This window comes from Delphinus delphis, chromosome Y (genome assembly GCF_949987515.2).
Source record: "Delphinus delphis chromosome Y, mDelDel1.2, whole genome shotgun sequence".
Classification (NCBI taxonomy): domain Eukaryota; kingdom Metazoa; phylum Chordata; class Mammalia; order Artiodactyla; family Delphinidae; genus Delphinus; species Delphinus delphis.
The window spans coordinates 920,920-1,042,815 of NC_082705.1; the positions used below are offsets into that span (position 1 = coordinate 920,920).

The following is a 121,896-nucleotide window of genomic DNA, read 5'->3' on the forward strand; positions in this document are numbered from 1 at the left end:
TTAGCATTTTTATTATCTCCTTTTTCAACTCAGGGTCTAGTAGACTAGAGAGGTCTGTTTTACTGTTTTCTTTCTTTCAGGGGGTTTCTCTTGTTCTTTTAACTGTGAGCTGTTCCTCTCCTTTTCTATTTTACTTTATTTTCTCTGTCTCTATGAACTTAGGAGAAACAGTTATCTACCATAGTCTTGAAAGGCTGTTTTTATGTGGAAGTGTCCCTGTGTGAGTCTAATATTTTCAGTGCAATGGATGTTTTTGGTAAGTATACTTACCACATCTTTTCTCAGAGCGTGCTGGCAATTCTCCTTTTGCTAGGGGTGTGCTTAGTGTTGTGATGAACAGATCCTGAGCTAGATGTTGGACAGGGATTCCTCTTTGCTCCGTGGCTGTCACAGGACAGGGTTGGGTTCTGCTCCCCATTTGTTGGAGTAGAAGCCCTCAGACTGAGCTTCAAACTGGCAGGCAGAACTGGAGCACTACTGCCAGGAAAGGAGCCACTATGTACCCCTCCGTAGGGGCTGTCTGCTGGGACTTGTGATTCTGTGGTTTTGCCTGCCATACACTGTACACCCCAACAAACTCCACTGCTGCTGCACCCACCCCCAGACCCACCCCCATTGTGGGAGCACTAGTACTTGGCTCCAGCATCAGCTCCAACTCTGTCACATGTGCACTCACAAAGTGCACTGCCACCAGAACTGTACCCTACTGGGCATGCATTTACAGCTGGGACTTGTGGTGACTGGCAGTGGCCTCTCTCTACCCTGATTGCTAGCAAGCCAGCACGCACACCCTCCTCATGAGCAGAATCTAGTCATCTCCAGCTCCCTGTCAGTCCCAGTGGACTTCCCAGTCCCAGTGGACCTTCCCAGACAGTGAAGGTGGTTCCCAGAGCAAGGGAACATTTACATTTCTTCTTTCACAGCTCCCTTCCAGGGGAACAGATTCTATCCTGATGCCTTTTTTTTTTTTTGTCATATGCAGTTGATGTACTTGTGGTGGGAGATGAGCTTCACATGTTTCTACTTTGTCATCTTGATCTCTGCTCCCTACCTCTCCTTTCTTTTTTGCATATGTCAATTTTATCTTTTCAAAAATTCAACTCACAGGGAGGGGGAAGGGTAAGCTGTGACAAAGGGAGAGAGTGGCATGGACATATGTAGACTACCAAATGTAAAATAGATAGCTAGTGGGAAGCAGCCACATAGCAGAGGGAAATGAGCTCGGTGTTTTGTGACCACCTAGAGGAGTGGGATAGGGAGGGTGGGAGGGAGGGAGACGCAAGAGGGAGGAGATATGGGGATATATATATACGTATAGCTGATTCACTTTGTTATAAAGCAGAAACTAACACACCATTGTAAAGTAATTATATTCCAATAAAGATGTTAAAAAATTTTTTTAATTCAACTCAATTTTTAATTGTTTCTAATCTCTGTTTTGTTCATTTTTACTCTAATCTTTATTATTTCCTTCCTTCTGCTAAGTTTGTGCTTTGTTTGTTCTCCCTTCTCTAGGACCTTGAGGTGTAAAATAAGGTTATTTATTTAAGATCTTTCTTTTTTAAAATGTAGGTCTTTATTTGTATAAACTTACCCTTTAGTACTACTTTTGCTGCATCCATAAGTTTTGGTAAGTTGTGTTTTTTAAAAATTTGTCTCAAGATGCTTTCTAATTTATTTTTTGATTTCTCTCTTGACCCAATGGTTAAGAGTGTTTGTATTTTCCCATGTGAATTAAAAACATTTTTCTTTTTGTCATTCTCATTTTCACTTTTTCAGCTTCATCCCATTGTGACTTTTTTTTTTTTTTTGCAGTACACGGGCCTCTCTCTGTTGTGGCCTCTTCCGTTGTGGAGCACAGGCTCCGGACGCACTGGCTCAGCGGCCATGGCTCACGGGCCCAGCCACTCGGCGGCACGTGGGATCTTCCCGGACCGGGGCACGAACCCGCGTCCCCTGCATCGGCAGGCGGACTCTCAACCACCGTGCCACCAGGGAAGCCCCCATTGTGACTTTTTATAAAGATTATTTTTTAATGGTCTTCAGTCTTCTGATATTTCTTAAGATTTGTGCTATGACCTAGCATGACCCATCCTGGAGAATGCTGTGTGTGTGCTTGAGAAGAATTAATATTCTTTTGTTCTTGTGTATGTCTATTGGTCTATTTGATCTATAGAGTTGTTCAAGCACACTGTTTCTTTATTGATTTTCTTTCCTGATGATCTATCCATTGTTGACAGTGTAGTACTATAGTTTCCTACTACTTGTGTGATGTTTTTCCCTTTATACTTGTCAAAGTTTGCCTTTTTTTTTTTTTGTGGTACAAGGGCCTCACACTGTTGTGGCCTCTCCCGTTGTGGAGCACAGGCTCCGGATGCGCAGGCTCAGCCTCCATGGCTCACAGGCCCAGCCACTCTGTGGCATGTGGGATCTTCCCGGACCAGGGCACGAACCCACGTCCCCTGTATTGGCAGGTGGATTCTCAACCACTGCGCCACCAGGGAAGCACAAAAAGTTTGCTTTTTATATGCAGATGTTTTGTATTGAACTATACACATACTTGACCTGTACATATTTTGTCATATCTTGTTCAACCATCCATTTGATCATAGTTTTTGATTCTCCTTAGCTAGCTTTATTCCTAGGTATTTTATTCTTTTTGATGCAAAGGTAAATGGGATTATTTCTTTAATTTCTATTTTTGGTATTTCATTGTTAATGTATAGAAATGCAACAGATTTCTGTGTATTCATTTTGTATCCTGCTACTTTACCGAATTCATTGATGAACTCTGTTAGTTTTCTAGTAGCATCTTTAGGATTTTCCATGTATGGTATAAGGTCATCTGCAAATAATGACAGTTTTACTTCCTCTTTTCCAACTTAGATTCATTTTATTTCTTTTTCTTCTCTGAATGCCATGGCTAAGACTTCTAAAACTATGTTAAATAAAAGTTTTAAGTGGGGACATCCTTGTCTTGTTCTTGATCTTAGTGGAAATATTTTAAGCTTTTCACCATCAAGTATGATGTTAGCTGTGGGTTTGTCATATATGGCCCTTATTATGTTGAGGTATGTTCCCTCTATGCCCACTTTCTGGAGGGTTTTTTTTTTTTTTTTTAAATCATAAACGGGCATTGAATTTTGTCAAAATCTTTTCTGCATCTATTGAGATGATCATATGGTTTTTATTCTTCACTTCAATATGTATCATGTTGATTGATTTGCAGATATTGAAAAATCCTTGCATAACTGGTATAAATCTCACTTGATCATGGTGTATGATCCTTTTAATGCATTATTGGATTTGGTTTGCTAGTATTTTGTTGAGGATTTTTGTTTCTTTGTTTATCATGGATATTGGCCTGTAATTTGTGTGTGTGTGTGTGTGTGTGTGTGTGTGTGTGTGTGTGTGTGTGTGTGATATCTTTGTCTGGTTTTGGTATCAGGGTGGTGGTGGCCACAAAGAATGAATTTGGAAGTGTTTCTTCCTCTGCAATTTTTGAAATAGTTTCAGAAGGATAGGTGTTAACTCTTCTCTAAGTTCTACTCCTCCATCTTGCCTGGAATGGAGGGGCTGCTTTTAGTTTGTATCCTTGCTGCTTCTTTCCTCAGCATATGTTGACTGTTATCCCCTTGATAGAGGGTGTGCCTGTGTGGCAGCCCATGTGTGCTCCTAGGATAGTGGGGGCAGTAATCAGAGCCTGCGCATGGTTTTCTCAGGGGCGGGTGCCTGTGAACTCCTGGGACAGCCAGGGCAGCAACCAGCACCTGCTCAAAGCCCATACACTCTCCCCAGATGGTGGGGGCAGCAACTGGCCCCCCTGGTCCTTGTTTTCCCGGTGGCAGTGGTGGCCCATGCACTCCCAGGAAAGCAGGGGCAGTGCTAGGCACCTACACTGCTCATGGGTCTTGTAGTTGTTCCCGCCCCTGAAGCTTGTGTAGGAGTTGTCCTGATGCCTAAGAGCATGTACAGGAAAGAAGCTCCTATGTTGATCCTACCCTTCTCTTCACATGTCCCCCAACAGTGGTACATTGCCTCTCTGGTGGGCCCAGGCTTCTTCCAAGTACACCATCATTTGCCACACTCTAGCCCCTTCAGGCTGTCTCTGTGCAGCTAACCCAGTCTTCTCCCTGGGTCTGACCTCCAAAGCCCAAGCTTCAGCATCCAGCCCCCACCCACACCAGAAGATGTGTGTCTTAGGCTGTGGAGTGCAGGATGGTGGTACCAACCATCTGTGCGGGTCACTTTCCACCTTGCCTTCTTCAAACGGGTTGCTGCACTCTCCTCCAAGGCCCCAGAGCTCCCCCTTCATCTAGGCTGATCTCCCCACAGTGAGGGGACTTTCCAGGGTTCAGGAACTTTTACTCCTTCATAGCTCCCTCTATGGGGTGCAGTCCCATCCCAATTCCTTTCTCTATCTTTTTTATTATTTTTTCTTTTGTCCTCCCCAGTTGTGTGGAAGTTTTCTTTCCCTTTCAGATGTCTGAGGTCTTCTGACAGCATTCAGTAAATGTTCTGTGCAAATCGCTCCACTTGTAGATACATTTTGATGTATTTGTGGGAGGAGTTGCACTCCATGTCCTACTCCTCTGACATCTTCATCCTTGTCTATCACCTCTACTCATTTTAACAAATTTTTGCAGAATTTAGTTTCATTGATTGGACTTTACAATATCCACTTCAAGGGCAAGCCTCTTCATGATTTTAAATCAGTGATTCATACAGAATAAACTTCAAAAAATTCACTAATCTTCTTAACACAAGTTCATTTCATTGTACAAGTTATAAAGAATCCTGAAAACCACACTTTAGGAAATAAAAACCACTCAAAATACCCACAAGTCAGGGATAAAGACTTTATATTTTAGGATTCACTTTGCAATATTTGTTTTTTTGGGTATATATTTGCAATTATCTATGCAAATTTACTTGTGGGTCTTTTTTTTTTTTTTCAATTAATAGACTCTGGTAGAACACTTTTAGGTTCACAGCAAAACTGAGTAATAAATACAGAAAGTTTCCATAAGCTACCTCTGTCCTCTCTTCCCTCCCCATGAACACAAACAGCTTCTCCCACCATCAACCTCCCAGTGACAATATAATACACATGTTACAATCAATAAAACAATATTAACACCACATTATCAGTCAAATTCTAAACTTTACATTATGCTCACTCCTGGTGTTGTACATTCCAAACATTTTGACAAATGCAAATGACACCTATCAACCTTGATAATATCGTACAGTTTTACTGCCCCAAAAATGCCCTGTTCATCCCTGTCTCTTCCCCAAACCCTAGCCATCACCTGTCTTTTTTTTCACAATACCTTTGCCTTCTCCAGAATGTTATACACTTAGAATCAGAGAGTAGATTGCCTTTCAAGACTGGAAATATTCATTTAAGGTCTCTCCTTGTCTTTTCTTGGCTTAATATCTCTCTTTAGTACTGAATAATACTCCATTATCTGAATGTACCACGGTTTATTTATCCATGGATCCACTTAGAGGACGCCTTATTTCTTTCCAAATTTTGGAAATTATGAATAAAGCTGCCATAAATTTTCTGTGGACATAAATTGTTATCAGTTCCTTTGGATTAATATCAAAGAATGTGATTGCTGGATCATATGGTAACAGCATGTTTAGTTTTGTAAGAAACAAGGCTTCCAAATTCAGTGTTGCATTTTGCATTTCCATTGGCAATGAATAAGAGTTGTTGTTGCTCCACATCCTTGTCAGCATTTAGTGTTGTTAGTATTTTGTATTTCACATATTCTAATAGGTGTGTAGTGGTATCTCAGTGATATTTTTATTTGCATTTCACTAATGGTATATAATGTAATCTTTTTTTTCAATTTTATTGAGATAGAATTGATATACAGCACAGTACAAGTTTGAGGTCTACAGCATAATGACTCAGTATACATAGATTGTGAAATAATTACCACAATAAGTTTACTTACCATCCATTACATCACATAGTTACAATTTTTATTTCCTGGTGATGAAAACATAGGATTTACTCTCTTGGCAATGTTCAAATGTACCATAAAGCAGTATTAACTATAGTTATTATGTTGTTCATTATATCTCCAGCACTTATTTATCTCATACCTAGACGTTTTTATCTTTTAACTACCTATGTCCAACTCTCCCACCACCAACTTCTAGTAACCAAAAATCTGATTTTTTCTTAGGAACCTGTTTTTTTTTTTTTATGATTCTACACCTAAGTGAGTTTATGCAGAATTTGCCTTTCCTTGTGTGATTTCTTTCAATTATCATAATGCCCACATGATCAGTTCATGTTGTGACAAAAACAGGACTACCTTCTTTTTCATGGTTGAATATTATTCCGTGGTGTGTATACACCACACCATCTTTATTCACTCATTTTTCATCCCAAACAACTGAATTGTTTTCATGTCTTGGACATTGTTAAGAATGTTGTAATAAACATGAAAGGAGTAGGCATCTTTTCAACAAAAGATTTTGTTTTCTTTGAGTATATACCCAGAAGTGAAATTGCTGGATTATATGGCTGTTCTATTTTTAATTTTTTGAGAGACCTCCCTAATATTTCCATAATGGCTGCACCAATTTATATTCCCACTGCAGTGCACAAAAGTTCCTTTTTCTCCACCTCCTTGCCAGCACATTTTATCTCTTGATTTTTGATGATAGCCTTGATAACAAGTGTGAAGTATATCTCATTGTGGTTTTGATTTGTATTTCCTTAATGATTAGTTATGAGCAACTTTTCATATACCTTTTGGCCATTTAAATATCTTTTTGGAAAATTTTCTATTCAGGTTTTTTCCCCATTTTAAAATAGCATTACTACTTTTTGCTATTAAGTTGTAAGAGTTCTTAATATTTTGAATATTAATCCCTATCAGATATAGGATTTGCAAAAATTTTCTCCCTTTCCATATATTGTGTTTTCATATTGTATATAGTTTCCTTTTCTGTGCTGAAGATTTTTTTCATGTGATGTAACCCTACTTGTTTTTTATTTTGTTGCTTCTCATTTTGATATATCAAAAAAATCATTGCTTAGACATGTCAAGGAAATTTTAGCCTATGTTTTCTTCTAGGAGTTTTACAGTTTTAGGTTTTCCATTTAAGACTATAATTGGGTCTCATTTGTTTATTTTTGTTTTTATTTCCATTTCTTTAGGAGGTGGGTCAAAAAGGATCTTGCTGTGATTTATGTCATAGAGTTTTCTGCCTATGTTTTCCTCTAAGAGTTTGATATTGTCTCGCCTTACATTTAGATCTTTAATCCATTTTGAGTTTATTTTTGTGTATGGTGTTAGGGAGTGTTCTAATTTCATACTTTTATATGTACCTGTCCACTTTTCCCAGCACCACTTATTGAAGAGGCTGTCTTTTCTCCACTGTATATTCTTGCCTCCTTTATTCAAAGATAAGGTGACCATATGTGTATGGGTTTATCTCTGGGCTTTCTATTCTGTTCTATTGATCTATATTTCTGTTTTTGTGCCAGTAACATACTGTGTTGATGACTGTAGCTTTGTAGTATAGTCTGAAGTCTGGGAGCCTGATTCGTCCAGCTACATTTTCCTTTCTCAAGATTGCTTTGGCTATTCGGGGTCTTTTGTGTTTCCATACAAATTGTGAACTTTTTTGTTCTAGTTCTGTGAAAAATACCAGAGGTAGTTTGATAGGGATTGCATTGAATCTGTAAATTGCTTTGGGTAGTAGAGTCATTTTCACAATGTTGATTCTTCCAATCCAAAAACATGGTATATCTCTCCATCTGTTGGTACCATCTTTAATTTCTTTCATCAGTGTCTTATAATTTTCTGCATACAAGTTTTTTGTCTCCTTAGGTAGGTTTATTCCTAGATATTTTATTCTTTTCGTTGCATTGGTAAATGGGAGTGTTTTCTTAATTTCACTTTCAGATTTTTCATCATTAGTGTATAGTAATGCCAGAGATTTCTGTGCATTAATTTTGTATCCTGCTACTTTACCAAATTCACTGATTAGCTCTAGTAATTTTCTGGTAGCATCTTTAGGATTCTCTATGTATAGTATCATGTCATCTGCAAACAGTGACAGCTTTATTTCTTCTTATCGGATTTGGGTTCCTTTTATTTCTTTTTCTTCTCTGATTGCTGTGGCTAAAATTTCCAAAACTATGTTGAATAATAGCGGTGACAGTGGGCAACCTTGTCTTGTTCCTGATCTTAGTGGAAATGGTTTCAGTTTGGTTTTTTTTTTTTTTTTTTTTTGCGGTAGGCTGGCCTCTCACTGTTGTGGCCTCTCCAGTTGCGGAGCACAGGCTCTGGCGGCCATGGCTCACGGGCCCAGCCGCTCCGCGGCATGTGGGATCTTCCCAGACCGGGGCATGAACCCGTGTCTCCTGCATCGGCAGGCGGACTCTCAACCACTGCGCCACCAGGGAAGCCCGTCTCCAGGGTTTTGATCATAAATGCGTGTTGAATTTTGTCGAGAGCTTTCTCTGCATCTATTGAGATTATCATATGGTTTTTCTCCTTCAATTTGTTAATATGGTGTATCATGTTGATTGACTTGCGTATATTGAAGAATCCTTGCATTCCTGGGATAAACCCCACTTGATCATGGTGAATGATCCTTTTAATGTGCTGTTGGATTCTGTTTGCTAGTATTTTGTTGAGGACTTTTGCATCTATGTTCATCAGTGATATTGGCCTGTAGTCTTCTTTCTTTGTGACATCTTTGTCTGGTTTTGGTATCAGGGTGATGGTGGCCTCGTAGAATGAGTTTGAATAATATTTCACTGTTTCAATGTGTCATAATTTGTTTAACCATCCTAGCAAAGCATTGTATGTAGTTTGCAGTTAAAAAAATACTTTTAGGTAAAATTCACATAACATTATAAAATTAACCATTTTATTTATTTATTTAATTTTTTTTTTGTGGTACACGTGCCTCTCACTGCTGTGGCCTCTCCCATTGCGGAGCACAGGCTCCGGACGTGTAGGCCAGCGGCCATGGCTCACAGGCCCAGCTGCTCCACGGCATGTGGGATCTTCCCGGACTGGGGAACGAACCCACGTCCCCTGCATCAGCAGGCGGACTCTCAACCACTGCAGCACCAGGGCAGCCCCACAATTAACCATTTTAAAGTGAACATTTCAGTGGCATGTAGTATATTCACAATGTTGTACCACCACCCCTCTAAAATAGTTCCAAAACATTCCTAGCATCCCAAAAGGAAACATTGTACCCACTAAGCAGTTACTCCCATTCCTCCCTTCTCCCAGCGCTTGGCAACCACGAACCCGCTTTTTCCATCTGTGGATTAATTTATTCTGGATATTTCATATAAATGGAATCACACACATATGACCTTATGTGACTGGCTTCTTTCCCTTAACGTAATGTCTTCAAAGTTCATCTGCACTGTAGCATGTGTCAGTATTTAATCCCTTTTAATGGCTGAATAATATTTCATTGTTAGTGTACACTACAGTTTGTTTATCCATTCACCTGTAGATGGAAATTCAGGTTTACACCTTTCGACTATTTGTAAATAGTGCTGCTATGAGCATGCATAGACATATATTTGAGCTCTTGTTTTCAATTCCCTTGGGTATATACTTAGGAGTAAAAGTTCTGGGTCATATAGCAATTCCATGCTTATCTTTGAGGAATCACCAAATTTTGTTCCACTATTTTACATTCCTATCAGCAAGGTACAAGTGTTCCAATTCTTCCACATTGTTGCCAACACTTGCTTTTTTCCTTTAAAAAATAATTATTATTACAGCCATCCTAGTGGATGTAGGAAGCATGATTTTTTTTTTTTAAGGAATATAGTTGGTTTTATGAGACATTTTATACAAACTTCATGGTAACCACAAGACATAAACCTAGAACAAAACACAAAACATAAAAAAGAAAGCAGAGAAAACATCATAGAAAACCACCAAACCAAAATGGCAGACAGAAACATAATGAAAAAGAAACGAGATATAGAACAAGAAGAAAACAAAAGATATAACTGTGGTACTAAGTCCTCATCTACCAAAGAGTATTGAAGTCACTAATAAAAGACGCATTGTTGAATGGATTAAAAATCAAGACCCAACTACATGCTGCCTCTAGGAGACTCACCTAGTCTAATGGCAAAGATAGGCTCAAAGTGAAGGAAAGGTAGATGACACTCCAAATATCAGACAAAATAGATGTGAAGTCAAAAAAATAATAACAGGAGACAAAATGGGTGCTATGTAAAGACAAAGGAGACAATGCACCAAGAAGACATAACAACAATAACAAAAAGACATAACAGTTACAAATACATATGCACCTGATATGGGAGCATCAAAATATATAAAGCAATTATTAACAGACCTAAAAGGAGAAACTGACAGCAACACAATAGTAGTAGGAAACTTTAACACCCCACTTACATAAATGCGTAGCTCTAGATCATGCAGACAGAAAGTCAACAAAACAACAACAACAAAACCAGTGGTCTTAAATGAAACATTAGACAGGTGGATTTCAAAATTCATGCCAAACATTCTGTCCAAATGCAGCAGAATACACATTATTCTCAAGTGCACATGGAACTTTCTCAAGGATGGACTCCATGTTAGGAGGAAAAAACAAGTCTCAGTAAAAAAGTGTTGATCAAGACTGAAATCATGTCAAGCATCTATTCCACTCACGATGGTATGAAACTAGAAGTCACCTACAAGAACAAAACTGGAAATATATGGAGAATAAATAACACGCTACTAAATAACTATTGGGTCAACAAAGTATTCAAAGGAGAAATCAAAAAATACCTAAAGACAAATCAAAAATAAAATATGCCATACAAAAATGTATATGATGCAGCAAAACAGTACCAAGAGGAATGTTTATAGCAATAGAGGCCTACCTCAATAAACAAGAAAAATCTCAAATAAACAATCTAAACTTACATCTCAAGCAATTACTTAAACTCCTGGGAAAAACTGAAGAGGAGGGAACACTTCCCAAACTCATTCTATGAAGCCACCATCACCTTGATACCAAAACCAGACAAAGTTGTCGCGAAGAAAGAACACTACAGGCCAATATCACTGATGAACATAGATGCAAAAATCCTCAACAAAATACTACCAAACACAATCCAACAGCACATTAAAAGGATCATACACCATGATCAAGTGGGGTTTATCCCAGGAATGCAAGGATTCTTCAATATATGCAAATCAATCAATGTGATACACCATATTAACAAATTGAAGGAGAAAAACCATATGATCATCTCAATAGATGCAGAAAAAGCTTTTGACAAAATTGACCCCAATTTATGATAAAAACCCTCCAGAAAGTAGGCATAGAGGGAACTTTCCTCAACATAATAAAGGACAGATATGACCCACAGTCAACATCATTCTCAATGGTGAAAAGCTGATACCATTTTCTCTAATATCAGGAACAAGACAAGGTTGTCCACTCTCACCAATATTATTAACATAGTTTTGGAAGTTTTAGCCAGAGCAATCAGAGAAGAAAAAGAAATAAAAGGAATCCAACTCGGAAGAGAAGGAAAGCTGTCACTGTTTGCAGATGAATGATACTATACATAGAGAATCCTAAAGATGCTACCAGAAAACTTCTAGAACTAATCAATGAATTTGGTAAAGTAGCAGGATACAAAATTAATGCACAGAAATCTGTTGCATTCCTATACACTAATGATGAAAAATCTGAAACAGAAATTAAGGAAACACTCCCATTTACCATTGCAACAAAAAGAATAAAATACCTAGGAACAAACCTACCTAAGGAAACAAAACCTGTATGCAGAAAACTATAAGACACTGATGAAAGAAATTAAAGATGATACAAACAGATGGAGAGATATATCATGTTTTTGGATTGGAAGAATCAACATTGTGAAAATGACTCTACTACCCAAAGCAATCTACAGATTCAGTGATCCCTAGAAAACTACCAATGGCATTTTTCACAGAACTAGAACAAAAAATTGCACAATTTGTATGCAAACACAAAAGACCCCCGAATAGCCAAAGCAATCTAGAGAAAGAAAAACAGAGCTGGAGGAAACAGGCTACCAGACTTCAGACTACACTACAAAGCTACAGTCATCAAGACAGTATGGTACTGGCACAAAAACAGACATATAGATCAATAGAACAGAATAGAAAGCCCAGAGATAAACCCATACACATATGGTCACCTTATTTGTGATAAAGGAGGCAAGAATATACAATGGAGAAAAGACAGCCTCTTCAATAAGTGGTGCTGGGAAAAGTGGACAGCTACATGTAAAAGAATGAAATTACAACATTCCCTTACACGATACACAAAAATAAACTCAAAATGGATTAAAGACCTAAATGTAAGGCCAGACACTATCAAACTCTTAGAGGAAAACATAGGCAGAAAACTCTATGACATAAATCACAGCAAAACTCTTTTTGACCCACCTCCTAGAGAAGTGGAAATAAAAACAAAAATAAATGGGACCGGGGTTCCCTGGTGGTGCAGTGGTTGAGAGTCTGCCTGCCGATGCAGGGGACAAGGGTTCGGGCCCTGGTCCAGGAAGATCCCACATGCTGTGGAGTGGCTGGGCCCGTGAGCCACGGCCGCTGAGCCTGCGCATCTGGAGCCTGTGCTCTGCAATGGGAGAGTCCACAACAGTGAGAGGCCCCTGTACCACAAAAAATCAATCAATCAATCAATCAATCAATCAATAAATGGGACCTAGTGAAACTTATAAGCTTTTGCACAGCAACGGAAAACATAAGGCGAAAAGACAACCCTCAGAATGGGAGAAAATATTTGCAAATGAAGCAACTGACAAAGGATTCATCTCCAAAATTTACAAGCAGCTCAGTATGAAAAAACAAACGACCCAATCCAAACATGGGCAGAAGACCTGCATAGACATTTCTCCAAAGAAGATATACAGGTTGCCAACAAATACATGAAAGGATGCTCAACATCACTAATGATTAGAGAAATGCAAATCAAAACTACAATGAGATATCATCTCACACCAGTCAGAATGGCCATCATCAAAAAATCTACAAACAGGGCTTCCCTGGTGGCGCAGTGGTTTAGAGTCCGCCTGCCGATGCAGGAGACACGGCTTCGTGCCCTGTTCCGTGAAAATCCCACATGCCGTGCAGCGGCTGGGCCCGACAGCCATGGCCACTGAGCCTGCGCGTCTGGAGCCTGTTCTCTGCAACGGTAGAGGCCACAACAGTGAGAGGCCCGCATACCAAAAAAAGAAAAAAATCTACAAACAATAAATGCTGTAAAGGGTGTGGAGAATAGGGAACCCTCTTGCACTGTTGGTGGGAATGTAAATTGATACAGCCACTATGGAGAACAGTATGGAGGTTCCTTAAAAAACTAAAAATAGAACTACCATACGACCCAGCAATCCCACTACTGGGCATATATCCTGAGAAAACCGTAATTCAAAAAGAGTCATGTACCACAATGTTCACTGCAGCTCTATTTACAATAGCCAGGATACAGAAGCAACCTAAGTGTGTATCGACAGATGAATGGATAAAGAAGATGTGGCACATATATACAATGGAATATTACTCAGCCATAAAAAGAAATGAAACTGGGTTATTTGTAGTGAGGTGGATGGACCTAGAATCTGTCATACAGAGTGAAGTAAGTCAGAAACAGAAAAACAAATACCATATGCTAACACATATGTATGGAATCTAAAAAAAAAAAAAGAAAGAAAAAAAATTTGTTCTGAAGAACCTGGGGGCAGGACAGGAATAAAGACACAGACATAGAGAATGGACTTGAGGCCATGGGGAGGGGGAAGGGTAAGCTGAGACAAAGTGAGTGGCATAGACATATATACACTACCAAATGTAAAATAGATAGCTAGTGGGAAGCAGCCACATAGCACAGGGAGATCAGGTTGGTGCTTTGTGACCACCTAGAGGGGTAGGTTAGGGAGTGTGGGAGGGAGATGCAAGAGGGAGGAGATATAGGGATATATGTATATGTATAGCTGATTCACTTTGTTGTAAAGCAGAAACTAACACACCATTGTAAAGCAATTTTAGTCCAATAAAGATGTTAAAAAAATTAATAAAAAGTAAAATAAAAATTCCAACACAGGGGGGCTTCCCTGGTGGTGCAGTGGTTAAGAATCTGCCTGCCAATGCAGGGGACATGGGTTCGAGCCCTGGTCCAGAAAGATCCCACATGCTGTGGAGCAACTAATCCCATGCACCACAACTACTAAGACTGTGCTCTAGAGAGCCATAACTACTGAGCCCACGTGCCACAACTACTGAATCTCACGCACCTAGAGCCTGTGCTCCACAAAAAGAGAAGTCACTGCGATGAGAGCTCATGCACAGGGAAATTGAAGAGAACTGACTCTTGGATTAATATTTCCACTTAGGACTCCTGCACTGGACTGGCCTTTAGTGAGAACTGCTGGCCTGAAAATCACCTTAAAACAATACTCAAGCAGAAGAGAAACTACCAGACAAGGATGAGAAGACATTTGAAGTAGATATCTAACCCAAGATGCCAGATTAGGGCTATATACCAATTACTTTGATAATTGCTCACCTTTTTTTCTTATGAAACAAATGTATTTCACAATCTCATGCAGAGTTTCAAATTAATCCAGTTGTGTTTATGGTCAATGACCTATATCCAGTACTTCTCTGTTACCTTCGTGGATTTCTCCAGTCCAAGGTTCTAACTGCATGGTCCTTAGGAAATTATTCCAGAAGAAATAAATCACAGTTCTTTTCAGGCCACTACCAATATTACTAGGTGGCCAATTAATAGTACCTGATTTGACCTTGACCATAAACATGAACTTTCTATTATGATAACTCAAGCTCAGTCAGAACAAGGAGCTGAATCTCAGTCAAAAACTGAAACTCCTGATTAGAAGGAAACCTCTCACAATTAAGGGATGGCTTTATATGGTTAACACCAGGCTATGGTCATTTAAGTTTAAAGGGTCCTTTATGTTGGGAAGAATTAAATCATACTAAGGATAATCAGCCTAGCAGCACTAGGAAATTAGGCTGGGTGCCTTATGAACAATGCCTACATATCATTATCTTAGTGACAGTCTGGAACAGACTGAGTCAGAAGACCAGAGATTCACTGGGTTGCACATAATGGAACTGAATAGATTTGTGGTACTAATTTATGGCCTTGACTTCCCACAAGATGGATAGGAAGATGTGCCCTAGGATTCCCTTGGACTGAAGATCATTTATGTAATAATTTAGATATGGCCCCAGCAAATTTATAATTCATGCAAGCTTAATGGGTCAAGAGATCCGTATTTCGCTGGTATGACTATTTAGCAGTCATTTTTGTGCCTTCAGTAGAATTGGAGAATGTAACTGATCAGACCAAAGCCTAAGTTCACTCCCAGGTCTTAAATAATGGTAATCAGGCTATTAGCCTACTGAATTCTGAGGTCTCTGGCGAGAAAAGTGGTGCTACAAAACCACGTGGGCCCTGATATCCCTACAGCATCTCAGGGAGGCCTCTGTGCCATAATTCAAACTGAATGCTGTGTTTTCATACCCAGTTAATCCTCTAATATAACACACTTAATGAACCATATGAAAAATCAGACCCTAGTCTTGGTAACCTATTCAGAAGTTGTTTTGATATAGCAAGCTCTTGGTTTAAATATTTACCTATACGTCTATTAATGCTCTTAGCTATATTATTTATATTTTGCCTGTCTTACAAAATTGTTGTGTCTTGCATTACCAGATATGTCACCGAGCCTCTGATAAAATGACTAGGCAACTTGAAGCAGTTGACCAGATATGTAGTTCTGTATGTGATCACTGATGGTATTGGTATTAGTGTAACTCCAAATATGAGAAGAAGCTATAAAAGGGGATCTTTTCCTGGAACATAACAAAATAATAAAACAGGTGGTCCAGAGATTTCTGGCTACTGTTAACAGGGCCTAGTCCACTAATAGCACATCGAGTGGCCTATCAGTGGAATCCTTGCCGCACTTAGGAATGAGAATTCCTAGCACCCTTGGGACAAAATGGTCATGGAACGCCTCCTAAACCATAGTTGAATCTGTGATCATAAGGGGGCCCTGCCAACTAAAAATTTCTGCTTTCCATCTGGTTCTACAAGGATTAGGTCACTGGTCACTGCTGTCTCTGACCTTTGCCACTCCCAGAAAGTAGAGATGAGGAATGATGCACTCTGTGCTCTGGGAAAAACTGGCCAAACAGGCCTTCAGATAGTTAGATATTTTCAGGAGATTTTATGAGCCCAATGCTTGCATCTCCTCATAACTAGAAAAGCACTAAAATCATTAATGGTGACATCTGCTCCTCAGGACTAGCAGCAAGGCTCTGCCAAAATGTGTGCTTGACTCCAAATACCCGCCCACTGCTTCACTAAAATCATAGATAATACTGACCTCTCCTCCTGCCTCTTCAGAGCAGGTACCTCACAGCTATCTGAGATGCTTCTCCCAGGCTATAGTCCTCATTTCCCACCCCCCACCCCAACCCACAATAAATCTTAACTCACCACTTTCATTTTGTACTTTTTTTTTTTTTTCTGTCAACAAAGTTAAATTCATTTGTTCAGATGACTAAGGCTTTACTACTTGTAGAAAAGACTTTTAAGGTTTCTATTTGCACTTGATTAGCCCTAAGGAAGCTGTGAATTAGATTTTGGGTGAGGGAGCCTTTCCAGTGGTTTGAGCTTGAAAAGGTTTACCAGGTTGAGCTAATTAGGCTCAGTCTCAGGTCATTGTGGGCTGTATTTACATTTCTAATTTGCAGAGATTTGCAAGACAAGGCAGTTGCTTTTAATTCTCCAAAGCACTGGTCTGCCACCCAACGATAATAAAAGATTGATTTGCCCAACTGCTTTTCCTTTAATTTGCTTTTATAAAGTATCAGTAAGATTTCCAACTAAAAGTTTGCCTTCAAAAGTTTGCACAAACTACATTGTAAAGCAACTATACGCCAATAAACAAATAAATAAATAATATATGTGATTCTACGGAGAAAAAAAGTTTCCACAAGACATTCAACAAAGGCCCTCTTTCTGAGTGCATAGGTTAGACCCAGAGCAAAATCACTTATTTTTATTAGCCCCTGAATGTTAAGTTCCCAGTTTTTACTTATTTGTATGGCTCAGGTAATCCTATTGGTTTCCTTTAGTATGTTTAATTAATATTATCTGAGGGGCAGATTTATATGCCCTGTCTTACAATACCAGGCAGGGGAAGCATTCCCCAATGAAACATTTCTACCCTAGAATATAGTTAGGCAAAAGAGATGTAACCATCTTATATAAATCCATTTAAACATACAAATTTTATACACCTTGATCTCAATTCTATGAATTTCTTTACTTTTAACATTAGTTTCCCACAGGATCCCATCAAGAAGCCTTGGTTTTACAAGTCCAGGAATCAACACTTTTTTTTTTTTTTTAAATCCCCTGATCATTTAACCTGTTTTTCTATAAAACAGTTGGGGTCCCTAGTGAGGGGTTCAGCCAAGGGACTCAAGCCCTTTTGTCAATCTTTAACTTGATTAATTGCCCTATTCCCTCAAGCAATTACTGGTAAGGTATCAGAATGTAATTTTTTCAGCCTTTTTTAACTGGGGTAAATAGAGCTGACTTATTTGGGGCCCTTTAGTGTTGGGGACCAATAAGGGGGTCCCCTTGGTCCACCCAACTTTAGATAGAAGTCTGAAAAGATGTTTTATCAAGCTGTCTTTCTCTAACTTAACTGCATATGCAATAAAAGTGCCCCATCTTCATCACTTTCAGGGCAAGGTTTCCTTTATCCCAATTAAGCAAGTACAAACCTGGCTGGCCTGTTAGTTGGAGGGTGGCATTCTGTCAATCCTCTTCTTTTGTTTTGAAAGCTTTGTTCCCCAACTGGTTTGTCAAGACAAAAATCACTAGTGACAATCATGTTAAGGCAGGAGTTAGATGGGCTCAAAGCTAGACATTTACAACCAGCGTCCTGTTTGCATTTCCTCAAGAAGGAGGCAGGTGGGTTCTAGGCTAGATATTTACAACCAGCCTCCTGTTTACACTGTGAGATGGAAATAACAGGGACAGGAAAAATAGCTGGACTTTGTTTCCTGTGGTCACTTTAAGATAACAGTTAAGGCAGGGACAGAGGAGCTAAACCCTGTTTAAGTAATGGATCAAGAAGTCACACATTTCCCATTCTTGGGGCAAGGGAGACACTGCGCACGCCCAGAAAGGCTCCTTGGAGGTGAAAAGGAGGGGCTGTATCTCTGCCTTGCTTCAGTCTTAAATAACAAACTACTTCTCCGGGTGCTCTCCCACTTCTTGTGCTGTGCCTCTAATAATAAACTTTGCACCTGTTTTTAGAATTTTTGTCTTCTTAAAACATTCTTGCTTTCAAATGCAGGCAAGAGCCAGGGAAAATTTGCTTCTAGCCTCTGGACCTTGCTGTTCTAATGGCTAGGATTCCTGGTTTTCAAGGATACACAGGTTCAAAATTTCTGGGCAGGGAACTAAGATCTCGCTTCAAGCCACCACTCACTGCTGCCTCTCTGAGATCCATGCAGTGGGCCAATGGGCTGTTTGTGAGCTTAACTCCTTTATGTTTTACTCTAGATTTCTTTCAGCTCTATTATTCATCTGGGTTTTTCCCTCACGTAGTATAAGACCACTGTGGGTGCTCAGATCACAGAGTAGGCAGCTCCTGTGTGTGTCTCCAGCAGAGCCAGTTTTTGATTAAAATGAGTGGGCTTCCCTTATAGGACAGCAGCATGGTAAGAAGACTTGCATTCACCACTCTTGAAAGCTGCCTGAGAAAGCCAGGAGGAGGCATCCCTTCTTCAGAGCTGAAAGCTGTCATGAGATATCTTCACTTTTATTTCAACAAGCCTGATTAATCTAGACAATTCAAAGGCAAATGACAGGCCATTCTTTCACCTAATTACCCAGCCCAACCTCTACTCAGTGTTTTTTAACTGAGCAAAGTACTCCCAGTCTTTCAACTGAGGATAAACCACTATGTGTCTAAACTGAGCAAAATTCTTCCCAGTTTCTTTCAACTGAGGATAACGCAGGTACCACTTCTAAAAGGTAAGTTTCAAGGGAACCGACTCCTCTAGGGAGTTTAACACCACTGATAAAACTTAGTATCATTAGCTAAAAACAGCAAATCTGAGAACCAGGAGACAATGACCTCAGTTCACCTGGACACTCCATGGAGGTGCACAGACACAAGAGGACTCTGCTGTTTCCAAGGCCCCAGATCCTTACAGAGGTCAGTGAAAGAGAGAAGTTTGCTCTGTGTGCCTTCGTTGGTGACCAAACCATCAGACTGAAAAAAAAAGCACAACCTAAATGCTGACAATTATGATTTATTCCGCCCACTTACTCAGGACTTACTGAGGACTACAGCCCAAGAGGGGCAATTAGCTCTTAAAGAGTGTTCCGAAGAAGTAAGGGGGAAGTTTTGCAAAAAAACGAGCACAGGTAGTCAGAACATGAAACGATTACCACTAATTTAAAAAGACATCTTGAGTTAAGCAATTTAGTGCTTTTCTCTGAATGGGAAAATGCAAACCTGGGCCCAGTGAAATCATTCCTAGATATGTATCTTAACCATCTTAGGCCAGTACCCTGTTTTTCTCCACCCTAAATTCCCTTACATGGCATATATGCAGGTGGCTGCAGAGGCTCATATTTCCATTTCCTCAGCATCCTTCCATTACTAAGACAGCAGGTGACATTTTCTGCCCACATTTTCTGCAAATAAATGGATTTCCTTACATCTGCTTTTTAAACACTTTCTTCGCGCACTCCATATCCATCTGAGGGCACTCTAACACCACCACACAAAAACGTCCCCTGCCATAGCGCTCAGAGACCCAAGATACCGGCTTGCTTTCGCCATACCTACGCAACGGAGCCCTCCATTAACCTTTCCGCAAAAGGCGTCTTTCCCTCCGCCCCGTCACCCCAAAACGCCCAAAACGGAAGTGGCTTAGCCTTGAGCGTGGCCAGCAGGTTAGTACATGGTCTCCTCTGGGTCACGTCTGGCTGGGATCCCAAACGACCTCAGCTTATAAAATTAAATTACGTAAATTGGTAAAGACCATTCCCTTTACGCCACTCTTACACGCAAACTAAGATCCCCTGACCCTGGGAAACCCTTCGGGCCAACCACAAGTTAAACTGAAACGGCCGCTGCCTTGCCAGCAGGAGCCTGGGTTGCATCACCCACCCAACAAAGGTCCTTTTGTGGGGCTGCCCTTAGCATTGCCTGCACAAATATCCAAAAGGTTTGCTACGAATACATCCCTAAACTTTGCCTCTCGTTTTGTCGTCAGCCTTCCTGCAGGTAAGGTGTAAAGTCAGGCGAAATAAGTTCACGCAGCGACCTCTCTGGAGCATCGATCATCCTCCTCTCTCCGGCGTGCGACCTAGTCGACCCTCCAGCCTCCGCAGCTCCGCCCCCGCACAAGAGGGCATGCGAACGGTCAGGCAGTCCTCTGGCTGACTTACTTCTTCTCCCGGCAAGATGGCGGGGGGCGAGGCTTGTGTGACTTCGGGACAGCCACATCTTTCTCGCCAGGATCTCGCCACATTGGTAAGGCTTCCCTGTAGGTGGATTGGAGTGAGCTCAGGAGTGGGGATGACCTGGCCTCCGGGAGGCGTTGAGTCATGGCAATACCTGGCTGTCGGTAGCCTGGGTTAGGAAGGAGACGCGAGCCCGGGCTTTCTCAGGAGCGCTCCAGCAGGGCTGCCACTTGGGCATGGGGGTGTAAATGAGGTCGTGGGACCTGGAAACCCCGAAGGTTTCGGTTGGAAAGTCATAGTTTTAAGTGCCATTAAGGTATTTTCCTCTGAAGATCTGGAAAAAGAGTGTGTTAGCATCTTTAATTATAGGAAGGAACTGTTTACATTGTCCTTGGTGTTAATTCTCCTAAAGTTTGGGACTCCGGCCTTCCAAATCTTCTAGAGTTAGTGAAAATAATAGTCTCTTTTGTAAGTCTAAAGGCCTTTTAGGACTTATTAGCCCCAAGATTATGACTCTGGAATAAAGAATGCCTTAACAAGAAAGATATTTTTTGGAAAGCAGTGGAGCGTTGAGTAGATGGTGGCAAGCTGTAGATACAGAACGTGAAATCTAAGTTCTGGTTTGTCTTTTGTTAGGTAGTTTAAACTAAAATGTTTCATTGCAGGACGTTGCCAGGTTGACTCCACTCTCGCAGGAAGTTATCAGCAGACAAGCCACAATTAATATAGGTAAGCATAAATTATTGCATAGAGTGTTACCTTTCTGGAGGACTGACTTGGTTGCTTTTCCATGATGATTTTTGATTTCTTCATTTTCCGTTAACTGAATTATAGGAGGATTCGGATATATAAGGAATAGATTTCGGCCCTTATGAGCAAGCACCTGCTCGATTTCTTGGGAAACACAGTATTCTCCATTAGAATGGGAAGGCATAGATACACGTAGAGGTATATGCATGTGTAGCAGAAGGTTAAAGAAGAGGTGAAAATGCTTTTTGTACAGGATTATTTTAAGAACAGTGCCCTTAACAGGGCCTGAAAAGTTTTATTTGATATCTAATCTATTATTAGAATAATCTTTTATTTATATTATTAGTTGACACTTTTGTAATTTTGAAGAGAACTTAATTGAGTATAAACCTCAGATATTTTAGCATCTGTATTGGCACTAAAACCTATTAAGTCTTATCTACAGTTATGAAAAAATTGTAAAACGTTATATCATTCTTAACATGTATTTAATTCTTGTAATTAAACTGATGTTGTTTTCTAATTTTCATGGATTCCTTCTCTTTTTTTCCCCCCGCTATGGGATTTTCATGTATGTTTACCTCAATCAAAATACTGGCGGTCTTCCCTGGTGGCGCAGTGGTTGAGAGCCCGCCTGCCAATGCAGGGGACACGGGTTCGTGCCCCAGTCCGGGAAGATCCCACATGCCGCGGAGCGGCTAGGCCTGTGAGCCATGGCCGCTGAGCCTACGCGTCCGGAGCCTGTGCTCCGCAACGGGAGAGGCCACAACAGTGAGAGGCCCGTGTACAACACACACACACACACACACACACACACACACACGTTTCTAATTATAGAAAATTTTGTGTGTTTTTCAATGAATGTTTATTTCAAGTGAACTGTTCTTTTTGTGAGTAATAAGTTGAGTATGGTTTTTAAATAAAGTTTTCAGGTACATGGAAAGTTATTTTTGGTCATGTTTCAGAAAAAGTTTTGTGTTGAAAAGAATACATGGAGGTGGAAAATGAAATCACTGGTGGTTGTTGGTTGAACTATTTACAATGAGTTATGCCTTTTGTTTTTCTAACTTTACTGAAATATTTGGTGTAATGGAATGCATGTAAATTAATTTTATTTGGTCTTTGTAGGTACAATTGGTCATGTTGCCCATGGAAAATCTACTGTTGTAAAAGCTATTTCTGGAGTTCACACTGTCAGATTCAAAAATGAACTAGAAAGAAATATTACAATCAAGCTTGGGTATGCTAATGCCAAGGTACATAGTATACTGTGGAAGGACAAATCATTTTACTTGAATTTTTAGATATGCAAGTGACAAATTCAGTTTTTTCATTGAAACTTTTAGATTTACAAACTTGATGATGGAAGTTGTCCTCGACCAGAATGTTATAGATCTTGTGGAAGTAGTACACCTGATGAGTTTCCTACAGACATTCCAGGGACCAAAGGGAACTTCAAACTCGTCAGGTGATCATTTTTGTGTTAAACACACTTTTTTGTCTTGTGCTCATGGAACAAATTAATTGAGAATGTAAACAATGATTCAAACCTAAGCTTGATACAGATGGATTTTTGCCAAAACATTTTCTAGCTAAGAAATTTACAGTTTACAGTAGTCATTAATTACTTTTTTAAGAGTTTGTTGTTATGCACTTAAAGCTAGAAAAATAAATTGAGAGGCCAGTTAGTTAAATCTAAGCTAAAATATGTACATGTGGGTTCTATAAAGAATTACCAGAATAAAATAATTACGTTTAGTGGGTTTTTTTTTTTCCAGGCTTCCTTTGTTTCTTTTTCTTCAGAGGAGACCAAAGACTTTCTTAATTATGTCTTTTTAATACTTTTGTCTGTCTCTATCCGTTTTTGGAATGTTTTTGTGTGTCTTAATTCCTCAGAACCCTGACGTCCACCAACCAACACATGTAGGTATTAGAATTACCCAAAGAAGTTTTAGATCATAAGGACGTGAATATTCAATTTTTGAAAATGGTAACAGTTTTGAAAGCATAGTTATTTTTCTTCGTTGGACTGCCCTGAATGAGGCTGGCAATTTCACTTAGTCTTTCAAGACACTAGGAACCCTTGAGCAAACTTCTTTTTTGAATGACAATTTTCATTCTCATAACACAAATGTGGTTTCTTTAATGTTTTATTGTTTGTTTGCTTAAACAATTTGTTTTGCTTCACATGACTACAGTTTTACGCTTTCTATGAAAACATCAAAAATCTCTTAAACTTTTTTCATACAAATTTTAAAAACTAAAATTACTCAAAATCTATATGCTTCTATGTTGCTGAATTTTTTTTTTTAATTAAGATCAGGCTAGACCTAAAATTATTAATCATTGCAAATGTAACACTTTCTTTCATTTTCCAGCAGCTCTGCTCCATGTTTTCATTTTTAATTTTGAAATAATTATAGTGTAACAGGAAGTTGGAAAGATAACATAGAGGACCTACATGTCTTTAACTCATTTTGCCCTACTAGTTAATAGTACTACATCAAACTACAGTATAACATCAAAACAAAGAAATAACTGTTGATATAAAGTATGTATATGCATCTACCTTATTTTGTCACATTTCCATTCCTGTAACCACCAGTACTTTCTGGATAACAGAGATATTACACAAAGATCGCTCCATTTTCCCCCACTATTCTTAATGCCTGGGAAATACTAATTGTTATCTTAACTGTAATTTTCTTATTTCAGAAATGTCGTATACATTAAATACAATATATTGCTTTTTGAAACTGACTTTTCCACTCATTACAATATTTTTGAGAGCTGTCCAGGTTTTTGAGCATGTCCGTAGTTCATTCTCTTTTTTTTTTTAATAGACTTTTTTAGAGAGTTTTAGATTGAAATCAGTATTGAGCAGAAGGTACAGAAGATTTCTCATCCTCAGTGTACAAACATAGCCTACCTCATTTTCAGCATTCCCTACCAGAGTGGTATATTTTTTACAGTTGATTCACCTGTTTTGACAAATCATTATGATCTAGAGTCCATGGTCTACATATGGTTTACTCTTGATGTTTTACATGCTGTGCATTTGCAAAAGTTTTTGACACGTATTCATTGTTATACTGTGATACAGAGTGGTTTTGCTGCCCTAAAAATCCTCTGTATCCTGTGTATTCATCTTTCCCTCCTTCGTAACCCCTGGCAACTACTGATTTTTTTAATTGTCTGCATAGTTTTCCCTTTTCCAGAATAGTAAATAGTTGGAAACATGCAGTATTTAGCTTTTTTAGATTGGCTTCTTTTACTTAATAGTATGCCTTTATTTTCCATATCAGTTTGTAACTGGTAACTCGTTTCTTTATACCACTGAACAATATTTTGTTCCCTGGGTATATCACAGCGTATATATCCATTCACCTACAAAAGGACATCTTGGTTGCTTTTATGTTTTGACAGTTATGAATAAAGCTGCTGTAAATCTGCATGCAGGTTTTTTTTGTATGTGGACATAGGTTTTCAACTGATTTGAGTAAATAAATACTAAGAAGTGTATTTGTTGGTGCAGATGGTAAAAGGATGTTTGATTTTGTGAGAAAGCACCAAACTCTTTCAAAATGGCTGTCCTATTTTGCATTCCGTCTAATGAATGAGAGTTGCTGTTTTTCCACATTTTGCAGCATTTGATGGTGTCAGTATTAGGAATTTAAGCCATTCAAACAGTTTTTTATGTGTTTATTTTTTTAATTTGTATTTCTCTGATGACGTGATGTGCAGTGTCTTTTCATGTGCTTAATTTCTGTCTGTATATCTTTAGTGGGGTTAAGTCTGTTCAGGTCTTGAACACATTTTTTAACCTGTTCCTTATTTTGAGTTTTAAGGGTTATTTGTGTATTTTAGGTACTAGTTTGTTGTCAGATATGTCTTTTGCAGATATTTTCTCCCAGTTTGCTTGTCTTTTCATTCTCTCTTTTTTTTTTTTTTTTGTGGTGCACGAGCCTCTCACTGTTGTGGCCTCTCCCGTTGCGGAGCACACGTGCAGGCTCAGCGGCCATGGCTCACGCGCGCAGCCACTCCGTGGCATGTGGGATCCTCCCAGACTGGGGCACAAACCCGTGTCCCCTGCATCGGCAGGCGGGCTCTCAACCACTGTGCTACCAGGGAAGCCCCTTTTCATTGTCTTGACAGTGTCTTCACAGAGCAGAAATTTCCTTTCCTTTTTTTTTTTTTTTTTAATTTTTTTTGGCCACACCTTGCGGCATATGGGATCTTAGTTCCCTAACCAGGAATTGAACCCACACTCCCTGCGTTGGAAGCGCAGAGTCTTAACCACTGGACCACAAGGGAATTCCCAGAAATTTCAAATTTTGAGATGCCCAGTTTATCAGTTCTTTTTTTTTGTGGTTTGGTATTGTGCCTGAAAAGTGATCACCTTATTCAAGGTTATCTGTGTTTTCTCATATGTTATTTTCTAGGAGTTTTATAGTTTTGTGATCCTTTTGAACTCATTTTTCTACCAGGCACAAGGTCTCTGCCTAGATGCATTTTTTTGCATGTAAATGTCCAGTTGGTAAAGCACCATTTGTTGAAAAGACTGTCTTTGCCCTTGTTCCATTTTGAGAGATCAGTTAACTCTATTAATGTGGATCTGTTTATTGGGTCTGTGTTCTGTTCCATTAATATGTTTGACTGTTTTTCAGATACTGCAGTTTCTTGATTACTGTACCTTTATACTAAGTCTTGAAGTGGCCTAGTGTCCTCTAACTTTGTTATTGTTGTTCAGTACTGTGTTGGCTCTTCTGAGACTTTCACCTCTGCATATAAACTTTAGAATCAGTTTATTGATATCCACAAAATGATTGACTGGGATTTTAATGGGGATTGCATTGAATCTGTAGATCAGTTTGAAAAGAACTGACATCTTGACAATGTAGAGTCTTCCTACCCATTAACATGTGATATCTGTCTTTTTATTTAGTTCTTTGGCTTCATTCATCAGAATTTTGCAGTTTTCGTAATATAGATCTTATACATATTTTCTCAGATTTATACCTAAGTATTTTATTTTTGGGGATGCTAATGTAAATGATTTGTGTTGTTAATTTCAAATTCCACTTGTTCATTGCTGCTATTTAGGAAAGTGATTAACTTTTATATATTAACCTCAAATCTGTAGTCTTACCATAATTGCTTATTAGTTTCAGGAGTTTTTTTTGTCACCTTTAACAATGTCATCTGCAAACAAAGACAGTTTTATTTCTTCATTTCTAATCTGTATACCTTTTATTTCCTTTTCTTTTGTTTTTATTATACAAGCTGGGACTTCCATTACTGTGTTCAAAAGCATTGGTAGGGGCTTCCCTGGTGGTGCAGTGGTTGAGAGGCTGCCTGCCGATGCAGGGGACACGGGTTCGTGCCCCGGTCTGGGAAGATCCCACATGCCACGGAGCGGCTAGGCCCGTGAGCCATGGCTGCTGAGCCTGTGCATCCGGAACCTGTGCTCCGCAGCGGGAGAGGCCACAACAGTGAGAGGCCCATGTACCGCAAAAAAAAAAAAAAAAAAGCATTGGTAAAAGGGACATTTTTGCTTTTTCCTGATCTTAGTGGAGAGCATTGCGTTTCTCACCATTAAGTATGACATCAGCTATAGGGCTTTTGTAGATACTCATTATCAGCTTGAGGAGGTTACCCTTTGTTCCTAATTTGGTGAGAGTTCATGAATGGGAGTTGAAGTTTGTCAGATACTTTTTCTGCATTTGTTTATTTGATTATGTGATTTTTCTTTAACCCGTTGATGTGATGGCTTACATTAATTGATTTTCAGGTATTGAATCAGCCTTGTATACCTGAGTTAAAACCCACTTGGTTGTGGCATGTAATTCTTTTATCCATTGTTGGATTAGATTTGCTAATATTTTGTTGAAGATTTTTACATTTATGTTCATGAGAGATATTTTCCATTAGTTTTCCTTTCTTGTAATGGCTTTGTCTGGTTTAGGTATTGGGGTAAAGCTTGCCTCATAGAATCAGAAAGTGTTTCATCTGCTTCTATCCTCTAAAGAGCAAGTAGGGTATTGGTGTAATATCTTCCTTAAATGTTTGGTAGAATTCACCCAGTGAACCCATTTAGGCCTGGTGTTTTCTGCTTGGGGAGGTTATTAATTGTTGATTGAACTTATGTAATTGATATAAACCTATTCAGATTGCTCAGGTTGATATACAGGTTTAATGCAATCCCTATCAAAATCCTAGCAAGGTTTTTTTTTGCATAGATAAAATTATTTTAAGAAAAGATAATTAAAGGTTACAGATTGGAAAGAGAAAAAATCTTGCTTCATAAGCAGGGTTGCAGGATACCAGGTCAGCACACAAAAGTTGATTATATTTCTGTGTACCAGCAATGGACGTACACACAGGAAAATCTAAACTGCTGTACTTAAGTCTCAAAAAGATGAAATACTTAGATGGAAGACACTATCTCTTTAGAGGATAGAAGCAGAGGAAGTCTATGAGGAAAGCTTTACCCTATACCAAAAGCAGAAAAAGGCATTACAAGAAAGGAAAGCTATGGGAAAATATCTCTCATGAACATATATGCAAAAATCTGTGAAAATTATGAAGTCAAAGAAAATCTAAATAGATACACTCTGTTCGCACATTGGAAACTCCAGAGAATAAAATGCTAATTCTGTTTAAACTGATATACAGGTTTAATACAAATTTTATCAAAGTGCCAGCAAGGGCTGGCTGATTAAAAGAGCTGAACTGCATGAATTTTCTAATTCCCATTATTTCTCCTTAATATGTTACTTCTCCACTTTTTATTTCCTTTCACTCACTAAGTCATTTGAGAGTTATGGCTTTGCAGGTAGTTGTAGTGTGTGTGTAAGGGAATGTACATGTGTAGAGTTTTGATTAGTTTAACAGTCCACTGATGAAAAGAACATGTTAGAGCAATGTAAAGTAATCTACTTGAAAATAATTGTATATATTACCTAACTCCTAGTGTAGGGCTGGTTCCAGCAAGTAACAAGCAAGTTTTACAATTTTAATGTTTTGGCTTTTTTAATTCATCTTAATTATAGCTTTGTATGTTACTCTTATTTAATGTAACTGCTATTTTATTGATTTCTTCTGTATTTCCCTTTTGGATTTTGTAAAACAGAAGTTTAAGACCACAAGTTAGAAGAAAGGTCACATATTTCAAACACAAATAGATGGGGCTTCAAAAGATTTGTATTCTGTGCTTGAACTTGAATGGCCTTAAATCTGTTTCAGCTTTAACAATAGAATTTTACTTGGGCAATAATTGCCCATTCTGGTGTAACTTATGTGACTCCAGTGCTTAACAGCTGCTGTTGAAGCTAGTATTCTTATTCAGTTCTGTAGTGTTAGAATACCTTTTGTTGTTGAAGATGTGAATGAAGTGTGCATGTACATAGACTGTTGAATTCACTTTTGTGCCATTTTTGTAAATACAGTAGTTTTGCACAAAAACAAAAAAAAGTTCCAGCAAGGTTTATTGTTGGTGTATATAAAGTTATTTTAAAATTTATTTGGAGAGATGAAATTAAATAGCTACAATTTTGGTAAAGTTAGAAAATAGAAAGAGTTAGTCTGCCTGACTTCAAAGTGTATCTAGCTATAGTAATCAAGACTATGTATTGCTGGTGAAGGGAGACACAGATCAGTGGAACAGAGTTAGAAAACCCAGATATGGACCAACTCCAATATGTCCCAACTGATTTTTGACTAAGGTGCAGAAGCAGTTCAGCAGAGGAGAACAGGCTTTTCAACAAACAGGTGATGGAACAATTAAAAATAATTCTAGTTTTAAACCTAATGCCTTGCATTCAAAATGTACATTTTCTTTTGATGTTCGTGTGTGCTCATACATTTTGAGTGCATACTCGAAATATAGACACATTTGAGTATTAAATGGATCAGATAAAACCATAAAAACTTCTAGAAGAAAATGTAGGTAAAATTTTTTGGACAAGGGACTTGCTTTGATGTTTTTAGATATGGCAAGGTACAGTCCATGAAAAAAATTAGTAAATTGTTGTACATCAAAATTAAAAAGATATTGCTCAGCAAAAGATCTGTTGCAAGGGTCCAAAGACATACTACTGACCCAGAGATAATATTTGTGAACATGTCCAGAAGGGACTATAACATACAGCTTTCAACTTAACAGATGAAATAAATGATCCCACTAGACAATGGTCTAAAGATTTGGATATTGTATTTGGTAGGCAAATAAACACATTTCTTATAATTCATTGTTTGGCTTTCAAATCAAGAATATTCCCAGTTTATTATTGTTATTAGTTTATTATTCCTATTTATACACTCTATAAAGTCAGTATCTTTTTCACTTTGATTGGATTGGGAGTTATCCCAAGCTTATTACAGCCTTGTCTTTAGGTAAGTTATATCTGCATATAGTTAATTTTATCTGCTTTGGAATGTATCATCAGTCATTTTAATTTCAAACGGGGAGTGTCATTTCAAAATTCTGGAAGCATCATGTTTTGTAGCCACTTTGCAGCAAGGTTAATTTCTTTCAAAGTGATCCAACTTTTAGAAGTCTGCGACTGCATGTTTAAATGCTAGTTGATCTTAAAGCTGATTGTTATTTCTTGATTACTAGACATGTTTCCTTTGTTGACTGTCCTGGCCATGATATTTTGATGGCTACTATGCTGAATGGTGCAGCAGTGATGGATGCAGCTCTTCTGTTAATAGGTAAATAACATCAGAATTGGTTTGACAAATTAGTGTGGAGCCGATCCAGTGTGGAATATTTAAAGGGGAAGAAGGGTCTCTAGTGACCATAAATGAGAATAAACTGGTCATCCAAATTAGTATCCATGCCTGCTTGCCAGCAATCATGAAATACTAAGCAAGTTAAACTGGGGCTTATATCTGGTGAAATTCTTGAGTAGTGAGGGAAAAAAACATATTTGTAAGACAGCAATGCATTTTCTTACTATCTTAGAATTTTTAATATAGTAATATGAGGGGGTGGGGAGAAGGGTATTTTTCAAATATCTTCGAGCGCTCCACTGCAATATTGACATAATGGTGTTTTTTAGATGCACATTCATGTGAAATGCTGAAATCAAGAGGTGTGTGAAGGTTTTCAGAGCTGGGAAGTTTTTTGTGCTTTCTCTGTGAGCTGTCAAGAGATTTTATTACTGGAGATTACATGAATTTTAGGGTCAAGTGTAAAGTTAGAGAGCACTGTCTCCACACAAGACCGCTTTTGTTTCTGACACCCAATTGCAAATTCAGGGACTCCTGTAAATCATCCGTAAAATTTGATAATTTATTAGACTTAAAAAACTCACTGAAAGGTGTTTTACTCACAATTACAGTTTATTATAGGGAAAGGTGCAAAATTAAGGTCAGCCAAAGGAAGAGACACAAAGGGCAGAGGCTAGGAGGGTTACAAACATGAAACTTCCATTGTCCTCTGTGTGGAGGCAGAGATTACTCTCTTGGTGTCATTATGTGACATTACATGTGAAATATTGCCAACAAGGAAGCTCACCTCAGTTTTGGTGTTCAGAGTTTTTATTGAGGTTCCATTACATACATATGAGTGATTGATTGCCCATGTGGTTGATTTTAATCTTCAAATCAGCAGAGACCTCATGTCTTCAATCCCCATGGTTGGTGTTTCTGGCATGGCCAGCCTGTTTAAGGCTATCAAGTATAGCAGCCTCTCTCTTAAGATTTGATGTAGTCTGCTCCTGCCCTGAATAAGGACACTTCTATCAGAGATGACATGGCTTATCTTCAAGAAGCCCAAAAGGAAGAACTAGACCTCTTTTGGGGCAAGGCCAAATGCTTTGTTTTATAAGGCTATGCTTTTTAACAAGCATTCAGAATGGGTTTGGAACAAGGAGATGGGAGATGATCACTGGGGTACTAGACAAAACATAGTACTTTATAATACGTTGTTATTTTTGCAGGTAGTGTTTTTCCCTTTTGTTAAAATGAATAGCTGTGTTTGTTGTCTATTGCTATGTAACAGTGTACCTCAAAATGTAGTAAGTAGAAAAACAAACATTTAATCACTATTTCTGTGGCTCAGGAGTTTTGCTGTCTCGGCTCAGGGTCTCATGAAGTTATAGCCATCTGTCAGCAGAATGCAGACTTGTTACCTCAAGACTTGTCTGGTGCTGGAGAGTACACTTTTTAAAGTTCAGTCATGCCTTGGTTTCTCCTCACATGGGCCTCCATAAGCTTCCCATCTGTCCTAGTGATGGATCTTTGTTTGAGAGAAACAAAGAACTTCCAGGTTGGAAGCCAGGGTCTTTGTAACCTACTTTGAGAAGTGACGTTCCATCTCTTTTGCAGTGTTCTCTTCATTAGATGTAGGTCATTAGATCCATCCCACATTTAAAGGGAAAGATTTCACAAGGGTGTGAATGTCAGACATGGGGATCATTGAGCCATTTTTGTGGTTGTCTACATTTGTGGTTGGTTAATTATTGTTCATAAGACTACATTAAGCAACTTTTCTACTCTTAACTATTCTGAAGCCAGAATATCCCAAAGACTACACAGAACCAGAGGGGCATGTGTTATGCCTGAGTAAAAAGCCTTTAGTGCAGTCTGAAAGAAGCCAAACTAGCTGATTCCAAGGATTGTGCATAGCACCAGGAATAGGAGCCAAAAGACTGGGGAATCCAGGGCAGTCTGTCATTGAATTTAAATGTGCACACAAAGACACTTGGCACTGGTGTCCAGGAATTTGCTTTAAGACATCCGAAACTCTCTATTAGGTGTGAACTAATTCTTATTACTCATCTTTTTTGTGTTTTAATTCTTCATAATCAACTTAGCTGGTAATGAATCCTGTCCTCAACCTCAGACTTCTGAACACCTGGCTGCCATAGAAATTATGAAACTGAAGCATATTTTGATTCTACAAAACAAAATTGATTTGGTAAAAGAAAGTCAGGCTAAAGAACAGTATGAACAGATCCTTGCATTTGTACAAGGTAAGAAGCTGTAATTAATAAATGCATGAATCAAGTTTTAAGAATTTAATTATCAAAAACGAAGTGAATCTGTGGGTAGGGTACTGAGCCCTCTTTCTCTGTATCACGTAAGGTGTTTGTTGCTTTTAGCCAGTGTATAGAAGCAGTGAAATTTGTTTCTGAGTTTGATGTGCTAAAAGTACATATTAGATAGAAAAGAAGTTACATTCTATGAAGGTTACCAGGTGGGCTTTTTTCAAACGGAAACACATTGCTTTTTTTTTTTTTAACTGTATAACAGATTGATTATTATAATAAAAATATGGAGTACTTCACATTTCCATGTCATTCTTGCATTGGAGCCATGTTAATATTGTCTGTATTATTCTAGTTTAGGTATATGTGCTGTCAAAGTGAGCACCAGTCTGATGTTTCTAAAATTCTTTCCCAGTGATAGTAAAATGAATGAAAGTGGCTTTTTTATATATGTTGGTGTGTTTTCAAATTATTTAGACTCTCATTGAGAATCTGTTTCCCAAATTGCAACTGACAATGCTTTCTTTAATCTTTAGTGTCCCTTTCTGTAAAACATATTGTTTTCATTTGGGGCAGGACATGATGCAAATTATTTTTTACATTTGACTTCTCTTTTATTTATTAGATAGGCTGGCTTTATTAGCCAGATTATGTGGTAAAGAAAAGGAAAAGTTGTGTCTATAGAAACTCATTTGGGGGCTTCCCTGGTGGCACAGTGGTTGAGAGTCCGCCTGCCGATGCAGGGGACACGGGTTCATGCCCTGGTCCGGGAGGATCCCACATGCTGTGGAGCGCCTGGGCCTGTGAGCCATGGCCGCTGGGCCTGCGCGTCTGGAGCCCGTGCTCCACAACGGGAGAGGCCACAACAGTGAGAGGCCCACGTACCGCAAAAAAAAAAACAAAAAAAAAAAACAAAAACTCATTTGGTCCATTCTGTTGACTTCTTGATTGATGTTTAATCAGAGAGAAAAAACACTGTCATCTTTCTGAACACGATGATAGCATGGCATATTTTGCTGACATCTGTATATCTATGTCTGGATATCCATGTAATAATCTTTAGTAGTCTATGGGACAAATTCTGTAAAAATGACAAATTTGGATCTTTCTGAATTTTGTCATATAGGTACAGTAGCAGAAGGAGCTCCTATTATTCCAATTTCTGCTCAACTGAAATATAATATTGAAGTTGTCTGTGAGTATATCGTTAATAAAATTCCAGTACCTCTAAGAGACTTTACTTCAGAGCCCCGACTTATTGGTAAGGACTTAACCTTTTGGCCTTTAATGGTTGACTCAGTCTTTATGCATTGTTGATTTGCTTTTAAGGACACAGAAGCAATAGTAAATTGAAGTCTTTATGTGCTTTTTTGAATTTTAAAATAGTATTGAGTTTGTGAAAACCAAGGACAACATTCCATTTTGAACTCAGTGGAGTGAGTGAAAGTTTATCTATTAAGATAGATTGATTCTAAGATTGTATTGGCAGTGCTACATTGGTTGGGAACAGACTCCTGAATAAAATAGGAACATTAATTTTTTTATTATGTAATTGAGATTAGACTAATACAGTGTTCTTTATGTGGAGATAATGTTTTAGGCAGAAACAGGACATTAGAATTTCTGTACAAATGATTTCACCATACTTCTGGTGAAGATTTTCATGTTCCTTTTACCTTAAGCTTACAGTACCAAAACTGTAATTACATTAAGTTTGTGGTTCTTGCACACAGTTTGTAGAAAACATCAGCCTTTCTGGGCACTCTTCTTGGTCTCCTGTGTGTTTTCTGGAGAGTGTTCTTTTGAGTGATTCTGAAGCACACTATTTGTTAAGTGTCACTGTTCTTTTTGTAAGTTACATAGTCCTAGAATTATTTTGTAGTTTTAAAACTAAATTTTTATTACGTAAGTTGTAATGTAAAAGTATATAAAAGAATTCAGTCCCACAGCACTGATAACATGTATATTTCCAAACCTCTTTTTGTTCATAAAATCACATAAACATATGTGCATGTGTAGTCTTTTTTTTTTTTAACATTTACTTATTTGGCTGTGCCAGGTCTTACTTGTGGCATGTGGGATCTTCATTGCAGCATGCAGGATCTTTAGCTGTAGCGTGTGGACTCTTAGTTGTGGCACATGTGGGATCTAGTTCCCTGACCAGGGATCAAACCTGGGCCCCCTGCATTGGGAGCACGGAGGCTTAGCCACTGCACCACCAGGGAAGTCCCTGTATAGTCTTTTTTAATGACTAAGATTGTACTCTGGAGATTAATTTCATAGCTAATTCTTTTTGTAATTGTATGTGAGGACCAATGTAATAGTTTGCTAGGGCTACCATAACAAAGTATCACATAATGGGTGGCTTAAACAATAGAAATGTATTTCCTCACAGTTATGGAGGCCAGAAGTCAGACATTAAGGTTCTGGCAGATTTGGTTTCTCCAGAAGCCTCTCCTTTTTGGCTTGCAGAGGGCCACATGATGGTTTTTCTCACATGATTTTTCCTCTTTGTGTGTGCATCCCTGGTACCTCTTTGTCCAAATTTCCTGCTTTTATAAGGACACCAGTCAGATTGGTTAGGGGCCCTCACTGATCTCATTTTACCTGAATTACCTCTTTAAACACCCTGTCTGCAAATAGAGTCAGATTCTGAGGTACTGAGTCCAAGGGTTAGGGCTTCAGCATGAATTGTGGGGAAGGAGGCCATAATTCAGCCCAGAACAGTCATCCCTTCACTTAACTGTATACATAAAGGGTATTTATTTGTCTTTTCTTTTGTAACAGTCACATTAGACTCCAAAAGATAGATAAAGCTTAAACATGTCACTTAAGTGATCAAGTTATTTTCATTTTTCCAATAGTTAAGAGCACAGTAAGCATTGGAATAATGATATTTCCCCACAAACTCAACTCTGAAGTGTAGATCTTAATTGGCTACTTTTCGTAAAAAAAAAATAGTAAGTTAACTTAAACATCTAATTTAAATAACATGATGAGCCTTATGGTTTCTTTCCTTTCTTCCTTATCCCCTTCCCAGTTATTAGGTCCTTTGATGTCAACAAACCTGGCTGTGAAGTTGATGACCTTAAAGGTGGTGTGGCTGGTGGTAGTATTTTAAAAGGAGTATTAAAGGTGAACTTGATTTTGAACTCTTGTTATCTAGGGGGGAAAAAATGGTAAAAACAAAATCTCAAAATTAACTTTAAAAACACTTATTGTTTTGTTTCCTGTTTTATGTTTTAAGTATGTCTTTAAAGCATATATATCTTCTAGGTAATTGCTAGATAATTTAGTGGTTATTGTGTTTGGTAATCTACCAGTGAGGACTCTTAACCATGTAAATGGTAACTGTGTTGCCCCACATATTTTGATTACTCACTTGCATGTTTCAGGTGGGCCAGGAGATAGAAGTCAGACCTGGTATTGTTTCCAAAGATAGTGAAGGAAAACTCATGTGCAAACCAATCTTTTCCAAAATTGTATCACTTTTCGCGGAACACAATGATCTTCAGTATGCTGCTCCAGGGGGTCTTATTGGTAAGGATTTCACTTACATTCTTTTGATAGTGGCTATTCATGTCACTTTGTGTGAAATGGATTATCTGAGAGTCTGTATCTCTGATTAGATATTTTAACTGAATATGAAGGAGTGGATGGGAGGTATACATGTAGTTGAATTGTTGATTATCATTATAAAATGATTTTTTATGTTTGTTGAAAAATACTTTTAGGGAATTCCTTGGCAGTCCAGTGGTTAGGACTGAATGCTTTCACTGCTGTGGTCCTGGGTTCAATCCCCAGTTGGGGAACTAAGTCCCACAAGTCGTGCGTTGCCACAGGGTGGGGTGGGGAAAAGGGGATACTTTTATATATAAAGAATACATTTTAGTTTCATGAATAAGTTCAGTAACCAGGTTTTTATGATTTAATATTGAATATATTATTATACTCTTTTATTTACACTGTTTTTGGTTGCTTTTTATGTAAATTTTTACAAACGGAAGGTTGCCTATAAATTTGCCTGTTTTCTGTATATGATGTGGGTGCAGTTTTTTGTTCGGTTGGTGTTTTTGTTTGTTTAGGAATAGGGACATTCAGAGAACATTTTCTTGTAACTTTTTATTGCATCAATGTACAAACATAACTTGAAGTAAACATTATAAACTTTGTACTTTTCAATCTTTATTAAAACAATATCTTATTAAATGAAATTTCTTTTGAGGTAAGCAGATATCTCATTTACCTTTATAATTTTTTTCTTTATAATTTAAATCAAGAAGATTTTTTTTAGTCTTGAATTTCTAGCAACACTTTTTCCCATTCTTGTATTTTTAAATAAAGCAGGGATTTTAATTAGGAATTTATGGGATTTTGGTTACGTAGCTGTTACATGGTATGAGTTAACAGGGTTACAATATGTAGAGACTTGTTGTACTGGTTTGACTAACTTTACAAACATTTTAAGAAAAAACAAGTTGGAATATGTAATGTTTATATCATGTATTAGGAGTTGGAACAAAAATTGACCCCACTTTGTGCCGGGCTGACAGAATGGTGGGGCAGGTGCTTGGTGCAGTTGGTGCTTTACCTGAGATCTTCACAGAATTGGAAATTTCCTATTTCCTACTTAGACGACTTCTTGGTGTACGCACAGAAGGAGACAAAAAAGCAGCAAAGGTAAATGAGACAAAGTATGATGTTTCAACCAGTTTTGTTTCATTGTCTTACACAGTGGAATTACAAACAAAGAAAAGGTGTATAATCTGGAAGTTTCTTTGTAGCAACCAGCCATAAACCAAGCCAGAGTTTTGTTTTGTTTTTTAATGGAAAAAAGTGTTTGTGGCACATATTACAAAGACTTAATATTTCTAGAATACACTTCTTTTTAAAAAGTAAGATTTTGTTGGCAAAGATACACAGAAATAAGCACTTTAACCTTTTTTTGAGAAAGTATAAATTTGTAATGTATTTAAGTGTGCAGTGTCCCAGCAGTTTCATTTCAGAGTTATTTTAAACAGCAGTAGGAAAATGACATTTTAAAAGGAATCAGATCCATAATACATGTTTTGACATTAAAATATCTGATGATATAATAAGCTTAGGGAGAGAAACAGGTGGCAAAAGAGTGATATAGAATTCTTATATTAACTTTTTAACACTGGGCTTTTTCTAGTAACTAAGTCTTCTTTGTATCTCTTTTTTGCTATCATATTCTATTCTCCACATTTTCTTTAGGCCTTAGGATTGGTTGATGGGTTGCTTAAAATTTTTACCTTTGTTTCTTGAAAGATTGAGTATCAATCCGTACAGTACTCAAAATTCTGTATGTATGATTGTAAAGTCCTTTTTATGTTAGGAAAAAACAATGGTCATGTGAAAGGAATTGTTCTGGATGTGAATTAAGTGCTTATAAAATTTACATGTCAATTTTTTGGAGTTCCTTTAATATTTATATTTCTTACCCTCTGACTTAATGAAACTTGAAGCCCTTAAAAACACTGGTCTGAATTTTGACATGAGACTGTAAGTATAGACAACAGCAGTAGGCAGTGTAACAGTTAATAATTACGGTAGTAGGTGTTATCCAGTTTTATAGCGGCCAGGAAGTTTAAGTACCGAGTTAACATTACATGAATGGAATTAGGCCTTCAGAACCCACTAAACTATGTGTTTTGTTATTGTCTTGCTGCACTTTTCAAGAAATATTGAACTTCTTTTTTCTTTTTTTATTTAAATTAATTAATTAATTTGGTTGCACCGGGTCTTAGTTGTAGCAGCTGGGCTCCTTAGTTGTACCACTTGGGCTCCTTAGTTGTGATATGTGAACTCTTAGTTATGGCATGCATGTGAGATCTAGTTTCCTGACCAGGGATGAAACCTGGGCCTCCTGCATTAGGAGCGGGGAGTCTTATCCATTGCGCCACCAGGGAAGTCCCTGTACATTCTTTTTGCTGCAAGTCTCTTCAAAATTTTAAGAGTTTCATTGACTGATCTATGCTATACTAAGTAGCTTAGAATTAGACCTTGTGTATATTCAGTAAATGCCAAATAACTAACATTTTGTTTTGTTTGGACACATACATAGTTCAAATCCCATTATAATGTAATTTGTGCAGAATTTTTTTCCTTCATAGTTTATTTCTAGCAGTATTTGGTAAATTCTCACTTCATTTTGGAAAGCCGTTCCTTTATTTAAGGATTTTTTTCTTAATTTATTTCCCTAGGTGCAAAAGCTATCTAAGAATGAAGTGCTTATGGTGAACATAGGATCCCTTTCAACAGGAGGAAGAGTTAGTGCAGTAAAGGCTGATTTGGGTAAAATAGTTCTCACTAATCCTGTGTGCACAGAAGTGGGAGAAAAAATAGCCCTTAGCCGAAGAGTTGAGAAACACTGGCGGTAAGTTTGTCAACTTGTCCACCTTTCATTCAAGAGCAACGGCACATTTTCTTCTGGTATATTAGTTCTTAATGATGTTATAGACACGCACAAACACATTTGTCCTTGAATTCAGTGGTTCTCATGGCTTTAATTCTCAGGTGTGTATTTGGATCACTAAAATCTATATTTCCAGCACTGATTTATAAAGTTGCAGTTCACTTTTTTACTCCAGGTATTGCAACTGGCTTTCCTTTAATCTCAGACAGAATCTATATAAAATCAAACAATTCCGAATTAATATTTCCATTTTCTTTGACTTTTTATATATGTACACCATTCATATTATTACATGTGCACATACATAAGCATACACCTTAGTTTTTATGAACCACTGAGTAGGTTGCATAACCTAGAGTTATTAATATTTCAGTGTGTATCTCCTAAGAGTAAGGATATTCTCTTATACAGCTAGTTCAAGACTTTTAATGTTGACAAAATACAAAAACCTGAACTCCTCATTCTAGTTTTGTCATCTGTCTCACCATTGTACTTCATTGAATTTTTCTTGCTTCACCCCAGGATCACATACTTCATTTCCTTTTCATGTTCCTATAGTCTCTCTAATATGGAACTTTTTTAAACGTTTTTGTCTGAACATGAATTGACATTTGAACAATACAAGCCAGTTAATTCATAGAATCTTCCTCAATTTGAATTTGATATTTTGTCTTATTAGATTCAGGTTATTTATTATAAACCAAAATGCTATATAGTTTGTGCTGTGTCTTTATCAGGAATCTCAAGGGCACAGAATATCTGGCTGCACCTAGATGGTGAGGTTAATTTTGTTCATACAGTCAAGACATCTGATTTTTCTTTTGTAAAGTTTCTCTTTTTATGCTTGCACTAATGAAGTCTATGATGAGAACCCTTAAGACTGCAAATAGCCTGCTTCTCATCAAATTGCCTACCCCTTTGCCACTTGATTTTTCTTGCTTGAATTGTGCTTTGTTCTGGGGATAGCATAACTGTGGTGCTTCTCTACATTTATCATTTGCCATTCCTCTTTTCCTGTTTATTTACTTGTTTACAGTGGGTTATGATCCGTCGCTGTTTGTTTTTATTTTGGTGCTCATAACCCACATTGGCCAGTGGGATTCTGTTCCGCTTCATTCTTTTTTTTTTTTTGCGGTTCGCGGGCCTCTCACTGCTGTGGCCTCTCCCGTTGCGGAGCACAGGCTCCGGACGCGCAGGCTCAGCGGCCATGGCTCACGGGCCCAGCCGCTCCGCGGCATGTGGGATCCTCCCGGACCAGGGCACAAACCCATGTCGCCTGCATCGGCAGGCGTACTCTGTACTGCTGCGCCACCAGGGAAGCCCTCCGCTTCATTCTTGTGTTCGTTTGTGGGATCTTAGTTCCCCAACCAGAGATTGTATCTGGGCCCAGAGCAGTGGAAGTGCTGAGTCTCAGCCACTGGACCACCAGGAATTCCCTGTTCCTATGTTCTTATGACTTCACCTCACCATTTTTCCTTTGTGTATATTCTATAGATTTGTTGTTCTTGTTGTTGGATTACATATAAAAACTTAAACATTAAAACATTTTATTCAAAACTGCTAACAGCTTAACTTCAGTTACATACAGTACCTTACTCTTTTTAAATATTTATTCATGCACTTAATGCTATTGATGTGACAAATGAATTACATATTTGCATATTGTATTTATCATTACTTCTTACATTTGTGTCATTTAGATTCTGTGCACCAGAATTAAATAATACAGGTTTTTATATTTGTGTATTTCCCTTTACCAAGTGAACATTATATTTTCATAGGTCTTTGTGTTGCTGTGTATTTTTTCAATTCAACTTGAAGGACTTATTTTAGCATTTCTTTAAAAGCAGATATAGTGATAATGAATCACTCAGCTTTTATCTGTGGAAGTCTTCATTTCTTCATTTTGAAAGCAGTTTTTCAAGATAGTGTCCTTGGTTGGTAGTTTTTTTCTTGTAGCACTTTGAATATATCATGCCACTGTCCTTCAGCCTGCAAGTTACCTGCTAAGAAGTCTACTGATAATCTTAAGGAAGTTCCCTTATATGTACTGACTGTCTTTTCTCTTGCAGTTTTAAAAGTCTCTCATTGTCTTTGACTTGGACAGTTAGATCACAGTGTGCCTTGATACACTTCTCTTTGGGTTATCCTAGTTGGAGGGTTTTGAGCTTCTTATATATATTCATGAACTATTACAGTCATTATTTCTTCAAATAAACTCTCTGCCCCTCTCTTTTTTTTTTGCTACTCCCATAATGCATGTGTTGATTCTCTGGATGTCCCATAAGTACTTCAGTTGGTGTTTACTTTTCTTTGTTTTTTCTTTTGCTTCTCAGACTCAATAATTTCAGATGACCTATCTTCAAGATTTGTTGTCTGTTTGCTGATACTGTTCCAATCTGCTGTTTTATTAATCTGTTGAGTTTTTCAATTGTCCTTGCATTTTTCAGCTTTGGAACTTCTATTTAGTTTTTTTTTCTCTTTATTTTTATAAACTCTCTTTGTTTAAATTCTCTTTTTGTTTGTGTATTTCATTATATTTTTAGGTCTCTATTTCTCCTTTAGCTCTTTGGAAGTATTTAAGACAGTTGTTTTAAAGTCCTTCTCAAGTGGGTCCAAGGCCTATGCATCTTTAGGTTTAGTATCTAGGGATTTATTTTGTTCTCTTGCAGGGGCTTTGTTCATGTTTCCCTGTATCTTTGTATACCTGTGATCTTTTATTTAAAATTGGGCATTTGAAAGGAAGGAAAAGAAGCCATCTCTTATAGACTTTGAAGACTGAAGGAAAAAATCTTCACTGATCAACCGAGTGTGACTGTTTATTGTCTTCTCAGGCCTTTCTGGGTATGCATCTTCCCTGGAGCTGTGTTCTTTTGTCCAATATTTTCATGTAGACAACTGCTTTATATGTCTTAGTTTCTTCAAGTCTCACCCTTGCTTCTTCTGTGACCTCACTTTACTGTATTTCTCTGCTCATAATCCTTTGTTCCCCTTAGTCCTTCTGAAGGTTTTACTCACCTGGTCTCACACTGCCACTTTCTGGAGTCTTCAACCTGATGATGCAACCATGCCACAGCTCTCCGGGTACTCAGAGTCAGACAAGACAGAAACTAGTCCCTTGAGCAACCCCCAGACAAACTAGACCTTGGAAAACAAGTTCTGTTCTTTCCCTTCTGTCCCATGGGAGGAACTGGGAATTGGTTGGGTTCCTCTTGGCTATGCTGCACTGGGTGAGCAAAATTACACAAATTTTTTTTCTATCTTGCGTGTGGCTTTTTTTTGTTGTTGGGCATATGCTTGGCTGCTGCAGATCCACAAAACTACTTTTTCAGAATGTTAATTACTTGGTTCTATAGGAGAACAGGTATCTGGAACCTTCAAGTTCCCCATTTTTGCTAACTTTCTTCTTCATTTATATTCTTTAGAATTGTATTTTTTACCCATGTTTAGGTGGGTTTTGTTCTAGAAAGTAAAGTTGTGGTATCAATCCAGTCTGGTTGTTGACTAGAGGGGCCTTTGGTCCCTCTGCTATTGAGAGTAATTTGTTTATAGACTACCTATTCTAGTTCTTCACTTCTTTCTCTTATTTCCCTTTAAAGCCATTATGATATGTTGAGATGCTGTGAAAGAGGCATTTTTCAAGGAAAAAAGAATTGATAATGCGTTGGGTTTCTTTTGTTGTTGTTGTTTTTAATTTAAGTTGATGTGTTTTGTCTATTGGCATTGTTCATTGGGGGAACTGAGATGCTCTTGTTTGCTGATTCTGAATGGATAGGTATATTTTTTTAGAGAAACATGAGCATATGTGTGACAGAAACTTCTTGTTTGCTTTTCTTGTCATTCCTGATGGCGAAAATCCATGTGTACGATTCTAGGAATCTAAGAAGGTAACATACAGACTTTTTTTAATAGAACATGTTATGGGAACAAGTTTGAATTTAGAGGAGAGTGTAGTAAAATTAGATATATCAACATTTTATAGTAATGCTAATGAAATGGATTTAAAATTCATGATTTCTTTTATTTTCATTTTTCAGTTTAATTGGTTGGGGTCAGATAAGAAGAGGAGTAACCATCAAGCCAACAGTAGATGATGATTGAAGATTATCAGTTAAATAATACATTTGGATGAAGTTAGAATTTCTCTTAGCAGCCTAGTGGTATAATTTCAGAGCAATACTGGGGATACAGTTCATTACATTAGTAGAAACCGTAAGGTTGTTTTCATTTTCTTCTGATAAAAATTAGCCTCTACTACTAAAATAAATAATAGTGTCTATAACAGATGTCAGAATTGGCATGTTGATGGATTTAATCCACATTTTAGCAGTAATTGATCATTAAACTGTCACATTTGTGCATCAATTCAGGTTTGAAATGAAACTGCTGTTACAACCAGCCTTTTCTGTAGCATACATACGTACCACTGACCCTGTTTGAAATAAAGTTTTTCTCTTATTTTTTCATGATTTGTCTATGAGTATTTCTGGGCCTGAAGGGTTGTTGTACCAGTCAAAACCTGAAGATACAAAGTCTCCTTCAAAACTAGGTTTCCTTTTTATGCCATATTTTATTTTGCTTTCTCTTTAAAACTTAGAACAAAAATTAACAGCTTCAAATTAAATTGTCCTTTTAGAGCATAGGTGCTCATTTACATGCACAAACCTTTCCCTCCCTTTACTGTGTTCCTAGACTGAAACATAGGAAGCTTAAACCAATTTTATGTTTTATCTTAACTGTTCAGTTTATATAATTATAACATGGATTCTAATACTAGTCTTTTGTTTTCTATCAAGTAGCAAGTATTTTTCTTTCTTAAAATACTCACTAGAAGTTACTGATTATCAAAATTGACATATTGATGATTTTAATCTACATTTGAAAAAAATAAAAATAAGCGGTTTGCCAAAAATAAAAATAAGCGGTTTGCCAAAGGAAGTGTTTAATCTGTTTTTCTTACCCCACATACATTGAATTGACTTGATCACTAGCCAGTTATGTTTAAAAAGTAATAATTTGAGATATCATAGCCTGGGAGGCTTAACTATTTTCCAATATTGAGTATATTATTTTTAAAAAAGCATAAACACAGTATTAACATTTAGGCTCTTGGGGCAGATAGGTCATAAATTTAAGAGCAAAAACAGTTTTATCTCCCGGAAAATTGCATTCAAGTCTAAAGTTTTGCGTGTGATTTCAGTAGTCTCACAGAGCCACTGGAGTCCTTTCATAAATTCATATTAAAAATTGCTACAATCTAACCTGTGCCTGCAAAAAAACCCCACTACTACACATTTATTGCATGCTTTGCTTGTGCTTTGCACTGTCCCATTTTATATATAGTAATTTGTCACAAAGTTCCACTGAGCTGGGTACAGTTATCACTATTTTACCATTGAAGAAACAGGCATAAGGAAGATAAGAAATTTGCCCAAGTCTCACAGCTAGCAAGTAAAGGATTGGAAGTCAAACATGAATAATCTGGCTCCACAGTTTATACCCTTAACCATGAAATTACATGCCTCTTTTGGAAGGTGTATTTTCCAGTTGTTGGGTGCCGTGGTTTATATTTGACAGTGAGATAAACTTTTGTAAATTTGTCATTCAAGAGCTTTTCATTTTTTAAGACTTCTTTTTTCCTCTGCTCCTTTTATTACTTGTTCTCTTACTGTTTTTACCTGCCTATTATAACAATGCTTATTCTGTTACTGTTAAGAGTAAGTGCAGATAAAGTAGACTTAAGTGCATCTTTCAACATAAGGAAATAAATGTCTAATACTGTTTTTGGCTAGTATAATTTACTGGCTATTAGTATAGCTGTGCCAGCATAATTTTATTATCTACCTAGCATATCATTTAATATTTGACCTTTGCTTTCAACAGTAATTTTAGCCAGAAGTAAAGTGTTTGGGAATTTTATTTTCATAGAAGGTCAGAGAATATTTACATTTGTGTGAGCACGGGATACAATGAACAAAAGCACTTTTAAGTTTGGTTTCTACAGCATAACTAGGATATAGCCTATGGTTTTTTATTCGTTCATTAACAACAAATCAAAGACATGCTACAGATCATAAGCTCCGTATTTAAAGTAGTACTTAGCTGGCAGTAAGATCATTGAGAGAATATGTAGAGCTTTTTTAAAAAATAATCTTTCCTCAAAATGTAATAATTCTTCTAAAGTTAGTTTTGTATGAATTATTTTTGTGTGAAAAATTCATGTAGTTGAAGCATGGGAAGCAAAAGGTCCACTGCTCATTCTGTAATTATTTGTGGCCATGGAAGACCAGTTTTGAAAAATGAAATGAGTTGGAAGCAGGTAGTGATTTCAAAGGCTAATCATGAGGGGAGAAAAAAATAGTAGCTTTCCCTACCATTTCTCCTTTAATATCTCTGAAAAGTCATGAATGGTGAAAAATGTTACTTTGGATGATGATTTCTTCTGTATTTGTTGTTTGCCTGATAAAAGTACAGCAAACTTTTAGGGCTCATACAGGTAACAAGTGAGCAAAAGGCCCCAAAACAAAAAATTAAGTAAAAGAAAATAGTAACAGATGAAGGATATTTTTACTTGTGATGGTAGCAATGGTGATAATAATTTGGATTCTAAACATCCAAGATAAAATTTCACCTAGATGGGCTTCTTTATTACTTTGCTGTTAAATGATACAACGTAAGTCTAAAACACTGTAGATTTTAGTACTAGGAGTGAAAAAAGTAAAGTTAAGAAGTTTATATACTCTCATCAACCTACCTCTCACTCTACACTCAGAGTGGCAGTTTTAAAAATGCTTGTTCATATGTGTGCCTACTCTATAGTTAATATTTCTGTTCTTTTACAGAAAATGATCGTATTAGCTAAAGAACTTTAGACATCTGTTTATGCAGATGTATTAATTGAATGTCCTTTCACTGTTCAGAGAACACAGTCTTCAAAGTAAATCTTCCTGGAAAAATGTGCTTTGTAGAATGGAAAACTAAATGTACTTCATGTAGAATTTTGAAGTATCGAGAGGAGGGAAGAGTTGAGGAGTAATGTTTGTAAATGAAATAATTATTTAGACAAGTCAGGTTAAGTTTGCTCTTTTTTCTAGTTGAGGATTTTCATCTATTAGTATGAATTTTTCTTTTTTTCAGTTAATTTTTTAAATTAGGCATGCTGACTTAAAATGAACTGAAGAAGTATTCTCTCTTCAACATTTTGGATGAATTTGTGCAGAACTGATATTTTTGCTAAAGTGAAGGAAGTCAGTCAAAGCCATAAAATCCATCTGAGTTCTTTTTTTTCATATTTATGGAAATATTTTTACCTGCAATTTATTTTTTTAAAAATTATTTATTTATTTTTGGCTGCGTTGTGTCTTCATTGCTGTGTGCAGGCTTTCTCTAGTTGTGGCGAGTGGGGTCTGCTCTTCCTTGCAGTGCGCGGGCTTCATTGTGGTGGCTACTCTTGTTGGGGAGCACGGGCTCTAGGCATGCAGGCTTCAGTAGTTGTGACACACAGGCTTTAGTAGTTGTGGCACACAGGCTCAGTAGTTGTGGCACATGGGCTTAGTTGCTCGACGGCATGTGGGATCTTCCCAGACCGGGGCTTGAACCCGTGTCCCCTGCATTGGCAGGCAGATTCTTAACCACTGTGCCACCAGGGAAGCCCTTACCTGCAATTTAAATTCCTTTCTTTAGTGTAAGCTATTCATGAGTGAGTTACGGTAGTTTCTGTCTCAAAAATTTGTTCATTTCATGTAAGTTCTGGATTTTTTGGTAGAAGTTACTCATGAGATTCCATTATCTTCTGGCTACACTTGAGTCTGTAGTGTCATAACTAGTTTCATCCCTGATACTGGTAATTTGAGCCTTTTTTTTTTTTTCCTACTCAGCTAGACTAAAGGTTTATGAATTTATTCATCTTATCAAAGAACCAGCTTTGGCTTTTTTCTTTATTGTTTTCCTTTTTCAGTGTTCATCTCTGCACTTAAAAAATATTTATCCATTTCCTTTTTCTAAATCTGATTTACTCTTCTCTTTTCCTCAGTTGGAAGCTTAGTTTTCTCCCTAACACACCGTTTAGTATTATACATTTCCCTCTATGTACTAATTAAGTTACATCCCACAAATGTGAAAAGTTCTATTTTCATATTTAATTTATATAAAATTTTTCCTTTGTAACTTTCTCTTTGATCCATGAGTATTTAGAAGTATTTGATTAGTTCTCAAATATTTGGGATTTTTCCAGATATCTTTCTGTTACCGGTATCTAATTTAATTTCCTTGTAGCTCAAGAAAGTACATTTTGTTTTTATTTTTAAACTTTGTTAAGGTTTGTTTTGTGGCCTAGAATATGGTATATTTTGAATATTTTATATGCGCTTGAAAAGTACATGTTTAGTGCTGTTAGACAGGAATGCTTTTGATGGAGGGTGGAGGGAATAAAAAGTGCTCACTGAACTGAGAAGGCATCCTGAGAACTAAAAATGAGACAGACAGCTTCATATAATTAATGGTTCAGTTTATTACAGGGTAACCTAGCGGGTGGGACCTGAATCAGACAGTGGTCCATAAACATTTGCAGCTGCACTCTACACTATCGAGGGGCCATTAGGACAGTTTTATAGTTAATCTAGGGTATCGGGGTACATGCTTAGAAACAGGATGTGCAACCCTAAGTCAAGGTTTACAGTTGGGTAACTAGTCTGGTGTGTGCTGGGAATATGTCAGCAAAGGTCTTCATCATTGTATCCAAGCCATTGTAAACAATATCAATTAACTAAAGCCCCTGACAACAGAAGTGATTTACTGAACCATACTGGGTAGGTTGAGCGAAAGACAGGGGTAATGGTATGGGCCTAAGATGGTATCACTTCTACTAAAAACCTTAATACTTCTTTAACTGTCAATTAGGTCAAAATGACAGTGCTTCATAGGTCTGTATCCTTACAGATATTTTACCTACTTGTTTATTAGTTTTTGAGAGGAATATTGAAGTCTCCAGTTCTATTTGTATATTTGTGTCTCTCCTTTAATACCTATGAAGCTTTTTAAAGATAACTTTATTGAAATACAGTTAACATACCATATAGTTCACTCATTTAAATTATACAAAACAGTGGTGTTTTAGTGTATTCACACCTATGTGAACAGTCACCACAATCAATTTTAGAGCATTTCCGTACCTCAAATATACTGTATTCTTTAGTATTACCCACCATTCCTCTCTCTGTATATCATGCACCCTTGACAAGCCCTAAACACCATTAATTTACTTTCTGTCTGTAGATTTCCCTGCTTTGGACATTTCATGTGAATGGAATCATAATCTGGTCTTTTGTGCATCTTCACATAGCATGTTTCCATCCTTTGTTGCTGTTATAGCATGGACCCTCATCTATACGATTTCATTTTTTATGGGCAAACATTCCATTGTATGACTGTACCACGCTGTGTTATCCATTTGCCAGTTGATAGACACTTGGTTTCCACTTTTTGACTTATAAATAATGATGCTATAAGCATTCATGTACATGTCTTTGAATGGATATATGTTTTAATTTCTGTTGGGTATACACCAAGAAGTGGAACTGCTTGATCATATAATTATGTTTAATCATTTGAGGAACTGAGATTTTTTTCCAAAGTACCTGTACCATTTTACATTTCCACCAGTGATACATGAGAATTCTGATTTCCATACCCTCATCACACTTTTTCATACTTCACTGTTTTATTCTACTGATCCTAGTAAGTGAGAAGTGATAGCTTATTGTGGTCCTGACTTGAATCATACGACTGAAGATTATTTGCTCTTTTTTTTAATTGATTAATTCGTCTTGCTGAGTTGTAAGAGTTATTTATATACTCTGGGTACAAGTGCTTTATCAGGTGTCATTTGCAATATTTTCTCTTATGGGTTGATTTCATTGTTTTGATAGTGTCCTTAGAAGCATATTTTTTCCTTTTTTTCTTCCAGTGTTATTGAGATATAATTGGTATACAGCACTGTGTAAGTTTAACATGTACAGCTTAATGATTTGACTTACATATACCATGTAATGTTTACCACAAGAAGTTCAGTGAATATTCATCATCACTTATAGATACAAAATTAAAGAAATAGAAAAAACATTTTTCCTTGTGATGAAAACTCAACAACTTTCTTGTATAACATACAGCAATTTTAATTATTTTTATCATTTTGTGCATTTCATCCCTAGTACTTATTTATCTTAAAAATGTTTGTACCTTTTGACCACCTTCAATGAGTTCTTGCTCCTCCCACCCCATCTCTGGTAACCAAAAATCTGCTGTCTTTTTCTGTGACTTTGTTTTTTTTGTTGTTGGTTGGTTTATTTTTGAAATATAATTGACCTACAATATTGTGTTAGTTCCTGTTAGACAACATAGTGATTCGATACTTGTATACAAGTCCATTCTTTCTCCATTGTATAGTCCTGGATTTTTTGTTCAATAGAAATAAAATAGAGTTTTGTATATTGATCTTGTATTCTGCAACCTTGGTGAACTCATATATGAATTCTAATAGATTTTTTAGTGGATTCCTTAAGATTTTCTAACTATAAGATCATGTCATCTTCTAATAAAGTTTTACTTCTTCCTTTCCAGTATGGATGCCTTTTTTCTTGTCTGATTTCTAGAACTTTCTCTTGCCTAGCCACCTAGAAATTCCAGTACAATTTTGAATAGTGGTGAGAGTAAATATTATTTTCTTACACTTAAGAGAACATTATCCAGTATTTTGCCATTAAGTATAATGATTTTGTTGTCTTTTGGTAGGTGTTCTTTATCAAATTTAGGAAGTTCCTTTTTATTCTTTGCTGAGTGTTTCTATTGTGAAAAGGTTTGCATTTTATGTTTTTTTCTGCATCTGTTCAGTTCATCATGTGACTTTTGCTGTTTATTCTGTTGATATTATATATTATATTGATTGAATTAAGATTATATAGTTGACCCTTGAACAACATGGGTTTGGACTGTGCAGATTCACTTATATGCAGATTTTTATCAATAAATATATAGTCAGCCCTCCATATTCACAGGTTTTGAAACCCATGGATGCAGAGGACTGATGTACTACATCATTTCTGTAAGGGACTTAAGCACCCAAGATCTGGGAATATGCAGGGGCTCCTGGAACCAGTCCCCCTTTGATACTGAGGTATCACTATTCATTTTCTGCAGCTATCATATAAAGTACCACAGATGAGGTATCTTAACAGAAATTTATTCCCTCATAGGTATGGAGGCCAGAAGTCTGAAATCATGTGTTGGCAGATTTCGTTTCTTCTAAGGCCTCTGCTTGGCTTGCAGAGGGCCACATGATGCTTTCTCCTCAGATCTTTCCTCTGTGTGTGTACCTCCCCGATATCTCTTTATTTTTGTAAATGTCCTCTTATAAGAACACTACACTGGTTTAGGGCCCACCCAATGACCTCGATTTGCTTTAATTGCCTCCTTAAAGGCCTATCTCCAAATTCAGTACTATTCTGCGTTTGGGGCATGGGGACACAATTTACCCCAGAACAATATGGTATGTTGTATTGATTAAATGTCATATTTTGATTCATATTTTGAGGTATTGATTTGTCATTTTCTTGTGATATCTTTGGCTTTCTTGTTACTGTAATGCTGATATTGTGCTATGAATTTTGAACTGTTTCCTACTCATTTTTTGGTAAAAGTTTAAGGAGGGTTTGTGTAATGTTCCCATTTTCATTTGTTGTAGTCGTGAGCTCTGTTTTTTTGTCAGTCTGCCTAAATTTTTGTCAATTTTATTATCTTTTCAAGAACCAACTTTTGATTTCATTGCTTTTCTCTGTTGTTTCTTCTCTACTGTTACTTTCTTTGTGCTACCAGCTTTTGGAACCTCTGCCTTTTTTATTCCCTAAGGTGTAAAGTTAGATTATTGATTTGAGACTTTTTTTAAAATTTAGGCTTTTACCGCTGTAAATTTCCCCTGATCCCTAGCAACCAGTGATCTTCTCTTTGTCTCCATACTTTTGCCTTTTCCAGTGTGTCTTAGCGTTGGAATCACACAGAATGTATCCTTTTCAGATTGACTTCTTTTACTTAGTGCTTCTATTTCACTTTCCTCCATGTCTTTTCATGGCTTGGTAGTTCATTTCACTGTAGCACTGAATAATATTCCATTGTCTGGGTGTACCACAGTTTATACTAAAGTATGCTTATATAAAGATTATCCCTATTCTGTTGTCTGTTGCTTTCTGAAAGTGTACTTTTTTTTTTTTTTTTTTTTTTTTTGCGGTACACGGGCCTCTCACTGTTGCGGCCCCTCCCGCCGCGGAGCACAGGCTCCGGACGCGCAGGCTCAGCCGCCATCGGCTCACGGGGCCCAGCCGCTCCGCGGCATGTGGGATCTTCCCAGACCGGGGCACGAACCCGTGTCCCCTGCATCGGCAGGCAGACTCTCAACCGCTGCGCCACCAGGGAAGCCCTGAAAGTGTACTTTTATAAATACAAATTCTTTTATGAAAATTAAAAGAAGAAATAAATTAGACAAGAGTCATTGTTTTTTCAAAAGATGTCATACCTTTTCAAGAGCTCTTATGGCAAGAACTGTTAACTTTTAATCATACAACGTAAGTCTGTATTACATGGTTTATATATTATATAGACCGATGCTACTGGAACTATGATTTTTGGAGGGATGTAATCTATGAACAGTTTTTCTGACCCATCTATGACAAGATAGTACAAAAATTGAGACTAAGAGCTTAGAAACTTTTATAGGTATTGACGAAGTATTTTTCCTGTCTGAATCTAATTCCCTTCACTTTTAATTTATTTTTATAATATTTTACAAAAGCATCAGCCTACAGTAGGTTGGTAAATTAAAAATTAAAGGTAATTCTTTACTGCAGAAAACTTGAGCAGCACTGATAAAGGGTACATTCTCTGGCTTCAAGTGGTATCATTTGATATGAATAATTGGTAAAAACATAGCAATGTCCTGACCCTGTATCAAAATTTAAGAATACACCAAAATACTTAACTAGTTAGAGAAGAAACAAAAATGAAAATAATGAACTAGTTAGAACCAACAGTTAAAAAAAAAAGTGGGATTTATCAAAATTTCTGTTTTAAAGCTGAGATTGATCAAAGTTTCTGTTTTAAAGCTGAAGTGCTTCGATAAAGAACTAATAATTTAGTATGCAAGTGATGTACCTCTATTAAAAACACTGCCAAATATGTTAATAAATACACAGTTTAGATAGGTAGAAATGAAGAACTCTGTTTTTCCCTCATAAATCGATTCATGATTGGGGAATAGTTAAAGGTTGATAAGCAGCCATGTTAAACTTAATATCAGCTTTTTAATTTACATCTCCAGGACAGCTGTAAAAAAAGCTATCACACATCAGCCATCAGAAAGGGTGAAAGAGAACAAGGGTCTGTGCATGCAATTATTTGAAAGGCAAGACCCTGAAAAGACACATAATAGCTTGTTCTGCATTCTATTAGAACTTTGTTTTGTGATGATGAATCAGATAGTATCTTAGGAGACTGGGAAATGTGACTTTTACTTGCAAAGCCGTGTGTCCAACTACAATTCTGTTAAAATTATAGATAAAATTGTGGAGAGAAAAGATGTTGGAAAATTAGCAGTCTTCTATAAATGACAAAAGATAAATGCATAGAAAAGAGTGAAAAGAAAATATAAAACAAATTTATAAAAGACAGCCAAGAAAAATAATCAAGGATACTAAACATTAATATTTTAAAAGAATGTAAAAAATTGACTAATTGCTTGCATCACTGACGGGTAAATATAGAATTCATAAAGAATAATAGTCATAAAAGAGAAAATGATATATTTGATAAAGATTGAAAAACATGTATATTTTGAATCACTTTATAAATATACATTTTAAAATTCACAAATAGGCCATTTAAAAATAAAATCTGTAGGGCTTCCCTGGTGGCACAGTGGTTATGAATCCACCTGCCAATGCAGAGGACATGGGTTTGAGCCCTGGTCCAGGAATATCCCACGTGCCGCAGAGCAACTAGGCCCGTGTGCGACAACTACTGAACCCATGCCTCTGTGCTCCACAACAAGAGAAGCCACCGCAATGAGAAGCCCACGCACCGCAACAGAGAGTAGCCCCTGCTCCCCGCAACTAAAGAAAGCCTGCATGCAGCAATGAAGACCTAATGTAGCCAAAAATAAATTTATTTAAAAAAATAAAATATATGGAGTTCCTAATGGAATCAAGAAATGAAAATGAAATAAAAATTGATGAATCCTCTACCACAAATACATGCACACAAAGTAGGCTTTATAGCAGAACTTTGCCCAGCTTATAAGAAAACAGTATCTTGTCCTAAATATTCAGATAGTAATTTAAAAGGGAATTACACCCAACCCATGTAAGAAGTTAACCTTTGAGATAACCTTGTTATCAAAATGAGATCTTACACATGAAAAGACAGTTAACCAACCATTACTTAAAAACACGAACATGAAAATAGTAGGTGACTTCATTGGAGCAATCAAAGAGTTATGACTGAGTAGAATTCATCATAGCGAAAGGAATAGCTTAACTTTAGTAAAAACTTATAGCAGATCTATATGAACAGAGTAAAGGAGGGAAAGTATGATAATTCAACATTCATTCGTAATAAAAAATTCTTAGCAAGATAGGAATAGAGAGAAATTTCTTTGTTGTGATGTTTAGCTGCCAAAAACTTGTGAAATGTTAGCTACCAGATACATTGTGAAACGTTCACAATGGTAAAACTTTAGGAGTTTGCTCATTCTATACAATTCTAATTTCATTTCTTTCATATAAAGTAATACTTGTTTTAAAATACACTTTAGAAACCAACTCATTCCTAACAGTAACATAATAAGATAACTGAGCAGTAAGCCCAAATAAAGATCTTGGTGATTTTTATGAAAAGAAATTGGAAAGTATGTTTAAAATATATGTAAGAAAGGCAGTTTGGAATGATAGATCAAGTTCACTTGTGGAAAGGCTCAATTAAGTCTATAATTGTATTACTGCAGTATAAATTCCGTTAGCATATCTTGTGATGTTTGAAATTTTAAATTTTAGATTTATGTTTCCATTTCTAGGACTAAGGAGAACCATTTTGAAAGCAGAGATTAAAACTGGGGGGCGGAGAGATAGGGAAGCGATTAACCTAACAAAATAAAAACTTATAAAAAAGCTACAGTAATTTTTATTTATTTTATTTTTATTTTTTTTTGTGGTACGCAGGCCTCTCACTGTTGTGGCCTCTCCCGTTGCGGAGCACAGGCTCCGGACGCGCAGGCTCAGCGGCCATGGCTCACGGGCCCAGTTGCTCCGAGGCATGTGGGATCTTCCCGGACCGGGGCACGAACCCGTGTCCCCTGCATCGGCAGGCGGACTCTCAACCACTGCGCCACCAGGGAAGCCCTACAGTAATTTTTAAAGTAAGGCTTTTATGTAGGGACAAATGAATATATCAGTATACCAGAGGAGAAGCATAGCGACATTTTCATGCAACTATAAATACATACTACTGTGATAGAGTTGGCACCACACATAGTGAAAGGGTATAGTATTCAACAAATGATGCTGAAGCAAGTGGCTTTCCATATAGAAAGAAATGAAAATAAAGTCTTCATGTACACAAATGGATTAAAGAATTAAGTGACAATAAAATTTACTAGAAGATAAAGGAGTTACTATTTATAGAGTCCTGGGAAAACTTTGGATTTCTTAAACATGACTTAAAAAAAGGAAACAATGTAAGTTGAAAGTGATTTGATTATATGATAGTTAAAGATTGCACAATCCACCATAAGCCAGTTGACTTTCAAAAGTTTGACCTTTACGTATAGCAAGAGAAATTTTATATAGGCATATCTGAGAGATACCATGGGCTTAATTCCTGGCAACTGCAATAAAGCAAATCAAATTTTTTTAGTGTCCCAGTGCATATAAATAAGTTATGTTTACACTATACTGTTGTCTGTTAAGTGTGCAAATAACATTATATCTAAAAAACCCCAATATACATACCTTAATTTAAAAATAATTTATAACTAAAAAATGCTAGCCATCGCCTGAGCCTTCAGTGAATTATAATCTTTTTTTGCAGTGGATAATATCGAAGATCAGTGATCACAAAGTTTGAAATATTCAAGAATTACCAAAATGTGACAGAGACATGATGTAAGTAAATGCTGTTGCAAAAATGGCACCAATATAGACTTTGCCAGTACAGAGGTGCCACACACCTTCAATTCATAGAAATATCAATGTGTGCAAAGAGCAAAATAACGAGATATGTATTCCTGTATATATTTTAACCTGTTAGATACCTTCAAAAGTATGAAATAAAGCAAGAACTTTGTAAAATCATCTGCTACTTGCAATGTGCTTTGATGCATTCTGGTACACATAAAGAATGCAACACCCTAGATCTGTGGTTCTTTACTTTGCTACTCATTAATACAATCTGATGGAGCTTTTGAAAAATAAACATAGTCTGAAGTTCCACCCAGATGAAATTAGACTATCTGGAAATTGAATTATGGACAGGTGATTCTGATTTCAATTTGAAAAACTCTGTTAGACCAAGTAGAAGACAAGTGGCTGTGGGATCTACTGTCATGGTTTGCTTTGGGATTACGGGAATTCACAGGGAACAGAACTTTTAGTGTTAAAACTGCAAAGTCCTGAAAATACGGAGGAACTTGGTTTCCATAAAAGGAAGAAGATATTTGTAACATACATAGCAACAAGGGTTTAACATTCATAATGTATAAAATATTACTACAAATAATAAAGAAAAGAGCAACACGAGAGAGAAAAAAGTATAAAGTTTATGCTAAAGTAATGTCCAGAAGAGTGAAACTAAGTAGCTAATGAAAATAAAAAGATTACCAGATTAAAACAACAGTGTTAGTATTTCATGCTTATCAGATTGACATTTAAAAATTTTTAAAAATATGAGCATATCAAGAATTGGCCAATAGTGTTTAGGATTCCAGGCTTTCACAAAAGGATTGGCTGAGGAGTGGGGGGGGGGGATAAATTAGGAATTTGGGATTAATACATACACACTACTAAATATAAAACAGATAAACAACAAGGACCTACTGTATAGCACAGGGAACTCTACTCAATACTCTGTAATAACCTGTAATGGAAGAAAATCTGAAAAAGAATGTATAATGTGTATGTGTACATATGTATATGTATGTATATAAGCATATACATATGTATATTTATGTATAACTGGATCACTTTGCTGGAGACCTGAAACATTGTAAATAAACTGTACTTCAATTTTAAAAAATCAAATTAAAAAAAAGAATTTGGGACTTCCCTGGCGGTTAGGACTCCATGCTTCCACTACAGGGGACATGGGTTTGGTCCCTGGTCAGGGAACTAAGATCCCACAAGCTGTGCAGCACAGCCAAAAAAAAAAAAAAAAAAATTGGCTATTGGCCAAAGAGGCCACCAATGAGACCAGTATAGCCATGACTATAACTCTGCTCAACCCCTTAATCTTCTACACCAAATATACCATCCTGTCCAACCTGGCCACACCCTGCAACTGCCCACTGCCCCTGTAAGATGATTAGAACATGCCTAGTGTGCCCAGCTACTCGACCTCCAAGGCTCAAGCTTATTAGCATTGTTGAAGAAACTGTGAGAACCTTTATTGACAGAGGAGAGTCCCCCTTCTGCGTCCCCCTGTAAAAATGTGAACCCTCATCGCTCCAAAAAAGAACTAAAAGAACTGGTCAAGAAGTAAAGAATTAGGAACCATCATATTCTACAAAAGAGAATGAATATTAGTGTTGTCATTAGTATAGTACAAATGTGCCAAATCCAGCAATTTTACCTCTTTGTACTCCAAGAGAAGGTCTTATAAATGTGGTCAAAGAGGGTCTTAAAATATGTACTAATATTTTTCAGTGTCTTTGGTGTTTGGGCCATTTGTCTGTATTATCTGTGCTTGTTAAACTTGATTCTTGTCCGTAGAAGTTAGGGCTCTGGAATATGCATCTCTACCAGCATGTTTCCCTTGACAGTTTGAGAACTATTGCTGTTCTCTTAAATATAAGTGGTCTGCTTTTGCTTATTTAGTTATGCTGGTTGTTTTTTTTTTTTGTTTTTTTTTTGCGGTACGCGGGCCTGTCACTGTTGTGGCCTCTCCCGTTGCGGAGCACAGGCTCCGGACGCGCAGGCTCAGCTGTCACGGCCCAGCCGCTCTGCGGCATGTGGGATCTTCTCGGACCGGGGCACGAACCTGTGTCCCCTGCATCGGCAGGGGGACTTTCAACCACTGAGCCACCAGGGAAGCCCAATGGTGGTGGTTTTGAAAATATATGTTATGATGTGGGTCCACAGAAGAGTGAAGAAGGCAGCAACCAGTATTGGTAATACTTGCGTCTCTGCAAGAATTCTTTCAAATACAAAGGTAAGAAAAAAATTGATAAATAAAGCAGGTCATTTGTCTTGTCAAATTTCCTACCATCTGGATTTCGTGAATTAATCCCTATGAATCATCATACCCCCATGGTTTTGGCTTCTTTGAACCCTTGTATTTATTGGTAAATAGTTAAATCTACAGGGTTGATCGTATTGAGGTTTGATTTTAGGGTGAGGTGATGAAGGACAAATTACTACATAGGTGGTATTGTGTATAGTCATCACGAGGCAAATATCTAATTGTTCCTCTTTTTTTAAGCAGCCATTGATGATCATTGGTTAGATTAAGGTGAAATATCTACTTCAGTCCTTCTTAATGTATTAGTTGGAATACCTCTGTAAAGACAGAATTTCCTCTTTCATTGTAGGAATGGCTTATAATCATGCATTTTTCAAATAACATGTTCTCTAGCATTTTCCAAATGCAATCTTTTTTTGTTTTTTAACATCTTTATTGGAGTATAATTGCTTTACCATGGTGTGTTAGTTTCTGCTTTATAACAAAGTAAATCAGTTATACATATACATATGTTCCCATATCTCTTCCCTCTTGCGTCTCCCTCCCACCCTCCCTATGCCACCCCTCTAGGTGGTCACAGAGCACCAAGCTGATCTCCCATTGCTATGCGGCTGCTTCCCACTAGCTATTAGTTTTACATTTGGTAGTGTATATATGTCCATGCCACTCTCTCACTTTGTCCCAGCTATCCTTCCCCCTCCCCGTGTCCTCAAGTCCATTCTCTAGTAAGTCTGAGTCTTTATTCCATCCTGCCCCTAGGTTCTTCATGAACTTTTTTTTTTTTAGATTCCACATATAAGTGTTAGCATACAGTATTTGTTTTTCTCTTTCTGACTGACTTCACTCTGTATGACAGTCTCTAGGTCCATCCACCTCACTACAAATAACTCAACTTCGTTTCTTTTATGGCTGAGTAATATTCCATTGTATATATGTGCCACATCTTCTTTATCCATTCATCTGTTGATGGACACTTAGGTTGCTTCCATGTCCTGCTGTAAATAGAACTGCAGTGAATTTTGTGGTACATGACTCTTTTTGAATTATGGTTTTCTCAGGGTATATGCCCAGTAGTGGGATTGCTTGGTCGTATGGTAGTTCTGTTTTTAGCTTTTTAAAAAGGAACCTCCATACTGTTCTCCATAATGGCTGTATCAGTTTACATTCCCACCAACAATGCAAGAGGGTTCCCTTTTCTCCACACCCTGTCCAGCATTTATTGTTTGTAGATTTTTGATGATGGCCATTCTGACTGGTGTGAGATGATATCTCATTGTAGTTTTGATTTGCATTTCTCTAATGATTAATGATGTTGAGCATTCTTTCATATGTTTGTTGGCAATCTGTATATCTTCTTTGGAGAAATGTCTAATTAGGTGTTCTGCCCGTTTTTGGATTGGGTTGTTTGTTTTTCTGATATTGAGCTGCGTGAGCTGCTTGTGAATCTGGGAGATTAATCCTTTGTCAGTTGCTTCATTTGCAAATATTTTCTCCCATTCTGAGGGTTGTCTTTTCATCTTGTTTATGGTTTTCCTTTGCTGTTAGAAAGCTTTTGTTTCATTAGGTCCCGTTTGTTTATTTTTGTTTTTATTTCCATTTCTCTAGGAGATCGGTCAAAAACATCTTGCTGTGATTTATGTCAGAGTGTTCTGCCTATGTTTTCCTCTAAGAGTTTGATAGTGTCCGGTCTTACATTTAGATCTGTAATCCATTTTGAGTTTATTTTTGTGTATGGTGTTAGGGAGTGTTCTAATTTCATTCTTTTACATGTAGCTGTCCAGTTTTCCCAGCACCACTTATTGAAGAGACTGTCTTTTCTCCATTGTATATTCTTGCCTACTTTATCAAAAGTGATCATTTTTTGAAATGTCACTATAAATTCATAAATGTGGACACCATTGATATATTTGACTCTTTTGCAGTTAATATAGTTTTGATACAAATATTCTCATCTTTAGCAAATGGAATCCTCTTTTTATTGGGTTGTGACATGTTTAGAAACACTACTAATTTTTAATACTTTATTTTCTTAATTTATGGTATAGGATGTCCTAGCCAGGGAATTGTCTTTTCTTTAAGGAAAGCTGTTTGCTTTTTGTGGGAAATGATATATAAAAGCCCCAAACCATGTATGAGCGGTGCTTATTGCTGCTGATTATTTTTTCTAGGCTTCATATATTGATTTTTACCTATTTAGTAGTGCTAGTTTTTCATCCCTTGTGACTTATAACTATAAAGTATAATTAAGCTGGTGGTGATTTTTAGAAATTAAATAACCTTATTCAACAAGTGTGAAAAATACTGCTTGAAAATCACCTCATTGACCATCAAAATTTTACACTAATTTTATTTGCTGAATATGTATGGATTAAATATGCAGGTTAAAATTTATACTTGATATTATTTTATAGATGCAGCAAATTACAGCACAACATGCAACTTGCTCATTGTCCAAGGTAAATGACAAATTTTTATAAGTCATGCTTAGGGTGATAGTTAATTTTATGGGTCAGGTTGGCTAGGACAGGTTACCCAGATATTTGGTCCAGCATTATTTGACGTGTTTCTGTAAAGGTGTTTTTTCAAATGAGGTTAACATTTTTAGGAAAACAGATTACCCTCCATAATATTGATGGGCTTCTATCGATCAGTTAAAGGCTTGAAGAGGAAAAGGCTGCCTTCAGACCATAGCATCAACATTTTCCTTGGTCTTCAGCCTGCTGGCCTACACTGCAGATTTTTGACTTCTGCAGCTCCATAATCTCCTGAGGCATTTCCTTAAAATAAATCTGTCTTTCTCTCTCTCTGTCTCTCTGTTCCTGTCTCTGTGTCTCTGTCTCTGTATGTCTCTCATTTTTTCACTGTTTATCTTTGCTTCTTTTTTTTAATGTTTAAAAAAATTAAATGGAGTCGGGAGGCCAGCATGGAACTTGCACACTCTGAGGGGTAGCAAGCCCAACAGGAAGAAGAAAGACTTGTCTTCTTTCCTGGCAAGGACTCAGCCAATGAAAACCCCTGAACTCTGTTTACTACAGCACTCCATTACTTCTTTCTCCTCTCTATAAAAGTATTCTCCTTCTTGTGCTACGTGGGATGTACAAATGGCTCGGTCACAGTTGCAGACCCCAAACTAATTTTCTGCTAATTTTGAACAAACCCAAACTTAACTTTTCTTAAAACTGAATTGGACTACAGTGGCTCTAAAATTTCCAAAACTGAATGCAATGCCTCTTTCAGTTTGTATTCGGAAGCTGCCAGAAGTTATTAGCAGTCTAAAATTTCCTCTTTGCAAAACGAGATTTTTAAGATTAACTGAGGCAAGAAAATGATAAAGACAGATAAAATGGTTTCCAAAGCCTCAGGCTTCTCTTCCTTGGCTTCTTTGTCTCAGGCTCTGCCTCCGTGCCATCTTCCTCCTTTTCTTGTACCTATGCCTCCCCTATACCCTCAAATCCTCTATACTAATTCTATTAACCAAACTTCCTTTTTCCCTGAAACTCTCCCCACCCCCTTTTCCTCTGTACCCATCGGAACTTGTCCCTTTAAAATTAAGCCTTCTAAGGATCCAGAAGCTAAACCCTTAATTTCTTATTCTCACTGGACTAAAGCTGAACTGCAGGCCATAGTCAAAGATTTTCCTAACATAACCAAAGACTCTCATAGATTTGTTAACGAAATTAATATATTCATTCAAACTTACCAACCTAGTTTCTCTGATTTATATCAGCTGATAATGTGCTGTGAAGGGCATGCCCAGCCTCAGATGAAAACCCCTAATTGGGAAAGTCCTCAAAGGTCTCTAGAATTACAACTGGGAGATGAGCCCACTAACTTATTATATGATCACGCTCAGACGGTCATCAGGCAACTTCATGGAGAAATTCCTAGGGCTTTTCCAAAGCCTGCTGGTTGTAACAAAATTCAGGCTCGCACACAAAATCTGATGAACCTGTTCATGACTATTACAATTGACTTCAAATAATTGTTGAATTCTTGTTCTTCCTTTAAATGTTGATTCCCCTGGGTAGCTTTTAACTCTTGTTTACTAATGGACTAAATAAGGATTGTTTTCCCCTTGTGGTTAAAAGGACCAGGATGGAATGGGAAACTATGTCCACGCAGATTTAGTTAATCTGGTAAACCAGCTCTCTCACCTTCTAGGTAAGCCACCTAAAAGGAACACTGCTGAAATTCTTCATCTTCAACTCCAGCAAATGAAGTCTCCTAAATGAAAAAAAAAAAAAAAAAAAAAAAAAAAATCCCTCTAGTTTCTACTGTTTTTGCCAAGAGGCAGAGATTGAAAAAGAGATTGTTAATTTAGGCATTTCAGGCACCTTGACCCAGTAACCAGCCTTTCACGTCCTCCCAGTTCTCAGTGATGGAGCTCTGAGGAACTACAGGGGCTCTTCCCACTCCTCCCTGTTAAGCAGCTTGGGGAAGCAGTTCTCCTCACTCAGGATGAACCTGCTTCCGGCCCTAACTGGCACTGGAGCCACACTCTTGGTGCTCTACCCCTCTACTACCAAGAGCCCCTGCCTTGGATCACTGAAATCTTTCAGAGTGGGATCTCTAACGAACCTCAAGAGGTTCCTGTCTCTGAACCTATGCCCTTTTGTTCGGGAGCTTTGAGAGACACACACCCTTTTCTCACTGCTTCCTCCACCGCTTTTCATGTATTAGGCAGAGACTTCTTACAGGAGCATCATGCTGGAATTGCTCCTCCCCAAAATGGAAACTAATTCTAGAATTGACAGTAGTCATCAAAGTCATCAACCAGGTGAATTAAATGACCCTTTGACATCTTTTATGTGTTGCGTCTCTGTCAGTACGAGAGCACATTCTGGAAAAGCTGATCATTTGTCCCTATTGAATCAGCTACCACCTTCGTATGGGCAAAATCTCCAGCTGGTATTGGCAAAATTCACAGCCACCCCTCCCATCAAGATTCTCATAGGGCTTCCCTGGTGGCACAGTGGTTGAGAGTCCGCCTGCCAATGCAGGGGACACGGGTTCCTGGCCCGGTCCGGGAGGATCCCACATGCTGCAGAGCGGCTGGGCCCATGAGCCATGGCCACTGAGCCTGTGCGTCTGGAGCCTGTGCTCCACAACGGGAGAGGCCACAGCAGTGAGAGGGCTGCATACCACAAAAAAAAAAAAAAAAAAAAAAGATTCTCATAGATCCCCTCAAAACCTCTTACCAGAATTACTCAATATCCTGTAAGGCCAAGTGTTGCTATTACAAATAACCATGTTTTCATAGAGCAATATTTTCACAGTGCACTCTCTGAAGATGAAGACCTTAAGCATCACACCTTGCAACTTAGAGATTTTGTGTCTTGGAAAAGATACCTTCAGAAAGATTATTTTCAACTCAGTGGAGGGACCTTTATCAGGTACAGCTAAACAACCGTGTGGCATCAATCTCCAGGGAAAGACTCTTGGATTCACGTGGCACACCTAAAAATAAAAAGCACTGAACGCTGACTGGACCTGTGCATTATCTGGTGACCTTAAACTAAAGATTTCTTGGAACAGAAGTAGAAAACATCTGATGAGACAGCTTTCCGAAGACATCCAGACCAGGACTGATGAAAATTTGTCACCAAACCTCTGATGATGACATACTGCTTTAGATGGTCTGCAGTGTCTATGCTCTATGTAACAGATGAACTTTAGATAAAAGATCCCTGAGAGTTCTCCTTCCTACCCCTGCCTATTGCTTGAATATGACCTCAGTACGTTTCCAATCTGTACACATTCCGACTGATGTGAGAAAATACACCCAGGAAAGGTCCTTCCTGACCCTGAGGGACAAAACTGCTGAAACTAGAAAAGCTGACTTTTGATCAGTGATGCTTTCAGAAAAAAATCTTGATCAAAGGGGAAAATGAAAAATTTTAATAAACAGAAACCTCTGTATAATGAAGTTGAGAGACTGGAATGGGAAGCTCTCATGCTCTGCAAAAATAGTAGACCCCAGCAGGAAGAAGAAAGAGTCCTCTTCTTCCCTGGCAAGAACTCAGCCAATGAAAGCCCATGGGCTCTCTGTTTACTACAGCCCTCATAACTTCCTTTTCCCCTCTATAGAAGTGTTCTCCTTTGCTTAGTGTGCTGGAACTTGTGTGTGGCTCACCCATGGTTGCAGACTGTGAATAGCAATTCTATGCTGATCTCAAAACCCCTCCCCTTTTTTCCTGAAGAAATAACTGGGTTTGTTACAGGTCAACACTGGAGAACACTAACTAATACAGATTATGGGTACTGAGAAGTGGGATGCTGCAATAACAAATCCCTAAAAATGTGGAAGCTTCTTTTTTTTTTTTTTTTTTTTCGTGCGGTACGCGGGCCTCCCACTATTGTGGCCTCTCCCGCTGCGAAGCACTGGCTCCGGACGCGCAGGTCCAGCGGCCATGGCCCACGGGCCCAGCCGCTCCGCGGCACGTGGGATCCTTCCAGACCGGGGCACGAACCCGCGTTTCCCGCATTGGCAGGCGGACTCTCAACCACTGCCAGTCTTTCTAAATTTTCCTTTCGTGTATTTCTTTGTGAAAGTGAAAGCACTTCTGAAGGTTTTTATTGTCAGGCGCAGTTTCTTATATGGAGTTCCCCAAAGGCAAGAACCAAGCACATCTTCGTCACTCTGTGTCCAGAATTCTGTAGGCCCCTCCCCTAATACTAAAACAATGATCAATAATTTTAATACAAGATAGAATGTAGGAGATCCTTTAAAACTCACGGTGATGTTAGGTGTACTAAAGGTCTTACTGTAACTACTTTAATATTTTATAATGTTAAACAATTTCACATCTCTATTCATACTTCTTCATTTTATCATAAGTATCTTGTATTTTTACATGTATTTCTGGTAAAATGATTTGTCATATAGTGGTATTTCTTTACTGCTATCCATAAATGTATTTGAAATACAAATGACTTTGCATTTTAAAAAAGCTAATGTAATATAGTTGACTTCATATGTATAGTCATCTATTAAATAATCTTTCTTGAATTCTAATAATGGTCTATCTAACAAATATAATTAGGCCATCACTTGTATCCTATCAAAGGCTAACAATCTTTTAATGTATGAAATATTAAAAGGCTATTATAAAAATAACACTGTCTAAACTACTACTTAACTCTGAAATTAGGAAACATCTTTTTCTTTTTACTGTGGCCACTGTTTTCTTAAGTGCTTTATACTGATGGTCCTACTAGTATTTTTTATAATCATGGGAGATCTAACAAGAATACTGACATTATCTTCTTGTGTTCTGATTATGTTAACTACAGTTGAAAGGATGATGTCAGACCCCATTCTTAGCATACCATAACATTAAACAAGGCCTTTGGAAAATATTTAAACACTGGTTGTCATTATTTTGAAATTATGTTAATTATATTTGAAGTTAAGCTAGTTCTTTTTCACCTGAAAAAATATTTTTCTTCACCTTTCTGTGAAAATATATTCTATCACAGCCTTTTGTAGTTTTCTATAAACAATAATGACATGTTGTCTTTTGTGATTTCTGAAAGGATATTTAGTCACTCAGAAAAAACAAAAACAAAACTAAGCTATGGACTTGAATGGAAAACTATCACCCAGAGACTTTCCCAGAGATTTCTAACTGTACCTCTGTTTTTCCTTTTACAAAGCATTTCATGATTTTAATGTATGTGAGGCAAGGACGAGTTGCATTCTGGGAGTTTTGACAATATGTATGATAGAAAACTTAAATATTTGGCCTCTACATTTAAAGAGATTTCTCCACCTGTATTCTGTTGGCTCTGTTATTTTTGTATTCCTTGTTATTTAAAATGTCTTTATCGTTTAGGTCCATACTGAGGAAATACAGCATGTCGGATTCCAGATTAATATAGAGAAAGGCAACATTTTTTCACTTTTTACTACCATCTTTCGAAGTTTGGACCCCAAGTTCAGTATGGAAAGATAGCAGAGAAATTTAAAGTAATAAAAACAGAAAATACATGGTTTCGGAGCTGATAAATGTCTGTTTAATCAAATTTTTCCCTTTCAGGCCTTTTTAACGTTTAAAGAGCTGTTTATGTAGCTTGCTTTAAAAAAAAAAATCCATAGCCAATTCTGCCAGTATATATGTATATTTATGAAAGAATACTGAAATACAAAAAAAAGCGTTATTTATGAAACAAATACACAAGACTTACATTTCAATAGGCTCAGAAATCCTCAAACACAAGGTACATAGAAAATTAACGATACGTTAAAAATTGTTCATTGAAATGTGCAAAATCGCTTTCAAAGTTTAATCCTTTCCCACATTACATTCATATCAGGTTCTCTAACTTTTAAAAATGAAAATATTTGGTAGTTTTAGAACAAGCCGCCTGCTCCTCTTGCCCACAAACCATTCAGAGTGGCAAGTCTATTTTCATTTTATTTCAATTTTTTTTTTCTTCTTTTTAAGCGAAGGAAGGGTACGGCGGGGGTTGCTAAATTTTCTAGCTACAAGGATGAAGAAAACACATTTTCTGCAGGCATGGGTCTTGACAGCTTGCAAACAACTCGAGCAAGTACCTGGGCCACGACCCGCACCGAGACGCGGTACGTCTCTGGGCAGAACCCAGTCCGCCCAGGTGCGGACCTCCTGTCTTTCCGCGGGGTTGGCGGACCGCGGCCCTGCGTGGGTTTTACGGCCGAGGCGGCGGCAGTGGCGCGTGTGCGGCGGCGGCGGCGGCGGCAGCGGCGGCGGCGGCGGCGGGCGGGAGCGCGGAGGAGGAGAAAGGAACGTTGTCAGTCAGGCCGCCGGAGACCCCGCCGCAGCACGGCAACTATACTCTCAGGTCGAAAGGCCTGAGTGGCTTCGACACGAGGCGCCGAGGGACCAACCGGGCCGAAGAGGGGACTTCACCCTTCCGTATTTTCTTGGGTTTCTGTCCCAGGCGGTGACGTGACGTGCTGACGGCGGGCCCGTGCCGGGGAGCTGGGCCGCTTTTTGTCAGCTCCGAGCTCGGCCCCTCCTCCCTCCCTCCGCCCGCCCCACCAGCCGGAGCCCGGCCCAGTGCTCCAGAGAAAGGCCGGCCTGCGGCACCCGCCACCGTCGCCGAGCGCCCGCACCCGGGTCTGGTGAGTCTGGGACGCGGCCGCGGCTGCGGGGCCTAGAGCGAGTGGGACGGCCTGGTCTCGGCCTGGTCGGCGGCCCGTGTGGCGCTCTTATGCGCTAGGCGGGTCGGTGTGGCGTGCGGCGGCGAGCAGGCCCCAAGGAGGCCGCAGTTAGGCCCGGGAAGGAGCCCGGCTGCCCCGAGCAGCGGCGGAGGCGCGCTCTGTTACCGGGCGGGATCTGGGGGAGGGTCTCCCTGTGGCCCGGGAGGCGGCCGAGGGGCATCGGGTTGGCGCCGCGGCCGGCCCGGGCACCGCGCGCGAGTGAGGCCTGGCAAGGAGGCGAGGGCTGTAGGCGGGAGGTGAAGGCCGCTGGCCGGCCTGCCCGATTTTCGCTATGTAAATATAGACGGGGTGGGGGGGGGCGAGGGGGGACAAGATGGCGGCGGATTTACGCCTGCTGCAGGGGATGGCTGGGAGGGGGAGCCGCCATCTTGAAGGTGGCTTTTGAAGGCGAAATTCCGCTACAGCCCGTGAGGTGGGGTCGGAGAGCAGACGGCGGCGGCTCGGGTGGCGGGTACCGGCGGCCCGGCACGGCAGCGTGTACGCGCGGAGGGGGCGTGCTCGCTGCCTACAGCGGCCGTGGTCCTTCCAGTCGTGATGAGCCCTCGGGCTCCAGGCGCTCGGCGGCAGCGCCTCTTTCCTGCTCTGCCTACCGCAGCTTGCTGGCTGGCTGCAGTTTCCGCTGTATTTTAGCCGAGCTGCTGGCAATCACGACCTCGCGCCTTACCCCCGCCCTTGAAGCCACTCTAGGGCGGTTAGGGCCGATGACCGCCTAGGCACCTGAGCTCACGAAGGCAAATGAGAATCTAGGAAATTTTATTTTTACTTAAGTAAAGTCATACATGCACCTTGACGTGCCTATCTTGAGGTTTTCCACCAGTTGCCTCCCTGAGTATCTCAGTAATAAAAAATGAATTTGATGGGAAAAAAGTGCTCGTAACTCTTTTTTGTGCCGCAGGATACAGATACTTCGAAAGCGATTAAAAGTCTGAAGTCTTCTTTTCCTTAGCTGGAAAAATTTTGTTGGAAACTTGCGTTTAAGCGACTAGTGATAATTTTACACAGTATATAGTAAGAGTTGGAAATGGGGTTTTCTTACTGAAGTACGATAAAGTGATGCATTATTTACGAGTTTTTGTACCATGCTGCTGTTTAGATTTTGTCTTATTTGAAAAGTCTTAAGGTACAGTCCCATTCTTTACAGTACTTTACATTGTATATTATTCAGGTTTATTGGTGAACTCTTTAAGCCTGTGTGAGCTTTGCGCTGTACTAGTAAAGATTGAAAAAGTTCCGAAAATCGGATGATGCCTGCAAGAAGTTCACTGCTAAGGTTTCATAGGAATGCGAGGTCTTCATTTGGAGCATTCGGAAAGGGTCCCTGAAGTAGGAGGAATTCTAGGAAGGTACTTACTGAAAATTTGTGGGACTTCATTAGGTGGAGATAGAAGTAGGGAAAGGGCATATTTTAAGTTTGAAGCTTCTTCAGAAGACAGCACATATTTAAAGTTTGACTAGAGTGGATGTATAGGTAGCGGCATACTGGAAATTGAGACTAGAAAAGGTAGATTCTGAGGTAGACTGATGGAACACCTAAGCTGTGCTTCGTATTTATTTAGCAGTTCTGGCTCCAACCATTGGGGAGAACTTTTAAAGTTGAGAAATAATGAAAACTAGTAGTAAGTTGATCAGTGTTTTCTTTACTAGAAAAATTATCGAGTATTGCTGCTTCTTGAATGACTCATGTGTTCTTGACAGCTGCTCCTTTTTTCTTTTCTTTTTTTAAATAAATTTATTTAATAAAGACTGCGTTGGGTCTTTGGTGGTGCGCCCAGGCTTTCTCTAGTTGCAGTGAGCTCCCCACTCCCTTCTCTTCCTTGCAGTGCACAGGCTTCTCACTGCAGCAGCTTCTCATTGCAGAGCATGGGCTCTAGGCACGCGGGTTTCAGTAGTTGAGGCACTTGGGATTCAGTAGCTGTGTGGCTCCTGGGCTCTAGAGCACAGGCTCAGTAGTTGTGGCGCACAGGCTTAGTTGCTCCATGGCATGTGGGATCCTCCCTGGATCAGGGATGGAACCCGTATCCTCTGCATTGGCAGGCGGATTCTGAACCACTGCACCACCAGGGTAGCCTGACAGCTGCTCCTTTTTTTCTATCCTAAGTTCTAACATCAAGTAACGTTTTGCTCAAAATTATTATATTTCCTCTAGTGAACAAAATTTTAGTTAACCATGGTACAACATTACAGGAATAATTTAGGAAGTAGGTTTGAAAAAACAGAAGAGTAATTCCTAAAAATACAATAAATAACCTTGACATGGCCTTGTGCAAACCTCCTTCCCCCGGTGAAGGCAACCGCATCGTGAAAATAATTTTATTACTCTTCTCTGAACCAAGCTTTAAACTTTGTTTTTTCATTTATGAATGTCCTAGATGCAGGTTTCAGAAAGCATGTGTTTCCTAATCTTTCAACACGTGATGCTCCATGAGAAAGATTATCACATTTATCATGAATGGCCATGTTTAGAAAACTTAGAAACTGGACTGAAGGAGACAGATGGGAAGCAAGTTGCTAATGCAGCCTAGTTGTTGAGGTGTGAAGGATGAACATAAACTGTAGAAATAGTTGCTTTATATCTTGACAGCTGGGAAACAGAAAGAACTCTGAGAAGATAGAATGGTATGCTGCATAGTACAGCAGAAGCAGATGTTCCAGTACAGCAACAAAGGATGTTCAAGATAATGATTATATTAAACTCAAATGTATAATTAAGAAGACAGGTAAGTGTATGACTTTAAAGCATTTCTATCAGAAATGGTTAAATATATGATGTTTTTTGCTTGAAGGGGTAGATTGTGATGACAGGTATTAGCCAGCTGTTTTAATTTATGTGTATTTTTCAAATAGAGGCAGTTTTTTTTTTTTAAAAAGCATACAGCACTTTTTGTAAATGGTTTCTCTGATCCTATTTAATTTGTATTCTCACAGAATAATCTTTGTGTTATTTGTATTTGAGCACATTGTGGCAATTACAAACTTTAAAAAAAAATTCTCATGTCAACTCCAGTCTTTCAAATTTTTTTTGAAGTCTTTTTATTCTTTTACTTAACTGAGAAAGGTAGATGGTCATTTGATGTAAATGATTGTTCTCTTTAGCTTCATGCTTTTGCTCTATTTCTACCTAGGCTTTCTTCCATTTCTTTTACTGCAGTGCTCTCCTTCCAAGCCCAGGTGCTCTGCTTAACCTCTTCCCAGACACTCTGCTGGCTCATTTCTCTCTCCTTAAAATTTTCTTAGGTTCTCTAATCTTCTAAAAATCATCAGTCCTTTTTTTTTCCCCCCACTTATTTCTAAATTCATTATTTCCCAAATAACGAGACTATTCCACAGTACAATTGGTATGTCACATAAAAGTGTTTTGTGTTTCAGAGACTCTGTGCCTTCTGTCTCTGCTATGGTTCTTTTTAAAACCTCATGTGGAATCTCCCTTGACGTCAGTCCTCTATCCTGTTTTCTCCAGTCTTCTCTGGCTTCGCTGTCTCCTCTTGTCTGAGATTCTCACCTAGCATTTCTCGTTGCCTGCTGAACAACTCATTTGCCTTCCTGACACTCCATACTCAATATGGCTAAAATAAAATGTATCTGATACATATTAAGTGCCCAATAATATGAGCTGAAAAAGCAGTTTCTTCATAGAATCCCTAAAACAACTCCTGCTTGTTGATTTCTTTCTGTTTGTGACTTTATTTTCCCAGGCTTTTCTTTTCGTGTCCCATAGAACAATACAGACATCTTTAACTTACCATTGAAGCTGTTGTATTCTATTAGTTTATATTTTGTTTTCTTGAGGTCCTAACTGTAGAGACAGTTTCTCATCCTGCCTTGTCCCCTTAGCAAAATGATATGGCGCATGGGCATCATTTCCAATAAATATTATTTGAATGACTGAATGCAGAGATGTATATGGAGTTGAATAACTTTCCAATTGGAATTAGCTTAAACAGTTACTGTGTTATGGACAAGGGTATAAATATTAAGGCATACTGTGTCCACATTATAAAGGTACAAAGTCCAAATGGGAGCTCAGGATAACCTTCCCTGCCTGCTTTATTCTCCTCTTTTTCATATTCTTCACCCGATAGGAATATGGACAGTCCATTCTTATTATTTTTCAGTACAACATTTTATAAAATTATGCAGGAGTCCTGACGTGGAAAAGTTTGAGAAACTCCTAGTCGAATTTCATAGTAGACTTGTATTTTAATAAGTAAATAGGCCGTGGCTTATTTATTCATTAATAGTTACAGTTAAGTTTTAAGTTGTTTGAATTTTCAAAACAGTGCTGCTCTCTTTGTACATAACTCTTCTCTCTTGGGTTTATGATATAAATGGAATTGGTACACTGAAGTGTATATATATGCATTGTCAGCTCTACTGGGAATTGCCAAGTTCTTTCCACAGTGGTTGTATTTAGTTGATACTAAATTGTGAGTCTCTGTTTCTTCATAGCACTGCCAAAGACTTAACAGTTTAATTTCTTCCAGTTTCCAGGGATTAGATGTTTTCTGATTGTCGCTTTAACTTTGCGTCAGTCAGAATACTAGGGAGGTGGAGCCTTTTTTTCCCACATGTAAGTGAAATCATACAGTATTCGTCTTTCTCTGACTAATTTTACTTAGTCTCATATCCTCTAGGTTCATGCATGTTGTCACAAATGGCAATATTTCATTCTGTTTTATGGTTAACATTCCACACCTTTATTCATCTGTATGGTGCAGTTAGGTTGCTTTTATACCTTGGTGATTGTAAACAGTCCTGCAGTAATGAACATTGGGATGCATGTTTTTCTCTAATTAGTGTTTTTATTTTGATAAATACCTAGGAGTGTAATTGCTGGATCATATGGTAGTTCTATTTTTAATTTTTTGAGGAATCTTCATACTGTTTTCCACAGTATGTTTTCCACATACTGTTTTCCACATACTGTTTTCCACAGTGGCTGCACCAATTTACATTCCCACCAACAGTGCATGAGGGTTCCCTTTTCTCCACACCCTTTTGCCAATACTTGTGATTTGTTGTCTTTTGGATACTACTGATTCTGATTGATGTGATGTGATGTGATCCCTCATTGTGGTTTTGATTTGTATTTCCTTAATAATTAGTGATGTTGAGCATCTTTTCATGTGTCTGTTGGCCATCTGTATGTGTTTTTTGGAAAAATGTCTATTCAGATTCTCTGCCTATTTTTTTAAATTAATTAATTAATTTATTTATTTTTGGCTGTGTTGAGTCTTCGTTTCTGTGCGAGGGCTTTCTCTAGTTGTGGCAAGCAGGGGCCACTCTTTGTCATGGTGCGCGGGCCTCTCTTGTTGCGGAGCACAGACTCCAGATGGGCAGGCTCAGTAGTTGTGGCTCACGGGCCTAGTTGCTCCACGGCATGTGGGATCTTCCCAGACCAGGGCTCGAACCCATGTCCTCTGCATTAGCAGGCAGATTCTCAACCACTGCGCCACCAGGGAAGCCCCTCTGCCTATTTTTTAATTGGGTTGTTTGTGGGGTTTTGTTTTGTTTTGTTTGTTTGATGTTGTGTGACTTCTTTTTACATTTGGATATTAACGCTCTATTGGATATATCCTTTGCAAATATCTTCTCCCATTCATTGGGGGCCTTTTCGTTTTGTTGGTATTTTCCTTCCCTGTGCAAAAGCTTTTTAGTTTGAAGTAGTACCACATCTGTTTATTTTTATTTCCCTTGAGGAGGGAAATAAAAGAAGAGAAATAAAATTTCTCTTTTTTATGTGTGTAAAAAAAAATACTACTAATGTCAAAGGGTTTGCTGCCTGTGTTTTCTTCTAGAATTTTTATTGTTTCAGGTCTTACATTTAAGTCTTCAATATGTATTGAGTTTATTTTTGTGCATGGTGGAAGAGAGTAGTCCAGCTTGATTCTTCTGCATGTAGCTATCCGCTTTTCTCAACGGCTTTTATTAAAGAGGCTCTCTTTTCCACATTGTATTATTTTTGCATCCCTTGTTACAGATTAATTACGTGCAATTATGGGCAGTTCCTTTGTACATAACTTGTTTATAATATTATGTCTTTGTCTTTAACTTTTACCATTTTAATTACACTGTATCTTGATGTGTTCTTCTTTGGGTTAATCCTGTATGGGACTTGCTGTGCTTCCTGGACTTGGATGTCTGTGTCCTTTCCCATTTTAGGGAAGTTTTTGGCTATTATGTCTTCAGATATGATCTCTGCCTCTTTTCCTAATCTCTTCTCCTTCTGGGACTCCTGTAATGTGAATATCAGTACACTTGAAGTTGTCCCAGAGGTCTCTTAAACGATCCTCATTTCTGTTTATTCTTTTTCTTTTTTCTGTTCAGCCTCAGCAGTTTCCACTAGTCTGTCTAGTCACTGATATGTTCTTCTGTATCATCTAATCTACTGTTGATTCTTTCTAGTGTGTTTTTCATTTCAGTTATTGTATTATCTCTATTTGGTTGTTTTTTGTCTTCTACCTCTGTTAAAAACTTCTAACTTCTCACTCTGGGAATCCATTCTCCTCCCAAATTCTTTGACTATCTTTATGATCATTGTCTTGAACTCTTTATTGAGTAGATTGCCTATCTCTACTTCATTTAGTTCCTCTGGGGTTTTATTTCTGTACATACGGCAGCTGGCTGTGGAGTATTAGTGGGTCTTAGGGCTATTGCTGACCCACTAGTGGGCAGAGCTGAGTGCTGGGGTCTCTAACTGCAGGGCCAAAGGTGTCCTGGAGTTGGTGTTAGCCAGCTGGTGGGCAGGGCCTGGTTCTGATGGCCAGATGTGAAGTCCCATGAGGTTCCCAGGCTGGGTGGTCCCATGCTAGTGCCAGTGCACTTGTGTGTGTGGTTGATTCCCAGGGCAGCTATGGGCTGAAGGGCCTTAAGATTAGCTGGCCTCCTGGTGGCTGGGGCTGTGTCCCTTCCTGGCTAGTTGCTTGGACTTCCTGGTACTGGTGCTGACAGACTGGTGGCTGGGCCAGGTCCCAGTGCTAATAAGCTAGAGGGAGGGCTCCAGAGTGATGCTTGCCAGCACCAGTGTCCACATGGTAGAACAAAGCTCCCAAGAATGGCTGCCTCCAGTGACTGCGTCCCCAGGGTGAGCTCCATTTGTCCCTTCTTTTCCAGGAGACTCTCCAAGATCAGGTATCAGTATATGGATCTAACCTGGGTGTCTTTCAAATCACAGCTTCTGTATGTGCCCTTTAAGAATGGAGTCTAGGGCTTCACTGGTGGCGCAGTGGTTGAGAGTCTGCCTGCCGATGCAGGGACACGGATTCGTGTCCCGGTCCGGGAAGATCCCACATGCTGCAGAGCAGCTGGGCCCGTGAGCCATGGCCACTGAGCCTGCGCGTCCAGAGCCTGTGCTCCGCAACGGGAAAGGCCACAACAGTGAGAGGCCTGCGTACTGCAAAAAAAAAAAAAAAAAAAAGAATGGAGTCTATTTCCCGCATTCTTCTAGGTCTCCTCAGAGTAAGCCCCACTGGGTTTCAAAGTCAGACATACTGGGAACTTGTCCTCCCAGTGCAAGACCCCCAGGCTGAGGAGCCTACTGAGGTGCTCCAATTCTTTACTCCTTGGGAAGAATCTCTACAATTGTGATTATCATCCCATTTGTGGGTCACCTACCCAGGGATATGCATAGACCTTGACTGTACTGCATATCCACCACTTCTGTCTCTTTGTGGTTCCTTCTTTGTATCTTTTCTACTAGTCTCTGGTTTTTCTCAACAATACTTGCTCTGTAGATATAATTTTGGTGTGTGTGTGAGAGGAGGTGAGCTCAGGGTCTTCCAACTCCTCAAAATTTTAGTAAGTATTCTCTTATTCTTTGTAGAATTGTTTTAGTTGTCTTTTTCCTTTAACTTTTTTTAGACTCTTTATTTCAGTTGGAAAAATTATTAGATTTTTGTATTTGCATCAAGTTTATACAATATATGGACAATATATGGACATACATATATGCCTTTGATGAACATGGTTTATTTCTGTAGGCTTATTAAAGTCCTTTTATAACATTTTCTCCATCATCATTATCGTCTTTGCCATTGTCATCAAACACTTATTGTGTGCCAGCACTGTTCTTCAGACAGTACTAATATAATAACTTCTAAAATCTCCCTACCATAATTACACATTTCATTTATTTATTTATTTTTGGCTGTGCTGCGTGACTAGTGGGATCTTAGTTTCCCAACCAGGAATTGAACCCTGGCCCTTGGCAGTGAGAGCTCCGAGCCCTAATCACTGGACAACCAGGGAATTCCCAATACACATTTTCTTGTATCCTAAGTTTGCTTTGAAACTTTGAAACCCCAGGGATTGAAACCCATAATCTTAGTGGAGGTAGAATTTTAATTTTACCATCTGGCTCCAGAGTCTACACCTATACCATACTATATATTGCTTTTCATATATGCATTGTTAACTGTATTGTGTTACGTTGTGTAACTTTTGTGGCCATAGTGAATAGCAGTTTTTTAAAAGTAACAATTTCAGTTTATAATTTATAACAGACTCTCTTGACATGCAGAAATCGACTATGCAAACTTTCAATATTAAATGTATGACCATACTGCATAGATTCTGAGGTGCACTTTCCTCCTTATAGGTCAGTATCTCTGAAATTGAAATGTATTTATCACAGCCTGCAGTATTCAGGAACTACTCATTTTGTATCCCTCCACATGAGTTACAGTCATTATTGGTTACTACATACATTGCTAATACTTATCAGACAGTACTCCTGAAAGTAGAATAAATTGCTCTTGGAAGAGTTGAAAGAAGTTAAACAGCAGTCAGAGCCTGGGTTGTTTGATTCATATTTCAGTCATAGGATACGTGGTTATACATTGAGAGTCTTTTTATCACAAAATTTCCAACTTTGAACAGAAGCTGCTTAACTTACTTTAGCAAAAATGAAATAATGACTTTAGTCAAAAAATAAAGTGCTGGCATCAAAGTTTGAGAAGTAAGTGTCATTGACTTGTAAGAAGATTCTACAGATGATAATTAAGAGATGCTTCATCAACACCTTGTTGTTGGGAGAAAACTGTAGTTAGACATGGACATTGAACAGCTTTGAGCAGAAAAGTGAGCCACAGTAGCACCCTGAATGTGATGTGAAGAAGTTTTAATATTCTAAATGCATTTCTTTTGGTTATTTTTCACACACATGCCAACTCCAGTATGTATTTTACAGTTATAAATGATGATGAATTATATCATTTTACTGAGCAGTAGTTTTTCTTAGTGGTATGTAAAATAATGGTTCATCTAATAATTAAGAGCATCTTCAGAGTCCATGAAATCCAGTAGTGATACTAGTTAGTGGACTTTTTGCATTTTCTATGTAATTGTGTTTTCTGTTAATAATGATGTTAGATTCAGTTTTTAATGGTATAGGTACTTGAAAGAGTGTTTCCAGTGTTTTTTTCTTTAAATATTGATACTGCAGTGTTCTCTTAGGTAAATATTCTTTAAATTCTCTTCCTTTAGAGTTTAGAAGTTTTTATCATAAAGAGGAGTTGAATTTGGGGGATGCTTTGGCCTGCATCTGTTGATTTTTTTTTTCCTTTGATCCATTAATGTGCTGAATTTTATTAATGGATTTCCTAACTTTAAATTCTCTTTGAATTTTCTGTATAGTTAGTATTTACATTTCCATATCATTGAGCTGTAATTTGTCCCTTATTTCTCAAGATCTTTTTAAACACTAGCTTACAAACTAATTCTTTCTACTTCTCTTCTTCCAGTTATTCAACTTAAATGTTAAATATTGCTTAACTTGATTTCAGGTAATGAACATTAATCAGTATGCTTACCTTCTTTTTAAACTTCCATTTGAAGGTGGGGTTTGCTGACTAGAAGAAGAAAAAAAGGAAGTTTAAAATTCACTGTGCCAGGTAATAAAAAGATTAGCTGAGGGATGGATAAGGGGGAAAAAAAAGATGGTTAGGACTTTACTTAAGATAGAATGAAAGTTAACTTTAAAATATTAGAGGAAACTAGATAGATTTAAAAGGATAACAGTGAGAGGTTTTTTAAAAATACAATTTTTAAAGTATTAATTAAATTTTTTTTTGAGAATTTTTATATGGAAGAAGGCTAGACTATGGAAAACTAGAATAAGTTTTTTGTTGTTGTTTTTTTGCCACCCTTTGTGGCATGTGGGATCTTAGTCCCCAACCAGGCATCGAACCGATGCCTCCTGCAGTGGAAGCATGGAGAGTCTTAACCGTTGGACCACCAGGAAAGTCCCTAGAATAAAGAATTTTTAATATATAGTGATGAAACAGCTTGATATTTTATCTCTTGTGAATGAAATTTAAAAATTTGCAATTATATTTGTTTCATCTTTTAAAAACTAGATTTAGTTCTAATTTTAACAGTGCACTAATTCTCCAAATGAAGAGAATAAATAGAGGTGGATTGTATTTTGGCATGATTTTCTGACATAATTGTGAGCCATCATTATATGGCATTTTCACTTCATACTGGAATTGCAATATGAAAATTGTATGTCAGTTTTCTAAGACCTTTGCTAGGCTTAATCTTGTGGATATTTTTGTTTCTCTAGCTGTTAATTAGTCTTCCTATAGATTTTAATTTAAGTCAGTGGCCATGACTGTGACTGAGCATATCTTTTTCATTTTCACCAACTTTTTTACATCTTTTGTGCTTTACATTTTCACTTTAAATATAATTACTTTGTATTTAGCTTGTATTATTATTATGTTTAAAGAATTGATCTGTCATACTAATCAACAAAGATAATGTGTTTTGAGTGGAAAGCAGAGTTTACAGTTACGTGGAAGAAATGTTTTGAGTTCATTAGTTGAGTGAACTCCAAGCAGTTTTCTTGTTCACCCGTATTGTTAAACTATTGTATATTTTTAAACATATACAATATAGTCATTTTAATGAACAGCATTTAAAAAAATTATATATAAACAACAGTTCTGTGGGGTGTGCACATTATCACTTCAGTGCCAGTGGCACATTAAATACGTTCATTCTTAAGACTTTTGCTTCTCCTGCAACCATTAGATCTGCTGAGATTTGGGTAATGAACATTCAAACAACTTAAATAGGCTTCAGAAGATACTGTGAAATAATTGAAACTGGAGAATAAGAGTCTTAGAAGGATTAAAAAAGTAAAATAGATAACATGTTTATGAGAAATGAGTAAAGTCCCTTTGTGTCCTTGAGCACATTTCTTAGCTTTCAAAGCTTCAATGTCATTAATTGGAAAATGGGGCTGGTAATATCTACCCCTAGTTCAGGTAAAGATAAAATGAGATAATTTATGCAAAGACTTTAGTACAGTTTCTGAGATCTAGCAAATTATCTGCAAATGACAGCTTTTTAAAGGATGGAAACAGAATAGATTAAAATAAGCATGAATACAAATTAAAAAGTGTACACACTGGACTTTCCTGACTTTGTTAGCTAACAAAGTAGAAATAATGGTAGACTAACATCTAGTACTTTAATAAAACAATGTAAGATCTTTTTCACAAACATATTAAATTTAAGGATTCATAAATTAAAGAAGAGTAGTAGATTGGAAAAAGTTAATATTTTAAGGATGTCAGTTCTTCCCAAATTGGTCAGTATAAATTAACAGAATCCCAGTCAATCCCCTTTAAAGAGAGATTTAAATATATGCCAATAAGGACGAATATACCACACACGTATACTGATAGGTCTTTAAAAAGTCAGTGAGATAAAACTCAGCTGAGAGATGTATAAAACTCATAAGCAACATATTAACAAAACCCAAACGTTCATTTTTCAGTAAAATTACAAATTTTAAAAATACTAATTTCCAGTGCTCATTGGGTTTTAGGGAAGTGTAGGTACTTTTACATTACTGGTAAAAGCATAAAAATTGTTAGGAGAGTTTTGTGGAGAGCGTCTTAACAGTATCGGGGTTTTTTCTGTTTTGTTTTTGCTGTGCCATGTGGCTTGTGGGATCTTAGTTGCCTGACCAGGGATCAAACCTGGCCCTGGCAGTGAAAACTCCAAATCCTAACCGCCAGACCGCGAGGATATTCCCTCAAATTTTTATGTGTACAAAACAGTCTGACTCACGTGACCTTCTTTACAGTTTTCCTATAGAATATCCACCAAAATGTAAACGACACAGCAAAAAACCAAAATGTGCTGTCACAGTGTTGCATACTAAAATACTGAGATAGATGCAAGCAGTATTCATGTCTCATTTTGAACTTCGCTAAATTAAGTAAGAGCCTACTCATAACCAACTGAGTCTGCTTAAAGGGCAAATTATGGAATTTACCATACTTTTTAAAAATCTAGCAGGAAATGGAGCATCTCTTAATAATTCTTACCTGCTGAGGAAAAGTAGCCCTCTTGAGGAACATTCATCATAATGGTGGTAAGATGTAGAGGTAGTTTATTTAAAATGCATTATTACCTTATCTGATATCGATTGTGTTGGCCTCAAGTATTAAACACATTCACTCATGTGAATAACCATTACCCTGATTTTTTAAATGACATTATGAGTAACAGAGAAGCCTCACTCCTGTCACCTTCCCAGTCAATTATTCCTCCCTTTGCAAGAAAGAACCACTATTCTGACTTCTGTTACCATTGATTTGGTTTTTATTTTTGTGTGTTGGGCTTTCCAGAGCAACATTATGCCTGGAAAAGTTATCCATGAAATTACTTATAGCAGTTAATTCATTCTTATTGTGTATAATAATGAGTTGTATAAATATTCCATCATTATCCATTCTGATATTAACTTCAGAGAGTACTGTTGGAGAATGTACATTTATTGGATTGGCCAAAAAGGTCATTTCGGTTTTTCTGTAAAATCTTAATAGAAAAGTCGGCACGAACTTTTTAGCCTACCCAGTACATGCTTTGGTGCTGGTAGTAAACAGTAATTTGCTAGGATTTTAATTGAATACAAAGGTTAATTTAGGGGAAATTGACATTACAGAGGCAGTGTTTTCTAGAGCAACAGAATTCTCCCTTTGTCTTTTAAGAAGAATCTCACTAGAGTTTTCAGTTAACATAGCCAATCATGTATTTAAGTGGTAAAAAATCTATTGTCTTTAATAGTACTAATTTTGTACTATTCTACTTTTCTGAACTGGTTATGATGATAGTATTTCTGTTGGTTTTTTGGATTTCTTGGATATATAAGGTATAAATCAGAAATTTGACTATAATCATGCATTTACTTATCTTACCTAACTGAATTGGTTAGCAGTTTCCAGTATTAAAATACAATATGTTAAAAGGCATCTTAATCTTCTGACCTTTGTGAGAATGTAGTGTTTCACCCCTAAATTCAAGGTATGCAGTTTTACTTTAAAGTAATGCAAATATCATTCCTCTTTATTATGTGAGCTGATTTTGTGTAATAGAAACCCTTTGTAGCAGGTTAGACTGATTTTGAAATTCTGAAGTGCATAATTATACACTTGTGCACACATTTTTATTGTGTTAAGACATATCTCTTTTTCTACTGAGTGAATATTTTTAAGTAAAAAATCAATATTGAATTTCAACTTTTTGACATCTTTAAGAGTATCGTCGTTTTTTACTTGCAGCCCATTGATATGGACTAATTGGCTCCATCCTGATTTCTTAGTTTGTTAAGGGATGTGTTTGTGTGTTTCTCTTTCAGATTATGGATCATATTTGCAAATACTTGAACTGGTGTCATAAGTAATAGAGTTTGGGAGTGGTTTGATTTATTTTATCAGGTTTTGGTTTTGGAGATTTGTTGACTTTGCCAAAGGAATTGTAAAATGCTCTAAAATAATTCATAAAACTTTAGAATTATTTGTTTTTGGAACTTGTGAAAAAATTCACCTATGAAAGAATTTGGGTTTCAAGCTGTTTGAAATGTTAACATTAGACAGGTTATTGTATTTACTTTTACGATTGCTTGAGTTTTCTATCTCCGGTTAATACTGGTAAATTTTAAAAAATTAATAATTTTTGGCTGTATTGGGTCTTTGTTGCTGCACATGGTCTTTCTCTAGTTGCGGCGAGCGGGGGCTACTCTTGGTTGTGGTGTGTGGGCTTCTGATTGTGGTGGTTTCTCGTTGTGGAGCACGGGCTCTAGGTGGGTGGGGTTCAGTGGTTGTGGTGCACGGGCTCAGTAGTTGTGGCTTGCAGGCTTGTGGGATCCAACTCGCAGGCAAGTTGCTCCATGACATGTGGGATCTTCCCGGACCAGGGCTCGAACCTGTGTCCCCTATATTGGCAGGTGAATTCTTAACCACTGTGCCACCCAGGGAAGTCCCTAGAGGCTATTTTCATCTCCTAGGATCAGGAAATACGGGGCTGAGAGTGAATAATGATCATGGGAATAAGAGAAAGGAACAGATAATTGAGTAGTTGGAAGGGGAAGAATAGGAAAGATCAGACATCCCAACTGACAGGGAAGGAAGAAAAGGTCATAGTGATCACGTCTGGAGGAAGCAGGGTTTTATCCAAATGAAATATTCAGTAGATAGTGTGGTGGAAGAATTAGGTCCAAGCCTAGTCTGAGTATGTGGATTTGGGGAATTATCATTCTGCATATGGTAGTTGAAACCATAGGAATAAAGAGAAAGTAGAAGACATGGCTGATTGCACAACCTTGGGCAAGACAGTAAAGGCTGAGGAGTGACACAGTAACCAGAACTTGGGAGAGTGGGAAGAAAACTAGGGTGTCACTTAAAGACTGAGAAACAAGAGAATTTCAAAACTGAGGGTATTCTCTCTCAAACGCTAATGGGGTGAATGAGAAAAAGGGTTATTCTTTAACCTACGGTTAACCCTACCATTCGTTGAAATATCATTGACATATAACATTATGTAAGTTTAAGGTGTACAGTGCAATGATATGTTGCCAGTATGCATTGTGAATTGGTTGTAAACACCTCTGCCTCATCACGTATTTACATTTTCTGTGTGTGGTGAGAACATTAAATTTTGACACCTTAGCTGCTTTGAAGTATGTAATACAGTATTGATAACTGAAGTCACCATTTGGTATATTAGATCCCCAGAACTTATACCTGAAGTTTGTACTCTTAGACCAGCATGTTCTCATTTCCCCAAACTCTCCTGCTCCTGATCCTACTCTTTATTTCATTGTATTTATAGATGGGCATACCTGCTCTTACTGTATTTTGCTTATTGCACTTCACAGATACTGAGGTTTTTACAAAATGAAGATTCTGGCAACGATGTGTCAAGCAAGTCTGTTGGAATCATTTTTCCAACAGCATTTTGTCATTTCGTGTCTCCGTGTCACATTTTGGTAGTTCTCTCAATATTTTAAACTTTTTTGTTATTATTATATTTGTTATGATAACCTGTGATCTTTGATGTTACTATTGTAATTGTTTGGCGGCACCAGGAACTGCACCCATATAAGACAATGAACTTAATAAATGTTGTGTGTGTTTTGACTGCTTCACCTCTGGGCCATTCCCCATTCTGTACCTTTTCTCAGGTCTCCCTATTCCCTGGGACACAACAATATGTAATAAAAGTAGACCGGCATGAAAAGATGCTCAACATTGCTAATTACTAGAGAAAGACAAATTAAAACTACAATGAAGTGTCACCTCACACCGGTCAGAATGACTGTCGTCAAAAAGTCTACAAACAATAAATGCTGAAGATGGTGTGGAGAAAAGGGAACCCTACTACATACTTGGTGGGAATGTAAATTGGTGCAGCCAGTGTGAAGAACAGTATGGAGATTCCTTAAAAAACTACAAATAGAGCTGCCATATGATCCAGCAGTCCCACTCCTAGCTTCCAAAGGAAGCTCTTAATTCCAAAAGATACATGCACCCCACTGTTCATAGGAGCACTGTTTACAGTAGTCAACACATGGAAGCAACCTAAATGTCCATCAACACAAACATGGATAAAGAAGATGCAGTGTATGTACACCAATGGAATATTATTCAGCCATAAAAAAGAATGAAATAATGCCATTTGCAGCAACATGGAGAGACCTGTATACATCATCATACTAAGTGAAGTCAGACAGAGAAAAACAAGTATCGTATGATACCACTTATGTGTGGAATCTAAAAAATAATACAAATGAGTTTATTTACAAACCAAAGCAGACATAGAAGACAAACATGGTTACCAAATCAGGGTGGGCAGTGGTAAATTAGGAGAATGGGATTAACATGTACATACCACTATATGTAAAACAGATAAAAAGGATTTACTGTATAGCATAGGAGATTATATTCAATATCTTATAATAACATAATGGAAAAGAATATGATAAATAATATGTATACATATTCAGTTATGTACACTGGAAAGTAACACAGAATTGTAAGTCAACTATAATTCAATTAAAAAAAAAAGGAAAGGAAAAAAAATTAGGAGTGAGAAGAAGAGTCACTTGATGAAGTGAACTTTATTGTTTTATTTTAAGAAATTGCCACAGCCCTCCTGCAGCCACCACACTGATCAGTCAGCAGCTATGAAGATCAAAGCGCAAGACCCTCTATGAGCAAAGATTAGGACTAGCTGAAGCCTCATATGATGGTTATTGTTTTTCAGCAGTGAAGTATTTTTAAATTAAGATATGTATTTTTTTAAGATATAATGCTGTTACATACTTAATAGACTACTGTACAGCATAAACGTAACTTTTGTATGCAGTGGGAAGCCAAAAAATTCATGACTTCCTTTATTGTGGGGCTCAGGACCTGAACCCAAAATACCTCCACGATATGCCTATAACACATTTTCTTTACTCATTCATCACTAAGCTTGTTTCCATATCTGGGCTATTGCAAATAGTATAGCAGTCTCTGCCTTATCTGAAGTTTCACTTTCTAGGGGTTTTAGTTACCCTGGTCAACTGTGGTTGGAAAATATTAAATGGGAAATTCTGGAAATGAACAGCTCTTAACTTTTAGAATGCATGCCATTCTGAATAGCATGTTGAAGCCTCTTGCCATCTGGCTCTGTCTCAGCTGGGACATGAATTATCCCTTTGATCCATGTATCCTGCCCCTTAGTCATTTAGTAGTTTCCTTGGTTTTCAGATCTACTGTCATGGTTTCACAGTGCCTGTTCTCAGGTAACACTTGTTTTACCTAATAATGACCCCAAAGCACAAGAGTAGTGATGCTGGCAATTTGGAAATGCCAAAGACAAGCATGAAGTGCTTACTTAAGGGAAAAGGTAGCAATTTGGGAATGTGAAAAAGAAGCCATAAAATGCTTCAGGGGAGAAGGTGAAAGTTCTGGACACAATAAGGAAAGAAAAAAATTGCTTAGGTTGCTAAGATTTACATTAAGAATGAATATTCTATCCATGTATAAAATATCCTATCCAGGAAAAAAAAGTTCCTCGTGGTTTTACTGTCACACGTCAGACTGCAAAAGTTACAGCCACAATGCATGATAAATGCTTAAAAAGGTATTGAATTCGTACAATAAAATGTTCTGAGAGACCGCATTCACATAACTTTGTTTACAATACATTGTAATCATTCTGTTTTATTAATACTTAACTGTTGTTAATCTCTCACTGTGTCTGAAAGTTACACTTTATCATAGGTATGTACTTCCAGGAAAAAATATAGAATGTATAGCTTTGGTACTGTCTACAATTTCAGGTATCCAGTGGGGGCTTGGAACCTGTCCTGGTGGCTAAGAGGGTAACTACTGTTTTTTAGTGAACATGGCACTGCAGATATCTTTTTGACATAGTGATTTTATTTCATTAGGATATATACCCAGAACTGGAATTGCTGGATCTTATGGTAGTTCAATTCTATTAAGTTTTTAAAGTTTATATTACATTGCAGTATAGTTGATTTACAGTGTTGTCTTAGTTTCAGGTGTACAGCAAAGTGATTCAGTTATACATATACATATATCTATTCTTTTCAGATTCTTTTCCCATTTAGGTTATTAAAGAATATTGAGTAGAGTTCTCTGTGCTATACAGTAGGTCTTGTTGATTATCTGTTTTATATATAGTAGTGTGTGTATGTTAATCCCAAGCTCCTAATTTATCCCTCACCCCACTTTTCCCCTTTTGTTATCATAAGTTTGTTTTCTAAGTCTGTGAGTCTGTTTCTCTTTTGTAAATAAGTTCATTTGTATCATTTTTTTTTAAGTTTCCTCCTATAAGTCGGCGCTCCCCAACCTTTTTGGTACCAGGGACCAGTTTCGTGGAAGACAGTTTTTCCACAGATGGTGGGAGGTGGGGGGTGGTTTCGGGATGATTCAACCACATTACATTTATTGTGCACTTTATTTCTATTACTATTACATTGTAATATATAATGAAATAATTATACCACTCACCATAATGCAGAATCACTGGGAGCCCTGAGCTTGTTTTCATTTGCCACTCACTGATAGGGGTTTGATATGAGACTGAAAGCAATTGATTTATTATGTTCTCTGTGCAGTCAAACCTCTCTGCTAATGGTAAACTGTGTTTGCAGCGACGCCCTAGCACTAGCATCACTGCCTCAGCTCTACCTCAGATGATCAGGCATTAGAGTCTCATAAGGAGCATGCAGCCTAGATCCCTCACATGTGCAGTTCACACTAGGGTTCACACTCCTATGATAATCTGATGCTGCCGCTGATCTGACAGGAGGTGGAGTTCAGGTGGTAATGTAAACAGTGGGGGGCGGCTGCAAATACAGATGGAGCTTTGCTCTCTCGCTCACCACTCACTCACCTCTGTGGACTGGTAATGGTCTGTTTCCCGGGGGTTGGGGACCCCTGATATAAGTGGTTTCATACGATATTTGTCTTTCTCTGACTTGCTTCACTTAGTATGATGATTTCTAGGTCCATGCATGTTGCTGCAGATGGCATTATTTCATTCATTTTCATGGCCGAGTAATACTCCATTGTACATGTGTGTACCACATCTTTATCCATTCCTCTGTTGATGGACATCGAGGTTGCTTCCCTGTCTTGGTTATTGTAAATAGTGATGTAGTGAACATTGGGGTGCATCTACCTTTTTGAATTACGGGTTTCTCCAAATATATGCCCAGAAGTGGAATTGCTGGGTCATATGGTAGCTCTGTTTTTAATTTTTTAATTAATCTCCATACAGTGGCTGTACCAATTTACATTCCCACCAACAGTGTAGGGGGGTTCCCTTTTCTCCACACACACTCTAGCGATTTATTGTTGACTTTTTCATGATGGCCGTTCTCACTGGTGTGAGGGGATACCTCATTGTAGTTTTGATTTGCATTTTTCTAATAACTGGTGATGTTGAGTAAGTATCTTTTTATGTGCTTTATGGTCATCTGTGTGTCTTCTTGGGAGAAATGTCTATTTAGATTTTTCTGCCCATTTTTTGATTGGGTTGTTTTTTTGTTATTGAGCTCCATGAGTTGTTTGTATATTTTAGAGATTAATCCCTTGTAGATCACATCATTTATAAATATATTCTCCCATTTTGTGGGTTGTCTTTTGATTTTGTTTATGGTTTCCTTTGCTGTGCAAAGCTTTTAAGTTTAATTAGGTCCCAGTTGTTTATTTTTGTTATTATTTTCATTACTTTAGGAGGTGAAGCCAAAAAGATTGCTGCGATTTATGTCAGAGTGTTCTGCCTATATTTTCCTCTAAGTGTTTAGTAGTATGTAGTCTTACATTTAGGTCTTTAATCCATTTTGAGTTTATTTTTGTGTATGGTGTTAGGGAATGTTCGAGTTTCATTCTTTTATTTATTTTCTTTCATTTCTTTATTCATGCAGTTTTCCCAACACCACTTATAGAAGATACTTTTTTCTCCATTGTATATTCTTGACTCCTCTGTTGTAGATTAATTCACCGTAGGTGTATGGGTTTATTTCTGGGCTTTCTAGCCTGATCTGTTGATCTATATTTCTGTTTTTGTGCCAGTACCATATTGTTTTGATGACTGTAGCTCTGTAGTGTAGTCTCAAGTCAGGGAACCTGACTGTTTGGGTGTTTTGTGTTTCCATACAAATTTAAAGTTTTTTTGTTCTAGTTCTGTGAAAAAATGCCATTCTAATTTGATAGGAATTGCAGTGAATCTTTGATTGCCTTGGGTAGTATAGTCATTTAGACAATATTGATTCTTACGATCCAAGAACATGGTATATCTTTCCATCTGTTTGTGCCATCATTGATTTCTTTCATCAGTGTCATACAGTTTTTGGAGTACAGGTCTTTTGCCTCCTTAGATAGGTTTGTTCCTAGGTATTTTATTCTTTTTCATGTGATGGTAAGTGATATTGTTTCCCTCATTTCTTTCTGAACTTCTGTTGTTAATGTATAGAAAGGCAAGAGATTTTTTGCATATTAATTGTGTACCCTGAAAATTTACCAAAGTCATTGATGAGCTCTAGTAGCATCTTCAGGATTTTTATGTATAGTATCATGTCATCTGCAAATAGTGACAGTTTTACTACTACTTTTCCAGTTTGGATTTCTTTTTTTTTCTTCTCTGATTGCTGTGGCCAGGACTTCCAAAACTGTGTTGCATCACAGTGGTGAGTGTCGATATTCTTGTCTTGTTCCTGGTCTTAGGGGAAATGCTTTCTGCTTTTCAGTTGAGTATGATGTTAGCTGTGGCTTTGTCATATATTGTCTTTAGTACTTTGACGTATGTTCCTTCTGTGCCCACTTTCTGGAGAGTTTTTCTCATAAATGTTGAATTTTGTCAGAAGGTTTTTTCCCATATATGTTGAGATGATCATGTGGTTTTTATTCTTCAGTTTGTTAATGTGGTGTATCACGCTGATTGATATTGAAAAATCCTTGCATACCTGGGATAAATCCACTTGCTCATGATGTATCTTCCTTTTAATGTATTGTTGGATTCAGTTTGCTAGTATTTTGTTGACGATTGTTGTGTCTGTGTTCATCAGTGATACAGGCCTGTATTTTTTCTTTTTTTCTTGGTATCTTTGTCTAGTTTTGGTATCAAGGTGTTCGTGGCCTCATCGAATGAGCTTGGGAGTGTTCCTTCCTCTGCAATTTATGGGAATTGTTTCAGAAGGATAGGTGTTAAGTCTTCTTTAAATATTTGATAAAATTCACCTGTGAAGCTATCTGGTCCTGGACTTTTCTCTGGACTTCTGTTTGTTGGTAGTTTTTTAATCACAATTTCAATTTCAGTACTTGTGATTGTTCTGCTCATATTTTCTATTTCTTCCTTGTTCAGTCTTGGGAGATTGTACCTTTCTGAGAATTTGTTCATTTCTTCTAGGTGGTCCATTTTATCAGCATAGTTGCTTATAGTAGTCTCTTATGAGTCTTTGTATTTCTGTGGTGTCCGTTGTACCTTCTTTTTCATTTCTAATTTTATTGATTTGTGCTCTCTTTATTTTCTTGAGAAATCTAGCTAATGGTTTATCAGTTTTATCTTTTCAAAGAACCAGCTTTTAGTTTCATTCATCTTTTCTATTTTCTTCATCTCTTTTTCATTTATTTCTGCTCTGATGTTTATAATTTCTTTCCTTCTAGTAACTTTGGGTTTTGTTTGTATCTTTTTCTAGTTGCTTTAGGTGTAAGGTTAGGTTATTTATTGGAGATTTTTCTTGTTTCCTGAGATAGGATTGTATTGCTATAAAATTCCCTTTTAGAACTGCTTGTGCTTTGTCCCAATCTTCATGTGCTAGGTTTTTGATCTTCATGTTTTTGCTGTCATTTGTCTCTAGGTATCTTTTGATTTCCTTTTGACTTCTTCAGTGATCCATTGGTTGTTTAGTAGTATATTGTTTAACCTCCACGTATTTGTGTTTTTTACAGTTTTTTTCTTGTAGTTGCTTTCTAATCTCATAATGTAGTGGTCAGAAAAGATGCTTGATATGATTTCAATTTTCTTAAATTTACCAAGGCTTACTTTGTGTGGCCCAGCATGTGCTCTGTGCTGGAGAATGTTCCATGTGTGCTTGGGAAGTATGTGTAGTCTCCTTTTGGATGGAATGTTCTGTAAACATCCATTAAATCCATCTGGTCTAGTATGCCATTTAAGGCCTGTGTTTCCTTATTGATTTTCTGTCTGGATGATCTGTCCATTGATGTAAGTGAGGTGTTAAAGTCCTGCACCATTACTGTGTTACTGTTGATTTCTTCTTTTTTTTTTTTTTGCGGTACGCGGGCCTCTCACCTTTGCTGCCCCTCCCGTTGCGAAGCACAGACTCCGGACGCGCAGGCTTAGCGGCCATGGCTTACAGGCCCAGCCGCTCCGCGGCACGTGGGGTCTTCCCGGACCGGGGTATGAACCCGCGTCCCCTGTTATCGGCAGGTGGCCTCCCAACCACTGCGCCACCAGGGAAGCCCCGATTTCTTCTTTTTTGACAGCATTTATGTTATATACTGAGGTGCTCCTATTTGGGTGTATATGTATTTTCGGTTGTTATATCATTTTCTTGGGTTGATGGTTTTATCATTAGGTAATATCCTTCTTTTTCTCTTGTAACAGTATTTTAAAGTCTATTTTGTCTGATGTGAATATTGCTATTCTAGCTTTCTTTTGATTTCTATTCGTATGAAATACCTGATTCCATCCCTTCACTTTCAGTATGTGTCGCTAAATCTGAAGTGGGTTTCTCATAGACAGCATTTATAGCAGTCTTGTTTTTATATCCATTCAGCCAGTCTGTGTCTTTTGCTTGGAGCATTTAATCCACTTATGTTTAAGGTAATTATCGATATGTATGTTCTTACTGCTATTTTGTTAATGTTTTGGATTTGTTTATGTAGGTCTTTTTTTTCTGTTCCTCTTTTGTTCTTTTCTCTTGTGATTTGATTATTAACTTCAGTGTTGTGTTTGTATTCCTTTTTCTGTTTTGTATGTATTGTAGATTTTTGGTTTGTGGTTACCATGAGGTTTTGCTGTAGCAGTCTGTATGTACACAAATTTTTTTAAGTTGCTGGTCTCTTAATTTCAAATGTATTTCCTATATCTTGCATTTGTACTGTCCTCACAGTTGCTGGTTTTGGTATCATATTTGTGTGTGGATGATTTTCTACCTTTACTGTATGGTTTCCTTTACTGGTGAGCTTTCCCGTTTGTAATTTTCTTATTTTTGTTTGTGGCCTTTTCTTTCCCACCTAGAGAAGTTCCTTTAGCATTTCTTGTGAAGCTGGTTTGGTGGTGCTGAAGTCTTATAGCTTTTGTGTGTAAAGCTTTTGATTTCTCTGGCGAATCTAAACTAGAGCCTTGCTGGGTTGAGTATCCTTTGTTGTAGGTTTTTTCCTTTCGTCACTTTAAATATATTGTGCCACTCTCATCTGGCTTGCAGAGTTTCTTCTGAAAAATCAGCTGTTGTTTTCCCTTATTGCTTTTAATATTTTCTCATTGTCTTTAATTTTTCTCAATTTGATTAATATGTGTCTCAGCGTATTCATCCTTGGGTTTAACCTGTATGGGACTCTGCACTTCCTGGACTTGGGTGACTGTTTTCTTTCCCATGTTAGGGAAGTTTTCAGCAATTAGCTCCTTAAATATTTTCTCAGGCCCTTTCTCTCTTCTCCTTCTGGGCCTCTGTAATGCGAATATTGGTGCATTTATCGTTGTCCCAGAGGTCTCTTAAACCACTCTCATTTTTTTTCATTCTTTTCTTATTTTGTTTTGCAGCAGTGATTTTCACAGTTTTGTCTTCCAGCTCATTTATCCATTCTTCTCCTCATTTATTCTGCTGTTGATTTCTTTTAGTGTACTTTTTGTTTAACTTATTGTATTTTTTAAAAATTAATTTATTTTACTTATTTATTTGTGGCTGTGTTGGGTCTTTGTTGCTGTGCACGGGCTTTCTCTAGTTGCGGCAAGCGGGGGCTACTCTTCGTTGTGGTGCACGCGCTTCTCATTGTGGTGGCTTCTCTTGTTGTGGAGCATGGGCTCTAGGGGCGCAGGCTTCAGTAGTTGTGGTACATGGGCTTAGTTGCTCTGTGGCATGTGGGGTGTTCCTGGACCAGGACTCGAACCCGTGTCCCCTGCATTAGCTGGAGGATTCTTAACCACTGCGCCACCAGGGAAGCCCCTATTGTATTGTTTATCTCTGTTTGTTTGTCTTCTATATATTGTAGCTGATTGTAAAGCATTTTTTGTATCTTGGTCTCTGCCTCCATTCTTTTTCTGAGATCTTGGATCATCTTTATCTCATTACTCTGAATGCTTTTTCAGGTAGCTTGCCTGTCTCTACTTCACTTAGGTATTTTTCTGGGGTTTAACCTTTTTCCTTCACCTGGAACATATTCCTCTGCTGTCTCATTTTATAACTTTCTGTGTTTGTGGTTTCTGTTCCTCAGGCTGCAGGATAGTAGTTTCTCTTGCTTCCGTGTCTGGCCCCTGGTGGGTGAAGTTGGTCTAAGAGGCTTTTGCAGGCCTCCTGGTGGGGGTACTGGTGCCTGCACTCCAGTGTGTGGCATTGGATCTTGTCCCTCTGGTAGGCAGGGCCATGTCAAGGGGTGTGTTTAGAAGTGGCTGTGGACTCAGGAAGATTTTAGGCAGCTTGTCGGCTGATAGGTGGTGCTGTATTCCCACCCTGTTGGTTGTTTGGCGACCCAACACTGGAGCTACAGGCTATTGGGTGGGGCCAGGTCTTGTGTCAAAATGGCAGCCTTCAGGAGAGCTCACACCAATGAGTACTTTCTGGTACCTCCGCCACCAGTGTCCTTGTCCGCACAGTGTCCTCACCTCCCCAGGAGACTCTCAAAGATCAGCAGGTTAGTCTGACCCAGGCTCCTATGAAGTCACTGTCTTTTTCCTGGGTCCTGGTGCACATGAGACCTTGTGTACCTCCTCCGATAGTGGAGTTTCTGTTTCCCCCAGTCCTGTGGAGCTCCTGCAGTCAAGCCCCACTGGCCTTCAAAGCCAAATGCACTGGGGGTTCCTCCTTCCAATGCCAGACCCCTGGGCTGGGGAGCCTGACGTGGGGGTCATTACTCTCCTAAAGGAGAACCTCTGTGATATAATTAGTTTAGAGTTTGTGGGTTGCCCACCTAGCGGGTATTGGATTTGATTTTATCGTGAATGCACCCCTTCTCCCATGTCATTATGGCTTCTTCTTTATGTCTTTGGATGTAGATTTTTTTTTTGGTAGGTTCCAGCCTTTTTTATTGATGGTTGTTCAGCAGTTAGTCCTGGTTTTGGTGTTTTTGTGAGAGGGGGTGAGTTCAAGTCTTTCTACTTTGCCATCTTGTCTCCAACTTTCTGTTTTCTGAAAATATGGTTCCTTTCTTATCCATATAATTGACATAATGTGGTGCTCAAGCTCACACTCGCAGTAGAGTAGAGTAGTACACCAGTCCATTAAGGTTACTCCTTGTTTATCAGTTGTAGGACATTCGATTTCAGGGTAAAATAGTAACTTTGGCTAAGTGAGGCCTCTTTGGTTTAATGTCAGAGTGTTAAAGGCTTCTCTCCCCTCCCCTTCTCCCAGATGGCTATGCGGAGCTCAGCTGCGGTGCACACCCTGTCTAGCCTGCAGACAGAGTCGCACATGCTATCTCCAGGCCTGGGTCTCTGTCCTTGGGCACCCTCTGGGCACATGCTGAGCTCACTGGGCATTTGGACCCCACTGGGGTCCCCATGGAGCTGTCCTGTTAATTTTTTGAGGAACCTCCATACCGATTTCCATAGTGGCCACAACGGTTTACATTCCCACCCACAGTGTGGAAGCATTCCCTTTTCTTCACGTCCTCACCAACACTTAATCATCTCTTTCAGACTAGCCATTTAACAGATACTAAGTGATGACTCTAACAGATTGCTTTTTGTATCATATCCAAAAAATTGTTGCAAAGACCAGTGTCAAGGAGCTTTTCTTCTCTGTCTTTTCCTAGGAGTTTTATGGTTTCAGGTTGTAAGTCTTAGTCCATTTGAAGTTAATTTTTTTGAATGGTATATAAGATAGAAGTCTAGTTTAATAATTTGCGTGTGATTATCCAACTTTCTCAACAGTGTTGAAAAGACCATTCTTTCCCTATTGACTGTTTTTAACTTCCTTATAAGTTATTGAGTGTATTTATATAGGTTTATTTCTGGACTCCTGATTCTTTTGTGATTTCACACGAATTTTAGGATTGTTTTTTCCATTGCTGTGAAAAATAATATTGGAATTTTAATGCATTGAAACTATGGATAGCTTTGCGAAGTGTTGACATTTTACAATAATTTTTCTTATCTGTGAACACAGCATATCGTTCCATTTATTTGTGTCTTCAATTTCAATTGAAGACAATTTCAATTGTACTTCATCCAACTCCTGAAACTTTACTGAATTTGTGTTTTGATGGAGTCTTTAGGATATTCTGTATATCAAATGTGTCATCTGCAGGTAGAGGCGGCTTTACTTTTTGCCTTTCTAGTTCCATTGCCTTTTCTTTTTCCCTGCCTGATTGGTCTAGATAGGACTTGCAGTACTGTGTTAATGGGAGTGGTGATTGTGAGCACTCTTGTGTCTGATCATAGAGGAGATGCTTACATTAGTTGTGGACTTATTACATAGGATTTTTATTCTTCATTTTGTTAATGTGGTAATCCTTCTAATGTGCTGTCGAATTCAGTTTAGTACAATTTTATTGTGAAGTTTTGCGTTTATATTCATCAGGGATAGTAGTTTTCCTTTCTTGGACTGTCCTTGTATTGCTTTAATATCATAAAATGAGCTTGGTATTGTTTCCTTTTCTTCAGCTTCTTGAAGTGTTTGAAAGGAATTGGCTTAGTGTTAATCCTTCTTTAAATGTTACCAAAACCATCTGGTCCTTGGCTTTTCTGTGTTGGGAGGTTTTATTTACTGATTCAGTCTCCTTCCTTATTATTGGTCTGTTAGATTGTATATTTTTTTCCTGATTCAGTCTTGTTAGGAAATATGTTTCTAGGACTATATCCATTTTTTGTAGGTTATCCAGTTTGTTGGCATGTGGTTGTTCTTAAAGATTGTATTTCTCTAGTGTCAGTGGTAATGTCTCCTTTCATTTCAGATATTATTTATTTGACCTTTTGTTTTTTAGTCTAGCTAAAGGTTTGTCAGTTTTGTTTACCTCATTAAAAAAACAGCTCTTAGGGGCTTCCCTGGTGGTGCAGTGGTTGAGAATCCACCTGTCGATGCAGGGGACATGGGTTCGTACCCTGGTCCGGGAAGATCCCACACACCGCAGAGCGGCTGGGCCCGTGAGCCATGGCTGCTGAGCCTGCGCGTCCGGAGCCTGTGCTCCGCAACAGGAGAGGCCACAACAGTGAGAGGCCTGCGTATCGAAAAAAAAAAACAAACAAAAAACAGCTCTTCAGTTTGTTTATCATTTCTGTTGTTTTCTGGTGTCTATTTCATTTATTTCTGCTCTGTTCTTTGTTTCTTTCTGCCAACTTCGGGCTTAGTTTGTTCTTTTTATAGTTCCTTGAGGGGTAATGTTAAGTTGTTTATTTGAGATCTTTTTTCTTCATGTAGGTGTTTATCGTCATTTTGCCACATCTAAGTTTTGGTACGTTTTGCATTTTGTTTCCATTTTTGCTTCAGAATATTTTAAAAATTTTTGTATGATTTCTTCTTTGACAAATTAATTCAGAGTTTTTTGTTCAGTTAGTTTCCAGCTTTGTTCCTGGTACTGATTTCTCATTTCATACCATTGTTGCAGGAAAAGATACTTGATAATTTCATTCTTCTTAAGTTTAAGACTTATGACCTATATAATAATCTATCTTGAAGGGTATTCTGAGTGCACGCGCGAAGAATGGGTATTCTGTTGCTGTTGGATGAAATGTTCTATATATGTCTTTTAGGTCCATTTGGTCTAATGTATAGTTCAATTCTAATGTTTCCTTTTAGATTTTCTGTTTGGATGACCTGTCTGTTAAAAGTTGCTCTGTTGAAGCCTCCTCCTATTGTTGTAATATTATTTCTCCCTTCAGATTCACCATTATTTGGTTAATATGCTTAAGTGGGCCAGTGTAGGGTCCAGTGTTGGTTGCATACATATTTTTGATTTGATATATCTTTTGATGAATTGATCCTTTATCTGTATATAACCTTCTGTACCATTTTTGATGTACAGTTGATTTTGTGTGATATTTGTAGCTACCACTGCTCTCTTTTCATTGCCACTTGAAAGGATTATCTTTATCCATGCCTTCACTTTGAGCCTGTGTTTGTCCTTACTGCTGCAGTGAGTGTCCTTTAGGCAACATATAGTTGGTAGTTGAGTCTTGTCTCTTTTTTTTTCAAATCCATCTAGCCACACTCTGTCTTTCGATTAGAAAATTCTGTCCATTTATGTTTAGGATGGTTAATGATACTTAGAGATGTACTAATTCTCTCTTACTGTTTCTTGAATGACTAGAAACAGACATGAATTCCTTTTTTCCTTCCTTCTTCTCTTGCTGCTTTCCTTTGGGAACTGACTAGTTTTCATAGTGGTAAGCTTTGCTTTTCTTCTTTTATCTTTTGTGTATCTACTGTAGGTTTTTGCTGTGGTTTCCATAAATTATCTTATGCACATAATGATCAGTTTTAAGCTGATAACAACTTAAAATGTTGATTGAATACAAAAACCCTATCCAAACCCTTCACACTTTGTTTCTGTTGACAGAATTTGCCTTTCTCATATTACATATCTAGCAACAAATTGTAGCTAACATTGTTTCTAATACTTTTTGTCTTTTAATTTATAGAACAATTTATTATTGTCCTGTATGTCCTTCGGAAATGAAGGAAAGGGGCTTCCCTGGTGGCACAGTGGTTGAGCATCTGCCTGCCAGTTCAGGGGACACTGGTTCGAGCCCTGATCCAGGAAGATCCCACATGCCGTGGAGCATCTAAGCCTGCGTGCCACGACTACTGAGCCTGTGCTCCATAGCCTGCGAGCCACAACTATTGAGCCCGCATGCTGCAACTACTGAAGCCCTTGTGCCTAGAGTCCCTGCTGCACAATGAGAAGCCCGTGCACCGCAACAAAGAGTAACCCCTGCTCACCTCAACTAGAGAAAGCCTGCGTGCAGCAACAAAGACCCAACACGACCAAAAATAAATAAATTTATTTAAAAAAATAAACTGTCTAAAATCAAAAAGAAATAGAGAATTTTAAAAGCAGCAAGAGGAAAACGTTCTTTCATAAGGGAACCACCATCATGATATAGGTGGATTTCCTATGGGGGAAAATGCTACCTATTTGGCATGTGGGATCTTCCCAGACAAGGGAGTGCACCTGTGTCCGCTGCATTGGCAGGTGGATTCTTAACCCACTTTGCCAGTTGAGAAGTCCCTAGACAGTTTAATTACGTGTCTTAGAGAAGATCCTTTTAGGTTGAAATTCAGGGGATATATCCAAATCCTCTACAGTTTGGGGAAGACATTCTTTCCTTAAAGCCATTGTTTCCCCTTGTCTCTGTTGTCATTTTCTGGGATGTCAGTAATATGTAGGTTGTTTTCTTTAATGGTATCCCACAGTTAAGGTATGCTCTCTTTCCTTTTCCATTCTTTTTTCTTTTTTTTAACCTCTGATTGGTTTATATTAAAGGACTTGTCATAAGATTTTTTTCTTCTGCTTTATCCAGTTTTTTGTTGATGTTCTCTATTTCACTTTTTTCCCATTTCATTTCACTGTATTCTTTTAGAATTTCTGTTTGGTTCTGTTTTATGATCTCTGTCTTGCTTTTTTATTTTAATTTTTTTTAATTTATTTTTTATTTTTTATTTTATTTTTTTCTGTCTTGCTTTTGAACTTCTTATTTTGTTGATGTATTGCTCTCATTGTTTTCTTGAATTGTTTCTCTGGGTTTTCTTCTAGTTTTCTGAGCTTTCATAAAATAACTTTTGAATTCTTTATGGCACATTGCCATAAAGATCTCCATGTCTTTGGAGTTGGTTACTTGAAAGTTACTGTGTTCCATTGGTGGTATTGCGTGTCCTTCGTTTTTCAAATTCCTTGAAGTCTTGTGTCATTTTCTTTGCATTAGAAGAAGCAGTCACTTTTCCAGTCTTAACTGTCCTCAGCAAAGAAATACCTTCTTTCATCCCTATGAGGGATTCTGAGGCTTTCTAATACCTTTTCTATGGACATGCCTGTTCCATCCTTTTTGCTCCCTCTTTTGAGGGAATCCTTAGATTGTATGCCTTATTCCTATTCTGCAAAGCCAGCATGGGTGCTGAGAGCCTCAGGTTTCCTTTATCCAGGGCTGTGCTGAATATCCTAATTGGTATGGTTTCTCGCAATCCCACTGAGTCAGACCTGCTCTTGGTACTGTTGACAAGACACAACAGAGAGCCAGCCATACGATGGGAGTGTGTATGGGTAAGGCAGATATGGGGGTGGAACAAGCAGGGGGTCCCCAGCAGTTCATGGGTGGGTTTTCTGATAGAGTTGTGAAGCAGGAGGATCATGTTCCTTTGACGCCCCGCAAGAACCCTGGCTACTGTTCTCATAGCTGTTCTCCAGCCCCTAGTCCTGTAGCCACACCTCAGTATTCTGGATGTGGCAAACAAAGTGGATCTCTTTGACAATATTCTGCACCACTGAGGTAGCTGGGTCCTCATTCACAGGCCAAGAAGGACTCTCTTGGCACTGAGCTGTGCTGCCTTGGGGGATGTGAGTAATGTGAAACCATTCTTACTGGCTCCAGTGCATCCAGTTTCAGATTTTTTGCTGAAGGGAGTTCTGGAATTTCTCCACTGACTCTTGAACTTCCACAAAAGCTCACTTATCCATGGATGATTGTCTCAGTCAGTGTTCTTTGGAGTGAAGACAGTAGAAAACTCTTATTGCACCATAATGAATACAAGTTCAACTTCTTTTTTTTTTTTTTTTTTTTTTGCGGTATGCGGGCCTCCCACCGCTGTGGCCTCTCCAGTTGTGGAGCACAGGTTCCGGACGCGCAGGCCCAGTGGCCATGGCTCACGGGCCCAGCCACTCTGCGGCATGCGGGATTCTCCAGGACCGGGGCACGAGCCCGCGTCCCCTGCACGAGCAGGCAGACTCTCAACCACTGCGTCACCAGGGAAGCCCTAAGTTCAACTTTTATTAGAGATAATGAGATTGATTTCTGTAGGGAAACTTTAAGATACCTTAAATAAGATATCATTTTATTTTTTATTATTATGCTCGTAAGATATTTTCTCATTTATCCTTTTATAGTCACATATTGAAAAAAGGAAAAGAAGTACAAGCTAGAAAGTTTTGGGAAGAGGAAGCAGTGACAACTTATTTAGAGGAACTATCTTTTCCATTTTTTTATGGTTGAAAAAATATTACTGTACCTATCATAGCCTTTTTATTTGAAGCATTTTGAATAAATGTCATAAAATACATTATATTTTGAAAATAAATTGGATGTCTTAGGGGTGGCATGTTGGAAATTAATTTTTTTATAGTATAAATTACAACTGAGTAATTCTTACTTGCATAGTTCCTTAGAGACTGTGTCAATATCAAACATTAATAAGAGATATAGGGACTTACCTGGTGGGGCAGTGGTTAAGAATCCGCCTGCCAATGCAGGGGACACGGGTTCAAGCCCTGGTTGGGGAAGATCTCACATGCCGTGGAGCAACCAAGCCTGTGCACCACAACTACTGAGCCTGTGCTCTAGAGCCCGTGAGCCACAACTGCTGAACCCACATGCTGCAGCTACTGAAGGCCATGCACCTAGAGCCTGTGCTCCACAACAGGAGAAGCCTGTGCACTGCAATGAAGGGTGCCCCCTGCTCACTGCAACTAGAGAAAGCCTGCATGCAACAATGAAGACTCAGTGCAGCCAAAGATTAAATAAATAGATTAAAAAAAGAGATATAAATAACCATGACATATGCTTAAAAAAAAAGAAGAAGAAAGGGATAATCGTGCTCTGGAAATTCAGCAGCAGAGGAAGTAGTTGTTTTTAGCATTTTCTTCATGAGGAAGGACATGTAGGGGATAAATTAGTGCAGGAATAACACGTAAAGGTCATTTACATAGAAGAAATCTGAAACCAAGGATAGAGTTTGGGTCTTATGGAGACTTTGGATATTTTTGTTTGGCTGATGAGAGAGACAGAAACAGAGATTGGGGTAGTGGTAGAAAGGAGGGGAAGATGAAGAAAAATTACGAGAATAATGGAAAGGTTGTCAGAACCAGATCTTAGAGGCTTGTAAGCCAAGGAGATCAGATTTTATTTGGAGAATCAGTAGGGAGTCATTAACATGTTTTGAATTGAGGTCTTACATCATTTAAAGTATGCTTTAGAAAAGGAAGAAATTTACACTCACATGTATAAGAGAAGGAGAGAGGCATACCGTTCATGAAGGACCACGTAGGGTAAGAAAGCAGAGGAGAAGAGGAGATGCCATAGTCCAGAGCTTTTATTGGGATTCTATAGGGAAGGAATGGGCAAGGAAGAATAGGTATACTAAGTTTAGGATTGGATAGTTTGAACAATGTTAGTGGCCTTTGGGCTATAGGAACTGTCCCTAGTTGTTTGGAATGTGGCCCTGGGTTATTTTAGAGTAAGGAGAATCTTGGCTTAGTAAATTTGGTGGTTAGGGGTGTGGGCTCTGATTGGTTGGTTTTTATATCAAAGGTGCACTCACAGGGAGACTATTGCTGTCAGTAGGCAGTCCCTCCAGGATCAAGGTCACAAAAGAGAGAGAAATATAGTTGGTGCACTACATTACTTGCAGTCTTAATAGTAACAATTTATATGTTGTCAGCAAAAATGATAGAGATTAAAGAAGCTGTATGTGATAGCACTGTTGAAGGTGAGTTAGAAAGTGAGAAAGTGGCGATAGGAAAACCAATTAGGAAGTTTCTGTGGTACTTGCAACATAAGTAAATCATGGCCCCTAATAAACCTCCCCTTTCTACTCCCTCTATCTCCTCACTTGCTTTTTAGGCATGTGCTAGGTTCTTCGTATTTTTGTTTTTTAATTTTTCTTTTTTTTTTAAACTGGCTATTTTTTCTATCCTAGGCCATATTTTGTCGATGACCTACCTTCAGGTTTCATGTTTTTATGTTATTGTTTCAGTCACCAGGAGAGAGAGAGAGAAACTCTTGCTTGTGGTTTCAGACATCCTATAGATGGGACTTTGATTTTATTGTGTAAAGATGGATTTATTTTTTAACCTTTCAGCTGGTACCAAGTTATTCGTGGCCTGGAGAATATACATATACTTTGAGAATTATTTCTGCAACTAGATGGTCAATTAAGGGAGGTCACTGTAAGTTATATAGAAATCTTAAGAAGGTTTACCATTGTAATGAATTTTGAATTTTTACCATTTTGTAATTTATTGGTAGGAGATTGTAGACTATATTAAATTTAAAGATGTAATAAAAATCTTTTAGGAATTCCATCAGTATTCCACAAAATGTGTTAAAGTTGAACCTTAAAGAGTCATGGCTGTTTATGGAAAGGAGGCTGGAGGGAGTTTTCTGGGGTACAAAAAATGTTTTATATCTTACTCTGAGTAATGCTAATACAAATTTACACAAATATAAATTTATTAAGCTAAACACTTAAGATTTATGCACTTTAATAAAAGAAACTAGTGAAATATAGCAGAAAAAAAACAGAGAACAAACTAGTGGTTACCAGAGGGGAGAGGGAAGGAGCAAAATAAGGTAGGGAATCAAGAGGTTAAAAAGTAGTATGTATAACATAAATAAGTTACAAGGATATATTGTACTACACAGGAAACATGGCCAGTGTTTTATAATAACTAGAAATAGAATAACCTTCAAAAATTGTGAATCACTGAAACTTATATAACAATTGCACATCAACTGTACCTCAGTTTAAAAAAAGAAAAAAATTTCTGCACTTTATGTAGAGTACAATGTAACTAAAACAAAGAGGAAAAACCCCAAAACACTGTCAACATGCTTGAGTTAACTTCTCTTACGATACAGCTACCCAAATAATAATAATTGGTAATCATTATGTTCACTTTATTTTACCTTGATAGGTTTTGATAAATCAAGAAATGTGACCATTTCAGAAGTGTAAATATCATGATGACGTTTTAAGTATGTGATACGAAAAAGTTAATGTTTGATATACTTTATTTCCCGGTTTAGGAGCTGTGACTAATGAGAATCAAAGGCCATGGATGAAGATGAACTTGAATTACAGCCACAAGAGCCAAACTCATTTTTTGATGGAATAGGTATATCTATTTCTTGGGTTGTTCCACTTTCCATCTGACAAATTTGGAGTTACCAAGAGGCTGTATTGCTAGATCTGTATTGATTTATCCTTAGGTATCTTGTTTTCCTCTCGAAATCTCGTTGCCAACTCAGTCTGTCAGTAATACCATCAGTATCAAAGTCTTGTTATCTTTATTCTAAATTTTCTCAGTTTACTAAGTCCTATTAGTTCTGACTTTGAAAGTGTTTCTTGTTTATTTCTGCTGTTACTGGTTTTCTTTTGTTGCTGTAATGCATTTCCACAAATTGAGGGACCTAAAATACATCAGTTTGTTACCTCACAGATTTGTAGGTCAGAAGTTCAGCTACAGTGTGGCTAAACTTGGTCCTTGTGTAGAGTTTCACAGAGTGTTGGCAGGGCTTCATTCTTTTCTGGAGCTAGCAATCCAAACTAGTATTCATTCTGATGGTATAAAGTTTTAAAGAATTTTGTGAATCTCCTTTCTGTGTCATTGGCATTTACCTTATTAGAAAAGAAATCCATCTACATATCCTTCCAAGATAATCCCACTTCTTTTTGACTTCTGCTGAGATGGTTGCAGGACAACGCCCTAAGCTCTTTAGATGCATCCTACTTTGATTAAGGAATCTGTGAGGCACACAGTTTACAGCCTTAGAAAGACATTGTATGACTGAATTCTCAGACCTTTTGCTTTGTCTGAGATTATAGAAGAGTTGTAGTCAGAAACTACTTTTCCTCTAAAAGGTTCTTTCCTGACAGCAAATCACCCCAATTTTAACTCCTTTTTTCTTTGTCATCTGTTGATGCTGAGAATTTCCCCAGTTGTTAAGTCCTGCTACATTTTATTTATTGGTTCTTCCACAATTTATCTTCTTTTCTTGAATTTACCATAAGCGGCAAGAACAAACCAGGTCACATCATCAACACTCTGCTGAAATCTCCTGAGCTAAATATCTGAGTTAACTGTTACAAGTTACATTTTCCATATAACCTCAGGATACAATTTTGCTAAGCTACTTGTCGCAATGTAACAAGTTTTTCCTTCCTTCAGTTTTGAGTAACATGTTTCTCACTATCTTTTGAGCTTTTACTAGCAGTGTCCTTAAAGTCTAGATTTGTATTAACTGTCTGTACATGGTGACTTAGTTATTCTGTAAATTCTTTAAAAATTTTTCTGCTTTGGTTGTTTCTTCCTTCTGAGTTCTCACTAGCATGAGTTGTTAACATCCATATTTCTATTACTGGACTATTCAAGGGAGTATCAAAACCATTACACATTTGTAGGTATTTGTACAGCAGCACTCCACTCTCTGGTACCAAAAATCTGTATTCATTTCTATTACTATTGCTCTGCCAAACATTAAACAAATGTAGCTGTATAACATAGTAAAATTCTTCATCTCATGGTTTCCATACATCAGAAGTCTATCACCGCATAGCTATGCTATTTGGTTTGGACTTCATGCGGCTGAAATCAAGGTGTCAGCAGGGTGTTTGTTCCTTTCTGGAGCTTCTGGGGTGAAACTGATTCCAAGCTAATTCAGGTGGTTGGCTAAATTCACTTTCTTAACAGTTGTAGGGCTTAGGTGCCCATTTCCTTGCTGGCTGGCCTTTGCTCCTCACAGCTAGTGTTCCTTCACTTGCTTTTCATGTGCTCCCCATCCTGCCCCACCCAAAGCAATTGGGCATTGAATCTCTCTCATACTTAACGTTCTGCTTCAACTCTCTAATGCCAGCCTAAGAAATTTCTCTGCTTTAAGGGTTTATGTTTATCTAGTAAAATCACCCTATTTAAGGTTCATAACTTTAATTATATCTGAAAAGTATTTATGGCATTAGCCATAATGTGATGTATTCACAATTTCAGCCATTGTGGCATGGACATTTTGCAAAGAGGGTAGGGTGGACTAAATGGGCTGGGGTGGCTGTATACCACACTGCTCTTCATGCCGGTTCTCCCACTTAGCCCAGGCACTATTATCTCATTCTTAACTTATATTAAATTATTTACCTTGAAGTTAGTTTCTTTTTTTCACTACCTGTACCAGTAGAGTACTCATTCTAAAATAACACATGGATGATGTCATTTCTCTGTTCTTCGATGTCCAGGAGATAAAGTATAAACTTGAAATTCTCTGTTTTGATAGTGTCCTACTTATACAGCCCTGTTTCTCAAAAGGCTTTCTGAAAGGAGCCTTCTGCATCAGGCAGATGGAATCTTGCTTCATTCCTCCAACTGCTCAAGGAAAATTATATTCATGAAGTTTTAACAGTGGGAAAAAAAGTATTGACATTTACAGATGGTTCTAACTACATAATATTGTAAAGTGATTTACACAGCTGCTATTATAAGTTAAAATTTTAAGAATTTTACTCATTGAATTTTATATGATCATATTGCCATATATTAAAGCAACAGTAATTAATTTTACTAAGAAACATGAGGATTTTTAACATGCTTTCTAAATCCTGTGTGTGTGTGTGTGTGTGTGTGTGTTTCTTAAACAATTTGGGATAGTCTTGACTCGTGGTAATTTCTATTTGATAATGGTAAATACATCTTTGGACACTTGAACATATTGAAGTATAATTAATGTTGTTGAAAGAGAGACTGTAAGTTCCTTGGAGAAAAACACATAGGATTTACTAGCTTAAAGCCACAAGCCACAAGCAAGCCTGGGCATGGGTCAAGGGGTAGAATGAAGGGCTTTTTCATTTTAGCTCTATTTATTTAGACTATGTTGTTTGTCTGTCTATGAACAAGTCACTTAATTTACCAGGTCCTCCATTTTTACATGTCCTAATAATAATGAAACCTCTCATTACAGTTTTTCAGAACACTTCCCTTACATTGCCATTTGATCATTACAATACTCCTGTGAGGTATGCACGACAGATATTACTGTCCTCATTTTACTGATGAGGCAACCAAAATTCAGAGGTTAAATGACTTGCCCAAGGTTACAAAATGAATGTGTCTAAACTGTGCTCTGTGATTTAGACCTTTTAATCAGTGCTGTTGCCACTAAGTGCTTTCACAGGTATGTTTTTAAGATGCAGCTTAAAGTCATCTATTGCTTGATGTGAATTATTAGAGACATTGAAGACAAATTATTACTAAGCTTTATGTTGGAGTTTTATAGAAATTAAAGAAGACATTTTCTTGTTATTGTTTCTATGTGTAATGAAAGTGGGTATTAACTGGTTTAAAGACTCCCTGCAGCTTTTATTATTCCTTGGCCCTTGTTGATCATTTTTGTTTGTTGAAGAATCTGTTTGTTTCTCGGAGGGCCTGCTTATTGACACATAGGCATTGGGTTAGGCATCTGCTTAAATTCAGTTTCTCTGAGTCATGACCAGGGACACTAATCAGCCAAGTAGCATTGTAGTTAAGACTTCCATGATTGCTTTTTACTGGACCAAGAGCCAAGATACCAGATTTGTTTTCTTTTATTTTATCTTACGTTTTTGGTAAGGATATTTTACTTCTTTTCCCATTCATGGCATTCATTCAGTACATGTGCTGTGCAAGCAACTGTGTGTGATCTTGGTGAAGTCATTTAATCTCAGGGGGCTCCAGTTGATTCACCCCTCCACCTTAACTACAGAATGGAGTGAGTAGGGTTTCTTATATTCTGAGGAAACTGCCTTGGAGATGGAGTGTACGGGTTTGGGAAGAGGCTAGATGGAGGCAAGATACCCTGGTGAACTCGGTCAGGCTGCACAGCAACTAACCTCAACCTCCACTGCTCCAGTGCAGCTGTACTTTATTTCATCTTCTCTATCCACAGAGATTCTTAACAAGTTGTCTTTCTTTCTCCTTAACTGTGTAGCATTCTATCTCACTTTTCACTGATGCCCAGCTCCTTTTATATGCCAAATTCAGAGGATAAATTTAGAGGATAATTTCTAAATTTCCAGTCATTAAAGAATAATGGTGGAATATTATACCAGAATAGGGTGAGACAATGAAATTTTTTAAAGGAAGGGAAGAAAAGAAATATATATGAATGATTAAAAGTAGAAAACTGTGTTGAATGAGTTGGGGGGGAAAAGAAAAGAAATGGAACAGACAGGAGGGAAAATGGTTCATTAGTTTTCTGAATTTGTGTTACTTAATTTCATAATTATGGCTTAAAATTTTATTTTGGTTGCCTGGTAACTTTAATGTTTGTTTGTTTTAATGAATATTTTTCTTTTGTGACTGCCCTGCATTTTTTGTTTTTCTAGTATTTCTTTACATGTTAATTGGTTAGCGTTGAATAAAACCGTGCTTGTGTTAAAATCTTTTGTTTCTTATATGAATCAGATAGATTCCCTCTTTATTCCTTAAAGCTATTTTAATGTTTGAGAAAGCCAAGGATATAGTCTGTTCTCCTGGTGGAAATTAAAGAACATTTACATCATTTAAGATAGCCATTCATGCCTACCTGAAATTTGTCGTTTTAATTTTTGTTTTTTTAAGGAACTGATGCTACACACATGGATGGTGATCAAATTGTTGTGGAAGTTCAAGAAACGGTTTTTGTTTCAGATGTTGTGGATTCAGATATAACTGTACATAACTTTGTTCCTGATGACCCAGACTCAGTTGTAATCCAAGATGTTATTGAGGATGTTGTTATTGAGGATGTTCAGTGCTCAGATATCTTAGAAGAAGCAGATGTGTCTGAAAATGTCATCATTCCAGAGCAAGTGCTTATTACCTCAGATGTAACCGAAGAAGTTTCTTTAGCACATTGCACAGTCCCAGATGATGTTTTAGCTTCTGATATTACTTCAGCCTCAATGTCTATGCCAGAACACGTCTTGACAAGTGAATCCATACATGTGTCTGACATTGGACACGTTGAACACGTTCATGATAGTGTAGTTGAAGCAGAAATCATCACTGATCCTCTGACAACTGATGTAGTTTCAGAAGAAGTATTGGTAGCAGATTGTGCCTCTGAAGCAGTCATAGATGCCAACGGGATCCCTGTGGACCAGCAAGATGATGACAAAGGCAACTGTGAGGACTACCTAATGATTTCCTGTAAGTGTTGGGGTACAGTGATTGTCCAAGGTGTTTTTGAAGGCTGTCTTTCCTAACTTACATTAGGGTGATGTTTTCTTTTTTTTTTTTTTATGGTACGCGGGTCTCTCACTGTTGCGGCCCCTCCCGCTGCGGAGCACAGGCTCCGGACGCGCAGGCCCAGCGGCCATGGCTCACGAGCCTAGCTGCTCCGCGGCATGTGGGATCCTCCCGGACCGGGGCGCGAGCCCGTGTCCCCTGTATCGGCAGGCGTACTTTCAACCACTGCGCCACCAGGGAAGCCCAGGGTGATGTTTTCTTGACTTAAATTTATATAATGTTAAGATAAATCTCATAAGCCTATTTGCAATATTGTTTTAGTGTGGTTCCTATAAGATAAGCTGTAATTAAGGAAAGTGAAATGATACAAAAGTAAAGTTATTTATTTCTACATAAGGTTGTAATAGAAAGATAAAGGCTGCAAAGAATAGGACTGAACTATATGAAATCGTGAAGGATGTAATTAGGCTGTTACTTCCCTTATTAGAATTACCACCAAAACTTGAAAGGGTTTCAGTTTGGAAAAAAATCTTCTCTCTTTATAATGCACTCACTTTTGCACTTACTTTTTCCCACACCAATGTCTCTTTTCCCTTTGGAGTAATAATTGTATTTTTAAAAATAAATTCACTTTTGCATTTGGAATTATATTAGTATAACACCTTGAAATAAAGTAGTCATGTACAAGAGCGTAAACAACTAATTTATGTAGATTTTAGATTGATTAGAAATTTAATATCATTGTTTTACATTCTGCTCACTACTCCTTATGGAATGCTGGCTTTCTTCATTGAGCGTACTTTTTTTAATCACCCAGGACATAATTAGACATAGTTTTGCTTATAGCACATATCATAGTCATAATAATTGTTAGTAGAATGCCTCGATAGGTGTCTGATCTTTCTGACTCCAGCTTTTAAATATATTCCTTACATTAATGGGGTTTCACTTTGTTGGCTAGTTCCATTATCTAGCTGTTGATTTAAACAACTTGGTTATCTTAAATTAGCAGCTCATAGAGATAGCTAGGGTCTTTAAAATCAAGTTTTAGTGTACAGGTGGAGTTCAGACTGTTCCCACTGACTCTGAATATAAGTCTTTTTCCCTTGTGTCTTTGAGCATAGCACAGTAAAATTTACTGCACACATTTTGGGGGCAGAGATAGTAGGCATTTATATGTCTCCAGTGTGATCAGGTATATCATCATCGTGGCCCAGCTTTATGATAATGATAATTTTCTACATTCTACAGCCTCCACTGCTCCAGTGCAACAGCACTTTTTTCATCTTCTCTATCCACAGAGATTCTTAACAAGTTTTCTTTCTCCTTAACTGTGTGGCATTCTATCTCGCTTTTCAGTGATGTACTGTTTGAATTTTATACCACATACATGGATTACTCTTTTAATAAAAGTAAACTAATTGGCAAAAAAAAAAGCCACTGTGAAAGCAACAATAAGAATAAAAATAAATAATTTATTATCAGGAATCTTTTGATCAGGCTTTAGAATATTGCAAAAGTGAAATGGCAAAAAAAATAGAATTAAACATGATTATGGAGAAAATTGATAGACACAGGAGACAGAAACTAGGAGATAAAACCCAAATACAGAAAAATTCAGTGAACTTTTTAAATACTTAAAAGACAGTAAACCTTGAAAACTAGACAGAATTGGCTCATCACATACAAATGATCTTTCCTCAAAAAGAGTAATGGTGGTTTTCTCATTAGTAAACATGGAGGCTAGAAGGCAATGGGATAATACAGTCAATATGTTGAAGGGACAAAGACGGTCACCCAAGAATTCTATATCTAGCTAAAGTTTTAAAAATGAAGGAGAAATTGACCTTCCCATATGAACAAAAAAACCTGCAGTAATCAAGACTGATCAGTATTAGTATAAGGATAGACATATAAATCAATGGAAGAGAATTGACAGTGTAGACATAAACCCATACATCTCTGGCCATTGATTGATACACTGATTTTTCACAAAGGTTTCAAGATAGTTCAATGGGGGGACTCCCCTGGGGATCCATTGGTTAGGACTCTGCACTCTTACTGCCAAGGGCCAGGGTTTGATCCTTGGTTGGGGAACTAAGATCCCACAAGCTGTGTGGTGAGGCCGAAAAAAAAAAAAAAAAGTTCAATGGGGAGGAAAAATAGTCTCTTCAACAAATGATACTGGGATCTCAGAATTGGAGAAAATATTTGTAAAGCCTGTATGTAACGGTCTAAGAATCAAGGATATTAACCTTTTACAACTCAGTAATAAAAAGACAGATAACCTGATTTTAAAAATGGGCAGAGAACTTGAGTAGACATTTCTTCAAAGGAAAAAGCGTAAGTATATAAAGGATGTTCAACATTGTTAGTCATGAGGGGAATACAAATCAAAACCAGAGTGAGATACCACTACAGACATTCAGATTGGTATTTTAAGAAATGGAAAGTAAGAAGTATTGGCACGAATGGGGAGATTTTGCATCTCATAAATTGCTGGTGGGAAAGAAAACGGTGTAGCCACTTCAGAAAAATTTGGCAATTCCTCAGAAAGTTAAACATGAAATTACCGTATAACACAGCTATTCTACTGCTAAGCATATACCCAGGAAATTTTAAAACATGTCCACACAATAGTTTTTATACAGATGTTTATAGCAGCATTTTTAATGCTAGTAGCCAAAACATGTAAACAACCCTAATGTTCATTAGTAGGTGAATTGACTTTAAAAATGTGGTATCACCATACATTGGAATTTTATTTGGCCATAAAAATAAGAGAAGCATTGATACAGTCCACATCATGGATGAACTTAGAAAGTTCAAGAAATAAGTATATGAAATGTCTAGAATAGGTATATCTATAAGGACAAAAAGTAAATTAGTGATCGCCTAATCTAATTGTGAGATAGTTGAAGATGGGTTGGTAAAAGAGTACAAAGGTTATCTTTTGAGGGCGATAGAAATATTCTGGAATTAGATGGCGATGATAATTGCACGACTGTGAATTTATTAAACACCACTGAATTGTGCACTCTACTCACTATAAAAGGGTGACTGTCATGGTATATAAATTTTATCTCAATATTAAAAGAGAATCATTGAAATCATATGAGGCAATACATTGTAAAAAGAAATTAACAGAATGATAAAACCGTCAAGTCGTAATGGTAGTTACGTTAGTGAACTTTTAGAGGATAAACCACAAAATACTCAATACCATATGATAATCCAACAGGGTCTAAAAATTCTGAGGAAACTATAGTTTAAAAATTTTATACCCAGCCAACTTGTTCTTCAAAACAAAATGACAGATAAGTCATTCTCAGGTACCCAAGATTTCACAGACATTAGGACTCATGAGTGGTGGGGGTTTGCTATTCAGTAATTAATAGAACAATTAAATGAAATACATCAGTAGAAATACCTCAGGAATGGAGGGAAAAACTGGTGTTAATTTAAAACTAGAGTTTGGCGTTAGCAGATGCAAACCGTTATATACAGAATGGATAAACAACAAGGTCCTACTGTGTGTGTAGAACAGGGAACTATATTCAATATCCTATAATAAACCATAAAAGAAAAGAATATAAAAATTATGTGTGTAACTGAATCACTTTGCTGAACAGCAGAAATTGACACAATGTTGTAAATCAACTGTACTTCAGTAAAGTAAAAAATAAAAGTGGACTAAACAAATGTATATTTTAAGATCATGCAACAAAGTAATTATGTACAAAGTATTAACTATAAAGTATTTCAGATGGCATGATGTATAAGTGTGTTAATTTCTATCTCTCATCACAGATGACAGTAGATAACTGTCCTTAAAATATGATAACCATCTAATAACTATAATACTTTCCCAAGAGGGGTGTTTTAAAATCTACATTTATTGGGCTAATAGACATTTACTTGAAGACCATCACTTATACATTTAGCAAATGGATGTTGAATAGTTACGATGTGCCAGGCAATGTTGTAGGCTCTTGGGATTAGTGAATAAAATGAATGGAAGTTCCTTCCCTTCACAGGGAATGCCTTCTAGCAGAAGTTTACAGGCATAAAATTAATAAGTGAATTATGTGTGTATTAGAAAGTGCTTTGAAAAAGTTAAAATAGCCCAATAAAGAAGATAGTGAGTTGTTATGCTCAGGATGCCTAGAGAAGATGACATTTTATGAAAGACTTCGTTTTGAGTTTTCTGGTAGACATCAAAAAGGAAATGGATGTGCTAAACTGAGTTCAGGAGATAGTTCTGGGTTAATGATATAGATTGATATAGATTGAGAATTCTTAGTGTATAGATGAAATTTAAACCGTAAGGGTGAGATCACCAAAAGAGGGATTGGTTATGTATAAAGGAAAGAAGGCCAAGAATGAAAAGGCGTGAGGTTTTTAAGAGGCAGGGGAAAAGGAGCAGCTATGACAGAAGAATCAAGAGTGTAGGTCAAAGAAGTCAAGAAGGAAAGTCAGTCACAGAGGAGAGTGAACGTCTGTGTCAGATGCTAGTGCAAGTCAAATGAGTGCTGAGAATTGGTCATGAGTGACTTTAGTGAACAGTTTTGGTGAAGTTTGGCAGAAGCCTAAGTGAAGTGAGTTCAGAGAATGTGGAATGAGAATTGGAGAAATGAAACTTGCAGAAGTGGGATCAAGATAAGGTGGTTTTATCATTGTTGCTGTTTTACAGAGAGAAAGCTTAGTTGTTTTCTGAAAGGAATGTTCCTGTAGAAAATGATGGATAAATTGATGTAAAAGATAATTGTTGAACAGTACAGAGAAAATATAAATTAGTGCTCAAGTCAGAGGGATTGCTTTTAAATAGGAGGAGTACAAATAGTTTATGGTAATGTACAGTAAAAATAGAATTTATGGATTTAGTTGTTGTCAAGCGGGTAGAGCCAAATTTAGTGGATTTTTTTTAATGTTGTTTCACTTGTTCTTAGGGAAATAGGAAGTAAAATCAATTGGTAGGTAGTGTTGGAGTTTTGAGGAAAAAATGTGAAATATAATCCATTCACAACAGTTTATGGTCATGTATTTGAAAATGAAACCATAAGAATTATGTGATTTTTAAAAAAAATCCAGATGTAGCTGCATAGATAATAGGTGCAAAGACAAAAGTTACATTCAGCAGGGGTGTGATTCTGCAAATCAAATGGTCAGATGAAGTGAGAGAGGGCCATAGGAATTGGGAGAATATTCAAGGGACTAGAATGGTGAACGTGAAATTAAATTGGCTTTATTGTTGAATTTGTTGTTTAAAAATAACGTTACAGGGCTTCCCTGGTGGCGCAGCGGTTGAGAGTCCGCCTGCCGATGCAGGGGACACAGGTTCGTGCCCCGGTCCGGGAAGATCCCACATGCCGTGGAGCGGCTAGGCCCGTGAGCCATGGCCACTGAGCCTGTGCGTCCAGAGCCTGTGCTTCGCAATGGGAGAGGCCACAACAGTGAGAGGCTCGCGGACCGCAAAAAAATAAATAACGTTATAATTTTCCTTTAAAACATTTGTGTTCATTCTTCCATTCTTTTACATGTATACATGCATAGAGAAATATCTGAACAGTATTCTTGTAACTATTGATAGTTTTAGGTGATGGGGTTAGAGCCTAGAATTTTGACCACTAAGTCCCCAGGGAACTCCCTTTATTGCATATTTTTAAAAACGTAGAAGCAACTAGAAGGATCTTTTACAGCTGCAGGTGAATATGTGACATTTTGCAATTCCAAAATTATTAGATTTTACAGTCCTCAAGAGTTTTATGGTTACCTACAGATTAACATTTATAAAAACATCTAGTGTGAATTTGTAAACACAGGACATTAGGTTTTTCAGTACCTGTTTAAAATGACTTTTTATAAACTTGCCAAAAGAGGGCAACTTCATCTACAAAGTTCTTAGAGGTTAGTTCTCCAAAGAATTATACATTTATTTTGGATTGTCCTGCCTGGTTTGCTGAGATCTCCAGCCCCTATCTCAGTTTGACATTCCAAAGTCACCTTTAAGAACATAATTTTAATTGTCAGTCAGCTGGATATGTCATTTAAAAAACCGCTAGGGCTTCCCTGGTGGCGCAGTGGTTGAGAGTCCGCCTGCTGATGCAGGGGACACGGGTTCGTGCCCCGGTCCGGGAAGATCCCACATGCCGCGGAGCGGCTGGGCCCGTGAGCCATGGCCACTGAGCGTGCGCGTCCGGAGCCTGTGCTCCGCAACGGGTGATGCCACAACGGTGAGAGGCCCTCGTATCGCAAAACAAACAAACAAAAAAAACGCTATTACACGTCAGACCAGAATTAAGGATATAATGCCTATTTTTTCCTCACGAACTGTATTTATTAAATATTGTAAAGATATTTTAGTTAAATTCAGGGTTTAGGGAAGGGGAGTGTGTGTGTTATTTGTTTATAATTGCCAAGAGTTTAACAAGCTGGGATTTTTGACCCTTGATATCATTAGGTTCATCCTGTACCAGCTCATTCTCCCTCACTTCTCAAGTTCTTAACCCAGTCTACCTTTCTCTTACTTTTAAACCAGAGTCCTTTGCCTCCTCTTGTGTATATCTGGTTGAAACCACCAGTCAGGACTTTTTTTCTTGTTTTCTGCATTTCTAGCTCCTGTCCCCCCAAAACAGGCTAGCTACATTGCTATTGCTGTTTGCTTCTGGGTATCAAAAATAATAGTGTTTACCCTCCTGTATAAGGAAACTGCCTTCATTTTTGCTCCTAGTTTCGTCTTCTCCCTTTCCTTCTGAGGTCTTGATCCAGCAGATTCACCATGCCCTCTTAATTCCAGCCTCTCACTTTCTTTATTACCTATAGACTTTGAGCAGGCTTAAGTATTTTTATCAAACAGTAATCTCCTTGATCCTGCAACCCATTCTGATTACTGCTTCTGTATTCTCCTTTTTTATACTAAACTTAAAGAAATTTACATCCTATATAGAATTCTCCACCCACTTTTGTCTGACCCCATATAGCATTCACTAAAACACTTTTCATCGAGAATATCAGTGACCTCTGGGTTACTATAAACCAGTGTAGATGTTCCTCCTTGACTTCGTATGTGTGTTGTGTTATTCTGTGTGCCATAGTAGGGTTTGCACATTGGTAAAAATATTTCAGGATGCTGTTTGAAAGCAGTTTTATGTTAAGTAATTTATTGGGGATGGGGATGGTCTTGATTTGTAATAAGAAACTAAAGTGTTGTATTTTCACTTGGGAGATACTTAATTTATCTGAATATTCTACATAAGAATATTCTATAATTCTATGTAAGAATTTGATTAGACAAATGAAATTTTTAGATCTTATAGAGAACATGATGGGGAATTTGGAGAAGTTATTTTAAAGATATCAAAAGCTGAATTCTGTCTTTCTAAGCCAGTGTTAGGAATTTAAGACGTAAAATTACATAGTGGTCAAAACTATCGCCATGGCCTTATTTGAGTTGTGCTTGAGTCATGAACTTACTCATCTGATCGCTACTCATGGAAAAACCACCTTCTGTTAATTATACCGTTTATGGATTTTTCAAAAAAATCACCTTAAATCTCATAGAATTCTTAAAATACCTAAAAGTTGATGAATGTTAGCTATGAGTCACATGGATTAGGTTTTGTAGTCTGGCTTAGGTCATTACCTGTGTGATCTCAGATAAATCATTCAACTTTCATTAACATAGGTTTCCTGTCCTTTAAAATTTTGGCAGTACTTTAAAACCTCCCTCCTTAAGTATTTAGTTACTAGGTAGGTAATCTCTTAAATGGTAGCTATATCACATTTTAAAATAATCAAATCATCTGTTCATCATCTGTTTTCCTACTAGAATACAAACTTCTTGAGTCCATGACTTTTTCGTATTTTATTTGTATCTCTGGTATCTAGCCCAAAGTCGCACTTATAGTTGTGATTCATTGTTGAATTGAATAAAATATAATCGTTCAACGAAAAGGATAATGAAATACGTCTAGCAGAGGAGCACCAGAAGCAAAAAGGAAATGAAAAGGCTTGATGGCAGTATTGAAGACAAGCTAAATTGAAGTCTTCTCTGGGCTTTGGTTCTGCTTCTCTCTGCTTGGTCTTCAGCTCTGCCAAATAGACCACTTGTTGTGTCTAGAGCAGAGAGAACATTCCTTCAATCTTTCTCTAATGCACACAGCGTCAGTGATGAGTTGAATAGTACTAAGTTTTTATCAGTCTTTGCCAAACTTTCTTTTGTGCCAGAGATAGCAGTGCACGAAAGGATATATTATTTGGGAATTATATTTTTGGTATTATTACAATTCAGAATATGTTTCTTTGAGACATTGTTTTTTTTTACTTTTGTTAATTTTCCAAATCCTAAACATAATACTGTACAAATTTTTTTTCTTCTGTTATGAAGTTTAAAATATGAAATGTTTGTTCTGTATTCCCTGAATCTCTACTATTGGGAACCATGAGAGCCTCTATTGTTAAATAAGGATTTTGGGGGTTTTTTCCCCCAAAATGTAAAACACCCTACCTTCATTAAGGTCTATAAGAGTATGTTTAAGTATAGATTTGCTGCATTTGTAAGCAATGACCCAGAATGATTACTTTTATGAACTCAAGTATCTGTGTGTTTGTTATGTGCACGTATATATACCATGTCTGTAAGTATGTGGTTTTACATGAAACAGTTTGATGTTTACATTGACCATTGTAATATACGTTTTTGAAAATCATACTTCGTTGTTTTTTTTTTTAATTCAATTCTAATAGAAACATAAGATCAAACAGTATTCAGGAGTAGTGAACATGAGATAACACCGATAAAGCATTTATATTAAATTTAGTGCTTGCTGATTTTACTACTAGGACATTTCCCACAAGATTTTCGAAAATATAATACTGCTTTTACCTTATGCATATAACTATATCCAAAGGTAAGGTATATCATTTCATTACTTTTGTTAGTTTCCTAGGTTACCAGCAGTTTAAGTAAAATAATTTTTACCTTTATATCTCATCTGCTTTTCGAAAATTTTCAAAATGTATTCATTGAATCTTCTGCTTTCTGGGTAGAATCATCCAGTTTTACATGAGTCAGGTTAGAGATTATGTTTGTAAAAAAGGAGTTTTGAAAATGGTAATATTTTATTTAAGCATCTATTACTATGTAATGTGTTTCCTGCCTTTTTAGTGGATGATGCTGGCAAAATAGAACACGACGGTTCCTCTGGAATGACCATGGATGCAGAGTCGGAAATGGATCCTTGTAAAGTGGATGGCACTTGCCCTGAAGTCATCAAGGTGTACATTTTTAAAGCTGACCCTGGAGAGGATGACTTAGGTAAGAGGAAACCTTCAGCATATTATACATCCTGATCAAACACTTCAGCCTAATTACTTTTTGGTGGTTTAGACTGAGAATGCTGTAATGTTTTCTGAAGGTAACTTTTAGGAGGGTTCCAATGTAACAGAAAAGTATGTAAAATGTAGTAAGTGAAACAGGTGGAAATGAAGTCTTCACATAAATTCTTGGAGCCTTCATCTTCTCTGATAGGTGGCACTGTAGACATTGTGGAGAGTGAGCCTGAGAATGATCGTGGAGTTGAACTACTTGATCAGAATAGCAGTATTCGTGTGCCAAGGGAAAAGATGGTTTACATGACTGTTAACGACTCTCAGCAAGATGAAGATTTAAGTAAGTAGGTGGCCTTTTTGTGGGAGAGAATTTTATGTTTCTATAGGCTTTAAATTTTTTATGCACCAGTATTTGAAGAAAATAAGCAGCACTAAGAAGACATTATTGTACTGCTGTATTCCAAAGAAGAATATCAGTGACTCTTGATGTATGCTCAGGATGTCATTTTGTAAGCAAATTATGGTGAAAGCCAAGAAAGTGATGATTCATTGAATAAATATTTATAGTGTATTTACTATGGGAAAGTAATATTCTAGGTATATAACATTTGAACCTCCTTTCTGTTTAATAACAAAATTGAAATAAAAATATCTGCCCTGTCTGATCTGTAAACTTGGTCACAAAAGTGCTTCTGTTGATTTTCTACTCAGATGTTGCAGAAATTGCAGACGAAGTTTATATGGAAGTGATTGTAGGAGAGGAGGATGCTGCTGTTGCAGCAGCAGCCGCTGCTGCAGTGCATGAACAGCAAATGGATAACAATGAAATCAAAACATTCATGCCAATAGCATGGGCAGCAGCTTATGGTATGTCATGTTGCAGCTTGAAGGATTGCATGGTTCTTGAACATGAATTTATTATTGAAAAACATGTTTTTAGGGTCTTAAGTTTCAGCAATATGATGTACCAGTGTAGTGATTTAAGTAAATACAGGAAGATGATATAGTCTACCTTTTGCCTTTGCCTTTACCTTTAACAGGAATTTTTTTCGTGCCTATATTTAAGAAGTATGTAGACTTTCAAGCTCAAATTTTTTAATCTTTAGTATATGTGGCTCATGACCTTTGAGTGAGAACGAGAGAATTCATGGGGGAAAATGATGCTATATTTGGAAGCTAGGCATTTCCTACAGTCTTGTATATAAGTAAGCCCAGTAAAGCCTAGTACCTAGAAAGGGAATTTCTGTCATTCATGAGTATCATGGTTTTTCATTGTTGTAGTTTATAAAGAATCCTTAATTCTTTATAATTTATAATACTGTATAATTTTGTTTTTTAATGCATATTGTTAGGTAATAATTCTGATGGAATTGAAAACCGGAATGGTACTGCAAGTGCCCTCTTGCACATAGATGAGTCTGCTGGACTTGGCAGACTGGCTAAACAAAAACCAAAGAAAAGGAGAAGACCTGATTCCAGGCAGTACCAAACAGGTGAGGGCACACGAGTTCCACAGTGCAGCGTGCTCTGCAAGCTCTCAGTTGAAACTAGTATGTATCCCCAGAGGTGTTATGATGGCATTTTAACTGCTAGAATACAGTAGCTTTTGTGTATTGAATTTGAAAATATAATTTTAAGAATTCACTGATATTCATGAATGATTTCCTTGGATAAAAAATAGATTTTGGATCAGAACCTATTTCAGGAAAAATAAAAATATCAGGTTATTTTAGTGGAAATGCAAAAAAAGATTACTAAAATATTATGTCAGTTAACTTTAAATGAAAAAACTGAAAAAAATCTAGGGACTTCCCTGGCAGTCCAGTGGTTAAGACTCCTCACTCCCAGTGCAGGGCACAAGGGTTCGACCCCTGGTCGGGGAACTAAGATCTCACATGCTGCATGGCTTGGCCAAAAAAAAGGGATCTGTTTCTGTCAGCATGAGGCATCATTCAGAGAGGAGCAGGACAGATACGTCAGTTGTTCATTCATATATTCCTTTTTTGTATATCTTGTATAATGATTTGCATATTAGATTTTTTTATGGGTCTGGGTGAACTTTAAGTTAATGTCAGTTTGGCTTGACATAATAAAAGCTGAAATGTTGAGCTTTATGAATGATTTTCTCTAGATATCTAAATTTATATGGCTTTAAATTGCTACTTTATATATTTTAAACTAGGAATAAGATTGGTACAGTCATAATGAGGTTTCTGGACCAGGTTCTCTTTATTACTAGGTTTCTATATCTTTTGTTGAAAAACAATAAAAGGTATGTTAAAGTAATATAGGTACTTATAAACAGTGTTCAGAACACACACTTTAAATGCTTGAAGAGACCAAAACAGAACTTGGATTGATCACTCATGCTCCTTTCTTTTCCTTTCTTAGCAATAATTATTGGCCCTGATGGACATCCCTTGACTGTCTATCCTTGTATGATTTGTGGGAAAAAGTTTAAGTCGAGAGGTTTTTTGAAAAGGCACATGAAAAACCACCCTGAACACCTCACCAAGAAGAAGTACCACTGTACTGACTGTGATTACACTACCAACAAGAAGATAAGTTTTCACAACCACCTGGAGAGCCACAAGCTGACCAGCAAGGCGGAGAAGGCCATTGAATGCGATGAGTGTGGGAAGCATTTCTCTCACGCTGGGGCTTTGTTTACTCACAAAATGGTGCATAAGGAAAAAGGAGCTAACAAAATGCACAAGTGTAAATTCTGTGAATACGAGACAGCTGAACAAGGGTTATTGAATCGCCACCTTTTGGCAGTACACAGCAAGAACTTTCCTCATATATGTGTGGAGTGTGGTAAAGGTTTTCGTCACCCGTCAGAGCTCAAAAAGCACATGCGAATCCATACTGGGGAGAAGCCGTACCAATGCCAGTACTGTGAATATAGGTCTGCAGACTCTTCTAATTTGAAAACTCATGTAAAAACTAAGCATAGTAAAGAGATGCCATTCAAGTGTGACAGTTGTCTTCTGACTTTCTCAGATACCAAAGAGGTGCAGCAACATGCTCTTATCCACCAAGAAAGCAAAACTCACCAGTGTTTGCATTGCAACCACAAGAGTTCGAACTCAAGTGATTTGAAACGACATGTAATTTCAGTTCACACAAAGGACTACCCCCATAAGTGTGATATGTGTGATAAAGGCTTTCATAGGCCTTCAGAACTGAAGAAACATGTGGCTGCCCACAAGGGTAAAAAAATGCACCAGTGTAGACATTGTGACTTTAAGATTGCAGATCCATTCGTTCTGAGTCGCCATATTCTCTCAGTTCACACAAAAGATCTTCCATTTAGGTGTAAGAGATGTAGAAAGGGATTTAGGCAACAGAATGAGCTTAAAAAGCATATGAAGACGCACAGTGGTAGAAAAGTATATCAGTGTGAGTACTGTGAGTATAGCACTACAGATGCCTCAGGCTTTAAACGGCACGTTATCTCCATTCATACGAAAGACTATCCTCACCGTTGTGAGTACTGCAAGAAAGGGTTCCGAAGACCTTCAGAAAAGAACCAGCACATAATGCGACATCATAAAGAAGTTGGCCTGCCCTAACAATACTTTCACAGACTTTTGTAGAGATGTTGGCTTTTAAAAGCCAATTTTAAAGCCCATCAGTTTTGTTCACATACAGTACTGTACATTGATTTATACTGTGTACAGATAGGATTATTCCTTCTCGTTACCTTTACATTTTATTCAGTAGTGTTCTGAATCCTATTTAGTTTGTTTAATGAGGAAAAGTAGCAACAAACAAGTTGCTTTCAATAAAATAATCCCTGATTCTGTATTGAATTTTTCCATCTTAGAAGTTTTAACTATTTAAGTATTTACTTTATTCACCTTGATGGTACTCTTCTAAGACGATTAAAGATAAAAACATGATTTAGTAACTCTAAAAGTAATCATTTTGACTCGTTTTTCCCCCACAAATTCTTTGCATTAAATAGAAACATCTGGAATATAAATGGGAGATTTTACTGTCAGTTCTAATTACAACATGAGTCATTTACTTGTCTAGCTTAACATTTTCAAATCACATGACCGTGAAACTTTGCATTTGAGCCTCAACATTGAATATAGTATATTGGCTAAGTTTGTGCTTAGTTTTCATTCTGTTTAACAGGCAAAATATGCTTCTTTTTACTTTCTTTGTAGTGTTTACATTTTTTGCCAGCACAGCACACTTTTAGAAGTGGTATTGAAAGGTTTTGCTTTTTCCTGTTTTTCATTCTCTGTCTGTACTCCTTTGTTTTAGAATAGTTATGTTCTGTAAATGAGACTTATTGTGAACTAAGTTTTGGAATTTTTTAGAGAGAAATGTGGCTCATATGCTTTTGCAAGGTACCCTAAATTTTATATGTGCCTGTATGTTGCTTATTTTACATACTTAAACACACAATCCCAAATTCTAAGTCTATGATGAAAAGTATTAAATGTACAATGAACTGAAAGATCCACAGATGTATGAAGGAGCATTTTTGCCAACTTTTTATTCAGAAGGATCAAAATTTAGCTGAAGAATTAGGAAAAAATAAGGACACTAATATTTTTATAAAGTGAAGTATTATCTTATAAAAATCTTTGGTAATTGGAAAAGAGAAGTTAATGGTATTTCTAGATAGAATGCTTTCATACAGGTTTATCTTCATACCTTAAAAATTTCTGAAAACCTAATGAGTACCAGTAGATATTAATCTCTCTGTTCAGACCGAGAAGCCTGTAAAGAACCTGTCTTCTCACAAAATAAGGCAGAGAGTAAGGAAGCGGTGGCTGTATATGCTAGAGAATGGGTGCAAATTAAACTTGACAAGCTCAGCCTGCGTTTTTATTTCTTAGGCAGTTAGCAAACTTGAAAAATATTTAATACTCAAGTTGCCTTTTATTAGAAGACAGAAGTTGTATTTAAAGTACATAATAAAATGTAAGGCTTTATTTGAAATATAAATTCTTTCACAGTTTTGTTTTTTATTTGAGAGTTGAAATATTTTAAGCAGTTAGTGAGTCATAAACATAGATATAAAATGAATTCAGTTAATTAGAATTTGGTTGTGTTAATACAAATTTTGGAGAAAAGGAAACACGTTTTAGGTTGCTCAAATTAGCTATTGGCACATATATACTGGCACACTGTGGGAGATTAGAAATTTTTCTTCCCTTGTGGTAGGTACCTTACAACTTCATTATGGTGCTTTCTTCTACTCCTGTAGAGGTTTTACCTTTCTCTGTGCCATTCATATTCAGAAGTTATATTAATACAGTCAGAAATCTAAGCATTTGGGGTTTTTCACAGCCACTCAAGGCAAGATTAATTTAATCTCGTTCTAAATCAAGTGATTTAGGTATATAGGAATTTAAACCTAATGCCAGCCACAGCCATAAGATGGATTTTGGAACCTCTGCCTTCTTGGCCCTCATATATGTCCCCATCTGTTTTATTGTCCATCTGTTGACCTGTTCTGGAAAACTCTTATTTTTGTATGTGAGTATCTTTTAAATCTCCCTCAAATTTGTTATTCCCTGAAGTAACATAAAAGGAAACGTTTAATGAAAGTTTACATTTAAGAATTTTAAAACATTCTGTAAAATTAATATAGATAAATAATTAATTTTATTTTAAAAATACACTGAAAGATAAAGAACAACACTTTACATCATATTTCTCACATTCTGGAGTCATAAACAGTTGTTTTGTTTTTAAGCGCAATATTGAGACCTTTAAAAGGTATTAAGGATTTGGTCAAGTTAATATAAAACATTTGCCTTTGTAAAGAAAAAATGAAATTGTACTTACTGTTATGTACTGATATTAATTGAGGTTGTTTTAATTCTTAAAACAATTTGATTAGCAAAGCTAAAAAAGTATATGTTTCAGTTTAGTGTTTAAAGAGGTACCAATTTTTAGAAGAACATAAGTTATTGTTTTGTTGAAATAACCTGTCAGATATTGTATGTTCCCTCCTTTGTACACATTGTAAAATACTTAAAGTAAAATACTTAATAAGAAATTCATATAGAAGAATGTGACACTATTGTAAATGTGTACTTGAGAGTAACATGCAAAAATAAAAATCAGACTATTTTCCTGATAATCAGTGTTTAGTCTATTTGATACTAGTACAAAGTTAACACTTGCCTGAGAAAAAAAAAAGTGCAGCTTTCTTAAATCTAGTAAACATAATACAGTGGACTATTTTTGTTTCCCCATTTCTTAATTCATTCTGTATAGAAGTGGAATGAATGCAAAATGTTTAATTGTGCTTCATTTTTTTGACTTGGTTGGAAATGTTCATCCTGTGAGTTAGCACGTAATATTTTAGAGTAGTTAAGAGCTAATTGGGGGCTTCCCTGGTGGCGCAGTGGTTGAGAGTCCACCTGCCGATGCAGGGAAACGGGTTCGTGCCCCGGTCCGGGAAGATCCCACATGCTACGGAGCGGCTGGGCCCGTGAGCCATGGCCACTGAGCCTGCGCGTCCAGATCCCGTGCTCCGCAACGGGGGAGGCTACAACAGTGAGAGGAAAAAAAAAAAAAAAGCTAATTGGTAAGTCCTTTTGATTAGCATGTCCTTGAAATACACTTTTTTCTTTTATCTTTACAAAACATTTGTCGTTTTCCATCTGCAACTACTTCTGAGATAAATGTCCCATGTGTAAAGTGGTTGTTTTAGACCACGTAAAGTTCATTTCAGTATAAGACCACAGCAATCAATGATGGTTATTACTGTTTTCATAGCAAAAGACTCTGTCCTTGAGTTACCCTTTTGTGCCCAGTTTGGAGGTCTGTTACAGACACTAACATACTGTAGAACAGGTTATTGTCATAGTAAAAATTAGATAAAAGTTATCAGGAGTTGTCTTAACCATTTAGTATTTCTCACAGTTCCAGAGGCCGGGAAGTCCAAGGTCAAGGCACTAACTT

At 37.5% G+C, this 121,896-nt stretch overlaps 2 protein-coding genes and 1 non-coding gene across 14 annotated transcripts; 2 read left to right on the forward strand and 1 right to left on the reverse strand.

Annotated features, from left to right (window-relative positions):
• Nucleotides 1-20,390: 20,390 nt before the first annotated feature.
• On the forward strand, nucleotides 20,391-65,909 carry LOC132419212 (eukaryotic translation initiation factor 2 subunit 3-like). Of its 8 annotated transcripts, XR_009518155.1 has the most exons (15): nucleotides 20,406-20,647; nucleotides 21,243-21,306; nucleotides 22,456-22,583; nucleotides 22,674-22,795; nucleotides 29,948-30,042; nucleotides 32,151-32,309; nucleotides 33,451-33,585; nucleotides 35,365-35,459; nucleotides 35,720-35,864; nucleotides 36,835-37,004; nucleotides 38,552-38,724; nucleotides 54,889-54,962; nucleotides 56,974-57,222; nucleotides 59,664-59,708; nucleotides 65,088-65,909. XR_009518155.1 is itself a non-coding variant. In XM_060003189.1 (13 exons), the coding sequence occupies exons 1-12, from the start codon at nucleotides 20,579-20,581 to the stop codon at nucleotides 54,214-54,216; spliced, it is 1,551 nt and encodes a 516-aa protein (XP_059859172.1). In that variant the 5' UTR covers nucleotides 20,391-20,578; the 3' UTR covers nucleotide 54,217; nucleotides 54,889-55,143. The 8 variants fall into 8 exon arrangements, 6 of the variants coding, with proteins under 6 accessions (XP_059859172.1, XP_059859176.1, XP_059859174.1 ...); XM_060003189.1 differs by lacking the exons at nucleotides 56,974-57,222; nucleotides 59,664-59,708; nucleotides 65,088-65,909 and adding an exon at nucleotides 54,021-54,217 and having other exon boundaries at nucleotides 20,391-20,647; nucleotides 54,889-55,143; XM_060003190.1 differs by lacking the exons at nucleotides 54,889-54,962; nucleotides 56,974-57,222 and having other exon boundaries at nucleotides 20,398-20,647; nucleotides 65,088-65,908.
• Nucleotides 32,605-32,709, reverse strand: LOC132419256 (U6 spliceosomal RNA). Its single transcript, XR_009518162.1, has one exon. It is a non-coding gene; the product is annotated as a U6 spliceosomal RNA (small nuclear RNA).
• Nucleotides 65,910-66,054: 145 nt separating the features above from the next.
• LOC132419211 (zinc finger X-chromosomal protein-like) lies at nucleotides 66,055-121,449 on the forward strand. Of its 5 annotated transcripts, XM_060003183.1 has the most exons (9): nucleotides 66,055-66,358; nucleotides 69,039-69,174; nucleotides 100,463-100,551; nucleotides 105,019-105,588; nucleotides 114,794-114,943; nucleotides 115,157-115,297; nucleotides 115,669-115,824; nucleotides 116,310-116,450; nucleotides 117,349-121,449. In XM_060003183.1, exons 3-9 carry the CDS (start codon nucleotides 100,491-100,493, stop codon nucleotides 118,530-118,532), a joined length of 2,403 nt encoding a protein of 800 aa, XP_059859166.1. In that variant the 5' UTR covers nucleotides 66,055-66,358; nucleotides 69,039-69,174; nucleotides 100,463-100,490; the 3' UTR covers nucleotides 118,533-121,449. The 5 variants fall into 5 exon arrangements, with proteins under 5 accessions (XP_059859166.1, XP_059859169.1, XP_059859167.1 ...); XM_060003186.1 differs by lacking the exon at nucleotides 116,310-116,450; XM_060003184.1 differs by lacking the exon at nucleotides 69,039-69,174.
• Nucleotides 121,450-121,896: the final 447 nt, after the last annotated feature.

Bases quoted from the DNA above. Each gene is read 5' to 3' on its own strand.
- LOC132419211 (XM_060003183.1), top strand. From the start codon at position 100,491: ATGGATGAAGATGAACTTGAATTACAGCCACAAGAGCCAAACTCATTT. The intron at 115,825-116,309 runs GTATGTCATGTT...GCATATTGTTAG, and splicing joins AGCATGGGCAGCAGCTTATG to GTAATAATTCTGATGGAATT. The intron at 116,451-117,348 runs GTGAGGGCACAC...TTCCTTTCTTAG, and splicing joins TTCCAGGCAGTACCAAACAG to CAATAATTATTGGCCCTGAT.
- LOC132419212 (XM_060003189.1), top strand. From the start codon at position 20,579: ATGGCGGGGGGCGAGGCTTGTGTGACTTCGGGACAGCCACATCTTTCT. The intron at 22,584-22,673 runs GTACATAGTATA...TGAAACTTTTAG, and splicing joins TTGGGTATGCTAATGCCAAG to ATTTACAAACTTGATGATGG. The intron at 37,005-38,551 runs GTAAATGAGACA...TTATTTCCCTAG, and splicing joins GAGACAAAAAAGCAGCAAAG to GTGCAAAAGCTATCTAAGAA.